Source organism: Bufo gargarizans, chromosome 6 (assembly GCF_014858855.1).
Source record: "Bufo gargarizans isolate SCDJY-AF-19 chromosome 6, ASM1485885v1, whole genome shotgun sequence".
Lineage (NCBI taxonomy): Eukaryota > Metazoa > Chordata > Amphibia > Anura > Bufonidae > Bufo > Bufo gargarizans.
In genome coordinates, this window is record NC_058085.1 from 278,201,680 (window position 1) to 278,317,381 (window position 115,702).

Consider the following 115,702-nt stretch of genomic DNA (forward strand, 5'->3'; position numbering starts at 1 on the left):
CACAGCGCCAACAGATAAAAAGTCTTGAAAAGCAGAAAGAAGAAATCCAGACTCAGAGTACATGAGGAGGATATGAGTCAGAGTAGTCATAGGTTCAAATCTGTACTAAGTGATGAAACAGACTCCTACTTTTCTTCATATGCCTAGGAGAATGAAAGGAAATCTCCAGCATGTAGTGAAGAAATAAGTTATTATCCTTCCATCCCTGCTCATAAAAACAAAGAGAGGCCTAGTCCAGTGTTAGGAAAAAGGTGTGTGAATTTACCCTCTATCTCTACCGGAAAAGATGAAGAAAAGTACTCATTCAACTAATTCAGAAGTAAGTGAGTAAATAGAACCGGATGATTATATTCCTAGATGCCATGGCAATGCTCAGGAGAGTGTTACAACCATTGTCCCACCAAGACCACAGAGATCCTAGACTTCCCATTCCGGAACCCACTGTATTTTCCGGAGATGTACTGAAGTTCATAGAGTGGAAGGCAAGTTTTGAAATGATCATTGAGCAGCATTGATTCAGTGCAGTTGACAAGTTATTCTACCTTCAGAGATATGTTGGTGGAGAAGCCAAGGAAGTTCTTGAAGGTAACTTCTATAGAAAAGACGAAAAAGCCTACAAGCAAGCTTTGGAAAAATTAAATGCAAGATATGGTCATCCTTTCTTAGTACAAAGAGCCTTTAGAGAGAAACTGAATAACTGGCCTAAAATAGGTCCTAAATAACACTTCAGACTCCAAAAGTATGGTTACTTCCTGCAAGCATGCAGCAATGCCATCCCACATGTTCAAGGACTAGAAGTACTGAACGACTATCTAGAAAACCACAGGATGCTAACTAAGCTACCTGAAGAAGTGGCTTCTAGATGAAATCGCTATGTGACTAAACAGTTAGATCTAGGTAAGAACTTCCCAAGTTTTAAAAAGTTCTCTGAGTTTGTCAATAATGAAGTACGGATAGCATGTAATCCAGTAACATCATCTTACGTCTCAAAATCCTTAGAAGAAATGCCTGCAAGAGAGATAAGACGTGCAAGAGCAACTAGCTTTGCAACCAACACAACAGCTAAAGGTCCAGATACCTACGAGAGCAAGTTCAAGTCACTACTGGGATCAGTAGAGAGACAGAACCGACAAATCATCAGACTACCTTCAAATGTTTGTTCTGTGGAGAGAACCACTCCATACATAAGTGCCAAAAATTTAAGGCGAAGTCCCCAGAAGAAAATAAAAAATTTGTGCTGGATAACCAACTGTGTTTCGGATGCCTAAGAAAACACCATGTTACTAAGGAGTGTAAGAAAAAGGCCACATGCAGCATTTGCAAAGGACGCCATCCTACACCACTACATGAAAATCCTCAATACCTAAAGATACTGAAGAAGGAAAGAAAGTATCTGTATTCTCTTGTAGAGTGAGGGAAGGATAAAGCAATGGCACATCAATGGTTGTACCAGTGTGCATATTAAATCCTAAAAGGAGCTACTGGATGCCCAGAGTGATGTCACCTTCATTGATCAAGAACTCTGCAAGAAATTACAAGTGGCTACAGAACCAGTGAAGCTCAAACTCACCACAATGACGGAGAGAGACACATTAGTGAACAGTCAAAGGGTCAAAGGACTGAGAGTTAGAGGATTTCACATTAGATCTACCTTCAGCTTATACAAAAAGATCGAGATTGCACACCTACATGTGAAACAGCCAATAAATGAGAGCACCTATCTGTCATATCTCATAAAATGTCCCAGCTGAAGGAGTTTGGTGTTGGACTGTTGATAGGTTACGATTGTCCTAAAGCCTTTGAACCATGAAAGGTAATCACAGAAGGAAAGGGTGAACCCTACGCTGTTCAAACTGATCTAGGATGGGGTGTTGTTAGAGGAAAACAGCAGATCGCAAATTTAAGACAGGTGACAGGATAGTGTCATCGAATATCTGTCCAAGAGTAACCAACTGTATGTCCAGCAAAAGTATTCAAGATCCTTGAATCCGACTTCGCAGACATAAGTTCTAAAGAAAAGAGTGTATCCCAAGAAGACATAGTTCGTTCACACGCTAGAAGAAAGTATTCAGCAGAATCAACAAGGTTATCTTGAAATGCCCTTACCCTTTAGAGAATGACCTCGTCTGCCAAATAACAGAAATCTTGCCTTAGCAAGATTGAAATGTTTGAAAAAAAAAGATGGGAAGAGATCCCAAAATCAAGCAGGATTATTTGAAATTCATGGAAGGCATCCTCGAAGAAGGACATGCAGAGAAAGTCAATAATCAGCCTAAAGAAGGAGGGAGAAGTGTGGTACATCCCACATCAAGGTATTTACCACTCAAAGAAACCAGATACGATTAGAGTAGTATTTGATTGCTCAGCAAAGTACAATGGTGTTGCATTGAATGATCATCTACTAAAAGGACCAGATCTTACAAACACTCTGCCTGAAGTATTCTGTAGATTCAGAAAGTATCCCGTAGCGGTCATGTGTGATGTTGAAAAGATGTTCCACCAGTTTCATGTGAAGAATGAAGATAAAGACTTCCTGAGGTTTCTATGGTGAGAGAACGGAGATACAGAAACAGAGCCAGCAGAATACAGAATGAAAGTACACTTGTTTGGAGCAGCAGCATCTCCAGGTTGCGCCAATTATGGTATGAAGTACCTGCCCAATCAGAATGAAAAGGATTGCCCATCCACAGAATCGGCAATCAAACTAGTGAAAGAAAGCCAAGAGTTATGCGCAAGAGGAAACCTGCACCTTCACAAATTCATCTCAAACAACAGAGAGGTACTGGAATCCATCAGTGACTCTGAATGTGCAGCAACAATGAAGAATGTAGATCTCAATTATGATCATCTTCCAGTTCAGAATGTACCTGGATTGGGATGGAATGTAGAGAACGACAAGTTCTTCTTTGAAGTATCTATTAAAGAGAAAGTTGCAACTAGACAAACCATTCTTTCCGCAGTGGTTTCTATATTTGATCCATTGGGATTCTTAGCCCCAGTATTACTCAGAGCAAAATAAATACTGCAAGAATTATGCAGACAGAAGTTGGGATGGGATGAGCCCATACCTGAAAATTTGAGGCCAAGGTGGGCGAGTTGGATAAGAGACTTGCAAAACTTGAGAGAAGTTCGGATACCCAGATGTTTTGTACCTCATGATTTCGGAAAGTACAAGAAATTAGAACTTCATCATTTTTCAGATGCCAGTAGTTATAGTTATGGTCAGTGCTCCTACATCAGAGTAATAGGAGAAGAAAAGATACACTGTGCCCTGGTTAGGGGGAAGGCCAGAGTTGCACATACCAGTATTCAGACAATACCAAGACTTGAACCGACAGCAGCCGTAGTTTCAGCATCAGTAAGCAAGTTTCTGAGAGAAGAATTGGAATTGAAAATAGATGAAGAATATTTTTGGACAGACTCACAAGTTGTCCTAGGATACATAAACAACGAAGCTCGAAGATTCCATATCTTTGTCGCCAACAGAGTTTAGAAAATTCAGGAAATAACAAATCTGGAACATTGGCATCACATTGACACAAAGCATAACCCAGCAGAGGTTCAAGAGGCCTGAATGTAACAGAATTTAAAAATTCAAACTGATTCACCGGTCCAGAGTTCCTTCGGGAGAGGAAATCACGCCCAGTAAAGGTTACACAGAATTGTCTATGGGTGATCCAGAAGTAAAAGTTGTACAAACATTGAGCACTGCTGCCAAGTGTCAAGATGACATACTTGAAAGACTAGCCAGATGTTCAAAATAGAATACAGTCATAAATGTAGTAGCTCGAATTTAACGTTTGGCCAAGGGAATCAGAAAGAAGGAATTGTTGAATGTAGAAGAAAGAATAAAAGCTGGATAAACAGTCATAAGACTCATTCAACAGAGATACTACAGTGAAGAGTTGAAGAGAACCTAAAGGGCTTCCTAACAACCGCCCATTGTACAAGCTTAATCTTGTTCTGCAGGATGGTATACTAAAGGTGGGAGGGAGACTGGAAAATGCATTGTTACCTAGCAGAGTGAAGCATCTAGAAATTCTACCCAAAAACTCAACCTTCACAAGACTGATTATTGATCACTACCACAACATATCCTTGCATCAAGGAAGAAGCTTTACCCAAAGCTGTTTGAGAGAAGGTGGTTACTGATTTGTGAAAGGAAGCAAAGTTATAGCAAAATATATAAGTAAATGTGTACTCTTCAGAAAGGCACGTAGACCTACAGAAGAACAAAGAATGGCAGATTTACCGGCAGATCGTGTAAACCCATCACCACCATTTCTTTATAGCGGAATGGATTGTTTTGGCCCATTCATCACCAAACAGAACTGCAAGGAGTACAAGAGATATGGACTAATATTTACATGTCTGAGTTCCAGAGCGATTCACCTGGAAATGTTAGAAGATATGTCAACTGACGCATTCATCAACGCCTTGTGATGTTTCATAGCCATTCGAGGTACTGTCAGAGAGCTTAGATCTGACCAAGGATCTAATTTTATTGGAGCAAAGAATGAATTGAAGAAAGCTTTAAAAAAGGGATTGATAAAGATAAAGTAACTGAGTATTCGTTAGAGAAAGGCTACATGCACACAAATGTTGTTTGTTTCCATGTCCGTTCCTTTTTTTTTGAGGATAGGATGCGGACCCTTTCATTTCAATGGGTCCGCAAAAAACGCGGACAGCACACCGTTTGCTGTCGGCATCAGTATGTCCGATCGGTTGCCCCACCCAAAAAATAGTGCATATCCTATTTTTTTCTAGTTTGGGGACAAGGATAGGCATTATTACAATGGATCTGCAAAAAAAAAACCGGATGGCATACGGAACTTCATCCATTTTTTTTGCGTATCCGCAATTTTCGGACCGCAAGACACATATGGTCGTGTGCATGTAGCCAAACAGTGTGATTTTTACATGAATTCTCCACATGCAAGCCATACAGGAGGAGTTTGGGAAAGACAAATCAGAACTGTGAGAAATGTTCAGTGTTGAAAAAGAACGACGGAAGAATAGATGATGCTTCACTTAGGACCCTATTCTATGAAGTAATGTCTATTGTTAACAGTCGTCCACTCACAGTTAATAACATCAACGATCCATCCAACAAGTTTGGACCCTTTAACTCCCAACCATCTACTTCACCTTAAGTCTGATAACATACAGCCGCCGCCTGGCAAGTTCACCAAAGAGGATTTATATGCCAGAAGGAGACGGCGAAGAGTTCAATATCTATCAGTACAGTTTTGGAATAGATGGAAGAAAGAGTACTTACCCAGTCTTATGCTAAGAAGTAAATGGCAAACACCCAGAAGAAATGTCCAAGTTGGTGACATAGTGTTAGTGAAAGAAGAAGATTTACCTAGAAGTCAATGGAAATTGGCCAAAGTTCTAGAAGTTCAAAAGGATGAAGACAAACTAGTAAGAAGAGTGTTGTTATAAATAGGAGACTCAAAACTTGACAAAAAGGGAAAACGTCTCACTACACTCAGGTTGGAACGTCCGATACAGAAGTTAGTTGTTCTTGAGAGTGATAAAAGACACTTGGAAGTTGAAAACCTGATGGAAAATTCCTTAAATTCATGTTCAAGTCCTACCACTAAGAACATAGAATTATAGGTAATTTTGGTGGGAGTGTAGCTGGATAGCTAAGACCTGTCCTAGGTTGCTAGTATAGCTTATATGTGTATACAGCTAAACCTGCTAATAACTTTAATACAGTTCCTATGTTTATGTGTAAAAGACAAAAGCAGAGTTATTTACTGTGGCATCATGTTTTGGATGTCATATAACTGTTATGTTTTGTGTTCACAGAGGCAGAAAAAGATAATATGCCTTTAAGATTAATTTTGTAATGTAAGGTATGCTCAGTGACACAGCAGAAACAACAGAAAGCATAGTGTTAATCTGTTGTTGCTGGGCAGAAGTCTAGACCAATCACAGCCAGCTTCTCACACAGCAAGAGTTTTCACCAACCACAGCCAGCTTCACAGACAGCCTGTCTGGGAATTCCCCTAGCAGGAGCTGCTGGAATCATTATTCACCAGAGACAGGAGCTGAAAAGACATTCCCTCCACTGAGAGCTGAGTTTTATGGGAACAAGAGGCCAAAAATAGTTCCACCAAATAAAACTACAATTGCAAATACAATTGCAAATTCAAACTGCTAGCTACAAATTGCAAGCATTCAGATTCCATATTGCAATCCAAATTGCATGCACCCATACTAGATCATACTCAACCAATCTGCAAATAGTCACTGCTAACTGCATACTGCAAGTGAACTATTAGTTAGACCTCAGATATACCTCTCAGAGAGATCATAAAGTGCTTAAATAACTTAAAGTGACAGTACAGATACTGAAGAGAGAAATATATCCACCATTTTATGTTGAACGACAAGATTGAACAATTGAACCACCATCTTAATCATACCGCTAATGGAATTAAGATCTGGGGAGTTTCCAGGCCATGGACCCAAAATGTCAACGTTTTGGTCCCCGAGCCACTTAGTTATCACTTTTGCCTTATGGCACGGTGCTCCATCGTGCTGGAAAATGCATTGTTCTTCACCAAACTGTTGTTGGATTGTTGGAAGAAGTTGCTGGTGGAGGGTGTTTTGGTACCATTCTTTATTCATGGCTGTGTTTTTGGGCAAAATTGTGAGTGAGCCCACTCCCTTGGATGAGAAGCAACCCCACACATGAATGGTCTCAGGATGCTTTACTATTGGCATGACACAGGACTGATGGTAGCGCTCACCTTTTCTTCTCCGGACAAGCCTTTTTCCTGATGCCCTAAACAATCAGAAAGAGGCTTTATCGGAGAATATGACTTTGCCCCAGTCCTCAGCAGTCCATTTACCATATTTTCTGCAGAAGATCAATCTGTCCATGATATTTTTTTTGGAGAGAAATGGCTTCTTTGCTGCCCTTCTTGACACCAGGCCATCTTCCAAAAGTCTTCGCCTCACTGTGCGTGCAGATGCGCTCACACCTGCCTGCTGCCATTCCCGAGCAAGCTCTGCACTGGTGGCACTCCGATCCCGCAGCTGAATCCTCTTTAGGAGACGATCCTGGCGCTTGCTGGACTTTCTTGGACGCCCTGAAGCCTTCTTAACAAGAATTGAGCCTCTCTCCTTGAAGTTCTTGATGATCCTATAAATTGTTGATTGAGGTGCAATCTTAGTAGCCACAATATCCTTGCCTGTGAAGCCATTTTTATGCAACGCAATGATGGCTGCATGCGTTTCTTTGCAGGTCACCATGGTTAACAATGGAAGAACAATGATTTCAAGCATCACCCTCCTTTTAACAGGTCAAGTCTGCCATTTTAACCCAATCAGCCTGACATAATGATCTCCAGCCTTGTGCTTGTCAACATTCTCACCTGAGTTAACAAGACGATTATTGAAATGATCTCAGCAGGTCCTTTAATAACAGCAATGGAAATGCAGTGGAAAGTTTTTTTTGGGATCAAGTTAATTTTCATGGCAAAGAAGGACTATGCAATTCATCTGATCACTCTTCATAACATTCTGGAGTATATGCAAATTGCTATTATAAAAACTTAAGCAGCAACTTTTCCAATTTCCAGTATTTATGTAATTCTCAAAACATTTGGCCACAACTGTACACAAAACAACATTAAATTTAACAAAGAACAGAACTAAAAGTTTTAACATACAATAAGTGCAGCATCGAACAAAACTAGCTTATTCACACACGCTTGAGTATTCAGAAACAATCTATTCCTAAAAGGTGAATAGCAGGAGAATTTAAAAATCTAGATCAATATATACAATATGTTAAGTGAGCTGAATGGGAGAAATGTTCTATTTTGGCTATTTTCACCTAGATTTTTAAATTCTGTTACTAATTCACCTGCAATTCAGCTAGGAGAATTGAATAATCTAGGTCAAAATAGCCCAAAATTCTCCCATTTATCTCACTTTCCAAATCGTCTTTATTTGTCTAGATTTTGAAATTCTCCAGCAATTTACCTTTTACTGAATAGACCTGAATGTTTTTGAGGAATCTTTTATGAATGAGAATGGCAACAAAACTTTTCACAATTTTAAACTGATAAAACTAAAGACGGCAAAGTTTCAGTTTCTGTAGTTAATATTAGGCTACTTTCACACTGGCGTTTTGGTTTTCTGTTTGTAAGATCCGTTCAGGGCTCTCACAAGCGGTCCAAAACAGATCAGTTTTGCCCTAATGCATTCTGAATGGAAAAGAATCCGCTCAGAATGCATCAGTTTGCCTCCGTTCCGTCTCCATTCTGCTTTGGAGGCGTACACCAAAACGCTGCTTGCAGCGTTTTGATGTCCATCTGACGAAACTGAGCCAAACGAATCCGTTTTGACACACAATGTAAGTCAATGGGGACGGATCCGTTTTCTATGACACAATCTGGCACAACAGAAAATGGATCTATCCTCCATTGACTTTCAATGGTGTTCAAGACGGATCCGTCTTGGCTATGTTAAAGATAATACAAACTGATCCGTTCAGAAAGGATGCAGACGTTTGTATTATCTGGACGGATCCGTCTGTGCAGATCCATGACGGATCCGCACCAAACTCGAGTGTGAAAGTAGCCTTAATAAGATACTATACACACCAAAAGAACTTTAGCTTAATGAAGTAGTTTTTGGGTACAGATCATGCCCTTGCAGACTCACTGCTCAATTCTCAGATATTTAGGAGTTTAATCACTTTGTTTATACAGCCCTGTATGTGACTTGTACAGCCACTTTATGGTAAATAGAACCTAGATTTTTTTTGCTTTCTTTATTACAAAGTCTGTTTAATCTATCATTTCTTATCTTCTGCTCTGTTAATAGCCCTCTGAAGCAAGCAGGAGCCCCCTGAATTGAGAAGAGCATATAACTTAATATAGATTTACACGTGAACTTTTATGCATTGATGCAAATCTGTCAATGACTTGATCCATGTTTATCTTGTCTGCAAGCTTAAAAACTCAATTGCTAGTGTGGCAAGATCTGACAGCCTTTCCTCCGTCATTGTGGTACGCAAATATGATTTGATCAGTTTCAGTGCTGAAAAACTTCTCTCACAAGATGCACTGCTAACTGGCAAAACGCATGCAATTTTACACAGTCTGTACAGTTCAAAGAACGGGACGGCATAAGGATTCAGAAAGTTTGTGAACTCCAGGACAGTGTTAACTTTTATGCCATCTGATTTTTCTTTCATCTTCAAAGTTACAAGAGCCTGCGTGAGTTCCGTTTCTAAATACTCCAAATTATAGCCATAGAATTTTGCCATTGAGGTCAACTTTTGCAAATGCAAAAAACAATCCGCTTTTGGGTTAAGTGCCTGAATGCCTTCCATTACCAGAAAGGAATCCGTGATTTTAATTCTAATATTATTTTGTCAAGAACAACATAGACAAAATCTGTATATAATCATCCTTTTTGCTCAGTTATGTTCATTGACTGTTTCCATTATAATGCTGTCCCTTAACTTCAAAGGTGGTCTGTGATCTCTTCGTTTATAGCTGGTTCATCTCCTTCAGAGTCAGGAGTTTCTAGTCCGAATTTAATGCACAAGTCTATTGCATCCACCCAAACCTTTCCTATTGCGGAAGATTGTACGGATCCTGTCGGGTCGCCTTCTTCATTTCGTACTTCTTCAAGTTCTTCAATGACGGTTTGGACGACAAGGACTGCTGATGCCAAATCAAGATCTTTTGCTTGTAGCATATTGGATAACACCTATGTCCTTTTTAATATGTTTTCAAAAAGCACAAGTGATAGAATTCAATTGAAGTAAATGAAAATAAGGATGGAATTAGCTTTAATTCTTTCTGTATTTTTCCCATCAGCTAATAACTTAAGGGTTTCCAAGAGAGGCTCAAGTGTCTGAAGTACAGCTTTACATGCAGCATATTGACATGTCCACCTTGTATCACTTAATTATTTCTTTCTGAACACTTTCAAACACTGAGTGAACCACAGATGTACTGGAAAAAAATGTAAAGCTTCTCCAACTTTACAAAAAATTCAGATGCTTCTGGTACATTTTTAACAGTGTCAACAACAGCTACATTTAGACGGTGATTCGTGCAATGGACATATCGAGCAGTAGGCACCTCTTTTTGAATCCTTGCTTGAACGCCATTTACCCAACCACTCATTACTGCTGCCCCATCATAAGCTTGACCAACACACCCATTTTTATCAATCCCTAGTGAAGAGAGAACATTGAATATATCATCTGTCATGATTCAGCATCAAGGCTCTCTGCTTTGTAAAATTTCGAAAACCTCTCATGGACAGCTTGATAAAAAAAAAATCTTCCAACAACAGACAGCTGTTCAGTTTTGCTACGATCTTTTGTCTCATCTGCCAGGATAGAAAAAGGACTGTCTTTTAGGCTCTCTGCTATGAAGCCATAACACCTAAAAGTTCGTTTTGAATGGATGGATGTAAATACCGAGCATTTTTTGGACCATGAAGTTTCTTTTCCACAATGCAATATTTTTTTTTTGCAAATAAGTACAAGATCTCTCTCATGTTTCCATGATTTAGGTAATCAGAGTTGTAATGATGCTCTCTTTATGAAATGTATTTTTTTGCTGTTAAAAGAAGAACTTCAGCAATTGTCTTTATATAATGGCGGTTTTCTTCTACCTCTCTGGCATGCGCTTTACTTAGGCCTTTCATAATGGACGTATCATTTTCTTAGTTTCTTTTGAAATCCTGAGATTTGTAGTGCCCTATTTATTCAGATACACAATGGGTCCAGAAGTAGGTATATACGAGAATATAACACAGGGGGCGCTGGTCAGGGGTGCATAACAGATAGAAAAGGTACTTACAGTTCTGATGTGCTCTGTCTTGGGGGTGGGGGCAGGGGATCGGCGCGCAACGATGTTTCCTGATGTTAAGTCCCCAAGCCGCATTCTTTTCTGCCTCTGCAGGCCCTGCTAGGCTGAAATACACAGGCAGCCAATGGCAGTGCTGCCCTCTCCCTCCCAGCCAATAGCAGCTGTGGTGGGCGGGGGAAGATTCACTTGGCTGCCGACTGCCGAGGAGCCCATAATGAAGCGGGTGGGCAGCATAAGCAGTACTTTCAGTTTGTCAAAACTGACAGATCGCCACTGTACTAGCGGCAGCCAGCGTTTTAAAGGGGAATCAGCGGAGGGGCAAGGAATAACCTAGGGGAGTCATTCTGCAGATGAGAGCCTGAAATCAGGCTATCTAGCCAGCTTACACAGGATTCTTTGTAGGAAGTAGATTTTTCATGTTGTGGCATCCCCTTTTCATTTTCCATTGCATTTTTCCAGTTGGAGAAACCAACATTAATAAATGGTACTTTTTTCATTTCTCCATTATTATACTTGGACACAGACAAAAATCTACATGACAAGCAGTATGCTGCAATCCTGTGAAATTGAGTATTCCAGCCAGTTAAATGACTGGAACCATTGAGGAGGATTCCCACCATCAGGGGATGCCTCCAGGCTGAGGACTAACTAGGACCTTTGTAGGGAAAGGACCTTGCCTCCCATGGTTATATCCTCGTATATACCTACTTCTGGACCCATTGTGTATCTGAATACGTTTTTTTTTTCTCTTTTTCATTATCTAGTTAAACTGACCAATAAGGCTCAATTCACACATCCGTGGTTTATTGCGGATCCGCAATACACCGGGCCGCACATGGACGGCACTAAATAGAGAAGTCCTATTCTTGCCCGCAGCTGCGGACAAGAATAGGACATGCTCTATGTTCTTGCGGAGCCGTGAACCAGAAGCTCCGGAAATGCGGATGCGGAAAACACATAGTGTGCTCTCCGCATCCATTCTGACCCCATTCAGAATGAATGGGTCCACATCCGTTCTGCACACTTGCCATGGTAGCGGCATCCTTGGGGTCAATAGAGGGAGGCCCCTCCTCTCAACCATCCGGCTGCTGCGTTGCCATGGCAACCAGACACTTTGCAAAGGCGTCTAGTGTTGCCATCTATCAGGAAACCTGATAGTACTATACCTTGCAATCCAAGAGCATTGAAAAGTACAGTACAGCCATCAGCCCCACTGGATCATCAAGATCCAAGTGGGACTTGATAAAAAAAAAGTGTGAAAATAAAAAAAAGTTAAAAAATAAATAAAAATATGCAAATTCAAAGAAAAAAAAATTGCCTTTTCATATATCCGCTCATTTATAAGAGATAAAAAAATTAAATAATTACTACACATATTAGGCTACTTTCACACTTGCGTTCGGGGCTCCGCTTGTGAGTTCCGTTTGAAGGCTCTCACAAGCGGCCCCGAACGGATCCGTACAGCCCCAATGCATTCTGAGTGGATGCGGATCCGCTCAGAATGCATCAGTCTGGCACCGTTTGTCCTCCGCTCCGCTCAGCAGACGGACACCCGAACACTGCTTGCAGCGTTCTGATGTCCGCCTGGCCGTGCGGAGGCAAACGGATCCGTCCAGACTTACAATGTAAGTCAATGGGGACGGATCCGTTTGAAGTTGACACAGTATGGCTCAATTTTCAAACGGAAATGTAAAGTCAAAACGGATCAGTTTGCACTATCATGATAATCATGGTAATGCAAACGGATCCGTTCTGAACGGATCTAAGCGTTTGCATTATAGGTGCAGATCCGTCTGTGCAGATACCAGACGGATCCGCTCCGAACGCAAGTGTGAAAGTAGCCTTAGGTATCACCACGTCTGTAACAACCAGGTCTATAAATATATCACATGATCCACCCTGTGTGATAAACACCATAAAAAAAAAAAAAAAAAACGGTGTAAAAAAAAATCAAAAAGCGATCAAAAAGGCTTACGTCCCACAAAATAGTAGCAATAATGACCTAACCCCTCAGCTGAACACTGTAAATACAACATATAACATAACGCATACCATGAGAGATGACCCGCCTCCAACCAGGTAGAGACAGGAAGTATAAATTTGACCCTCCTCCGGCTCCTCCTCAGTGTCTTTCTGAACCGACAGCCTAGTGAGTCTTTTCCTCTTTTTTTTTTCCCATTCATACCAATACATACCTTCACCTTATACCTATATATATATAGAATTTTATTTACTATTATTTTTTTTATTTATTATTTATTTATTTATTTATTTTTGTTTGGTGGGGAAACCCATGTCGTCCCTGTAGTGTTTAGTAAACGTACAGGGAGTGCAGAATTATTAGGCAAATGAGTATTTTGACCACATCATCCTCTTTATGCATGTTGTCTTACTCCAAGCTGTATAGGCTCAAAAGCCTACTACCAATTAAGCATATTAGGTGATGTGCATCTCTGTAATGAGAAGGGGTCTGGTCTAATGACATCAACACCCTATATCAGGTGTGCATAATTATTAGGCAACTTCCTTTCCTTTGGCAAAATGGGTCAAAAGAAGGACTTGGCAGGCTCAGAAAAGGCAAAAATAGTGAGATATCTTGCAGAGGGATGCAGCACTCTTAAAATTGCAAAGCTTCTGAAGCGTGATCATTGAACAATCAAGCGTTCCATTCAAAATAGTCAACAGGGTCGCAAGAAGCGTGTGGAAAAACTTAAGGCGCAAAATAACTGCCCATGAACTGAGAAAAGTCAAGCGTGCAGCTGCCAAGATGCCACTTGCCACCAGTTTGGCCATATTTCAGAGCTGCAACATCACTGGAGTGCCCAAAAGCACAAGGTGTGCAATACTCAGAGACATGGCCAAGGTAAGAAAGGCTGAAAGACGACCACCACTGAACAAGACACACAAGCTGAAACGTCAAGACTGGGCCAAGAAATATCTCAAGACTGATTTTTCTAAGGTTTTATGGACCGATGAAATGAGAGTGAGTCTTGACGGGCCAGTGGCTGGATTGGTAAAGGGCAGAGAGCTCCAGTCCGACTCAGACGCCAGCAAGGTGGAGGTGGAGTACTGGTTTGGGCTGGTATCATCAAAGATGAGCTTGTGGGGCCTTTTCGGGTTGAGGATGGAGTCAAGCTCAACTCCCAGTCCTACTGCCAGTTTCTGGAAGACACCTTCTTCAAGCAGTGGTACAGGAAGAAGTCTGCATCCTTCAAGAAAAACATGATTTTCATGCAGGACAATGCTCCATCACACGCGTCCAAGTACTCCACAGCGTGGCTGGCAAGAAAGGGTATAAAAGAAGAAAATCTAATGACATGGCCTCCTTGTTCACCTGATCTGAACCCCATTGAGAACCTGTGGTCCATCATCAAATGTGAGATTTACAAGGAGGGAAAACAGTACACCTGTGGTTGCTGCTGCACGCAATGTTGATGGTGAACAGATCAAAACACTGACAGAATCCATGGATGGCAGGCTTTTGAGTGTCCTTGCAAAGAAAGGTGGCTATATTGGTCACTGATTTGTTTTTGTTTTGTTTTTGAATGTCAGAAATGTATATTTGTGAATGTTGAGATGTTATATTGGTTTCACTGGTAAAAATAAATAATTGAAATGGGTATATATTTGTTTTTTGTTAAGTTGCCTAATAATTATGCACAGTAATAGTCACCTGCACACACAGATATCCCCCTAAAATAGCTAAAACTAAAAACAAACTAAAAACTACTTCCAAAAATATTCAGCTTTGATATTAATGAGTTTTTTGGGTTCATTGAGAACATGGTTGTTGTTCAATAATAAAATTAATCCTCAAAAATACAACTTGCCTAATAATTCTGCACTCCCTGTATGAGGGCTTGACCATGTTGCTGCCATACAAATCTGTTCGAATGAAGCGCTTGCTCTTTCAGCCCAGGATGTTGCAACGGATCTTGTAGAGTGAGCTGTAGACTTATAGAATTCCAATATGGCCATTTTTATCCATCTGGACAAAGAATTCTTTGTGGTTTTGTGTCCTTTATGTGCACTACTGAACTGTATAAACAGGTAATTAGTTTTCCTAAAGGACTTTGTGGTCTCTAAGTAGTATAAGATAGCTCTACGTACGTTTAATCTGTGAAATTTCTCCTCTCCATCTGATTTTGGATTTGAACAAAAAGATGGAACAATCTCCTCATGTCTGTAAAAATTAGATACCACTTTAGGAAGGAAAGAATTGTCCGATCTAAAACAATCCTGTCTGGAAAGACCATGCAAAATGGTTCCACGATTTTTAGAGCCTGGATCTCACTAACTCTACGTGCTGAGGTAATTGCTACTAAAAATAGGGTTTTTAGGACAACATATTTTAATGAGGCCTCCGAAAGGGGTTCAAAGGGGAAATTCGCCAGGCCTGACAGAATGAAATTAAGATCCCTGGGAGGAACTGTAGGTCTTAAGAAGGGTCTAAGTTTATCTGCCCCTTTCAAAACCCAGATAACCCATGGTTGGTCCGCAATTTTTTCATCAAACACCGAACTTAATGCTGATATATGTACTCTTAAAGTATTTGGACGCAACTCTTTCTCAAAGCCTGTTTGTAAGAATCCCAAATTTGCCTGGATGTAAAATCTCTGAGAAGAGTTCCTCGATTGAGTACACCAACTACAGAACCTCATCCAGATCTTAGAATAAATCTTGGAAGTAACTTTTTTCCTGCTAGCCGCCATGGTGTTAATTATGGTGTCCGATGAGCCCTTTAACTTCAATGTTACCCTCTTAAGTTCCAAGCTACCAGATGTAACCTTTCCAATTTTGGGTGATAGACTGGACCCTGCGACAACAGATTTTGTCTCCAGAGAAGAATCCATGGTCTCTGAATTGACAGGAGCTTCCGAAGGAACCACGGCTTTTTCGGCCACAGAGGGGCTATTAAAATTACATAGGTCTTGTCTAGGCAGATCTTTTTTAGCACCCTCGGAACTAACTGAAGAGGAGGAAAGGCGTACGCCAGCTGAATGTCCTACTTTTGTGACAACGAGTCTACTCCTACTTCCCGTCGAAGGGGTTTATGGAAAGTAATCTTCTTAGTTTTGTGTTTTCTGCTGAGGCAAACAAATCCACTAGGGGAGTACCCCATACTTCTGTAATCTGGAGAAAAACTTCCTTTTCTAGGCTCTATTCTGTTGACCTCAGTAATTTTCTGCTTAAGAAGTCCACCTTTGTATTTAGGGATCCTTTTTGGCGTACCACCGGTAGTAATCTTGAGTGAACTTTTGAATGTCTTTCCCTTCGATGTAATGGGACAATGCCTTTATAGCTTCCCAGTCTGCGGACAATTCCCTTTGATTTAAAGAGAGAGACCTCTGATCCTTGGACCATTGTCCTTGGAAAGAGAGATGACAGACCCCTAAAAATGTTAAACTCTAAGATTGACAGGGGTTTGATTTTTTCCAGTTTATTATCCATCTTGTCTGATATAGAGCTTCCTGGAACTCACAGGCCGGAAGCTGTATGAGTAATACACACTGTATTACTCATTCAGCCAATGCATTCCAATACAGAAGCATTGGAATGCATTGTAAAGGGGATCAGACCCCAAAAGTTGAAGACCGGCTCTATAAAAATATCACATGACCTAACCCCTCAGATGAACACCGTTAAAAAAATGAAAAATAAAAACTGTGCTAAATAAACAATTTTTTTGTCACCTTACATCACAAAAAGTACAACAGTAAGCAATCAAAAAGGTGTATGCCCACCAAAATAGTACCAATCTAACCGTCACCTCATCACGCCAAAAATGAGCCCCTACCTAAGACAATCGCCCAAAAAATAAAAAAAACTATGGCTCAGAATATGGAGACACTAAAACATCATTTTTTTTTTGTTTTAAAAAAGCTGTTATTAAGTAAAACTTAATTAAATTTAAAAAAGTACACATATTAGGTATTGCCGCATCCGTAATAACCTGCTCTATAAAAATATCACATGACCTAACCTCTCAGATGAACACCATAAAAAGAAAAGTGTAAAAAAAAAGCCATTTTTTGTCACCTTACATCACAAAAAGTATAATAGCAAGCGATCAAAAAGTCATACCCACCCCAAAATAGTGCCAATCAAACCGTCATCTCATCCCACAAAAATCATACCCAAGATAATCGCCCAAATACTGAAAAAACTATGGCTCTCAGACTATGGAAACACTAAAACATGATTTTTTTGGTTTCAAAAATGAAATCATTGTGTAAAACTTACATAAATAAAAAAAATAGTATACATATTAGGTATCGCCGTGTCGATGACAACCTGCTCTATAAAAATACCACATGATCTAACCTGTCAGATGAATGTTGTAAATAACAACAAAAAAATGTGCCAAAACAGCTATTTCTTGTTACCTTGCCTCACAAAAAGTGTAATATAGAGCATCCGAAAATCATATGTACCCTAAACTAGTACCAACAAAACTGCCACCCTATCCCGTAGTTTCTAAAATGGGGTAACTTTTTTGGAGTTTCTACTCTAGGGGTGCATCAGGGGGGCTTCAAATGGGACATGGTGTCAAAAAACCAGTCCAGCAAAATCTGCCTTCCAAAAACCGTATGGTATTCCTTTCCTTCTGCGTCCTGCCGTGTGCCCGTACAGCAGTTTACGACAACATATGGGGTGTTTATCTAAACTACAGAATCAGGGCCATAAATATTACATTTTTTTGGCTGTTAACCCTTGCTTTGTAACTGGAAAATAAATATTAAAATGGAAAATCTGCCAAAAAAGTGACATTTTTAAATTGTATCTCTATTTTCCATTAATTCTTGTGTAACACCTAAAGGGTTATCAAAGTTAGTAAAAATCAGTTTTGAATACCTTGAGGGGTGTAGTTTCTAGAATGGGGTAATTTTTGGGTGGTTTATATTATGTAAGCCTCACAGAGTGACTTCAGACCTGAACTGGTCCTTAAAAAGTGGGTTTTTGAAAATTTCAGAAAAATGTCATGATTTGCTTCTAAACTTCTAAGCCTTGTAACATCCCCAAAAAATAAAATACCATTCCCAAAATGATCCAAACATGAAGTAGACATATGGGGAATGTAAAGTAATAACTATTTTTGGAGGTATTACTATGTATTATAGAAGTAGAGAAATTGAAACTTTAAAATTTGCAAATATTTCCAAATTTTTGGTAAATTTGGTTTTTTTAATATATAAAAATGATTTTTTTAACTCCATTTTATCAGTGTCATGAAGTACAATATGTGACCAAAAAAATATTCTCAGAATGGCCTGGATAAGTCAAAGCGTTTTAAAGTTATCACCACATAAAGTGACACTGGTCAGATTTGCAAAAAATGGTCCGGTCCTTAAGGTGAAAATGAACCCGGTCCCTAAGTGGTTAAACTCCTTCACTGTATTTGCAGCTACCACTTCTGCAGGAAGGCTATTCCACGCATCCACTACTCTCTCAGTAAAGTAATACTTCCTGATATTACTTTTAAACCTTTGCCCCTCTAATTTAAAACTATCATATCCCCACTGTCTCGTCTGTCTTCCAAGCTATACATGTTAAGGTCCTTTAATCTTTCCTGGTAAGTTTTGTCCTGCAATCCATGTACTAGTTTAGTAGCTCTTCTCTGAACTCTCTCCAAAGTATCAATATCCTTCTGGAGATATGGTCTCCAGTAATGAGCACAATACTCCAAATGAGGTCTCACTAGTGCTCTGTAGAGCGGCATGAGCACCTCCCTCTTTCTACTGGTAATGCCTCTCCCTAAAACACCCAAGCATTCTGCTAGCATTTCCTGCTGCTCTATGACATTGTCTGCCTACCTTTAAGTCTTCTGAAATAATGATCCCTAAATCCCTTTCCTCAGATACTGAGGTTAGGACTGTATCACTGATTGTATATTCTGCTCTTGGGTTTTTACGCCCCAGGTGCATTATCTTGCACTTATCAACATAAAATTTTAGTTGCCAGATTTTTGACCATTCCTCTAGTTTTCCTAAATCCTTTTCCATTTGGTGTATCCCTCCAGGAACATTAACCCTGTTACAAATCTTTGTGTCATCAGCAAAAAGACACACCTTGCCATCGAGGCCTTCTGCAATTTCGCTGATAAAGATATTAAACAATATGGGTCCCAGAACAGATCCCTGAGGTATCCCACTGGTAACAAGGGGTGTAGTTTCAAAAATGCCATTATCGTGTCAAACTTACAGTGCTGCCCATAATTATTCATACCTCTGGCAAATTTTGACTTAAAGTTACCTTTATTCAACCAGCAAGTAATTTTTTTGACGGGAAATGACATAGGTGTCTCCCAAAAGATAATAAGACCTATCTATCACGATCAATGGCTGCACATTATCCCCAGTCAAAAAAGCCCGCTGCCTTGGAGTGACCTTAGATTCTGCCCTTTCCTTCCGACCGCACATCCAAGCCCTTTCCACCACCTGCCGCCTCCAACTCAAAAACATCTCCCGCATCCGTGCTTTCCTTAACTTTGAATCTGCGAAAATGCTCGTACATGCCCTCATTATCTCCCGCCTAGACTACTGCAACATTCTCCTCTGTGGCCTTCCATCTAGCACCCTCGCACCCCTCCAATCTATCCTCAACTCCGCTGCCCGACTAATCCACCTCTCACCTTATTACTCCTCTGCCTCTCCCCTCTGCCAATCCCTTCACTGGCTCCCCATTGCCCAACGAATCCACTTCAAAGTACTGACAAACACATACAAGGCCGTCCATAACCTGTCCCCTCCCTACATCTCTGAGCTACTTCCCCGATACATCCCCACACGCACTCTCCGATCCTCACAAGACCTCCTTCTCTCCTCTCCTCTTATCGCCTCTTCCCACAATCGACTCCAAGATTTCTCCCGTGCATCCCCCATACTCTGGAACTCGCTACCCCAACATATCAGACTCTCACCTACAGTGGAATCCTTCAAAAGAAACCTGAAAACCCACCTCTTCAGACAAGCCTACAACCAATGACCCTGCTGCCTCTATACCGCCATGACCAACTCAACCCGCACCTACTGTGTCCTTCTCCCATACCATGTAGATTGTAAGCCCTCACGGGCAGGGCCCTCTCTCCTTCTGTACCAGTTTGTAACTCATCTTGTTTATGATTAGTACAATTGTCTGTTATGTATGTGCACCCCTTATCATACGTACAGCGCTATGGAATGAATGGCGCTTAAATAATAAATAATAATAATAAGACGATGTACAAGAGACATTGTTGTTAAAAAAAAAACATTTCTCAGCTTTTATTTACATTTGAATCAAAAATAAAAACAGTGCCAAAGGAGCCATTTTTTGGTTACCTCGCCTCACAAAAAACTTAATATAGAGCAATTAAAAATCATATGTACCCCAAAATAGTACCAATAAATCTGGCACCTTATGCCCTAGTTTCCAAAATGGGGTCACTTTTTGGGAGTTTCTACTGTAAGGGTGTATCAGGGGGGCTTCAAATGGGACATGGTGTCTAAAAACCAGTCCAGCAAAATCTGCCTTCCAAATATAATATGGCGCTCCTCTCCTTCTGCGCCCTGCCGTGTGCCCTTACATCAGTTTACCACCACATGTGGGGTGTTTCTGTAAACCGCAGAATCAGGGTAATAAATAATGAGTTTTGTTTGGTTGTTAATCCTCGATGTGTTAAAGGGAAAAAAAGGATTAAAATGGAACAAAACCAAAAAGCAAAAACAAAAAAGGGAGGAAAAACAATCTAATTGGACATAATGTCACACCAAACTCCCAAAATGGGCTGGACAAAATGATTGGCTCCCTTTCAAAATTATGGATAAATAAGATTGTTTCAAACATGTGATGCTCCTTTAAACTTACCTGGGGTAAGTAACAGGTGTGGGCAATATAAAAAAATCACACATGAAAGCAGATAAAAAGGAGAAAAGTTCACTTAGTCTTTGCATTGTGTGTCTGTGTGCGCCACACTAAGCATGGACAACAGAAAGAGGAGAAGAGAACTGAGAACTCAGAGGACTTGAGAGCCAAAATTGTAGAAAAATATCAACAATCTCAAGGTTACAAGTCCATCTCCAGAGATCTAGATTTGCCTTTGTCCACAGTGCACAACATTATCAAGAAGTTTGCAACCCATGGCACTGTAGCTAATCTCCCAGGGGCGTGGACGGTAGAGAAAAATTGATGAAAGGTGTCAACGCAGGATAGTCTGGATGGTGGATAAGCAGCCCCAAACAAGTTCCAAAGATATTCAAGCTGTCCTGCAGGCTCAGGGAGCATCAGTGTCAGCACAAAATATTCGTCAACATTTAAATGAAATGAAACGCTATGGCAGGAGACCCAGGGCTCCAGATGGCGACCAAAATGGTTGCCAATGCGACTTAGAATTGCTAAATGGCGACAAGACTTTGTAGTCTTGTCGCCGTTTGTGCCTAGACCCTCCGCTGCTCTGCCGCTTTCACATTAAACTGACGCGCCATGTTCTTCTCAACAGCACAGGGGAGAAGGAGCCAGTTCCTCCCCCCTGAACCGCTGCTACCAATGGGCTGATAGAAACGAGGAGGAGGGGAGGAGCTGTGGCCAATGCGCCACAAATGAATATAGTTTATGCCTGAATACAAACGCAGGCTGCGCTGCGGGTGCCGGCCATATCCCATACCCGGCACCCAGCCTCTATGACTGCGCGCTGCGATCCGCCGCTATTAACCCCTCAGTCATATAGGCTGGGTGCCGGGTATGGGATATGGCCGGCACCCGCAGTGCATCCTGCGTTTGTATTAAGCATAAACTATATTTATTGGTGGTACAGTGCACCGAACCCCCCCCCCCAACCCCAGTATTATAAAGAAGTAGAATCGTTGGTGGTGAAGTGTGCCCCCCCCCAAGTATTATAATCATTGGTGGCAGTTCCGATCGGAGCCACAGCAGTGCAAGCCTGGGGCTCCGATCGGTTACCATGGCAGCCAGGACGCTGCTGAAGCCCTGGCTGCCATAGTCGGCTCCCTGCTGCTGTGTGCACAAGGCACAGAGCTGCAGGGAGAGTGTGAGGTCATATTCACCCTGATAGAGCTACAGTCCTGATCAAAAGTTTAAGACCACTTAAAAAATGGCAAAAAATCATATTTTACATTGCTGGATCTTAACAAGGTTCCAAGTAGAGCTTCAACATGCAACAAGAAGAAATGAGAGTGAGGAAAAACATTTTTGAACATTCAATTAATTGAAAATAACGATTAAACTGAAACAGGCTGTTTTTCAGCTGATACAATTTTTAGGACCACATGGCTTTAAAAGGCCAAATCTGTGCAAAGATGTGGATTCATTGTCATTTTCTGTCAGGTAGTTACACGTTGTGATGGCAAAGGCAAAAAAACTCTCCCTTTTTGAACGTGGTCGGGTTGTTGAACTGCATAAGAAGGGTCTCTCACAGCGCGCCATTGCTGCTGAGGTGGGACGCAGTAAGACAATAGACAATAACCCTGAGGGTTATGGAACAAAAAAGTCAAGTGGAAGACCCAAAAAAATGTCATCAGCACTGAGCCGGAGGATCCAATTGGCTGTCCGTCAAGACACTGGACGATCCTCGACCCAAATTAAGGCCCTTACTGGTGCTTACTGCAGCCCCATAACCATCATACGGCATCTGAGACTTAAGGGCTTTAAAAACAAAAAACGTCTTCAAAGACCTCGTCTCCTTGAACGCCACAGAACTGGTCGTTTGGAATTTGCAAGAGAGCACCAAACATGGGACATTCAAAGGTGGAAGAAAGTTTTATTCTCTGATGAGAAAGAATTTAACCTTGATGGTCCTGATGATTTCCAACGTTACTGGCAAGACAAGCAGATCCCACCTGAGATGTTTTCTACACGCCACAGTGGAGGGGGCTATGTCCAGATGTTGCAGAGAGCATTCCTCATGACTGAGCGCAATCGTCTGTGTTGTAACGACTGGGTTTTTCAACAGGACGCTACAGTACACAATGCCTGCAGGACAAGGGACTTCTTCCAGGAGAATAACATCACTCTTTTGGCCCATCCTGCGTGTTCCCCTGATCTAAATCCAATTGAGAACCTTTGGGGATGGATGGCAAGGGAAGTTTACAAAAATGGACAACTGTTCCAGTGACAGTAGATGGCCTTCGTGTGGCCGTCTTCACCACTTGGAAAAATGTTCCCACTCACCTCATGGAAACGCTTGCATCAAGCATGCCAAAACGAATTTTTGAAGTGATAAACAATAATGGCGGAGCTACTCATTACTGAGTTCATGTTTGGAAGTTGGATTTCTGTTTTGGGGGGGGGTTTAGTTTTTTTTTGGAGGTGTGGTCCTAAACTTCTGATCAGCTGAAAAACAGCCTGTTTCAGTTTATTCGTTGTTTTCATTAAATTGAATGCTCAAAAAATGTTTTGTCTCACTCCCATTTCTTCTTGTTGCATGTTGAAGCTCTACTTGGAACCTTGTTAAGATCCAGCCATGCTAAATCAGATTTTTTTTAGCACCTCCAGGCAAACAGCAGTCAGGTATTATGCAATGAGCTTAATGGCCCTTTCCAATTTTATCTTACAAGCAAATCCATATAAGTCTACTGTGTCCTGCAGGTCTTAGTGAAATGTAATGTGGATTCCACCTTTGCCATGCAGATTTTGCCATCAATTTTGTCTGTGCCGTAAAATTCCAGTATATCCAGTATATTCACACATCCGCAATTCCATTCCGCATTTTGCGTAACGGAAATTGCGGACCCATACATTTCTATGGGGCCGCACGAGCCCCGATCCGGAAATGCGGACCCGCACTTCCGGGTCGGCAATTCCGATCCTGAAAAAAATAGAACATGTCCTATTTTTGCCCGCAATAGCGGACAAGAATAGGCATATTCTCTTAGTGTCAGCAAAATGCAGAACGCACATTGCCGCTGTCCGTGTTTTGCGGATCCGCAAAACATACACTGATGTGTGAATGGACACTTATGGAGTTGCTCAGTATAGAGTCCATGGGGGAGAGTTATCATAACCCCTGTGCCAGAATAGTATTGGCTAATTTAGAGGAAACATTTGCAGCTTTTTGCACCTTCTCTGCCACAATCTGTACTATTGTTACTGCTAGGGCTACACGGCGGCATGTGCGACATAATAGCAGTCAATGGTGTCGCACTGCGGCATGCTGCGACTGCGACACAAATGTCGTAAAAATATATCCAAGTTGGATTTTTGTTGCGACTGTCGCGTCGCAGAATGTTTCACTGCAACACCATTGACTACCATTAGAAAAAAATGCAGCGTAGTGTCGCAGTGTAGTTGTACAATTTTTAGCGCTAGACACGTCGCCATGTAGCCCTAGCCTAAAAGAGGGTAGGGCATGTGGAGGAAGGAGACAGATATTATCCATGAAAGCTTTACCAGCTCCAGGTATGCACCTCTGCAGTGCAGATAGACTTGATAAATCTTCCCCCATGGCTGTAGTGTCCGGGCAGGAGTCTCCAGGGACAGTAGGGGGCATTCAGTAAAACTGGCATTTAATATTCTGGCATAAATCTTTGGTACCAGATACACCACAATTTATTTTTATATATATACACAGTACAGACCAAAAGTTTGGACACACCTTCTCATTCAAAGAGTTTTCTTTATTTTCAATTTTATGAAAATTGTAGACTCACACTGAAGGCATCAAAACTATGAATTAACACATGTGGAATTATATACATAACAAAAAAGTGTGAAACAACTGAAAATATGTCATATTCTAGGTTCTTCAAAGTAGCCACTTTTTGCTTTGATTACTGCTTTGCACACTCTTGGCATTCTCTTGATGAGCTTTAAGAGGTAGTCACCTGAAATGGTCTTCCAACAGTCTTGAAGGAGTTCCCAGAGATGCTTAGCACTTGTTGGCCCTTTTGCCTTCACTCTGCGGTCCAGCTCACCCCAAACCATCTCGATTGGGTTCAGGTCCGGTGACTGTGGAGGCCAGGTCATCTGGCGCAGCACCCCATCACTCTCCTTCATGGTCAAATAGCCCTTACACAGCCTGGAGGTGTGTTTGGGGTCATTGTCCTGTTGAAAAATAAATTATGGTCCAACTAAACGCAAACCGGATGGAATAGCATGCCGCTGCAAGATGCTGTGGTAGCCATGCTGGTTCAGTATGCCTTCAATTTTGAATAAACCCCCAACAGTGTAACCAGCAAAGCACCCCCACACCATCACACCTCCTCCTCCATGCTTCACGGTGGGAACCAGGCATGTAGAGTCCATCCGTTCACCTTTTCTGCGTCGCACAAAGACACGGTGGTTGGAACCAAAGATCTCAAATTTGGACTCATCAGACCAAAGCACAGATTTCCACTGGTCTAATGTCCATTCCTTGTGTTCTTTAGCCCAAACAAGTCTCTTCTGTTTGTTGCCTGTCCTTAGCAGTGGTTTCCTAGCAGATATTCTACCATGAAGGCCTGATTCACAGAGTCTCCTCTTAACAGTTGTTCTAGAGATGTGTCTGCTGCTAGAACTCTGTGTGGCATTGACCTGGTCTCTAATCTGAGCTGCTGTTAACCTGCAATTTCTGAGGCTGGTGACTCGGATGAACTTATCCTCCGCAGCAGAGGTGACTCTTGGTCTTGCTTTCCTGGGGCGGTCCGCATGTGAGACAGTTTCTTTGTAGCGCTTGATGGTTTTTGTGACTGCACTTGGGGACACTTTCAAAGTTTTCCCAATTTTTCGGACTGACTGACCTTAATTTCTTAAAGTAATGATGGCCACTCATTTTTTTTTACTTAGCTGCTTTTTTCTTGCCATAATACAAATTCTAACAGTCTATTCAGTAGGACTATCAGCTGTGTATCCACCTGACTTCTCCACAACGCAACTGATGGTCCCAACCCCATTTATAAGGCAAGAAATCTCACTTATTAAACCTGACAGGGCACACCTGTGAAGTGAAAACCATTTCAGGTGACTACCTCTTGAAGCTCATCAAGAGAATGCCAAGAGTGTGCAAAGCAGTAATCAAAGCAAAAGGTGGCTACTTTGAAGAACCTAGAATATGACATATTTTCAGTTGTTTCGCACTTTTTTGTTATGTATATAATTCCACACGTGTTAATTCATAGTTTTGATGCCTTCAGTGTGAATGTACAATTTTCATAGTCATGAAAATAAAGAAAAATCTTAGAATGAGAAGTTGTGTCCAAACGTTTGGTCTGTACTGTATATATAAATATATATATATATATATATATTTATATATACCGTATTTTTCGCCCTATAAGACGCACCTACGTTTTTGAAGAGGAGAATAAGAAAAAAAATGTTTAACCAAAAGGTGTGCTTTTGGTGGGTTTTGAAATAATGGTGGTCTGTGCATGACACTATTATGGGGGATCTGTGGATGACGCACAGTTATGGAGGGGATCGGTGGATGGCACTTATGTGGGGGATCTGTGGATGGCACTGTTATGGGGGGATTTGTCGATGGCACTTTTATGGAGAGAGGCATCTGTGGATGCAACTATTATGGGGTGGGGGATCTGTGGGTGGCACTATTATGGGGTGGAGGATCTGTGGATGACACGGTTACGGGGGAGATCTGTGGATGACACTGCTATATATGTAGATATCCAGAAAAATAAAAAACGGAGACAGCACGTCCAAAAAGGTGCAAAAAGTGGAATTTATTCCGGATGCAACGTTTCGGCTGCGTGTTAGCCTTTTTCAAGCATGCATATACAATTAAAGGTGGGATTTACATATGGCTTCACATATGGCTGCAATATCATACACCATGGCGTCACTCATGGCTCTTACACCTCAGGCTACCCGCCCAAGTTCACTGGCACATCAGGGTTAAGGTATGTTTTTACAAACTGCTGATAATAATGAAGTTAATTGCATCACAGGTCACTCCCCCTTTTGTCTTTGTATGTGGGTATTTAACCCCTTAAGGACCAGGCTCATTTTCACCTTAAGGACCAGGCCATTTTTTGCAAATCTGACCAGTGTCACTTTAAGTGCTGATAACTTTAAAACGCTTTTACTTATACAGGCCATTCTGAGATTGTTTTTTCGTCACATATTGTACTTCATGACACTGGTAAAATAAAGTAAAAAAAATTAATTTTTTTGCATAATAAAATACCTAATTTACCAAAAATTTGGAAAAATTAGCAAATTTCAAAGTTTCAGTTTCTCTACTTCTGTAATACATAGTAATACCCCCAAAAATTGTGATGACTTAACATTCCCCATATGTCTACTTCATGTTTGAATTATTTTGGGAATGATATTTTATTTTTTGGGGATGTTACAAGGCTTAGAAGTTTAGAAGCAAATCTTGAAATTTTTCAGAAATTTACAAAAACCCAATTTTTAGGGACCACTACAGGTCTGAAGTCACTTTGCGAGGCTTACATAATAGAAACCGCCCAAAAATGACCCCATTCTATAAACTACACCCCTCAAGGTATTCAAAACTGATTTTACAAACTCCGTTAACCCTTTAGGTGTTGCACAAGAGTTATTGGCAAATGGGGATGAAATTTGAGAATTTCATTTTTTTGCCTAATTTTCCATTTTAACCCATTTTTTCCACTAACAAAGCAAGGGTTAACAGCCAAACAAGACTGTATCTTTATTGCCCTGACTCTGCCGTTTACAGAAACACCGCATATGTGGCCGTAAACTACTGTACGGCCACACAGCGGGGCGTAGAGTGAAAGGCGCGCCGTATGGTTTTTGGAAGGTTGATTTTTATGGACTGGTTTATTTACACCATGTCCCATTTGAAGCCCCCTGATGCACCCCTAGAGTAGAAACTCCCTAAAAGTGACCCCATCTAAGAAACTACACCCCTCAAGGTATTCAAAACTGGTTTTACATACGTCGTTAACCCTTTAGGTGTTGCACAAGAGTTATTGGCAAATGGGGATGAAATTAGAAAATTTCTTTTTTTGCCTTATTTTCCATTTTAACCCATGTTTTCCACTAACAAATCAAGGGTTAACAGCCAAACAAGACTGTATCTTTATTGCCCTGACTCTGCCGTTTACAGAAACACCGCATATGTGGCCGTAAACTACTGTACGGCCACACAGCGGGGCGTAGAGTGAAAGGTGCGCTGTATGGTTTTTGGAAGCCAGATTTTGCTGGACAGTTTTTTTGACACCATGTCCCATTTGAAGCCCCCTGATGCACCCCTAGAGTAGAAACTCCATAAAAGTGACCCCATCTAAGAAACTACACCCCTCAAGGTATTCAAAACTGATTTTACAAACTTTGTTAACCCTTTAGGTGTTGCGCAAGATTTAATGGAAAATAGAGATACAATTTCAAAATTTCACTTTTTTGGCAAATTTTCCATTTTAATATTTTTTTCCCAGTTACAAAGCAAGGGTTAACAGCCAAACAAAACTCATTATTTATGGCCCTGATTCTGTAGTTTACAGAAACACCTCATATGTGGTTGTAAACCGCTGTACGGGCACACGGCAGGGCGCAGAAGGAAAGGAATGCCATACGGTTTTTGGAAGGCAGATTTTGCTGGACTGGTTTTTTGACACCATGTCCCATTTGAAGCCCCCCTGATGCACCCCCAGAGTAGAAACTCCAAAAAAGTGACCCCATTTTAGAAAGTACGGAATAGGGTGGCAGTATTGTTGGTACTAGTTTAGGGTACATATAATTTTTGGTTGCTCTATATTACACTTTTTGTGCGGCAAGGTAACAAGAAATAGCTTTTTTGGCACGTTTTTTTTGTTGTTATTTACAACATTCATCTGACAGGTTAGATCACGTGGTAATTTTATAGAGCAGGTTGTCACGGACGCAGCGATACCTAATATGTATACAATTTTTTTTATTTATGTAAGTTTTATACAATAAATTCATTTTTAAAACCAAAAAATTGTTTAGTGTCTCCATAGTCCGAGAGCCATAGTTTTTTTCAGTTTTTGGGCGATTATCTTGAGTAGGGTCTAATTTTTTGCGGGATGAGATGACAGTTTGATTGGCACTATTTTGGGGTGCATATGACTTTTTGATCGCTTGCTATTACACTTTTTGTGACGTAAGATGGCAAAAAATTGCTTTTTTTACACAGTTTTTTTTTTTTTTTTTTACGGTGGTCACCTGAGGAGTTAGGTCATGTGATATTTTTATAGAGCCGGTCCATACGGACGCGGCAATACCTAATATGTATACTTTATTTTTATTTATGTAGGTTTTACACAATGATTTTATTTTTGAAACAAAAAAAATGATGTTTTAGTGTTTCCATAGTCTAAGAGCCATAGTTTTTTCAGTTTTTGGGCGATTATCTTGAGTAGGGTCTCATTTTTTGCGGGATGAGATGACGGTTTGATTGGTACTATTTTGGCGTACATGCGATTTTTTTGATCACTTTTATTACTTTTTTTGGGAAGTAAGGTGGGCAAAATTTCAATTTTCTCATAGTTTTTATTTTTTTATTTTTATGGCGTTCACTGTGCGGGGAAAGTAACATGACCGTTTTATAGATCAGGTCGTTACGGACGCGGCGATACCTAATATGTGTAGTTTATTTTATTTTTTTAATTTTTATTCAGTGATAAATGTTTTTTTTTTTTATCTTAACTTTTTTCACTTCTTTTTTTTATTTTTTGACCCAGACCCACTTGGTTCTTGAAGATCCAGTGGGTCTGATGTCTGTAAAATACAGTACAGAACCTATATAGGTATCTGTACTGTATTTTACTTACACTGAACAGATCTATGCTTTCAGCACAGATCTGTTCAGCACCATGGACAGCAGGACGCCTGAGCAGGCGTCCTGTTGCCATGGGAACCTTCCCCGTCTGCCACAACTTCGCAGACGGGGAAGGGTGAGGACTGGGGTGTCGGGGGGCTGTCTGGGGGCTCTCTCCCTCTCCCATCGGGGGGCTGCAAAGGCACAGCAGCCCCCCGATCGGAGAGGGAGGGAGCTCCCTCTTACTGTTAACCTTTTCCATACAGCGGTCCGTACGGACCGCTGTATGGAAAGGGTTAAACGGCTGACATCGCATCAACGATGTCAGCCGTTTATACCAGGGTGCCAGCAATGTGCTGGCACCCTGGTATACCCACTGTACACCAACGATTACGCAATGGGAGGCGGGCGGGGGATCGCGATCCCGCCTGCCGCACCGCCCGCCTCCCGCAACGCCCCCACCGCCTGCGACACCCCCCCTGCACCACCCGCCGCCATCAAATCATGCAGGGGTGCAGGGAGGGGTGTACTATATCAATTTTAGGAACTCTAAAGCTTCTGATCCCCGCGGTCAGATCAGAAACTGCAAAAAGCGCAGCAAACCGCAGGTCTGAATTGACCTGCGGTTTGCTGCGATCGCCGACACGGGGGGGGTCAAATGACCCCCCCTGGCATTTTAACAGGATGCCGGCTGAATGATTTCAGCCGGCATCCTGTTCAAATTAACCCCTGCGGCGCCGGAATGCCGATTTTAAAGTCAGGACGTACCGGTACGTCCTCGGTCCTTAAGGACTCGGGAAATAGGGCGTACCGGTACGTCCTCGGTCCTTAAGGGGTTAAATCCCACCTTTAATTGTATATGCATGCTTGAAAAAGGCTAACACGCAGCCGAAACGTTGCATCCGGAATAAATTCCACTTTTTGCACCTTTTTGGACGTGCTGTCTCCGTTTTTTATTTTTCTGGATATCTACAAGTTGTTCTACTAGGGGCTTTTTACCACCCCTCCTGGAGACGAGCACCCAATACATCATTACCAAGGAGTGCTGTCCACCCATATTTTTTCACTGCTATATATGTGTCATCCACAGATTCCACCCCATAACATTGTCCCCCAATACATCGGGCCCCGCCACTCACAACACTATTTCTAAACCGTAATCCTTATCCTCTTAATAACGTTAACTAAAGTTGCGCTCTCCCCTGTATCAGCACTTACTAACAAGCATCCGGTGCAGGCAGAGCAGCTGGCAGCGCAACGTCACTCACTGACGTTGTGCGCCTGCATCATTCATAAAGTGGGGGGAGCAGGTGCGCAACGTCAGTGAGTGACGTAACGCTGCTAGCCACTCTGCCTGCTCCGGATGCTTGTTAGTAACTGCTGATACAGGGGAGAGCGCAACTTTATTTAACATTATTAAGAGGTTAAGGATTACGGTTTAGAAATACTGTTGTGAGCAGCAGGCCCGGAGTAAGAGTACAGTGACTGCACCGGGCCACACCACAAGTTCCCGGACTACAGCCCCTCCTCCCTCCCCGATGATACATCGCAGTCTGCGATGCTGCAGCATTGCTGAATGCGATGTAAAATGGCAGCATTCGCCCCATAAGACGCAGGGGCATTTTCCCCCCACTTTTGGGGGAAAAAAGTGCATCTTATGGGGCGGAAAATACGGGATATATATATATATATATATATACACACACACACTAGCAGAAGGACCTGGATTTGCACAAGTATATTTCATTTAATGTTTGTGTGTGTGTTGTTAAATGATATCGACAGTATCCCCCCATAACAGTGACCTCTACAGCACCCCACCCCCTTAAGGCTAGGGCTACACAACGATGTGTCGTGTGACATTTATTCGCACCAATGTCGGCGACAATTTTTATAATGATAGTCTATGGTGTTGCACTGCCATATGCTGCGACAGTAGCAAAAAATCCATCAAAAATGTCGCGTGACACATTTAGCAGTGTAGTTGTGCCCTATGTGTAGAGCGACACATGTAGCAGTGTAGTTGTGCCCTATGTGTAGAGTGACACATGTTGTAGTGTAGTTGTGCCATGTGTAGAGTGACACATGTCGTAGTGTAGTTGTGCCCTATGTGTAGAGCGACACATGTCGTAGTGTAGTAGTGCCCTATGTGTAGAGCGACACATGTCGTAGTGTAGTTGTGCCCTATGTGTAGAGCGACACATGTAGCAGTGTAGTTGTGCCCTATGTGTAGAGCGACACATGTCGTAGTGTAGTTGTGCCCTATGTGTAGAGCGACACATGTCGTAGTGTAGTAGTGCCCTATGTGTAGAGCGACACATGTCGTAGTGTAGTTGTGCCCTATGTGTAGAGCGACACATGTAGCAGTGTAGTTGTGCCCTATGTGTAGAGCGACACATGTCGTAGTGTAGTTGTGCCCTATGTGTAGAGCGACACATGTCGTAGTGTAGTTGTGCCCTATGTGTAGAGCGACACATGTAGCAGTGTAGTTGTGCCCTATGTGTAGAGCGACACATGTAGCAGTGTAGTTGTGCCCTATGTGTAGAGCGACACATGTAGCAGTGTAGTTGTGCCCTATGTGTAGAGCGACACATGTAGCAGTGTAGTTGTGCCCTATGTGTAGAGCGACACATGTAGCAGTGTAGTTGTGCCCTATGTGTAGAGCGACACATGTAGCAGTGTAGTTGTGCCCTATGTGTAGAGCGACACATGTAGCAGTGTAGTTGTGCCCTATGTGTAGAGCGACACATGTAGCAGTGTAGTTGTGCCCTATGTGTAGAGTGACACATGTAGCAGTGTAGTTGTGCCCTATGTGTAGAGCGACACATGTAGCAGTGTAGTTGTGCCCTATGTGTAGAGTGACACATGTCGTAGTGTAGTTGTGCCCTATGTGTAGAGCGACACATGTCGTAGTGTAGTTGTGCCCTATGTGTAGAGCGACACATGTCGTAGTGTAGCCCTAGCCTAAGTAGTGCTCTTTTGTACTCTGTATTCCACTTAATATATTGTGGGTTTCTTCGTTAGAATACACCACATGCCCCCTCCTCACAGATTTACACCCCAGAAACCCCCCCCCCCCCCCCACAGATCTGCACCCTCATGGCCCCCAGGATACACCACATTCCCCCCTCCCCATAAAGCCCCCTACCCCATAGATCTGTACCCTCATGTCCCCCGGATCTGTACTGTAAACCCCTGTAATCGCACCAGATTCCACTCCACCACCCGGATACGCCTGCCCTCCATGAACCCACCTGCCCCCTCATATATAAGCTCCCCCTCACCAGCTCCCCGTGAAGCCCTGTGTACTCTACCCCTCATCCTCTCTCACACAGCCCCATCCTCATCTCCCTCAAGCTCCTGCCGGCTGCCGCAGCCCGTGTTTGCCAGAAACGCCCACATTTGGTCATGTTACCATGAAGGAGCATGTGACCAGTGACGTCACAAACCTCCTTCTAGCAACTACATTCTAGCATCTACCATAGAGGCAGGGGAGATCCCCCCCCCCTTCCCCAACCTTTGAAATATGGAGCCCGACTATTTCATAGGGAGCGGCAGTGGCGGAGCGGTCCACTCTGGGACCATTATCGGAGACTGGGAGGACCGAGGAGCGGTGAGTGTCCGCAGACCGAGATGAGATGACCCGGGACTTGTAGTACTACGGGAAGGCTGATAGCTGCTGAATTCCATAGCAACCAATCGGATGTTTTCATACAGTTCTGTGCCAAGCCGTGTGATCAGTTGCTACTGGCAACCTCAGTGTTTGCACTTCTGTGGATACATGATTTCCCACAGCTGACCATCTGTATGCAGCCAACATGGCATCCGCCCCTCTGTATGCCCTGTCAGAGCGCCATCACCAGGGGGGAAAACGCAGATGTAGGCAGACTCCCTCATTAATGGTCCTAGTGGGAAATGGAGTGTCCCTTTAAGCCCAAGTCAGACCTCTGTGTAGGGTTTGTATGTTCTTTCTCACACTGTGAAAACATGCGGATGGTTTAATAGCCCCCTGTGTCTGTGAGGTAGGGACTGATCCTGGTGGAAACCCATGTGAAGATGCTTTGTGATGTGGCCCCTGGGGTGTCACTAGTAGCCAGATGAATGGATTTGTATTACGATGACCCTGTCATGTGATTGTGAAGGACATGTAAACCCGAGTGGCTGTTTCCAGGAGTAACCGGGACAAACCTTACTAGCATTGCTTTGTTTTCTGGCAGGATGAAGAGTATGCTGAAGCGGAGGACGATGCCGAGGTGCAGCAGGAATGTCTGCAGAAACTATCCAGTCGCGACTACATCATGGAGCCGGCTATATTTAACACCTTAAAGAGGTGGGCGCTGCCCCTGTGTGTGCTGTTCAGAAGTGCAGGTAGCAGCCGTATGGACATCTGAGTGCGGAAGAAGCAAGGGGCAGTCTCCACTGCTCAGGACCTCACATCTCGCCCAGCCCTGACAATCTGCTTCCTGCGCTTCTGCGCCGAATAGCAGCGCAAGCACAGAGTTCCTGCTACTGCAGCAGCGACTGTGCGCGCACTACTACCCGGTCTTACTCTGAGTTACGCTGGTGTCCGATGCACCACAATTATTCAAATTCAAAGAAATGAAATTATAGCAGCACTTGGGGGGGGGGGGGGGGGGTGTCCGATTGGTGCTGGTGCCAGCGCCAGCGATTATGGGCACCAGCCTGTCGTACCCCCGTAGTCCAGAATATAAAGAGAAAGACTGCACTTGGTCAAAACGTTGCATAGACTTGAAGACTAACGAGTCCTGCGGGTTTTCTTTATATTCCACAATTATTAAAGGGGTTGTCTTGGCTTTTGATATTGATGACCTGATTGGAGTATTGGGGGGGGGGGGGGGGTCAGACTCCTGGCAGCCCGGCCTATCAGCTGGGCTGTTGCCTCTTCCTAGACTTGTGATGTCACATTCATTGGTCACATGGTGTGTTTGTTATAGTCAAAGGAATTGACCTGACCTCCCAGTACTAAGCACAACTGGTGGTGCGCTTGGTAAACTGTGACCAGGGCTCTGCAGAGGGCAACAAGCTCTTCGAACACCTGATCGACAGGGGTGCCAGGGCCTTGGCCCCCACCAATCCTATATCGATGACCTATCCTGAGGCCATGTGATGCATTCAGACCGGTCCCTACCCTGTGTCTTGTGCGGCACAAAACCCTTCAAAAGGTCTCACATTTTAACACAAGTGGGGCTTGCTCCAAAATCTGTGACTTCTTGATGCCAATAAACTGCTGTACACAGTTTAAAAAAATCAAAATGATAACGTCTGTGACTTTCTCTTATAGGCTAAGGGCGGTTTCACACGAGCGAGTCCATTGCGGGAATCGCGCTCCGTGTGCGAGTGTGATCCTCCGCTCTGGACCTGCAGGAGCGCACGGCATTATCACGATTTATAATGCTATGTGTCTCTGCATGGCCTTTTTTCCACAGAATCATAGTGACATAAAGCTGTCGGTATGATTCTGTAGAAATAAGGTCAAGCAGAGACACATAGCATTATAAATCATGATAATGCCGTGCGCTCCTGCAGGTCCAGAGCGGAGGATCACAATCGCACACGGAGCGCGATTCCGGCAATGGACTCGCTCGTGTGAAACAGCCCTAATACTAAGGTATGCCATGATTTTACTGAAGCTTGCAGGTGACCTAATGTTGCACAGAAGACCCACCGAAATGTGAATTTTGACTCTCCTCTTGTGTGCAGGTATTTCCAGGCAGGTGGATCTCCGGAGAACGTCATTCAGCTTTTGTCAGAAAATTACACTGCGGTAGCCCAGACTGTAAACCTGTTGGCAGAATGGCTCATCCATTCAGGTACGTGGGGCTTACCAGGGGTTGACAACTAGTGGTTTGTGGAGTTGAGTTTTGTTGGATGATGAGAGTATATTGGGCCAATATAAAACTTAGGTTAGAATTCAGCAGAATAGAGGTCATTCCACTTGGGACACAGATTGGCGTGATGGCAGAGTGGAGACTATCCAGCCATCGGACATTGTGGCTTAGGCTACTTTCACATCTGCATTTTTTTTTTTTTTCTGGATCCGTCATAGATCAGCAAAAAATGCTTCCGTCATAATACAACCATCTGCATCCTTTATGAACGGATCCGGTTGTATTATCTCTAAAATAGCCATGATGGATCCGACACTAAAACCATTGTAAGTCAATGGGGGACGGATCCGTTTTCTTTTGTGTCTGAAAACGTATCCGTCTCCATTGACTTACATTGGGAGTTATGACTGATCCGTCTTGCTCCGCATCCCAGGATGCCCTCAAAAACGCTGCTTACAGCTCATTTTTGTGCGTCATGGGAATGAAATGGAACGGAATGCATTCTGCTGCGCTCCGTTCCCTTAAGTTCAGTTTGTCCCTATTGACAATGAATGGGGACAAAACTGAAGCGTTTTCCTGCGGTATTGAGACCCTATGACGGATCTCCATAGTGAAAAGGGAAAGCGCAGATGTGAAAGTAGCCTTAGCCGAGACTGTATAGCTGTGATGGCATAGTGGGGGACAATCCAATAGTGGGGGACAATGGAACATATTAACAGTGGGGGCTATTATCTAGCTGCGAGACGTGTTTCCAGAGCAGCACGTATCCAGCCACGGAATATGATGGTGCAGCTCGGACTATCCACATGTGGGACTTGATAGCAGAGCGTGGGTAATGCAGCCACGGCAAAGCAAGGAGTTCTAAAATGTATACAAAGATCCTACAACAAGTCAGAATACATAAAATAACCATATAATCAGTGAGAGGTTTCTTTGTCGGGGGTCATTGTGCCTAGCATTGAATATCATTTCATGTTATTTCAGGAGTGGAGCCCATACAAGTCCAGGAGACAGTGGAAAACCATTTGAAAAGTTTGTTAATTAAACATTTTGAACCGAGAAAAGCAGATTCCATATTCACAGAGGAAGGAGAGGTAATTACTAGTAATCTTATTTAAAGGGGTTGTCCAGCTTGGCAGTTTTTCTGGTTGTCCCCACCCCCACCTCGTTGGAGCTGCAAAGGGAAACATACCTACCGGCTCCCCACCACTGGATTCGGGCTTTTTCAGGTCAATGCTTCTGTCTCAGTGCTCTGGTCCCTGCTTGTCAACTTCCAGTTGTCCCAACTTTGATTGCAGACTCCTGCATGGCTGGAGCAAATGATTGCCCACACCACATGGAGGGACCTGTTTTACAAGCTTGCTGAGGCGCATCCAGACTGTCTGATGCTGAACTTCACTGTGAAGGTGAGGGACACTTGATAACAATACATTCTTCTTCCTGACCAGATAACAAGATGCAGATTACTATAAATCATCATTCTGTTGTGTCTTCTAGCTCATCTCGGATGCTGGGTATCAGGGGGAAATCACAAGTGTCTCCACAGCTTGCCAGCAGCTGGAGGTCTTCTCCAGAGTGCTTCGTACATCACTAGCCACCATCCTTGATGGAGGAGAGGAGAACCTTGAGAAGAACCTCCCTGAGTTTGCTGTACGTGTCTGTCTCAGTCTTGGCTTGCTGGGACTGGTCATCGGCAGCCTGTTCGCCTCCACTAAGCTTGCTTACACTCTTGTCTCTTCTTCTTGTAGAAAATGGTTTGCCATGGAGAGCACACCTATCTGTTTGCACAAGCAATCATGTCTATATTGGCACAGGAGGAGCAGGGAGGATCTGCCATGCGCAGGATTGCACAGGAGGTGCAAAGATTTGCTCACGAAAAGTAAGAGATTTTTTTTGTTAATGGGGCACTATACTTTCAGTACACATTTGATATGTGTTAGGAACCTATAAACCATTTAGATTGGTGGGAGTCTGAGCGCTGAGACCCCAACGATCTCTTGAACGAGTGGAGAGAAGTGCTCGCTTTGCATGCTATGTCTCCTTGCTGCGCAAGACAGGACCATAGACTTTCTGTTGAGTCCGCCTCGCTTCCTTCCTGAGAGAGAACATGCTAAGCAAGGGCTTTTCTCCCCTCATGATAGAAATTGGAGGGTCTCGGCACTCACAACCCACCGGTCTGTCCCTATGACATATAAAAAGTTTACTGAAAGTACTGTGCCACTTTAAGTACTGTATATATATTTTTTAGCAATAATCCAATACAGAACGTGAACATTTGAAACCTTCTAATATATCTTATAGGACAAAGTGTCGTCTTCCTCACATTCTAGCCTCCTGTATTTTCCCTATGCCTTGTAAATGTTCACGAAATTCCTTAATAACCCTAAAAATATGTCTAGTGTGGAGAGGTAAATAAAAGACCGGGAGGAGGGGGATGCAGCTGCAGTCACTGCGCCTCAGCCTGAGGAGCGGCTTATGTTTTCAGTTGAAAAATATGTCTTTATGGTGGTACTTTTTTGTCCTATTTTACCTGGTACTCAATACACGAAGTTCAGAGCTTTTGGGAACACAAAAATGATAATTCAGATAATTGTTCTTTTTATTGTATAATCTTTTCTCCAGAGGCCATGATGCCAGTCAGATAACTCTTGCATTGGGAACTGCTGCATCTTACCCTCGGGCTTGTCAGGCACTCGGTGCTATGCTATCCAAAGGAGCATTGAACCCAGCCGACATTACTGTCCTGTACAAGATGTTTACCAGCATGGACTCCCCCCCTGTAGAGTTGGTGAGTATGTGGAGGTGGCTGTCATTCCCAGTCTGCACCTTTTAATGGCCAGAACTGTCAATTTTCTTCTCTATATGTATTGTCATAATGTATATTATTCCATGTATAAAAATTTCCAGGCCCTCCACAGTGACTGCAATGCATGTTAAAGGGGGTTTCCGAGACTTTACAACTAATGACCTATCCTCAGGATAGGTCCTCAGTATCTGATTGGTGGGGGTCTGACTCCCGGGACCACCACTGATCAGCTGTTTGCAGAGGCACTCTCAGTATTGCCGTGGCCTTCTCTCAGCTTTTCCTAGGCCAGTGTTGTCACGTGATGAATGTGTAACATTGGAATACATAGGAATAGTACCTCTATGTATGCTTTATAACATACTTTCCTGCCTCTTGCCTTGTTGATTCCGTAACTTATACGTGTTCCATACGTATGCTTCCTTCTCTCTTAGATCCGTGTTCCTGCCTTCCTGGATCTTTTCATGCAGTCGCTCTTCAAACCTGGTGCTAAGATAAACCAAGACCACAAACATAAATACATTCATATATTGGCTTATGCTGCCGGCGTGGTGGAAACGTGGAAAAAGGTATACTGTGAGCTATTTAAGAGGAGAACCTGATCATGGCATTCATCCTTAAAGGGGTTGACTAAGCTATAGATATTGATAACTTATCTTCAGGATATCAATCTCACAATGGTGGGGGTCTGACACGTGACACCCCTACAGATCAGCTGTTTTGGGCAGCCAGAGCACAATAAATCATGGGCCATTATGGTTGTAGAGATACCAAATTTATATAGTATTTTTTATGATTTTGTACGATAAAAACATTTTTAGAAAATAATTTTGTTGCTGTGTCTCAAAACAATTTTTCTGTCGCATGTTTTATGAGGATGGGCAGTTTTCATTGGTGGCCTTCTAATGCCAGTCTTCCTCTTGTCTTGTTTGCCGCAGAATAAGCGAGTTAATATTAATAAGGATGAACTGAAGTCCACATCTAAAGCGATAGAGACTGTCCATAATCTGTGCTGCAACGAGAACAAGGGCGCATCTGAGCTTGTGGCCGAGCTTGGCACATTGTATCAGTGTATCAGGTAGGTGGTGAAGTTGCAGGGTGGTCAGTGGCATTGCTACTTAAGGGTACTTTCACACTAGCGTTATTCTTTTCTGGCATTTGAGTTCCGTCCTAGGGGCTCAATACCGGAAAAGAACTGATCAGTTTTATCCTAATACATTCTGAACGGAGAGAAATCTGTTCAGGATGTCTTCAGTTCAGTCTTTTTGCCTTTTCAGGACGGAGATAAAACCGTAGCATGCTGCGGTATTATCTCCGTCCAAAATTCTGAAACACTTGCCGGAATGATCCGGCATTTTTTCCCATTGAAATGCATTAATGCCGGATCCGGCCCCGAGTGTTCCGGCAAAACGGATCTGTTTTTGTGGTCTGCGCATGCTCCAACCACAAAAAAATGTGTAAAATAAATAAATGCCGGATCTGTTTTCCCAGATGACACATCTGAGAGACGGATCCGGCATTTCACTGCATTTGTCAGACGGATCAGGATCCCAATCTGTCTGACAAATGCCATCAGTTTGCATACGTTTTGACAGCGACGGAACTGCCTGCCGGAATCCTCTGCCGCAAGTGTGAAAGTACCCTTAGAATGGTGGGCGTGACTGCGGAGAGGTACTTCCGGGTAACAAAGCTGGATTTTTATTTTTCTCTGCACCAGGTACCCAGTGGTGGCAATGGGTGTTTTGAAGTGGGTTGACTGGACGGTATCAGAACCTCGTTATTTCCAGTTACAGACAGATCATACTCCTGTACACCTGGCCCTGCTGGACGAGGTGAGTGTAGCAAGGTTTAGAGGCCATTTGTAGAAATATATTGTATTTAGGCAATTTTAGCCATGAGTGTTTTATGACCTGAGTGTGCCGCCTGCTATTCACCAGGGACGTGATCGAAAACCGGTCCTTTCTATAGTATTAGACTGACAAATAATAATCTTATAATATTGTCAACAGATGTATCATTATATACTTCTCCTTTTATATGTATTATCGGAATGGAGATGAATGCAACTTTAAGAAACACTCAGGAAGAATCTAACACTGCATTAGGCCTAGTGGAGGACTGAGAGGGCGGTGTATGACACATGGGGTATATTTACCCCCCCCCCCCCCCCCCCCCCCCCAATGTATGGAGCATTTCCCAATCTCACTAGGAGCAGGCGTGATCAGGAGGATGATGCTCGGCCTTTGTGCTTTCCTCATCAGCCCAGCGGGCGTGGCGACCGCATTGCACTTGCTGCTAGGGAAAACGTAGACCAGGGAATGATGCCCGGACTGTAATGGATGACAGACGCATCAGCCAGATTTGACTAAGATACCTGAATCGGGCTGCTGTGACTGTCGTCCATTACAGCAGTACACGCACAGTAATCATTACCATGTGTACTGGCAGACAAGGCCTGGGCCCGATTGCCTGGGCAGCCATGCTAATGCAGGCCGTGTCGCTGCTGCAATGGACAGTACCCAGATTTCACTAAATGGGTATCTTCACATGAATGATTTATTGCAGGGACCTTCAGTCTGTGCTTAGCATATTGCTGCATGTTCTATCGTGGTCTGTTTTTCCTACAAGACCCAATCACAAGTTTCTAGTCGTTCATCTGAAAGAGGCCTTACATAGGGTGTCTGTTCCAGGGAATGTCCTTTTTGATCCTATTTGTTTTATCTATTCTTGGCAACATGATTTGAGGACTCTCGGTGCTTCCCTGTCTGACCCGCATGTGACAGAAAAAAATATAATTTTTATTCAAAATGTACAGCAAGAAATTGTTTCCAATACTGTGTCCTTTCACTGACTTGGCAGATCAGCACTTGTCACCAGCTCCTCCATCCGCAAGTCCTGCAGCTGCTCATTAAGCTGTTTGAAACGGAGCACTCGCAGCTCGATGTCATGGAGCAGGTAAGTGGCTGCAGCTGCATTGAATAAAGTGCTCGTCTCATCAAATGCCACTTCTTGTCTCCACAATTTGTTTCAAAAAATATTACCCCCTTCTCAGAACTCGCTCTACTGAATGTGCCCATGATCTTACAGATAGGTGGTAATTCAAGGAAATGTGCCACCAGAAAATGACCTATTGTTTTAAAGGGAGTCTGTCACCTCCATATGGCCATATACGGCGCTTACATTGCCCTATAGCACACCTATACAGGATTGTAATGGTACCTTTGTCTTTAGACTTGCAGAAGCTGGAAAAACGAACTTTGATTCATATGCAAATGAGCACTCGCAAGTGCCCAGGGGCGGCGTTCACTGTGTTGGAGCCAAGGCTACCCTGCCTTTTTTCATTGTATGCCCGCCCTCCTATTCCCTTGCGTCATCCTTCGGTCCGGTCAAGATCCCGCTCGTGTGCACTGCCTCGCCAGGCCGGAGCATGTGCACTGCGATGCCCATTGTGGGCACGGCATCACTTTACCAATTTGCCGGCAAACGGCACATTGCCGCTGTGCGCAGGCGCGGGATCTCGACCGGACCAAAGGATGACGCAAGGGAATAGGGCGGGCAGAGGCTTGGGCGGGGAAACCATGAAAAAAGGCTTCTGCAAGTCTAAAGACAAAGGTACCATTACATTCATGTATAGGTGTGCTATAGGGCAATGTAAGCGCTGTATATGGCCATATGGAGGTGACAGACTCCCTTTAATCACATTTTTATGTTTAACATATTTGTAAAGAATTTTGATGACCTTTTACATTTTCCATGTCAACGTCTATATTTAACCAAAAACCATAAAATCCTGCAGTTTTCCCACTGGCCACTATGCCTAATAGGCGCAATTACCTGCTTATCTATACACAGAGGTGATATTACAGGCAGGATTAGAATGACAGATAAGACAGGATCCACCTGTCTTTCCTTGTATAGAATGACCTCTGCACAGGTCACGCCCAGAAAACTCTCCCATATCAGTCAATGAGGTCCCCTCCAGACCATTGTGTCTGTGGACTGTATGTAGCCAATGTAAAGCAATTTTCTTAATGCTTTTTAGATAGTGTTATTAACAGCTCAGGCAAGATGGCTGCCCCCAGAATCATGTTCAGGAAATAAAATTAAAAAAAAATCTACAATCTGAGAATAAAATGAGGTTTTATCTGGCAGAAAAAAAATTTGACGACACATTTCCTTTAAAGGGAACCTGTCAGCGGCAAAAGCTTCCAAACCGCCAGCAGTACCTTCTAATATGTTTCTAATGATTTTCTTGAAGTATGAAAAACGTTCTTTTATCCTCCGTCCGCGCTGTTTTCTAGGCAGGCTTGAAGTCAATGGGGCAGCGGCCTCTTTGCTTCAAGTCAAGGTAACTGCGCCCCCTTCTTTGCCCCTTCGGTGTGACTGACCGCGCTTATGCCCGACAGCCAGCTGTCAGTCACAGGCGAAGGGGCAGGGAAGGGGGCGCAGTTACCTTGACTTGAAGCAAAGAGGCCGCTGCGAGAGGCAAATGTATAGAGGAGGAGGTGTAGAGAGACGGAGAAAGTCGGGTTGTGAATGTTATCAGGATAATGTTAAACCGAAAGGAAACAGTAGGTCTGCCACCCTATAATGGTCCTGGGAGAGGGACCTGCAGAGCCTGTGGGACCCAGAACCCAGATGGGAGAGAGTGTTGTGCTGTGTGTGATACTCCTCGTCCACACCACACGAGAGGATTGTATTCTGTGTTGCCTGGATCACTGTCCGTCCCCTCAGACACCCATCCCATGTTTTTGTCATTAGGATGACACAGGTGAGGGGAGAAAGTTAGACCAAGATTAGGAAACAGGCAATCCAGTTATCGTACTGATTGATCACATTCCTCTTGTGTCTTCTTTTTTTTTTTTTCTTCTTCTCCTTCCTTTCCTCTTATCTTATTTCTTTCCTTTACGCTGGGTTCACACCTGAGCGTTTTACAGCGCATTCAAACACGCTGTAAAACGCTCAACACATGAAAACCAATGCTTCCCTATGGCCCTGGTTCACATATGAGCGTTTTACAGCGCGTTTGAACGCGCTGAAAAACGCCCTACGCTCAAAAAAGTTCTTGAGCTTCTTTGGGGCGTCTTGTCGTGCGTTCCCGTACATAGACCTTCGGGAACGCGCGACAATGGGCGTTCGCTTGTCTCTGTATGCGCGATTGTAAACGCCGGTACAATTGTGCATACAGAGCGCTCCTTTCAGAACGCTCAGGTGTGAACCCAGCGTTAGGCCGAAGGCACACGGCCGTGTTCCGTGGCCGAAAGCGGTCTGTGGTATGCCGGGCCGGATTCCTGTTCAGAGCAGGAGCGCACGGCGTCATTGGTTGCTATGACGCCGTGCGCTTCATGCCGCCGCTGCTGTACAGTAATACACTCGTATAGTAAGGCAGTGTGCATTCGGCCTTACTCTCCTTTGGTATAGTATAAACAGCAGGATGGGCGCAGATTTTTGTATTGTCTTTTAGAACACAACCACAGCTGGGGAATCATAGTATTACATGGTGGCCCTCCATTCTGGCTCATAAAGAGGTGAAGCCTGAGCAGGGGGCCTATATCCAACGGAAAGGGTTATCTTCATGAGTTAGCCCTGCTATGAGAATAGATGGGGTCATTTATGAAACTGGTGTCAAGTAGCACTGGCTTAGATGCCCACAGCAACCAATCAGATCGCACCTTTCATTTTGGACAGCTCCTTTGGAAAATGAAAGGTGGCATCTGATTGGTTGCTGTGGGCAACTAAGCCAGTTCTACTTTACACCAGTTTGATCTAATGACCCAATTAGTGTCCTATTTAAAAGAAAAAATGGCAGGCCTGCCCTATTCATCAGCCTGGGTCATTCCCTATCCCCTTTTGCTAATCCCTATTGGAAACAGTCAGGAAGTTTGGTGGTAGACACCCCTCTAACAGCTTCTGCTAAGCTCTTAAAATACTATCAAATAATTTGCTTTTGAATTACCGTACAGTTTCACATGTAAAGTCAGACGTTTCCCAGGACAAGCCGCGTGCAGCCATTGAGCCTTCAAGGGATATTGAGGGATTTCAGCTCCTGAAGCCTGCAGAATTCTGTCTATAATATAGTGTTTGATTCATCTTCTTCATATGCATATCTTAATTTAGCTGGAGCTGAAGAAGACCCTGTTGGACCGAATGGTTCATCTGTTGAGTCGAGGGTATGTGCTGCCGGTTGTCACTTACATCCGCAGATGTCTCGAGAAACTAAACACCGATATCTCTCTTATCCGATACTTTGTGACAGAGGTAGGTCACGTTCATGTGTCCCCACTGTTCCATTACCTGTAAAGTAGATCAACCTTTCCCCACCTTTTTATACATTATAATTTTTCCTTCTAGGTCCTGGATGTCATTGCGCCTCCATATACTTCAGACTTTGTGCAGCTTTTCCTTCCCATCCTAGAGAACGAAAGTATAGCTGGCACCATTAAAACAGAGGGAGAACATGATCCTGTGACAGAGTTCATAGGTAAGGGAGCAGCAGCTATTTTTTGGGAAACATTCAGAAGAAAGCTAGGAGATTGAATTACGAATATAATTGTCCTCCTCAGTATTGTCTATGGTTCACTGACCTGTAATATCTCATGGTAGGCACGTTATAGAAGTGTGCCAATGTCTCCTACTGCAAAAATACATATTCTTGGCCAGCAGGTGGCACTAGTCATCTGTGTACCCGTTACCTGCAGTTATAATTGTGGGCACTAGAAGGCGCAGTATACCTTGTCACTAGGGGTAGTGTTGATGCTTCATCCGAAGTCGCTTCGTTCAAAACTTCGGAATAATACTGTACGGAAATCCGTCTCCGTACAGTATTAGAATGTATGGGCTCCGATGAGCCAACGTTAATTATTTGCGAAGCCGACTTTGTGAATAGCTAACTTCGGCTCATCGGAGCCCATACATTCCAATACTGTTCGGAGATGGATCTCTGTACAGTATTATTCCGAAGCTTTGAACGAAGCGACTTTGGATAAAGCATCTGAAGATTGTTTCGCTCATCACTAACTAGGGGTCCCTTTTTATGTAAATATATCATAAAGTGTGGAAAACTTCTAATATTCATGTCGCTCTGTTTTGCTATTTCAGCTCACTGCAAATCCAAATTCATCATGATAAACTAACCAGCTGGAGAGAACCCAGTCCTGGACGTGGAGTGAGGGGCAACTTCTCTGTTTTGTTTTAGTTTTGTTTTTTCCCCTAATTTGTATATATAGCAACCCCCCTACATTTTAAGAAGTTTTGGGATTATTTTTATGAAATATAAAATATTATTTTACAAATTTGATTTGTCCATCTTTTTAAGCGGGGAGCAGTGTGTGAGAAGCCAGCATTGCTTTTCTATGCTGTGTGTCAAATTTCTTCTTGAGGGACATTATTTTAAGGGGTTCTGACTAGAGTTGAGCGAACACCTGGATGTTCGGGTTCGAGAAGTTCGGCCGAACTTCCCGGAAATGTTCGGGTTCGGGATCCGAACCCGATCCGAACTTCAACCCGAACCCCATTGAAGTCAATGGGTACCCGAACTTTTCGGTACTAAAAAGGCTGTAAAACAGCCCAGGAAAGGGCTAGAGGGCTGCAAAAGGCAGCAACATGTAGGTAAATCCCCTGCAAACAAATGTGGATAGGGAAATGAATAAAAATAAAAATTAAATAAATAAAAATTAACCAAAATCAATTAGAGAGAGGTCCCATAGCAGAGAATCTGGCTTCACGTCACCCACCACTGGAACAGTCCATTCTCAGATATTTAGGCCCCGGCACCCAGGCAGAGGAGAGAGGTCCCGTAACAGAGAATCTGTCTTCATGTCAGCAGAGAATCAGTCTGCATGTCATAGCAGAGAATCAGGCTTCACGTCAGCCACCACTGCAACAGTCCATTTTCATAAATTTAGGCCCAGCACCCAGGCAGAGGAGAGAGGTCCCGTAACAGACAATCTGGCTTCATGTCAGCAGAGAATTAGTCTGCATGTCATAGCAGAGAATCAGGCTTCACGTCACCCAACATTGGAACAGTCCATTGGCATATATTTAGGCCCCAGCACCCAGACAGAGGAGAGGTTTATTCAAATTTGGGTAGCCTCGCAATATAATGGTAAAATGAAAATAAAAATAGGATTGAATGAGGAAGTGCCCTGGAGTCCAATAATATATGGTTAAGGGGAGGTAGTTAATGTCTAATCTGGACAAGGGACGGACAGGTCCTGTGGGATCCATGCCTGGTTCATTTTTATGAACGTCAGCTTGTCCACATTGGCTGTAGACAGGCGGCTGCGTTTGTCTGTAATGACACCCCCTGCCGTGCTGAATACACGTTCAGACAAAACGCTGGCCGCCGGGCAGGCCAGCACCTTCAAGGCATAAAAGGCTAGCTCTGGCCACGTGGACAATTTAGAGACCCAGTAGTTGAATGGGGCCGAACCATCAGTCAGTACGTGGAGGGGTGTGCACACGTACTGTTCCACCATGTTAGTGAAATGTTGCCTCCTGCTAACACGTTGCGTATCAGGTGGTGGTGCAGTTAGCTGTGGCGTGTTGACAAAACTTTTCCACATCTCTGCCATGCTAACCCTGCCCTCAGAGGAGCTGGCCGTGACACAGCTGCCTTGGCGACCTCTTGCTCCTCCTCTGCCTTGGCCTTGGGCTTCCACTTGTTCCCCTGTGACATTTGGGAATTCTCTCAGTAGCGCGTCTACCAACGTGCGCTTGTACTCGCGCATCTTCCTATCACGCTCCAGTGCAGGAAGTAAGGTGGGCACATTGTCTTTGTAGCGTGGATCCAGCAGGGTGGCAACCCAGTAGTCCGCACACGTTAAAATGTGGGCAACTCTGCTGTCGTTGCGCAGGCACTGCAGCATGTAGTCGCTCATGTGTGCCAGGCTGCCCAGGGGTAAGGACAAGCTGTCCTCTGTGGGAGGCGTATCGTCATCGTCCTGCCTTTCCCCCCAGCCACGCACCAGTGATGGACCCGAGCTGCGTTGGGTGCCACCCCGCTGTGACCATGCTTCATCCTCATCCTCCTCCACCTCCTCCTCCAGTAGTGGGCCCTGGCTGGCCACATTTGTACCTGGCCTCTGCTGTTGCCAAAAACCTCCCTCTGAGTCACTTCGAAGAGACTGGCCTGAAAGTGCTAAAAATGACCCCGACCCCTCCTCCTCGTCCTCCTCCTGGGCCACCTCCTCTTCCATCATCGCCCTAAGTGTTTTCTCAAGGAGACATAGAAGTGGTATTGTAACGCTGATAACGGCGTCATCGCCACTGGCCATGTTGGTGGAGTACTCGAAACAGCGCAACAGGGCACACAGGTCTCGCATGGAGGCCCAGTCATTGGTGGTGAAGTGGTGCTGTTCTGTAGTGCGACTGACCCGTGCGTGCTGCAGCTGAAACTCCACTATGGCCTGCTGCTGCTCGCACAGTCTGTCCAGCATGTGCAAGGTGGAGTTCCACCTGGTGGGCACGTCGCATATGAGGCGGTGAGCGGGAAGGCTGAAGTTATGCTGTAGCGCAGACAGGCGAGCAGCAGCAGGATGTGAACGCCGGAAGCGCGAACAGACGGCCCGCACTTTATGCAGCAGCTCTGACATGTCGGGGTAGTTGTGAATGAACTTCTGCACCACCAAATTCAGCACATGCGCCAAGCAAGGGATGTGCGTCAAACTGGCTAGTCCCAGAGCTGCAACGAGATTTCGCCCATTATCACACACCACCAGGCCGGGCTTGAGGCTCACCGGCAGCAACCACTCGTCGGTCTGTTGTTCTATACCCCGCCACAACTCCTGTGCGGTGTGGGGCCTGTCCCCCAAACATATGAGTTTCAGAATGGCCTGCTGACGTTTACCCCGGGTTGTGCTGAAGTTGGTAGTGAAGGTGTGTGGCTGACTAGATGAGCAGGTGGAAGAAGAGGAGGAGGAAGTCGAGTAGGAGGAGGTGGCAACAGGAGGCAAAGAATGTTGCCCTGTGATCCTTGGCGGCGGAAGGACGTGCGCCAAACAGCTCTCCGCCTGGGGCCCAGCTGCCACTACATTTACCCAGTGTGCAGTTAGGGAGATATAGCGTCCCTGGCCGTGCTTACTGGTCCACGTATCTGTGGTTAGGTGGACCTTGCCACAGATGGCGTTGCGCAGTGCACACTTGATTTTATCGGATACTTGGTTGTGCAGGGAAGGCACGGCTCTCTTGGAGAAGTAGTGCCGGCTGGGAACAACATACTGTGGGACAGCAAGCGACATGAGCTGTTTGAAGCTGTCTGTGTCCACCAGCCTAAATGACAGCATTTCATAGGCCAGTAGTTTAGAAATGCTGGCATTCAGGGCCAGGGATCGAGGGTGGCTAGGTGGGAATTTACGCTTTCTCTCAAATGTTTGTGAGATGGAGAGCTGAACGCTGCCGTGTGACATGGTTGAGACGCTTGGTGACGGAGGTGGTAGTGGTGGTGGTGTTGGTGGTACATCCCCTGTTTGCTGGGCGGCAGGTGCCAACGTTCCTCCAGAGGCGGAGGAAGAGGCCGAGGCGGCAGCAGCAGAAGAGGCCGAGGCGGCAGCAGCAGAAGAGGTAGCAGGGGGAGCCTGAGTGACTTCCTTGGTTTTAAGGTGTTTACTCCACAGCAGTTCATGCTTTGCATGCAGGTGCCTGGTCATTCAGGTTGTGCTCAGGTTCAGAACGTTAATGCCTCGCTTCAGGCTCTGATGGCACAGCGTGCAAACCACTCGGGTCTTGTCGTCAGCACATTGTTTGAAGAAGTGCCATGCCAGGGAACTCCTTGAAGCTGCCTTTGGGGTGCTCGGTCCAAGATGGCGGCGGTCAGTAGCAGGCGGAGTCTCTTGGCGGCGGGTGTTCTGCTTTTGCCCACTGCTCCCTCTTTTGCTACGCTGTTGGCTCGGTCTCACCACTGCCTCTTCCTCCGAACTGTGAAAGTCAGTGGTACGACCTTCATTCCATGTGGGGTCTAGGACCTCATCGTCCCCTGCATCGTCTTCCACCCAGTCTTGATCCCTGACCTCCTGTTCAGTCTGCACACTGCAGAAAGACGCAGCAGTTGGCACCTGTGTTTCGTCATCATCAGAGACATGCTGAGGTGGTATTCCCATGTCCTCATCATCAGGAAACATAAGTGGTTGTGCGTCAGTGCATTCTATGTCTTTCACCGCTGGGGAAGGGCTAGGTGGATGCCCTTGGGAAACCCTGCCAGCGGAGTCTTCAAACAGCATAAGAGACTGCTGCATAACTTGAGGCTGAGACAGTTTCCCTGGTATGCATGGGGGTGATGTGACAGACTGATGGGGTTGGTTTTTTAAGGCGCCATCTGTGCGCTTTCTGCAGAAGACTGGGTGGGAGATAATGTGAACGTGCTGGATCCACTGTCGGCCACCCAATTGACTAATGCCTGTACCTTCTCAGGCCTTACCATCCTTAGAACGGCATTGGGCCTCACCATATATCGCTGTAAATTCTGGCGGCTACTGGGACCTGAGGTAGTTGGTACACTAGGACGTGTGGATGTGGCAGAACGGCCACGTCCTCTCCCAGCACCAGAGGGTCCACTAACACCACCACGACCATGTCCACGTCCGCGTCCCTTACTAGATGTTTTCCTCATTGTTATCGTTCACAACAACAAAAATATTATTTGGCCCAATGTATTGTATTCAAATTCAGCTGAATATAAATTTGAGGCCTAGTATTTAGGCGCTGGGTGACCGGTATAGATTTACTGACAGAATTAGACTTGGAAATGCACAGTAGCGTGTGTGTGAAGTTATTCTGAATGACCCTATGTGCACCTTGAATATTATATACCCTTTTAGGGATAGATTTCAAATAGCTCTGATACAGCAGAAACCACTAAATTATGAAATTGCTAAATTGTGAATTGTATTTCAACCCAGAACAAAAAATGTGCTTTGACGGACACTAAATAACTTGCCCAGCCAGAACAGTACAGCGGTAACGACAGATTTAGCGGGATATCAATTTGAGGCCTAGTATTTAGGCGCTGGGTGACCGGTATGGATTTACTGACAGAATTAGACTTGGAAATGCACAGTAGCGTGTGTGTGAAGTTATTCTGAATGACCCTATGTGCACCTTGAATATTATATACCCTTTTAGGGATAGATTTCAAATAGCTCTGATATAGCAGAAACCACTAAATTATGAAATTGCTAAATTGGGAATTGTATTTCAACCCAGAACAAAAAATGTGCTTTGACGGACACTAAATAACTTGCCCAGCCACAACAGTACAGCGGTAACGACAGATTTAGCGGGATATAAATTTGAGGCCTAGTATTTAGGCGCTGGGTGACCGGTATGGATTTACTGACAGAATTAGACTAGGATATGGCCAAAAAATAACCACACTATTGCTGGTTAAATGCACTTGGTGTGACAGCTTGACCAACCACACTACTGAGGGTTAAATGCACTTGGTGACGGGCGCAGCTTGCCCCTGATGTAGTATATGGCCAAAAAATGAACAGACTATTGCTGGTTAAATGCACTTGGTGTGACAGCTTGACCAACCACACTACTGAGGGTTAAATGCACTTGGTGACGGGCGCAGCTTGCCCCTGATGTAGTATATGGCCAAAAAATGAACAGACTATTGCTGGTTAAATGCACTTGGTGTGACAGCTTGACCAACCACACTACTGAGGGTTAAATGCACTTGGTGACGGGCGCAGCTTGCCCCTGATGTAGTATATGGCCAAAAAATGAACAGACTATTGCTGGTTAAATGCACTTGGTGTGACAGCTTGACCAACCACACTACTGAGGGTTAAATGCACTTGGTGACGGGCGCAGCTTGCCCCTGATGTAGTATATGGCCAAATAATAAACAGACTATTGCTGGTTAAATGCACTTGGTGTGACAGCTTCACCCTGATGTAGGCTTTAGCCAAAAAACAACCACACCATTGAGGGTTAAATGCACTTGGTCGCAGCTTGTGCTGGTGCACCACAAGACACAAAATGGCCGCCGATCACCCCAGAAAAAAGTGACTGACAAACGGTCTGGGCAGCCTAAAAACAGTGAGCAATTGAGTATCAGCAGCTCAATGACCCACAGCTGCAGATCGATCAATAATCAAGTCCTTTGGAGGAGTTAATCTGCCTCATCTCGCCCTACTGTCGCAGCCGCAACCTCTCCCTACGCTAATCAGAGCAGAGTGACGGGCGGCGCTATGTGACTCCAGCTTAAATAGAGGCTGGGTCACATGGTGCTCTGGCCAATCACAGCCATGCCAATAGTAGGCATGGCTGTGACGGCCTCTTGGGGCAAGTAGTATGATTCTTGTTGATTGGCTGCTTTGCAGCCTTTCAAAAAGCGCCAAGAAAGCGTCACAAAAGCGCCAAGAAAGCGACGAACACCGAACCCGGACTTTTACGAAAATGTCCGGGTTCGGGTCCGTGTCACGGACACCCCAAAATTCGGTACGAACCCGAACTATACAGTTCGAGTTCTCTCATCCCTAGTTCTGACCATGTGGATGAAGTAGATTTGGCTTCCCTAGAATTCGTCCTATGGAGGTATGTACAGAGCAGTACACGTCTACTCCTTGTACTATGGAGGTTCAGACTTTTGCACATAGGACCTAGCCTACAGGCTTGTACTATGGAGGTTCAGATATTTGCAACTAAGATCTAGCCTACAGGCTTGTACTATGGAGGTTCAGACTTTTGCACATAGGACCTAGCCTACAGGCTTGTACTATGGAGGTTCAGACTTTTGCACATAGGACCTAGCCTACAGGCTTGTACTATGGAGGTTCAGACTTTTGCACATAGGACCTAGCCTACAGGCTTGTACTGTGGAGGTTCAGATATTTGCAACTAAGACCTAGCCTACAGGCTTGTACTATGGAGGTTCAGATATTTGCAACTAAGATCTAGCCTACAGGCTTGTACTATGGAGGTTCAGACTTTTGCACATAGGACCTAGCCTACAGGCTTGTACTATGGAGGTTCAGACTTTTGCACATAGGACCTAGCCTACAGGCTTGTACTATGGAGGTTCAGACTTTTGCACATAGGACCTAGCCTACAGGCTTGTACTGTGGAGGTTCAGACTTTTGCACATAGGACCTAGCCTACAGGCTTTTACTGTGGAGGTTCAGACTTTTGCACATAGGACCTAGCCTACAGGCTTTAACTGTGGAGGTTCAGACTTTTGCACATAGGACCTAGCCTACAGGCTTGTACTGTGGAGGTTCAGACTTTTGCACATAGGACCTAGCCTACGGAAGCCCAGGAGATCCAGCCTGAGCGCCTGGTCTCCTAGGCAACTGTCAGCGTCTCACTGTGAGAGACGCTGACAGTTCAATTCAGTGCAATACAGAAAACCATATGGCATTTCTTTCCTTCTGCGCCCTGCTGTGTGCCTTTACAACAGTTTACGATCACAAATGGGGTGTTTCTGTAAACTACAGAATCGGGGTAATAAATATTGAGTTTTGTTTGGCTGTTAACCTTTGCTTTGTTACTGGGAAAAAAAATGGATTAAAATGGAAAATCTGCCAAAAAAGTGAAATTCTGAAATTTCATCTCCATTTTCCTTTTTTAATTCTTGTGGAACACCTAAAGGGTTAACAAAGTTTGTAAAATCAATTTTAAATATCTTGAGGGGTGTAGTTTTTAAAATGGGGTCATTTTGGGTGGTTTCTATTATGTAAGCCTCACAAAGTGACTTCAGACCTGAACTGGTCCTTTTAAAAAGTGGGTTTTGGGAATTTTCTGAAAGATTTCAAGATTTACTTCTAAGCCTTTTAACGTCCCCAAAAAATAAAATGGCATTCACAAAATGATCCAAACATGAAGTAGACATATGGGGAATGTAAAGTAATAACTATTTTTGGAGGTATTACTTACTGTCTATTATAAAAGTAGAGAAATAAAAAAAAAATGTAAATTTGCTAATTTTTTTAAATTTTTTGGGTAAATTTAGTATTTTTTTTATATAAATACAATCTCCATTTTACCACTGTCATGAAGTACAATATGTGACGAGAAATCAATCTCAGAATGGCCTGGATAAGTAAAAGCGTTTTAAAGTTATTACCACATAAAGTGACACATGTCAGATTTGCTAAAAATGGCCAGGTCCTGAAGGTAAATACCAGCTTGGTCTTGAAGGGGTTAAGAGAACAAAAAGCAGCATAAAGTTCAGCCAGATTCCCTTTAAATCATGGATGCATAATGCATAGACGGCGCTGTCAGTATCGTCATCTGTCTGTTGCTGCAAATTCACATCAGTAGGTATAATAGTAATAACCAGTATCACTTGGGCTTCGGCGTTGAGGATCGCAGTGCCTCTCGCCTTCCCTTGCTTGCCTGTTTTTTTTGTATGACAGGTGGTCAGATTGCACATGATACAGGGTATTCTTAAAATAGTCCAGATAAAAATCATAATCTATACAATGGAGTTTAGCATAGTCATAGATATTAAGAGAAGGCGTCTTGTTGGCATTGCGCTCCAGTCACTGTCCAAGCAACAAAACCTAGATGGTGCTGGGATTCTCTGGGGCTGTAAGCAGCTTCTGGCCTGGGATTGTCATTGTTGGCAAGGGGGGAAATGCAGCTTCTGTGTTGTCAGACCACTGCATCATCATGGGACTATTACATCTCCATAAACACAGTCCTCTTCAATGGCCAGGTTATAGTCCGCTCCCTGGCCGCCTTTGTACGTGCTTGTCACTATTCGCAGCCATCCCTTCTCACCCTACAAACAAATGGAGACATGTTAAATGCAAATTTTGCTGTAAACTGCACCCTGTGCATTGCAAGGGCTATAATCCTTGGTGTAAGGCTACATGCACAAGACAGTGGAAAAACAAAGCCATAAAAGGGGTTATCCGGTAATAAATATCAGATTGGCGGGGGTTCCGCCGCGGCCCCTTCCTAGGCCCATGTGACGTCGCCGTACATCAGTCACATGGCCTAGTTGCAGCTCGGCTCCATTGAAGTGATTGCAGCTGAGCTGCAATACCAAGCATAGCCACTATACAATATACGGCGCTGTGTTTCGGAGAGATGTCTGGAGGCGGCTCCCTGAAATAGCTGATCGGCGGGGGGAGACTCGGACCCCCGCCGTTCTGATAATGATGATCTGTAGTATAGGTCCTCATTATATATTACTGGGTAACCCCTTTAAAAAAACGCACACGCTGTCAGTTTTTCATGGCCATTGTGCATAAGTGTGTGTGCATCCATTTTCTGGCTATGTATCCTCTTTTCAATGGCCGTTTTGCATCCATTCAAAACGGATGTAGTTCATTGTTGCGTGTTGTTTTTTTTTTTTAATAACAAACCCAACCCCTGCAGTGACCTCAGTAAACCTAATGCTGCCTGAACATCAAATGCCCCCTTTAGTAGTCCCCAATATATATATTGTCCCTCAGTATATTGAATGTCCCTGTTAGGCCCCTTTCACACGAGCGAGTATTCCGCGTGGGTGTAATGCGTGATGCGAATGCATTGCGCCCGCACGGAATCCGGACCCATTTATTTTAATGGGGCTGTGTACATGTGCGTTGGTTTTCATACATCACTTGTGCGTTGCGTGAAAATCGCAGCATGTTCTATATTCAGCGATTTTCACACAATGCTGGCTCCATAGAAGTGAACGGGGCTGCGTGAAAATCACATTGCTGGCGCAAGCAAGTTTTTCATAGATGGTTGCTAAAAGATGTTTGTAAACATTCCGTTTTTTTTATCACGGATGGAAAAAAACTGAACGTGATCACAGGCAAAACTGAATGACTTTGTCCTGCGAAATCGCACATTTTTCACTGAACGCATTCGCAACGCATCCAGACCTAATCTGGACACGCTCGTCTGCAAGGGGCCTTAGTGCTTAGTACCTCATTCACTTGCAGGCACTGGAGCACTTGCTCCTCACTAGAGGCAGTAGGACCCGCACTTCCAGCGTGATCATGTAACGTCATCACACTGGGGGAGAGCAGGTCCTGCTGCCTCAAGTGAGGAGCAAGTGCTCCAGCCTTTACAAGTGGATGATTTTTAAAAAAAATTTAACCACTGAAAGGCCCTTTTTTTATTATTTTTTTATTTATTTATTTTTTATATACAGTGCACCCATTTTTAACCACTTTAACCGTTAGACGGGTGCATCCTATCTAAACAGACGTTAAAAAGCATCCCATTGATTTCAATGGGGTACGTCTGTCCTATTTTTTGACGGCCATGTGAATAGCCCCATAGACTTTGGTTGTAAAAATGTCCATCATATTGCTGTTTTTCATTGTTGCGTGTATATAGCCTAAATCGGACAGAATTTCGCGCAAGGATAAGCAAATATGGGTACGAGGTCTACAATATGCTGTGATTTCTGTGCTGAGTTTTTTCGCTCCAGGTAGATAGGGTTTTCAGAATTCATCCTTGTGCACTGTACTGTAAGTTGCACTGGTTGCAGAAATCATCGGCAGTTTTTGAAATTGGCCTGTTCACACAGGGCAGATTTTTATTTGCTAAAATTTCTGCCCCTGTCCCATTCATCTGATTGGGTATTGCAGAAACCCGTGCACATACTGCAGTAACAACAGCAGGCATATGGGTGAAATAGATTTTCAGTTAGAGTAGTTTCTACAACACATCTGCCACGTGTGAACAGAGCCTAGTGGCCACAACTACTATCCAGGCAGTGCGTTCTGCAACAAGCGTTGATCCGGAGCAATTGCTTACCCAAGGTTCTCCCCAGGAGTTGCGAACCACCCAGTACTCCACTCCACTTTCATCCACGCCCCATCCAGCCACTGAGACAATGTGATTCACCATCGGGTTTGGCTGGTACTCGGCATACAGCCCTCCAGTATAGGCATCAAGCTTTTCTGTAGCCATTATTCCACAGCTGAAGAACACAACAATAAAAGGGTTAATTTTGATGTTTATGCCATGATTGATGTGAAAAATTAAAATCGGACATCACATAGCACATGATAATCTCTTTCTAACAAATCTAGAACCAGCCCTGTACCTCACATGGATCCAGAGATCTCCACATTTATTGCTACATTATCTTCAGCCTGGCAGCTCACGGGGCGTGCCCTTTCTGCTGCAGCTCTCTCTGACCACAGACTGGATCTGCGGTTTGCCTACCGCAAAATGGACACGATCATGTGCATGACGCCTACGACTGTAATCTTGGCCACAACACTTGTCACATCACTAAATATCTCTGTCTACCAGCGCAGCCACTAAATGGGGTCGCAGCACGACTCACAAGTCGCCACAGCTGCAAAAATATCCAGCACCTGAAAAATCACAACCCTGTGTGGGGAAGAAAAATGGGGCCTATGCAGCCCACCAGATTTAATATAATGATGCCAGCTCCTAGCACATACCTCCTGACAAAATTATACAGAGGTGCACCTTATCCTAAATTTCTTAGTTATTATCGGACCTAAAGGAATATTCCTCATTGTAAAAGTAAGTTACAGATTAGTAAAAGGTTACAGTGCTGATCACATATGGATGCCTGTGCTTAAAAACTATCTCCATAGATGCAAAATGGATAACAAAACCCATGATGTATTCAGACACAGTCACACTTTGTATTTTTATAGCCCTGTCATTATAGCACTTACATATGCCGCAAAGCTGTAGACGTCTCTCACATAACTCCATGTCTCCAATGGGGCTCACAATCTAATTTCCTCGACGACCAGGAGAACATACAAAAACTATGTGGTTGTTGTGTTTGGTCACAATCGAACACAGTTCTATAGAAAAACTTCAGACATAATAAGGGAGATTTATCAAAAGCCAATCAGATTGATTCTTTCATTCTTCAAAGGAGCTCTGAGAAAATGAAAGGTGGAATCTGATTGGTTGCTATGGGCCTTGCACCAGTTTTGATAAATCTCCCCCAATGTGCTCGAGTGAAGACATCCTTAGACTGGTTTCCATGGCACAAGTTATTTCCTCCAGTTGTCCACCTCATTCCCACAAATGGTGGGTAGTAATCTGTGTGTAAAAAGGTAGACTTGATCCTCATAAAAGCTGAGCAAATCAATTCTAAACAAATCGAATTTGTGTGAAATCCAAATTCTATAGGCTATTTGTTACCCCCACAACCGTGCGTTTACCCAGAGCCATACTTGTGGCTGTCACTTTGAAGGGGTTATCCAAAGCTGTAAACCCCCTTCCCCCTACCCACAATGCCCAGGCCCTTCATAAGACAATAATTACCTTGATCCCTGATGCCTATGTCCTCCCAGATCCCTCCACAGCAGTCGCTGCATCTCACAACATCCATCGACGGGGGTGTAGCCAATAGCCGGCCCCTCATGTCACGTGTCACCATCGTGGCATGCTATTGGCTGCCAGGGCCGGACTGGGGATAAAAACCAGCCCTGGAAAAAGTTGCATACCAGCCCCACAACGTTGCGTCATTATTTACTTGTTTATAAAAGGGGAAAGCATTCATTTTAAAACACGTGTGTAAACACGAATATGAACTTTGCCCCACAATAGCTCTTTTGTAGAACCCCATTGTTCATATTACCATTTTACTGGCTAGGGCAGCGCTAAATCCCAGCCATCAGTGCCGTTGACGTCACCGGGGTTCCTGGCAGCCCCATGGAGAGCCCCGGCACGTCACCAGATCTTCAAAAAATGCCTTTGCCCTGCGCGATTTAGCGCAGGGCAAAGGAGAGAATCGGAGCATGAACTGCTCCGATGCTCAAGTCAGAGGGCCTGCCTGGGTGAAAATGGATCGATGTCCGGGTTCAGCTCTGAACCCGAACAAACCCCTTTAATTTATACTCAGATATAGTTCTCCTGTAAGTACCTGGCCTTCCCCCTCTGTCCTCCTCTTCCTCACCCCCTTCCCCTTCTGTCCCTCTTGAATGTATGTCAGCAGCAGCACCAGGAGAAGGACTGGAGCTGCAGGCTGCACAGGGACAAGTGAGTGACTGGCAACCCCTTCCTGCTGTCACAGAGTTGCTGGGTTCTCCTGGAAAAGTTGTTGAAGTGCAGCTGCCTGGAGGTGGTGGGCTCCAAGCTTCTCACAGCCACTCTGTCCATCATGCATGGAGTTTCAGCTGCCTGGAAGTGACCTCCAGGCTTCTATGTAGGAAGGCACAGTAGACTGCTGGGAGCTGCCTGTGTGGAGGCTGAGCAGCCTGCTGGATGCAGAGAGCTGTGTGATCACTGTCCCCTCCTGTACAGAGAGCAGCAAGGGACTCTCCAGGAGTGGCATCGGCTGGGCAGATCCGCTTCTAGGATGTGGGCTCCATGGGCACTCTGTAACCCTCACATGCTTCTTTATACATCACAGCAAGGAGATTGGGGCAGTTGACAGCAGGGCTCCGGCTGGAGGTAGCACTTTGTGAAAGGTTGTCACACAGGTTGTCAGGGGCTGGGAGTGGAGAACATCTTGGTGTGTAACCTGGTGTCACTGTGCTGTACAAAGGACCTGCTGGGCATGGTGCCTCCACAGAGGGCAGGGAATCAGATTGACTGAGGAGGGCTTGTACTTTGGAGAAGAATATGTGGCTTCATGTGACAGAGCAGAGGAATCGCACAGAAGAGTGTGTGGATGAGGATACGTCGTGTCTCCAGGAGCTCTGCCGCTGACATCTCCAAGTGACAGACACTGCTGGACCCCCCTGGCACCCTGCACACAGAGCCTTACTGTATGTATGGCTGGTGCCAACTTGTGATCAGATCTGACAGTCTGAAGCCAGGAAGCGCTGCCACCCTGTCCCCAGGTCTGCTCTGTGCATGCACCCAGAGCCCTCTGTGCCCACGCCAGTGATGCCATGTCCCGCAACCATAGTGGAGGTGATGTGGGAGGCTCTGGGCTCTGGATAAAAAGCAGCTCTGGAGGTAAAGGCAGGGGCAGGGACCGTTACTACGGCACGAAAGATGTGGAGTCGGGGCAACAGGGTGCTGTTGAACTCCAGTAGAGGGGATGGGCTGCTTCTCCTGGGCACCGGTGACACTGGCAGGGGCAGCGGTGTGGGACCAGGAGGGGGCTTGCAGGAGAGCCGCCGTGGGAAGCAGGGAGCTCGCATGAGCTTATTGGGGAAGCCGCTGTCGTACAACAGCAGCCAGAGCTGCCGGAGGAACGTGAAGTACCGGAGGCTGCATAACTACCTGTGCAACGTGCTGGAGAGACCCCGGGGCTGGGCATTTGTCTACCACGTCTTTGTGAGTACCGGACACCGTGCTGCTGTGTATAATGCACCGCCACTCGCCACATGTGGGCATGGCCCTGACATCAAATACATATCAGGGAAAGCTATACTGTGCATTTATAATGTGTGCAGGGTGCCTGGGGAGTCCAGCAGGGTCTGTCACTTGGAGATGTCAGGGGCAGATCTCCTGGAGACACGACGTATCCTCATCCACACACTCTTCTGTGCGATTCCTCTGCTCTGTCACATGAAGCCACATATTCTTCTCCAAAGTACAAGCCCTCCTCAGTCAATCTGATTATCTGCCCCCTGTGGAGGCACCATGCCCAGCAGGTCCTTTGTACAGCACAGTGACACCAGGTTACACACCAAGATGTTCTCCACTCCCAGCCCCTGACAACCTGTGTGACAACCTTTCACAAAGTGCTACCTCCAGCCAGAGCCCTGCTGTCAACTGCCCCAATCTCCTTGCTGTGATGCATAAAGAAGCATGTGAGGGTACAGAGTGCCCATGGAGCCCAGATCCTAGAAGCTGATTTGCCCAGCCGATGCCACTCCTGGAGATTACTGTAAACTGGAGACTGTATGTAAACTAATAGTATACACTACATAACCCTGGCAGCCTGCACAGTCACATGTGGGCACAGCCCTGGCATCCAATACATATCACAGAGAGCTATACTGTGCATTATAAGCTATACTGCACAGTATAGCTCTCTGTGATATACCATATTTTTCGCCGTATAAGACGCACCTAGGTTTTTGAGGAGGAAAATAAGAAAAAAAATATTTTGAACCAAAAGGTGTGCTTTTGGTGGGTTTTGAACTAATTGTGGTCTGTGGATGGCACTATTACTGGGGATCTGTGGCTGACGGACACTGTTATGGGGGGATCTGTGGCTGACGGACACTGTTATGGGGGGATCTGTGGGTGACGCACTGTTATGGGGGGATCTGTGGGTGACACACTGTTATGGGGGATCTGTGGGTGACGCACTGTTATGGGGATCTGTGGGTGACGCACTGTTATGGGGGATCTGTGGGTGACGCACTGTTATGGGGGATCTGTGGGTGACGCACTGTTATGGGGGATCTGTGGGTGACGCACTGTTATGGGGGATCTGTGGGTGACACTTATGGGGGATCTGTGGGTGACACTTATGGGGGATCTGTGGGTGACACTTATGGGGGATCTGTGGGTGACACTTATGGGGGTCTCTGTGTATGACAGTTATGGGGGGGATCTGTGGATAACACATATATAGCATCTTATGCTATGTGTCATCCACAGATCCCCTCCATAAGTGTCCCTGCAGTGAATGACCCTCAATACAGGGCTGGGGGCCGGCATCTGGCTTTATAATGACAGCGGGGCCCGTGCAGTGACTATTCTACTACACGGGCCCCGCTCACTGTATAATCGTATGTCTAATAGTAAATAGTTATGTGCATAATCGCATAATGAGCGGAGTACTTACAACTACAAGCGCTCGCCGAGAGGAGGGAGGGGGCAGGCCGGGAGGACAAGCGCTGGCAGCGTGAGTCATACGTCATGCGCCCACGCCGCCTGCTTCATTCATAAAGTGGGCGGCGCAGGCGCGTGACGTACGACTCACACACTGCCAGCGCCCGTCCTCCCAGCCTGCCTCCTCCCTCCTCTCGGCGAGCGTTTGTAGTTGTAAGTACTCTGCAAAAAATTTGCGCCAAAAATTCGCACAAAAATTTGCGCAAAAAAATCGCGCGGAAATTCGCAAATCGCTAAATAAGCTGCATTCGCCGTGCAGGCTGTCAGGGTTATGTAGTGTATATTAGTGTACATACAGTCTTAAAATTTATAGGACTGTATGTAAATAATATACACTACATAACCCTGACAGCCTGCACAGTCACATGTAGGCACAGCCTGGCCCCTTCTTACCCCCAGTATTTGCGGCTCCTCAAGTCCTCTCAGGGCTGTTTGCATCGGTCATGACGGCGGGCGGCAGACACAGGGGTCGGGCTCTGCTTCCGGTCTGCGGCCTGGGCCCGGCATATTGAATGTGGAGGTGAGGCCACTTGCAGGAAGTCAGAGAGGGGCAGCCACACACAGGACAGCAAGCCAGGAGGATCACGGGCTGCTGCTCACAGTGACACCAGGTGGTCGGAGGGAGAAGTGCCGCTCCCACGGAGGCCGGCTGCTGGCCTGCTCAGCTCCACCCACCGGCCACCACTGCAGAGCTTTCAGATTCGGCCTGCCGGCCGCCGAAAAGGTGCAGACACATCGTAAAGCGGCCCCAGGGCCGGCGGCCTACCGGGAAATTTCCCGGTATCCCGGTGGGCCAGTCCGGCCCTGTTGGCTGCATTGACAGCTGTGGAGGGATCCGGGAGGACACAGGCGTCAGGCATCAAGGTAATTATTGTCTTATGAGGGGCCTGGGCATTGTGGGGAGTGGGGTTACAGCTTTGGATAACCCCTTTAACTTTACTAATGCTGTCTTGGCAGTAAAGATCTTGAAAGGAGTTGCACACAGTTGTAGGAGACCCCAAAATGTCATCCACAACTTTTCAAGGCAACTTGTGCACTTTCGATTTGGGTCGAATTTATTCGGACCTGAATCGAATTTCAAGAAATGTGCTCATCGCTATGGCTCATCGTTCTCTGATGCGTGTAATCTCTTCCTTGTACATTCTTGTCTTCCCTGTTCCTCCTCGATCATTTGCATATCCTACACCATATCAACCACCCACGGAGCAGATGTAACAACTTTACTGTAGATCCCTTATCTACCTGGAGGCCGAAGTTCACAGCTTAAGGGCTTATGCACACGGCCGTGGCCTGGCAGTGCCCATATTGAGGCCCACAAACAGCTTGAATGGGTCCGCAATCTGGAAGGTCGGTGCGGAACGGAGGCAAATTGCGGATCTGCAAAACACGGATACCGGCCATGTGCATTCCACATTTTGGGGAACTGAATGGCCGGCCCCTAATAGAACAGTTCTATCCTTGTTCATAAAACAGACAAGAATAGGACATGTTTGATTTTTTTGCAGGGCCGTGGAACGGACCTACGGATGTGACTGCAGCCCCATGGAATTTAATAGACCTGCAACCGACAAGGTGGCGCAGTTCTATTCATCTGCATTGTGTTGGGCGATGCGCCAATTTTGTTAAAATAGTCGCATTGGGAGGTAGCAGCGGGTCCGCAATATATGGGCACAGGCCACATACACACCATAGCACTTGAATGTGTCTGCAGTCCCGATGATACGGTGCGTTGCGGAATGGAGGCACAGATCGGAAGCACTACAGAGTACTTCCGTTTTTTTTTTTGCTGTCCGTGCCTCCGCACAGCAAAAAAGCAGTGCAGTCGGATGCTGACGTCTACCCCAAGTCAATGGGTCTGCATCTAAAGACGGTGGGCACACGGTTGGTGCACGTTCGTGTGCATGAGTCCTTGGGGTACAGCAGAAGTAGCCATCTTTCAGTGATACTGCCTCAGTTAGTCCCTAGTCTATTGCATCCACTGCTGTAATGAAATGAGCCGTTTCATTTCTCACCTTATGGGTCCATTCTTGTAGATCTCAGCCATCATCTTCTCCCTCCCGCTGACCTCACCGTAGTCACCGACCTTCCACAGAGTGTAATTGGAGAGGTAGAAGCATTTGTTGAATGTGGAGCAGGTACCGCATTGGTTGAAGTTGTTGCACTCTAAACAATAAGGAATAACATTGCAAATGAGATCCACACCCTTCGTCAACTTTGACCGACTGCTTTGTGCACATTATCATGTATTCCTTTTATTCCTTTGCCTTTCTGTATCATTTTTATCCTTTGCTGTATGTTTAGAAATAATGGAGCAGAGCTTTCATGAAGCTGTATTTTGTACTAGAATTCTGTCTTGCGATACAAGGTTGCAGGAGTGCGCAAGGTTGGGAGTTATAGGGGCCATAACTATGACAAGTATGTCTTCTGATACCTTCTATTTTCTGGGGATGGTGCTCCGCTAAGGGGGGGCTGCTGCAGCCAGTTGTCCTACAGCCTGACACAGATTTGTAGGGAGGTGGGGGCGTCTGATCTTCTGGAACACATGTACAATTCTTTATATATTTCTCACTGTTTTAATTCCACTATAAGACAAAATAGTAACAATTTTGTGTAATTTCTACATTCATTATTCATTTTAGGGGAGCACCATAGCTGGGGGGTTTTAGGGGCACTGAATTATCACCTTTCTGGGAGTACATTGACAACTGGTAATGGCTATCAATGTTATGGAGGGACAGACTGGTTTTGTGAATGATGTTGCCTACTATGGTTATCAATGTTATAGAGCAGGGATATCAAACTTGTGTCCCTCCAGCTGTTGCAAAACTACAACTCCCAGCATGCTCTGATATCAGTAGGCTGTCTGGACATGATGGAAGTTGTAGTTTTGCAATAGTTGGAGGGCCACGAGTTTGACATCTCTGTTGTAGGGACTGTCTAAGATACTAACTTTAATAACCTTAACAAAGAATAGGCCTTAAATGTTTGATCATTTGCGGAAGGTGTGTGTGTGGGGACGGGGGGGGGGGGACTGGGGGGGGGATCTGACTTTCGGAAGCCTATTGTCAAGCACAAGGAAGGAGATGCTGCTTGTCCCATTTACTTGAATGCTGCAGTAAAGGGCACAGCCTGTTGAAGGGGACACAGCACTTGTAGGGTACCATGGTTCCCTTACGCCTCCTGTACACGAACGTGTGCGCCCGGTTGCCGTATTGCGGACAGCAATGGGTCCGCCCTTGAATGGGTCCGCAAATCCGGAGATGCAGAACGGAAGTACGGAACGGAACCCTATGGGAGCACTACAGAGTGCTTCCGTGGGGTTTCGTCCCGTACTTTCGTTCTGCAAAAAGATAGAACATGTCCTATCTTTTTGCGGAACGGCCGGATCGCGGGCCCATTAATGTGAAAGGGTCCGCGATCCGCTGAGGCTGCCTCACGGACAGTGTTCGTGCATTGCGGGCCGCAGCGCGACCACGGGGCGCGCACATTCGTGTGCAGAAGGCCTTATCCTGAAGGTTCACTCATATGTGTGACAAACCTCTGTGTATACCGCTGAATATAAAGAAAGAAAGTAACAAAAAGACTAATGAATTATATGTGATAAAAATGACGGATGACAATGGCCTATAAAGTTACCTGCCATGGACAAAGGGTGACATCTGCCAGTCACTGTGCAGCCCAGTCACCCTATCTGATACTAGTGAGATGCTCCTACCCTGGTCCTTGGCTTGGTAGTTGTTGCAGGTTTCATCCGGGATTCCATGTTGGTGAGCGTACTCCCACACTCCTCCGTGATCACCACCATTGCAGGTTCCTGACTCTCCACAGTCAATCACGTTCTGCACAGACAGGTATGCTGATGGCCACACGCCTTTCCTCTTAATATTAATCCGATCTGTAAGGAAACCATATCATTTTCAATTGTAAGGTGTGGAAAATGCTGCCGTTCCTATGGCGGTGCCCATATACCGGTCATCATCTTACATCTCATAAAGATGATTACATGATTTATGCACTCCTCATTCTATCTTTGATGTAACGCAAATAAGCTATTCATGTTCTGACCTCCTGATAAACTTATGTTTATTTACTACCTGAGCAAGCAGAATTGCAGTGTAAAGCATGGGCGAGCGCGCAGCAGTTCAGAGCAATATCTACCTATGGATGCAGGTGGATTAGCACATATGTAGTCAATATGATTTCTTTTTACTGTGATGATCACATTTGTGGAACAGGAAAGGGGTTTTCTGCAGGAGTTTAAAGGGCCTCTGTCAGCAGATTTGTACCTAGGAAACCTGTTACATGTGCGCTTGGCAGCTGAAGGCATCCGTGTTGGTCCCATGTTCATATGTGCCGGCATTGCTGAGTAAAATTATGGTTAAACATATGCAAATGAGCCTCTAGGAGCAACGGGGGCGTTGCCATTACACCTAGAGGCTCTGCTCTCTTTGCAACTGCTGCACTTTGATTGACAGGGCCCGACAGTGTAAATGTGATCACACCTGGTCCTGACCTCCTGAAGTCTCTCAACGTACAGAGGGTGTAGCGTTTGCAGAGGGGACAAAGCCTCTAGGTGTAATGGCAACGCCCCCGTTGCTCTTAAAGGCTCATTTGCATATAGTAAAACATTATTTTCCCAGCAATGCGGGCACATAGGAACATGGGACCAACACGAAATTCTTCAGCTGTCAACGGGTCAACCAGTTTTATGGGTACTAATCTGCTGACTAATGCCCTTTAACATCCATAAAATATATTAAAGGGATTCTGTCATCAGGATTTCACATTAACACATCAGTCTACCTGATTTAGTTTAAAATATACTAGTCTTATTGCCAGGGGCATTGCTAGGGTCTAAAAACATCTGGGGCCCAAGCCCATGTACAACTGTAGTGTCCCACTAGGTAGGGGTGGGCACTACACAAGGGTCAATTGGTGTGCGCATTACTCTTACTCACAAGGAACAGAAATGTCATATTGAATTCTGCATTTAATGTATGTTTTAATGTGTTGTTATATGCAATGTACCCCTGTCTAATGCAGCAGCAGGCCTAGTTGGGTGTAGTTAGACATCCCAGACACTAGAGGGAGATAGGGAGCCCCTAGTATCAATGTCCAGGCCCAGACAGGGAGAGGGTGTGCAGAGTAGTGATGGGAAGTTCGGATCTTTCACATGAATCGGTTCATTTGAATCAGCTCATTCAAATGAACCGATTCATGAATCGGATCTTCGGTTCACTTCCTGAGCCGGCAGAGGCAAGTGAACTGAAGATCAATGCGCATGCTCAGCTCATCGAATCTTCGGTTCACTTGCTGAGTCGGCTCTCAAGTGAACCGAAGGTCAGAGGGACTGGCTCCTGGCAAACACAGCTCTGCTGCAGTGAAGCAGACTGTGATAAATGTCTGAGAGTTTTAGTTAAAAGAATCGTGTCACCGAGTCCCTACCAGATTCCTGCTCTGCTACATGCTAGATCAATGCCCCCCCTTCCCCACGGACGGACTTACAGGGAGCCGCAGAGCCTGGCAGGGACTTGGTGACTCACGGTTCTTTTAACTCAAAAGAATCAAATGAGTCTCTGACTCATTCGATTCTTTTAACTAATAGACTCAGCCGATTCTCTGAGTCCCTGCGACTCCCCCTGTGCTGTGTCAGTGCTGGCTGCCTCGCTCTGATTGGTTGGAGGGCGGGAAGGGGCGGGGCTAGCGTCCCCTGGAGGCTCCTATTTCACTGGCTGCTGCTGCTTCTATGCTGATCTGACTGAGCCGTTTCATTCGGATTGGCTCAGTCAGAGGAACCGACTCTTCCGGATCAGTGAACTGAATCGGTTCAAAAGAACGATTCGTTCATGATCCGGACATCACTAGTGCAGAGTCAGGAGTCTGAGAAGACAGAGGCCAGTAAGCCTGCTCCTGACATGCAGCTGGATAGCCCTGGCTGCTAGTGATGTCCAGGAGGCTGTTGAGAAGCTCCAGCCTGCCTGAGAACAAGAGAGCCTAAGTTAGCTCTGAAGAGATACCCCAGTTGCAGGAACCAACCTCCTGGGAGAAACCAACAGTTACCCACCTGATAGGAGGAGGCGACCCAGGGTAAGCAAAGTGACCCTGATGGGCAGAGGAACTTAGGAATCATAGCAAGCAATATAATACCTGAGGAAGGAGGTAACCAAGGATATAAGCCACCCTTTTAGGCATCCGGGCCTTGGGAGATATAAAGCCAGAGCAGGAGTTCTAGAAAGGACATTGTACAGTGATTCTAGGAAAAGTACAACCTGCTGCTGAGTGCTTGTGGAATTTACCCTCAGTGTAACTTGCATGACTATTGCCTGCCATACTTGTGAATAAGCCCCTTTTGTGGAACTGTAATCTGAAGACTATACTACTCCCTGCTGTACAAAGTTGGAATTGTCCAGTAAAGTTTACGTTTGGTTCACTGCATACTTGTGTACCTTCATCTTTCCAACCACCAACCGGCGTGCCACCGGCCAAAGGCACTGGCGTCACGAATACCACAGGGACCTTGCCCCAGGCACACAAAATACCTGTAACACCCAGGGCACCTCAACTACCATCAGGCCTGGTCCCTATCTACAGAGCGTGCCCCAGAGGAACTGTGTCTACCTCTCCTTCACTGCCACGCGCCTGCCCAGGGTTCTTCAAATATAGTGAGTACCCTCGATTGCCCATAACTGTGACCTCACTTCGTCATCCCCTGCAGGTCTGGCGTGTTGCACAACGCCCCCATGAAGCCATACCCCCACCCCGTGAACCCATCGCCACCGGGGGAGGGAAGGGAATGTCCTTCACAGTAGTTTTTAACCCTTTTCAGCAGTCCCCCCTTCAGTGAATGGAGGACTGCTGAAAGTGGTTAATAACTACTGTGAAGGGCCTAGCCGCCCGGGCAACCCCACAGATCATCCTCCCACTCCCCTTGTACTTGTTCCGCTGATCCGCTACTTGCGGGCTGCATGGGCATGAGTTCAGTCACTTCGGTGCGCAATCCGGTCCTGCAGCGCGTGATCCCGCGAGACCCGTGACCTACAGCGGCAGATTTTGCCGGATCACGCACCGCAGGATGGAATTGCGCACCGAAGTGACTGAACTCATGCCAGTGCAACCCGCAAGTAGCTGAGCAAAATACAAGGGGGGTGGGGAATAGCCAAATAAAAAAATAAATGCTACTAGGCCAGCATAACATTCGGGGCACTGGACAAAACATCCGGGGCTCAAGCCCTTAATATTTTGACCTAACGACACCCCTGCTTATTGCCATATTGCTTTTCATATGCAAATTACCTCTCTAAGGAGCCCAAGGGGCTGTCCCTCTGGCCGTTGGATCCCAGTCGCGCCCATTCTCTTGGAGCCCAGCACCGCCCCACTGCAAACTATTCACTCCTTTCATCACTGACGTCATTGTTCTGGTGCACCATAATCTCGCACATGCGCCCTGGATCCACTCATCAGCGCCCGTGCGGGAAGTCCTGGCAGCAGCCTCAGCAAACGAATTGTGCATGCGCCAGCTGTCTGCGCACTTCGCTCGACCCGGAAAGAAAGAGTGGAGTGGCGCAGTGCAGGAGAGGAGGCACGTTGGCAGCTGGCGCATGCACGCTTCGTTCGCAGAGGCTGCTGCCAGGACACCGCACGGGCGCTGACGAGTGGATCCAGGGTGCATGTACGAGATTACGGCGCACCAGAACAATGACGTTAGCGATGAAAGGAGTCAATAATTTGCAGTGGGGCGGTGCTGGGCTCCAATGGCCAGAGGGGCAGCCCCTTGGGCTCCTTAGAGAGGTAATTTGCGTATGAATAAAAGCAATTTTTTACAGAAATGACAAGACATATGGCAGTAAGTCTAGTATATTTTAAACTAAATTGAGGAGACTGATGTGTTAATGTGAAAAGCGCTGTTGCTAAAATCCTATGTTGCTCCTAATGTTTCCAGTGCTGAGCAGCTCAATGTCGGTCCTGTGTGAGTGAAAGCTGGTCACCAATGTTGACAGGTGTGTGTAGCACAGTACATACAGGACCCAAAGTAATGGAAAGACCTCCATTCATATAAGCCAAACTTTATTTACTAGAGCCCGGACAACCCATGCAGTGTGAAGCCCCCCCGTTCTTCTGGCAGGAGGCACAGTTGGACTCACCTGCCATAGCGCTGGTGCTCCCGTGAGCCCAGCATGATCCACAGTACTGTGGGATGTGCTGGTTTCGGGTAGAGCTGACATAGTTGGTCCCATTTATATTACGCCAGTCCCAGACCTTTGGCAGACTTGTTATTGGGAGGTATTCATGAGGACGTGCGTAGGTTCTGTAGAAAGGTGAGATAATTATAAGTCAATAGATATGAATCTTTACCTGTAGCCCACTGTATTACACAAGGAATCATGGACACCTTGCTGTAAATTATATGACTGTACATCACCATGTAAAACATGAGGCCCAGGCCATGGTATCAGCCACCGAACTCTGAGGCATTTCTAACATTTGTTACAATGTGCTGCAGCAGCTTAGGTGTGTATTATGAGGTTCTGCAGCAGCTGAGGTGTGTATTATGTGGTTTTGCAGCAGATGAGGTGTTTATTAGAAGGTTCTGCAGAAGCAGAGGTGTATTATGAGGTTCTGCAGCAGCTGAGGTGTGTATTATGTGGTTTTGCAGCAGATGAAGTGTTTATTAGAAGGTTCTGCAGCAGCAGAGGTGTTTATTAGGAGGTTCTGAAGCAGCGGAGGTTTGTATTATAAGGTTCGGCAGCAGATGAGGTTTGTATTATGAGGTTCGGCAGCAGATGAGGTGTGTATTATGGAAGTTCTGCAGCTTAAATTATCATAATGAATCATATTAACCGACACCTCTAAATGGTATGTGCATCAGGAAGTGACTCCGCAGGTTTGTTTCAGGAATTTTTTATATCAAGTCTCTGGAGCTTGAAGCACCTAAAAGAACCTCTTATTACAAGAGCCATTGACTCCGCACAGGGATTGCTCAAGGAGACGCCCTGATTTATTTCACAATCTAATCTTGAGATTTGTGACGGGAGCAGCTATAGATGGTTGAGCTTCCTTTATTTCTGTAGACATCAGCACTCCTCATACCGTCAGGTCTACAGATCCCACCGATTTCCATGGAATCTGCTTAAAAACCAATCAAACTGACTGTGTCTGGCCACCTTAACCCTTTCTGGAAAATAGAGTGGAGTGAGGTGCTTCCATTTGCTATTTGTTTGGGGGGGGGGGGGGGTGAACCTGCCCAGGGGCCATGTCCTCACCATAAGGTAACAGCATTGACCTTGAGGCCCTCAAAAGGCTGGAAATAGCTTCTCCTTCCCTTCTGTAAGCCAGTCTGCAGCACCGAGAGTTGTCACACGACCTGACTGGGCACAACTGTACCATCCAGTAGATCTTAAAGAGGACCTGTTACTTCTCCTGACATGTCTGTTTTAGTAACTAAATTCTAATGACAATTCTGGAACATTTATTCTTATCACTGTGTGTTGTGCAATTCCTTTATTATTCCCACAGTCTGACACTATCCAATCAGTGCTGCCAGTGTCAGACTGTTCAGGGAGACACCCTTCAACTGGTAACACCCATCTGGACCTTCATTGCAAACTGCTAGACATACATTCATAACTTCTAGCAGGAATAAGAAAGGAGTGTCATATCATAAAGTCAGAAGAATAGATGTTCCAGAATTGTTATTACATGGTAAATGCAAGTAAACAAGTCAGGAGAGGTTACGGTGCACTATTGCACACTGTTTTGTGTGTTTTTATGTGGCTTTCATGCATTTTTTACTGCAGATTTTTATGTGGATTTATTGTTTGTCATCAACCCCATCTATGGGGAAAACCGCAGAAAGTGTGGAATCGCACAAACAAGTGACAAAGTGACATGCTGCAGATTAAATCCACACAACAGGTCAATTTCTGCATGGAGGAATTAGCAATTTGCGGTCTCCAATGCACGGGCAACATCTGTGAGACGTGGGTCTGTGATCCGTCCGCACCGTAAAAAAATAGAACATGTTCTATTTTTTTGCGATGCGGAGGCACGGACAGAGACCCCACGGAAGCACTCCGTAGTGCTTCCGCGGGGTTCCGTGCCTCTATTCTGCATCGCAGCTCTGGATTCGGGACCCAATCAAGTGTATGGGTCCGCATCCATGAAATACGACCAAGGCCAGGCAACGGCCGCGTGCATGAGGCCTAGCTTTGCGGGTTTTTTCTGCACAAAATCCGTGCAAAAAACGCACTTAAAGGGGTATGCCCATCTTGGACATTGGCAGCAAATGTCCCTCTGGGACTGCACCTATACTTAAAGGGGTTGTCTCATTATAGACAATGGGGGCATATCGCTAGGATATGCCCCCATCGTCTGTCATGAGACAACCCCTTTAAAAAGGAGCCCAGAAAGTACAAGAGGGTGCACCGCGCATGAGTGACCCCCCTCCATTTATTCCTACGGGAGCTACGAAAATAGCTGAGCGCTGGATCGGCTATTTCTGTACTCCCCATTCATTTCATTGGGACTTCTAGCTAAGTGCGCTCCTTGACTATTTTCGGTGCTCCCATAGAAATGAATGTAGGGTAGTAAGTATAGCCCCACAGAATTAATAATGCCCCCATTAGTGCCCCCAGTAATAGTAATGCCTCCATTAGTGCCCCCCAGAATTAATAATGCCGCCAATAATAGTAATGCCTCCATTAGTGCCCCCCAGAATTAATAATGCCCCCAATAATAGTAATGCGCCCATTAGTTCCCCCCAGTAATATTAGTGCCCCAATTAGTGCCCCCCCCCCCCCCCCCCCCCCCCCAATTAATAATGTCCCTTTCTCACCTCGTCCATGGCGCCGCTGTGAAGACTCGCTACTGACTGGAAGCTCAGGACAGGATCTGCGCTCCACTGTGATGACGTCCTGGTCCTGAGCTTCCAGTCAGCAGCGAGTGAGTCTTTTCTTAACACAAGTGGGGAAGGGGGTAAAGGATGTTCTTATAATGAGCGCTCCACAATAGAAGCATCATTAGTGACAGTCCATGTAGGAAAATACTGGCAATGATTATTGTTGGTACAAAAAAATCACCGGCAGGAGCACTAAGTTACCGGCTTGGCCGGTGAGTTACTGGCCGGATGGCAACCCTATGTAGCCTGATGGTGTGACTGAGAAAGTCAAGCGAGGCTGAAAGTCCAGACAAAGGGGATCAGAACAGGAGAATCCATGGGTTTTAGTTGCAGCCTATATTCCCCCATAGGAAACGTTCCGATCAGTATGACAGTGGAGGACCTTCATTTGTTTCTACCTTGTGGGAGATGTTGTACTACAAAAGCCAGCCGTGGTTGGCCAAGTCTGAGGCTGGGATTTGTAGTTCTGCAGCAGCTGTAACTTTTCAGAGAAGTCTTTCTATCCAACCATCTAGTGGACAATTGTCACTGACCTGGCAGCAGGACCTACCTCACTCCGAAGTTGCCTCTGGTTACTGGTTTGTAGCAGTGCTGACCCTCCTGAAAGTAAAGCCCCCCATGAACCCAGGAGAGGAGGGCGAGGAGCAGGATGTGTCTGTACATGGTGGAGAACAGAAAATCTCTCATGTGATAGGCAGGAAGGGACGGTGTACAATCACTGGAGGCACTTCCCCTATTCATGACTCACTGGCATTTTTTTTTTTTTTTGAAGCCTTAAAGAGGTAGCATCTTCTGAATCCGTGGGGGGAGGGGGCAGGCAGTGACTGCAGAGATCTGAGGGGTACATTGCACACAGGCATTCTTCTTCACAAAGAGCCTGCATGGAAAGTCCCAGGGCTGTGTGCCAGTCACACCATCACATGCATGAGCAAGTCTGTGGTGGAAATGTAGACGTGAAAGCTGAGCTTTATGTATCCAACCGCTGTACAATAAATGATACTGAAACCGTGGTGTACAGACAAAAGTCAAAATTGACTGACCTTTAATTGCTACACTTACATGTACAGTTGTGTTCAAAATAATAGCAGTGTGTTTAAAAAGTGAATAAAGCTCAAAATCCTTCTAATAGCTTCTATTTCCATCCACACAAATGCATTGGGAACACTACACATTCTATTCCAAATCCGAACATGAAGAAAAATATATCAAATTTGTGTTGTTCCTGTAAACAAATTGAAAAAAAGTGAATATTACAAAACAGCAGTTTGTATTCTTCTTTAAAAACTCAAACATCTTTCTAATATATAACGTTGAAGGTATGTGTATGTATGTCCGCTAAAGGAATCCGTACCGTCGCATGTACAATCACGGAATTTGGCACACGGGTACATCAGGTGTACGGGAAGGTTTTAGACCGGGTCTCAGCTCTCTAGGACGTACTGTTCCTGAGATAGTCCCAAAAAATGCATTAGCCAATAGAAGCCTGGTCACATGACCCTTATCAGCCAATAGAAGCTCACAGGTCCTCCAGCCTCCACATACACAGTTTTACTCCAGGTTTCCATAAGAACCCAGCCATTTATTTTCACTGCTGTAGGAGAGCTTTAAAGCAAATCTATGATCCTCTGAAAATCCAGTTTATTTGATATGCAAATGAGCCAGTAAGGTGCCCAGAGGGGCATCACTCTTGCAGGAAGGAGCCCAGGCACACGCCCCCTGCCACAATGTGTCCACCCTCAAAAGACTTAAACCCCCGCCCCAAGGACCCACCAAGCCACACCCCTAATCTGGTTAGGCCACGCCCCCTACCATTACTGAGCCGACGGGGATTGAAAAAATGAAGGTAAAAATCAACTTCTGTCAGATGCAGAGGTGGGAGGGTGGGTGACTTTCTCCCTGCAGCTCACACTCAGACAGCACAGTGCTGCTGCCTTAGGCTCCATTCAGACTTCTGTAGTGCATTGCAGATCCGCAATACATCCGGCCGGCACTTCCATCATAATGTGAAAATAGAAAGATCGGCACTCACAATTATATGGGTCACGCAGGATATTTATAATTAGATTAACATTTATTCACATTAAAAACAGAAAACATAATATAATGTACGTATTGGCCAATACTACAAGATTGCTGAGGATATTTGACCAGGTAAATGTGAGCTGGAGCAATTACCCAAATCAATAGGACTCACATAAGAAAAACACCAATTGATATCAATAACATGTATATAAATTGGTTTCCAGTGCCTGGTCAACTTTCAAAAATTGGTTTCCAGTGCCTTCTCAGGAAAAAGTTACAAGAATACTACTGGTAGTGAACATTTTAGACAAAGAACTGATTTGGCATAGGAATTAATTGCCTAAAATTGCTAAGACTAGCCAGCTGTAAAGAACGGAGAGACGGAGGTAAACTCGCGATAACACAGCAACAAGGTAGCGAGACTTGGATACCATCTCGTGATAAAGACGCCACAGGACTGTGGGAAACGAGCGTGATACACGCAAGTAACAGGTGGGAGATTGAACTCTGTGAACAATGGGCTGAGACCTATGACTGTAAAACCGTGAGTACCTCAACAACTCTCTCTCCGTAACACTGATTTGCAATAACACTCATTCCGAATATAGAGTGAGACATCAGTGTTGGCTTCAAATAAGTGGACATATCGAACTTTCTTTCCATCTAAGTTCGTAGTGAACTATCGCTCTATTAAGGTTTGACTGCGAATATATAGGTCCTTCTAAAAAAATTAGCATATTGTGATAAAGTTAATTATTTTCTGTAATGTACTGATAAACATTAGACTTTCATATATTTTAGATTCATTACACACCAACTGAAGTAGTTCAAGCCTTTTATTGTTTTAATATTGATGATTTTGGCATACAGCTCATGAAAACCCCAAATTCCTATCTCTAAAAATTAGCATATCATGAAAAGGTTCTCTAAACGAGCTATTAACCTAATCATCTGAATCAACTAATTAACTCTAAACACCTGCAAAAGATTCCTGAGGCTTTTAAAAACTCCCAGCCTGGTTCATTACTCAAAACCGCAATCATGGGTAAGACTGCCGACCTGACTGCTGTCCAGAAGGCCATCATTGACACCCTCAAGCAAGAGGGTAAGAAACAGAAAGAAATTTCTGAACAAATAGGCTGTTCCCAGAGTGCTGTATCAAGGCACCTCAGTGGGAAGTCTGTGGGAAGGAAAAAGTGTGGCAGAAAACGCTGCACAACAAGAAGAGGTGACCGGACCCTGAGGAAGATTGTGGAGAAGGACCGATTCCAGACCTTGGGGGACCTGCGGAAGCAGTGGACTGAGTCTGGAGTAGAAACATCCAGAGCCACCGTGTGCAGGAAATGGGCTACAGGTGCCGCATTCCCCAGGTCAAGCCACTTTTGAACCAGAAACAGCAGCAGAAGCGCCTGACCTGGGCTACAGAGAAGCAGCACTGGACTGTTGCTCAGTGGTCCCAAGTACTTTTTTCGGATGAAAGCAAATTTTGCATGTCATTCGGAAATCAAGGTGCCAGAGTCTGGAGGAAGACTGGGGAGAGGGAAATGCCAAAATGCCTGAAGTCCAGTGTCAAGTACCCACAGTCAGTGATGGTCTGGGGTGCCATGTCAGCTGCTGGTGTTGGTCCACTGTGTTTTATCAAGGGCAGGGTCAATGCAGCTAGCTATCAGGAGATTTTGGAGCACTTAATGGTTCCATCTGCTGAAAAGCTTTATGGAGATGAAGATTTCATTTTTCAGCACGACCTGGCACCTGGTCACAGTGCCAAAACCACTGGTAAATGGTTTACTGACCATGGTATTACTGTGCTCAATTGGCCTGCCAACTCTCCTGACCTGAACCCCATAGAGAATCTGTGGGATATTGGGAAGAGAAAGTTGAGAGACGCAAGACCCAACACTCTGGATGAGCTTAAGGCCGCTATCGAAGCACCCTGGGCCTCCATAACACCTCAGCAGTGCCACAGGCTGATTGCCTCCATGCCACGCCGCATTGAAGCCGTCATTTCTGCAAAAGGATTCCCGACCAAGTATTGAGTGCATAACTGAACATAATTATTTGAAGGTTGACTTTTTTTGTATTAAAAACACTTTTCTTTTATTGGTCGGATGAAATATGCTAATTTTTTTAGATAGGAATTTTGGGTTTTCATGAGCTGTATGCCAAAATCATCAATATTAAAACAATAAAAGGCTTGAACTACTTCAGTTGTGTGTAATGAATCTAAAATATATGAAAGTCTAATGTTTATCAGTACATTACAGAAAATAATGAACTTTATCACAATATGCTAATTTTTTTAGAAGGACCTGTATACAAGAGTTTGGAAACCATTCAGCTATCTTGCATCTGGGTATTTAGAGTGAAACAGCAACTGTTATGTAAAGTTTGATCAATTGACCCATTGTGACAACCTTGGACAAAAGTTTATATACATGTTATTGATATCAATTGGTGTTTTTCTTATGTGAGTCCTATTGATTTGGGTAATTGCTCCAGCTCACATTTACCTGGTCCTCAGCAGTCTTGTAGTATTGGCCAATACGTACATTTTTATAATGTTTTTTGTTTTTAATGTGAATAAATTTTAATCTAATTATAAATATCCTGCGTGACCCATATAATTGTGATTGCCGATCTTTCTATTTTCACATTCTGTATTTGGTAAACGGGGGCTTACAACTGATCGTGCACCCGGCTAGAATTCCCTACACTTAGTAGAGCCACCCATATCTGAACTGAACCACTTCCAAAGAAATGCCTATTCTTCTCTTGTCTGCGGACAAGAATAGGACATGCTCTATTTTTTTCCGGAGCTGCGGACCGGAAGATCGGGCCGCGCTCCGGAAATATGGATGAGGACAGCACACTGTGTGCTGTCTGCATCTCTTCCGGCCCCATAGAGAATGAATGGGTCCGCACCTGTTCTGCATAATTGCAGAATGGATGCAGACCCATTATACGGATGTGAGAATGGAACCTTAGAGTGAGCTGTTCAATGGGACACGCCCTAGATATGGTTAGACATCCAAAATCGCAGGCGATTAAACGCCCGGTATTATTGCTGTCCTCGACCAATCACGTATAAACCAAAACCAAACTCAGAACAGCTTAGATTATCGAAATACAAAATCTTTTATTGGACATACACTTGTATAAAACATAGAAGTCCGTATATATAAGCAGCATTACATCACACAGGATGATCTCCACAGGTCTATTCCATTCTACTACATATAGTTTTGAAATAAAAAAATCCCTAACTGTGCAGTACAATAAACAATCACAGCCCTCAGTCAATATATATAAAGTGCATAGTGCCTCAACTAAAAAATGACACAGGGAAAATACATGCAATACAGGTAAATACAGACCAAGCAGTCCTGGATCCCAACACGTGTTTCGCGGTCGCTTGAGAATGCTTCACTGTCTTCACAGTGTACCGGGGCTTGAATTTAGTGTTTGGGGGTCCTCTGACAAACTGTCTCCGGCTACTAGACCCAAAAAGGACAATCTTACTTTCATTAGTCCACAAAATGTCTCTTTTGACCAGTCAATGTACTCTTTGGCAAATTGTAACCTCTTCAGCACATGTCTTTTTTTCAACAGTGGGACTTTGCAGGGGCTTCTTGCAGATAGCTTGGCTTCACATACAGGTCCTTCTCAAAAAATTAGCATATTGTGATAAAGTTCATTATTTTCTGTAATGTACTGATAAACATTAGACTTTCATATATTTTAGATTCATTACACACCAACGGAAGTAGTTCAAGCCTTTTATTGTTTTAATATTGGTGATTTTGGCATACAGCTCATGAAAACCCAAATTTCCTATCTCAAAAAATTAGCATATTTCATCCGACCAATAAAAGAAAAGTGTTTTTAATACAAAAAAAGTCAACCTTCAAATAATTATGTTCAGTCATGCACTCAATACTTGGTCGGGAATCCTTTTGCAGAAATGACTGCTTCAATGCGGCGTGGCATGGAGGCCATCAGCCTGTGGCACTGCTGAGGTGTTATGGAGACCCAGGATGCTTCGATAGCGGCCTTAAGCTCATCCAGAGTGTTGGGTCTTGTGTCTCTCAACTTTCTCTTCCCAATATCCCACAGATTCTCTATGGGGTTCAGGTCAGGAGAGTTGGCAGGCCCATTGAGCACAGTAATACCATGGTCAGTAAACCATTTACCAGTGGTTTTGGCACTGTGAGCAGGTGCCAGGTCGTGCTGAAAAATGAAATCTTCATCTCCATAAAGCTTTTCGGCAGATGGAAGCATGAAGTGCTCCAAAATCTCCTGATAGCTAGCTGCATTGACCCTGCCCTTGATAAAACACAGTGGACCAACACCAGCAGCTGACATGGCACCCCAGACCATCACTGACTGTGGGTACTTGACACTGGACTTCAGGCATTTTGGCATTTCCCTCTTCCCAGTCTTCCTCCAGACTCTGGCACCTTGATTTCCGAATGACATGCAAAATTTGCTTTCATCCGAAAAAAGTACTTTGGACCACTGAGCAACAGTCCAGTGCCGCTGTTTCTGGTTCAAAAGTGGCTTGACCAGGGGAATCCGGCACCTGTAGCCCATTTCCTGCACACGCCTGTACACGGCGGCTCTGGATGTTTCTTCTCCAGACTCAGTCCACTGCTTCCGCAGGTCCCCCAAGGTCTGGAATCGGTCCTTCTCCACAATCTTCCTCAGGGTCCGGTCACCTCTTCTCGTTGTGCAGCGTTTTCTGCCACACTTTTTCCTTCCCACAGACTTCCCACTGAGGTGCCTTGATACAGCACTCTGGGAACAGCCTATTTGTTCAGAAATTTCTTTCTGTGTCTTACCCTCTTGCTTGAGGGTGTCAATGATGGCCTTCTGGACAGCAGTCAGGTCGGCAGTCTTACCCATGATTGCGGTTTTGAGTAATGAACCAGGCTGGGAGTTTTTAAAAGCCTCAGGAATCTTTTGCAGGTGTTTAGAGTTAATAAGTTGATTCAGATGATTAGGTTAATAGCTCGTTTAGAGAACCTTTTCATGATATGCTAATTTTTTTAGATAGGAATTTTGGGTTTTCATGAGCTGTATGCCAAAATCATCAATATTAAAACAATAAAAGGCTTGAACTACTTCAGTTGGTGTGTAATGAATCTAAAATATATGAAAGTCTAATGTTTATCAGTACATTACAGAAAATAATGAACTTTATCACAATATGCTAATTTTTTTTAAAGGACCTGTAGGCGTCTTCTAATTGTAACAGCACTCACAGGTAACTTTAGACCTTTGATCTTCCTGGAGCTGATTGTTGGCCAAGTCTTCTTCTATCCATTTGAATGGTAGTTTTTCGCTTTCTTCCATGTCTCTCAGGTTTTGGTTGCCATATTCTTTCCTCTTCTTCTCCTGACCAGACCGTCGTGGTGACTTCTTTCAGCCGCGCCTCGTCTCTGCAGAGTTTAACAAACAGACATCTTACTTTCCTACTTTTCCATACTCCTCCTCACCTTCTCAACACCCCTTCCTGCCACCCCCAATACTGTGCCCACTGTGCTCCCCAATACTTTCCTGCAGAAACAGTCCCCCTGAAAATACTGGTACCACACAGATACGTCAGGACAAAAACACCCCTTTATATTGTGCGCTAGTACAAAAAAATCCCCCCTTCCTTTCAGATCAGACCCCCATATAAAACCCTAAATGAGATACCCCCATCTCAGACCAAACCCCCTTTAGACCTTTATGTCAGACCCCATATAAGACCCCAGTTTTAGAGCACAGATCAGACCCCCATTAGACCTCCATGTAAGACCCCGACCCAATATCAGACCTCAGATAAGACCCCCATTAGACCTCCAGACCCCCATATAAGACCCCCATATCAGACCTCTAGACCCCCATTAGACCTCCAGACTCCACTAGACCTCCAGACCCCCATTAGACCTCTAGACCCCCAATCAGACCCCCAGTCAGCCCTCTCCAGACCCCCCAGTCAGACCTCCAGACCCCCCATTAGACCACTTCAGACCCCCAGTCATACCTCCAGACCCCACAGTGAGACCTCCAGACCCCCCAGTGGGACCTCCAGACCCCCCATAGACCACTCCAGACCCCCAGTGAGACCTCTCCAGACCCCCAGTGAGACCTCCATATCAGACCTCAGATCAGACTGTAAAAAAATAAAGTAACTTACCTCTCCTGCCGCCACTCTCCTTGTCCTGGCTGTCTTCTCTTCTCAGGGCCCGCGCTGTAGTCACCTGACCTCATGCAGCGTCAGGTCAGAGTGTGCTCTGTACGTCCTGACGCTACAGGCAGCCAGGACACAGCAGCGCCGGCCCTGAGAACAGCAAGCAGGAGGAGGGGTAAGTACTGGACAGAGCTCACATCGTTTCTCTCCCCCTCCTCCTGCAGACTAGTGAGCGCTTCCATTATGGAAGTGCTTGCTAGTATTCCCTTTATAAGATGCACTGCATCTTATAAAAGGAAAAGTACAGTACCACTGGAAAGGGGGGCCGTGCTGCAACCCCTATAGTTACGCCAGTGTTAATAGCTTAGATTTGTATTCACTAGAATCCAGAAATGTGGTTGCTAACATAGTTTATTTTTTATTTTTCACAAAAACACACATTTTGTTTAGAAGCGTCAGATGATACATGTTGGCCAATAGAAAATTATAAAACTGCAAACACTTTTTTTGTAGTGGTAATTTAAAAGGTTTCTCTGGGAATTAACAGAATCAAATGACTGAAAATACTTCAATATTACTTTTTCTGTTTCACACTAGCGCTTGTACAGGCGGTTCCAGCAAGGCCAATTGACTTTACCTCTTTCCCTCTTCGTCCTCCGGCAGCACACCATGGGTTAACCCGACCTCATTAGCTCCTTTGACCGCCCACCTAGTTAGACAATCAGAGATAGTAAGTCAGTACCTATATAGCCGGTCATCTAGCCACATCCCCTTGTGTTTTTTCTTTGTCCTCAGCAGACTGGCCAGCACTCTTGCGGCCAGTTAGGACCTTGCCCGCCTGGTTGAAGCGTCTTCTGTGCGCCATGTATGTTCTCTGGCGCTTTTTTCTCCCCATTTCAGCGGTGCCCCGGCAGTAACCAAGGGACCGGAAGTCTTGTCCCTAACTTCCGGTGCGGTGGAACGCACCATGTGGAACGCAGGCGCTGGGCGTCTGACGTCACAGGAAGTTCCGGTTTGGGCGCCAAATTTGAATTATTTAAGCTAGGTAAGCCTCTAGCTCACTGCCCTTGTGCCTGGCAGCAGAGCTTTTGCGTTCTTTAAGGTAAATTGCCTGTCCTGTGTCAGGCAGCCTTCTCCCCCTGCAAATTCAAGACTGTAATTTATTTCTTTTTTTGCAGATGTCCAGCTCCAGCAGTAAGAGGTCTAGGAAGACCAAACACAGGCTCTGCCGTGCTTGTGAACAACACCTTCCTGATAAATGCTTGGAGGATGTGTGCGTCGACTGCCTGGAGAGCTCCCCTTTAAGGTCCGCAAAAAAACCTAAGAAGCAGGTTCTATGCATTTCCTGTATCCAGCCGCTCCCTGAGGATGCTGTGTCTAACATCTGCAAGAACTGCTCTCATTCTGATGAAGTATCGGATTAAGATACCAGAAAACTGATGTCCTTACTCAAGGCCTTTTTAGAAAAGTCCAGTAAGAAAAAGCAGAAAACAAAGCGTTATGTTTATCCAGCTTCTTCTGATCAAAGTTCCAGGTCTGAAGGAGAAGAAGTATCGTCAGATTCGGATCCAGAGTTGCCAGTGTTGGAGGACAATTTCTTGTTTAATAAAAATGATGCTAACCTCCTTATTAAAGAGGTCAAGAACATCATGGAGTCCAAAAAACAGAAACCCTCTGAACAGAATGAAGAGAACCTGTTCTACTTCCCTAAAAAGAAAGCTACGGTTTTTCCTAGCCATCCAGTGCTGAACTCTATTATGCACAAGGAATGGGAACATCCTATCGGAAAGATCAACCTAGGATCCAGATTCAGGGCCACTTATAAAACAGATCCGGCTGAATCCACAAGCTGGGAAGCCCCCGCTGGAGTAGATCCTTCCGTTACAAAGCTTGCTAAGAAATCCTTCTTTCCTAGCGATGACTCCTCCTTACTAAAGGACCCTATGGACAAGAAGGCGGATGGCCTCCTGAAGAGGCTTCATACTTATATGGCCTCCCTGAATAAGGCAGCTATGGCCGCTGTTCCGGTGGCACGTGCGCTGCGCGTCTGGCTGAGTCACCTAGGAAGGGACATTGAGGATGGAGTTTCCCGAGACGAATTACTCCAACAATTGCTGACTCTAAAACTGGCTGCGGAATTCTTATGTGATTTCCCTGTTGACTCGAGATTGACAGCAAAGAATATGGCCCTGGCCAACTCCGTAAGAAGAGCCACATGGCTGAGGTTGTGGTCTGGTGACCCTGTGTCTAAGAGCAACTTGTGTTCCTTGCCCTTTGAGCCTGGCAAGCTTTTTGGCTCCCATCTGGACAATAGTCCAATACTGAGGATAAGGTCCTCAACTTCCCTCAAATTAAAAGGAAAGAAAAAGCTAAGTTTTTTTGTCCCTATAAGGGCCAGGATTATAGAAGATCCAGCTTCAGAGGACGCCCCCACAGGGGAAGATCAAGCAATAGGCCGGGTACAGAGGGATATAGGAAGAAGTCTGAAGATTCCAAGCAGCCCAAAACCAAATTCTGACGCCAAAAGTCAAGTAGGTGGCCGATTGTCCCATTTTTATTCAGAATGGAAACGAATAACGTCAGACATCTGCAGGGCCGGTGCAAGGATTTTTGCAAACACAAGCGAAGCAACATTTTGGCGCCTCCCCCCCCCCCCCTGTTTTCATAACAGCGTCTAATATACCTCCTACCTGGTCCTCTGGTGGTCCCTTTTGTTAGGATCGACCACCAGAGGACTCAGGTAGGTCAGTACAGTCGCACCAAACACCACACTACACTACACTACACCCCCCCCCCCCGTCACTTATTAACCCCTTATAAACCCCTGATCACCCATGATCACCCCATATAAACTCCCTGATCACCCCCCTGTCATTGATCACCGCCCTGTCAGGCTCCGTTCAGACATCCGTATGATTTTTACGGATCCACGGATACATGGATCGGATCCGCAAAAAGCATACGGACGTCTGAATGGAGCCTTACAGGGGGGTGATCAATGACAGGCGGGTGATCACCCATATACACTTCCTGATCACCCCCCTGTAAGGCTCCATTCAGACGTCCGCATGATTTTTACGGATCCGATCCATGTATCCATGGATCCGTAAAAATCATGCGGACGTCTGAATGGAGCCTTACAGGGGGGGTGATCAGTGACAGGGGGGTGATCACCCTGATCACCCCCTGTCATTGATAACCCCCCTGTAAGGCTCCATTCAGACGTCCGCATGCGTTTTGTGGATCCGATCCATGTATCCATGGATCCGTAAAAAATCATGCGGATGTCTGAATGGAGCCTTACAGGGGGGGTGATCAGTGACAGGGGGGTGATCACCCTGATCATCCCCTGTCATTGATAACCCCCCTGTAAGGCTCCATTCAGACGTCCGCATGCGTTTTGTGGATCCGATCCATGTATCCATGGATCCGTAAAAAATCATGCGGATGTCTGAATGGAGCCTTACAGGGGGGGTGATCAGTGACAGGGGGGTGATCACCCTGATCATCCCCTGTCATTGATAACCCCCCTGTAAGGCTCCATTCAGACGTCCGCATGCGTTTTGTGGATCCGATCCATGTATCCATGGATCCGTAAAAAATCATGCGGATGTCTGAATGGAGCCTTACAGGGGGGGTGATCAGTGACAGGGGGGTGATCACCCTGATCATCCCCTGTCATTGATAACCCCCCTGTAAGGCTCCATTCAGACGTCCGCATGCGTTTTGTGGATCCGATCCATGTATCCGTAAAAAATCATGCGGATGTCTGAATGGAGCCTTACAGGGGGGGTTATCAGTGACAGGGGGGTGATCACCCTGATTACACTGATCACCCCCTGTCATTGATAACCCCCCTGTAAGGCTCCATTCAGACGTCCGCATGCGTTCTGTGGATCCGATCCATGTATCCATGTATCCGTAAAAAATCATGCGGATGTCTGAATGGAGCCTTACAGGGGGGTGATTACCCTGATTACCCCCTGTCATTGATAACCCCCCTGTAAGGCTCCATTCAGACGTCCGCATGCGTTCTGTGGATCCGATCCATGTATCCATGGATCCGTAAAAAATCATGCTGATGTCTGAATGGAGCCTTACAGGGGGGGGTGATCAATGACAGGGGGGTGATCAGGGAGTCTATATGGGTGATCACCCCCCTGTCATTGATCACCCCCCCCCCCCCCTGGTAAGGCTCCATTCAGACATTTTTTTTGGCACAAGTTAGCGGAAATTTTTTGTTTGTTTTTGTTTTTGTTTTTTCTTACTAAGTCTCATATTCCACTAACTTGTGTCAAAAAATAAAATCTCACATGGACGCACCATACCCCTCACGGAATCCAAATGCGTAAACATTTTTAGACATTTATATTCCAGACTTCTTCTCACGCTTTAGGGCCCCTAAAAAGCCAGGGCAGTATAAATACCCCACATGTGACCCCATTTCGGAAAGAAGACACCCAAGGTATTCCGTGAGGGGAATATTGAGTCCATGAAAGATTGACATTTTTGTCCTAAGTTAGCGGAAAGTGAGACTTTGTGAGAAGAAAAAAAAAAAAAAAAAATCAATATCCGCTAACTTATGCAAAAAAAAAAATTCTAGGAACTCGCCATGCCCCTCATTGAATACCTTGGGGTGTCTTCTTTCCAAAGTGGGGTCACATGTGGGGTATTTATACTGCCCTGGCTTTTTAGGGGCCCGAAAGTGTGAGAAGAAGTCTGGGATCCAAATGTCTAAAAATGCCCTCCTAAAAGGAATTTGGGCCCCTTTGCGCATCTAGGCTGCAAAAAAGTGTCACACATGTGGTATCGCCGTACTCAGGAGAAGTTGGGGAATGTGTTTTGGGGTGTCATTTTACATATACCCATGCTGGGTGAGAAAAATATCTTGGTCAAATGCCAACTTTGTATAAAAAAATGGGAAAAGTTGTCTTTTGCCAAGATATTTCTCTCACCCAGCATGGGTATATGTAAAATGACACCCCAAATCACATTCCCCAACTTCTCCTGAGTACGGCGATACCAGATGTGTGACACTTTTTTGATGCCAAGGTGGGCAAAGGGGCACATATTCCAAAGTGCACCTTTCGGATTTCACCGGTCATTTTTTACAGATTTTGATTGCAAAGTACTTCTCACACATATGGGCCCCTAAATTGCCAGGGCAGTATAACTACGCCACAAGTGACCCCATTTTGGAAAGAAGACACCCCAAGGTATTCCGTGAGGGGCATGGCGAGTTCCTAGAATTTTTTATTTTTTGTCGCAAGTTAGTGGAATATGAGACTTTGTAAGGAAAAAAGAGAAAAAAAAAAATCATCATTTTCCGCTAACTTGTGACAAAAAATAAAAAATTCTAGGAACTCGCCATGCCCCTCACGGAATACCTTGGGGTGTCTTCTTTCCAAAATGGGGTCACTTGTGGCGTCGTTATACTGCCCTGGCAATTTAGGGGCCCAAATGTGTGAGAAGTACCTTGCAATCAAAATGTGTAAAAAATGGCCTGCAAAATCTGAAAGGTGCACTTTGGAATATGTGCCCCTTTGCCCACCTTGGCTGCAAAAAAGTGTGACACATCTGGTATCGCCGTACTCAGGAGAAGTTGGGGAATGTGTTTTGGGGTGTCATTTTACATATACCCATGCTGGATGAGAGAAATATCTTGGCAAAAGACAACTTTTCCCATTTTTTTATACAAAGTTGGCATTTGACCAAGATATTTTTCTCACCCAGCATGGGTATATGTAAAATGACACCCCAAAACACATTCCCCAACTTCTCCTGAGTACGGCGATACCAGATGTGTCACACTTTTTTGCTGCCATGTCAGACATCATCCCCCAGCCATCAGACCCCCATGTCACATTTCTCCCCCTCCATGTCACATTTTTACGCCCTCCTCCAGGGTGCGCCCTAAGGCGGCCGCTTGGTCTGCCTTATGGTAGCACCGGCCCTGGACATCTGGTCTCTCCAGATAGTAAAGGAGGGATACGATTTAGAATTCTGCCGGTCTCCTCGAGATCGTTTCGTCCTGAACGAGAGAAATCAATGTCTCTTCCATCTTCTGCAGGAGTTCCTGGAAAAGGGCGCTCTAGAACCAGTACCCTTCAGTCAAAAAGGGAAAGGAGTATACTCCAGAATATTCACTGTCCCCAAATCGGACGATTATAGACCTAAGGCACCTGGACCATCACATGAAGAAGATACACTTCAAGATGGAAACAATAAGATCCATCACAGCAGTACTCAAACGGAATCAATTCCTGGGGTCCTTGGATCTCAAGGACGCATATCTCCATATACCTATAAAGAGCTCGGCGAGAAGATTCTTGAGGGTGGCAATCCAGGTCAAGAGAAAAACCATTCACTTTCAGTTCAAGGCACTTCCATTTGGTCTGTGTTCTGCACCGAGAGTATTTACGAAGATGGCAGTCGTCATAGCAGCAGAGTTACGCCTTCAGGGAATCCTCGTCTTTCCCTACCTGGACGATTGGCTCATTGCAGCAGATTCCAGAGACATTCTGCAAGCGCATCTCAAGACAGCAATAGAGCTTCTTCAATCCGTGGGCTTCTTAATAAACTGGAAGAAGTCGGACATCACCCCCTCTACCTCCAAGAAGTTCCTCGGTCTCCTAATAGATACAGACTCCATGATGTTATACCTAACTCCAGCGAGGGTAGAAATCTTGAGAAAAGAAATAAAGACCCTAATGACCCTACGTTCCCCCTCTGTCCGCAGGGTTATGAAGACTTTAGGCCATATGACAGCAACATCGGATGCGGTACCATGGGCCTTGTTACACGCCAGAGACCTTCAGCAGGATATGTTGAGACCCTGGCATCACACTCGGCACAATCTAGAAGCGAGAGTAAATATAAGAACCTCAACTGTACAGAGTCTAAAGTGGTGGCTTTCGTCCAAGAATCTCTCCCAGGGGAAAGTATTCCAATTCAGGTCTCCGGTGGAAATCACCACGGATGCCTCCAGCAGTGGTTGGGGAGCACAATTTCAGGACAAATGGATCCAGGGGGAATGGTCGACGCATCAGAAGAAGCGCTCTTCAAACTACAGAGAGCTGAAGGCAATATTTCTAGCCCTGCTCCACTTCCAGCCGTTTATCGAGAGAAAATATGTGATGATTCGTTCAGACAATCTTCCAGCGGTGATCTACCTGAACAAACAAGGAGGTACAAGGAATGCTGCGCTCCTGAATCTGTGCAAGGAGATATTCCTTTGGGCAGAAGTGCATCTCTCAAAATTAAGAGCGACGCATATAAAAGGTTGCTTGAATACTTGAGCGGATCTCTTGAGTCAGAAGAAGATCAGTCAGTCGGAATGGGAATTGAATCCTGTTATTTTCCAACAAATCTTAAACAGATGGGGTTGTCCGGATTGGGATCTCATGGCATCCAAGGAAAACAGGAAATTGACCAACTATTGCTCCCTAAACAGGAGGGATCGGCCCACAGTAGTGGATGCGTTCTCCATCAGTTGGAAGCACCTATCCGTCTATCTCTTCCCACCTGTTCCTCTCATCCTAAGGGTTCTGAGGAAGATCCTGCTGGAGAGACCCCAAGCCATCCTAATAGCCCCATTCTGGCCCAGAAGGTCCTGGTTCCCTCTCCTGCTTCAAATGTCGAAGAGAGAATACTGGAAGCTACCGCTAGTTCCCAACTTACTTCTTCAGAACGGCCTGTACCATCAACATCTGGACAGGCTACACCTTACGGCCTGGAGACTGAGAGAACCAGACTAGAACAGGAAGGTCTGACAGAATCAGTGATTTCTATCCTACTATGCTCACGCAAAGATTCCACTAATAAGAAATATGCAAGAATCTGGAAAATATTTTAAAGGCTCACATGACAGCGATCAATGTGATGACAGAGAATACATTTCTTAATCACCCTCTCATATCCAGATTCTTCAAAGCCATAAGGAAACTGAAGCCAACCTTAAGAGAACCTGTCCCCGTCTGGGATCTCTCCCTGGTCCTTAGGAAGTTGTTGACTCCGCCTTTTGAACCCCTTCAAGATACAGACCCTAAATGGTTGTCATACAAAGTATTATTTCTGGTGGCTATTACCTCAGCAAAGCGCCTAGGAGAGCTACAGGCCTTATCTTCAAGACATCCCCATCTAAGATTCCTGCCTGACTGTGTATGGTTGCGTTCCATGCCCTCCTTTATACCGGAAATTTCTTCCACGGACAATGTGAATAGAGAAGCTTTCCTACCTGTGTTTATTCCTGACCCTGCTAACGAACAGGAAGAGCTCTTACATACTCTAGATGTTAAAAGAGCCATTGAAATCTATTTGGAGAGAACAGCAGATTTCAGGAATGCAGAAAGCCTATTTGTGTCATTTTCAGGATCAAGGAAGGGTCATCAGCCATCTAAAGACACCTTGGCTAGATGGATAAGGTCTACGATTATAGAAGCATACGAATTAGAAGGTCTCTCTTCTCCGTTCCCTCTAAGAGCACATTCAACAAGAGCTAGCGCGGTCTCCTGGGCGGAACAAGCGCAAGTCTCTATCCATGACATCTGTAACGCTGCGTCCTGGTCCAAGTCTCTCACCTTTGTCAAGCACTATCGGCTGGACATCAACGCTAAAAGCTCAGCCCTCGGCACTGGAGTGTTAGGCCTCATTCACACGTCAGTGTTCGGTCAGTGATTTCCATCAGTGATTTGTGAGCCAAAACCAGGTGCAGCTCTAAACACAGAACAGGAGCAGATCTTTCCCTTCTACCTCATGTCTGTGGAGGCTCCACTTCTGGTTTTGGCTCACAAATCACTGATGGAAATCACTGACCAAACACTGAAGTGTGAACGAGGCCTTAAATGCAGCTTTGCAGATTGATCCCCCCCTTTGTGATCTATAAAAATCCCATGGTGTGCTGCCGGAGGACGAAGAGGGAAAGGAAAAATACGTACCTGGGATTTTACTTTCCTTGAGTCCGGAGGCAGCACATATATACCCTCCCAAATAAAGATCTTTTCCTTAGCATGCATTTTTTGTCTGAATCTATTTTTAAACACAAGGGGATACGGCTAGATGACCGGCTATATAGGTACTGACTAACTATCTCTGATTGTCTAACTAGGTGGGCGGTCCAAGGAGCTAATGAGGTCGGGTTAACCCATGGTGTGCTGCCTCCGGACTCAAGGAAAGTAAAATCCCAGGTACGTATTTTTCCTATCCATTTCAGTTACTCGGGTAGCACTCTATGCACGGTCTGCACCCTTTATTTCCACTATAGGGTTCTTCAAAAGGGAAGACTGACAGACTAGAACAGAGAAAAACTGGGCTCTACGACTCCTCAGGATACTACAGCCATTCTGACCTGGATTTTGAGTGTCAGTACACCAGCTTCATCGGGTCCTCTTCAACTGACTGACATATAGTTGCATCTTCCTCTGCTCAGATACAGCAGGAAGAGCCTTATTGAAGCTTAATGATCTCCCCTAGTCTGTGAGGACAAATACTGTGCAGGTCTGTCACGGCTGGTTGTGGGGGAAACACCCAGCCGTGCGGTGCCAGGAGAGGGTAGCGTTACCCCTTGGCCGGGACCACAGAGTTAGGGAGCAGGTCACCTCCTATTGCGTCCCTAACGCTGACCCTGTCTCCTATCAGTATGAGCCGACCTTGATGGTAGGAGGACTCATACGCCGGAACCTTCAGTCCCTACGAGCCCTCAAGTCGGCCCTGTACTAGGGGACAGAGTCAGACGCCCTACTCCTCCTAGGCACGGAGGAGCAGGGGTCTCAACGGCCAAGCAACACAGGGGGAACATCAACAGACATATGGAAATGACAGGTAAGTGAGACTAGTCCTGCACTTACCTGCCACAGACACACAAACCTGGAACCCATGAACAAGTGCTGATGTCCACAGCAACATAAAGGACACAGCACACACCAGACATTACACGGGAAACCAGGAAACCATAAGCTGCACTAACAAGATAACCCCACACACACCTAGATAACACCGTGAAACATAGTATTAACTGACAATGGTTTATGACCAGAAGGATGGTCCCCACCAGGTAGATGGAGGAGACAGGAGGCTGCTCCAGCCAGCATGGCTGAGAGCAACCTACTGAGCCCAGCCAGGGACTGAGGCTTTATAGGCCAAGAGGCCCCACCCAACGATCAGCACACACCCAGTGAAGTCACACACACTGGGAAGGGAGTTAACCCTTCCAACACCACAGAAGGGAAAACACCAACTTAAAGGGGAATAGCACACACACTCACTCACCTGTCACCGCTGGCAACGGCATGCGTGGCCACCGTGTCCTGCAGAACAACCAGCAGGCAGAGACCCTGCCACCACATGCACAACACCAGACGTTGCCGCGGACAACCGCAGGTGAAGGGAGGTGTCCAAGTGCATACAACCTCGTGCACAACAAACAGACCAGGAAGTGCACACAAACACAGACGAAGGACGTGCACACCAAAACACGTTGCCAAGGGCAACCGCACGCATGCCTGTTATTCGCGGCAACCGCACCTGAGGCAAACCACTAAGTGCCCCCAGCTGCAGTTGCCACAACACCAGACCGCGGATAACTGCATGCGGCTCCCAAGGAGTCACGACCATGACCAGGGGTCGTGACAAGGTCAAAGGGAACCTATCATCAAGATATTCCATACTTGACTATGCACATTACCTTATCATTTCTGGTTTCATTATTTAGGCACAGTGACCAGGATCAAAGAGCCAGCATCCTTGACTATAAAAGTGCTCATTAGTGTACAGCAAAAGGGGGGCTAGGTCATTGTGACATGTCTGAACACTGTTTGTATAGATTACATTAAATGATCTGGACTGATATTCTGCTGTTTGGCCACAAGATGCCGTTGTTTCCAGAACACAGCTAACAGGCTGCATATATTTCCATATTCTTGAGAGGTGGAGTTTTCAGAGCCTGGAGAAAAAAGGAAGCATCTGTTGTGGGAATTTTATTATGCAGACATTTTATCTTAGGATGTGTGTGTGTGTTTTTATAGATTGTCATCTGTCTCCCTGTGTGTGGTCAGGTCACTATTCAGAGCCAAAACCGAGGCTGATATATCTCATTAGGAGACTCAGAGGGCTGCCGTGTGTCGGCGAGAGCCCTTTTCCTCACACTGATTACTCCTTTTCCTGAGGTCTAACTAGGGTGAACGGAGTCCGTTTGTCGGTGCCAGAAACCCTAGGGCAACTCAGAGGCGAATGAAGGGGGGTAACAGCCGTCCAGCATGTGTCGCAAGGTAGTCCTAGCGTAGGTCGTGGGACAATTCCTTGCGTAGGTCGCGGGAAAATTCCTTGCGTAGTTCGCGGGAAACTGTATGCTCGAGCATGGGTTTAGGGAAATTTAGGGAACAGAAGGGTACCACTTCTGACTATAGGACAGCCAAGCAGTACATGAAATCCATCTATGGAGGAGGAGTTGTTAAGCCCCTCAAAGATTGGCACCAAGGGACTGTAGGTTCAGAGTGGACCATCCCCAAAGAAGGGACCTTTGAGGTCTGGATTGGGAAAAAAGTTGTCCGGAAATTTCCCACTAGACTCCAAAGCCATGGTTCCCTCCAGAAAACAGAACTGTGGCTGCACAAATTCATCGATCTCCAACAACAGGGCATTCAAAAGTCCCAGACAGTGCAAACTAACACTGTCATGTACTCCCGTCCCGCTAAGACTGCAGAGTCCAAGAGAAGCGCTTTTCTCTTTCTCTATCTCTCTCTCTCATTCCTCCGTCATCTCTCCATCTAACCTTGAGATGATGCACCATGTTTAATCCAGCTTCTCTGCTTCCTGGTTTTAAGGACGATGAGAAGTGGGGGGAAGTGGTGCAGAAAACAACGATCTTCAAATTTTCTAACCTCTCAAATGTCAATCAATTTCTAACCTAGTAGGGAATTACGTTAAGAACCATCATGAGTGCCTTTTCTTTGCTGGTACTTGGGTCAGATTTTTGCAAAGAAGATAAAAATCACCGCCAATCCATGGCCTGAATGTTCTGCTGTAACCCTTTTATTCCATCAGGTATGCCCCCAGGCAGCCCCACGGGTTATCACCCGATGTCCACCACCGGGTTCGGGAGTTTCTCCCGGACCCAGACTCAATAACCAGTGTTCATTCTAGTCAACCAGGTGATTGGGTCATGCTAAAGAAACATCCGAGGACGGGACTAGAGCCGAGATATCTTGGGCCATTCCAGGTGCTGCTGATGACGCCAACCTCTCTGAAGTTCAAGGGACGAGACAACTGGATCCAAACCGGTCACTGCAAGAAGCTGCTCAACTAAGTCAAAGAATGCAGAGTATCACTTTTGTTTATTTGTTACAAGGAGGCATTTGTTGATAACACATAACTATACATTCCTAAAGGGTAATATTAATATTAGCTCTGGCTCCTGCTCCTCGCTTTTTAATCCTGTATGGGTGTCCGGGCAGCTAGGTGACCCGTAGATGTGGGATCCTCCAGTTGTGAGGAAGGTATACGGTTATGCCTGGCTAGCAGACACCATTGACAAGGGTCAGGCCCATACTGACAGGAGCAGGGCAGAGGCGGAGCTATGACTAGTGAGGGTCAGAATTATTTTTAAAGCTTTGGGAGGTCTTGGGGCTCACTGGTTTTCCATTGGATCCTGGCGAAAGGAAATGGGACATATACTTATGTTTTTTTGTTTCCATTCCTTCTATACGCCGGAGTGAGATGTTCCTGATGTCTAATCGACTGAGTTACTGAAGCCCGAACAGAGAAGACGCCCTGAAGACCAAACCATGGAACAGATGCAGAGGATCCCAAACTAGCCGGCGACCAATGCGAAACGCCACCTCCTAAGTCACCTCCCGAAGAAAAGAAGCTGCTTGTCAAGATTGACTTTCTGTTTTCCATCATCTGTTTTGTTTTATGGATTCAGGACTTTTCGTAGACAAGACTGTATTTTCTCAAAGAAGAAGATCGAGATTTGTCGAGGGACACTGGGGAGCATATGACAAAGAGGAGGGACCGTTGTGGGAATTTTATTATGCGGACATTTTATCTTAGGATTTGTGTGTGTTTTTATAGATTGTCATCTGTCTCCGTGTGTCGGATTTAGCCAAAGAACACTCTAGCAAAGGGTACTTTGGCTGAATCGGGACCAGTGGTAAAACCGTCAGTATGAAAACCTTCTCATGGGCTTGGAGACGTGTTCTCAGTGTGTAGGGGGGCATTTGCTGGTTTGTGAGCACTAAGTGCAAGCACTGGGCTTCTTCCCTTCAAATGTCTATACACATTTGAGAAGTGAAGTCTGCATAACGAGAGATACATATTATAACTCTGCTGTGGCTTCGCTATCCCTTTCTGGATACATATCTGCTTTTAAGACTGCATATCTGCCTTGTCGGCCACCTGGCTGGTCAGGTAATGGGCATGACTCATCCTTCCTTATGCCGGGATGGGGTGTGTGCATTGTCTGCCCAGCCACATTGATTGCCCCTCCCTGTCCTTTGATATGTCATCACTTCCTGTATACTTGTCTTGGGCCAGCCCCTTTTACACCTTTTGTTAGTAAATAAAAGATGCAGACTGAGCAGGGCGGGAGAGTTGCTCAGAATATCAATCAAGATGGTAACACCTGGGTCTGTCTCTGACTGCGGCTGAGGGAAAAGGGATTTACCTTTTTTTCCTTACACAAACTTTGATGCGAGTTGATCACAACTATTAATTTTTCCACAACACATCCATCTCAGAGGAAGCTGAGACTGAGGAACTGTGTGAGGAGAGAATCTGACGGCATCCAAGTGTGAGACCATCCCACAGTGACCAAAGCTGCAGCTTAGTGAAGCTGATCGATCAAGACCCTGATCCTGTCCAGAGGAACGAGGATTGCTTCCAGGAACACTGATGAGAGCTGAGGAGCAAAGCTACTTACACTGCGGTACCGCATGCTTGTTGGAGAGGCAGTTGTTCTGTTCAGAATCACCAGCAGATGCAGAGCAGACCCGGGTCGGTAAGATCGTGCACGCACCTCATTACTGTGTTGGCGCCTAGAGACTGAGACCAGGCCTGTAGTTAGTTAGTTAGGGTCTCTGTTTGTGTCAGGCCACAAGTGTTACTACTGTTTATTGCAAGGACTCTGTGACGGATACCACCCCTCGTTCCCGCTTGCCCCTACGTCGAGCTCACGAGATGCGGTATGGTCCCAGGTTATCAAGACGTGATGTTACGCCCTCCTGGAGGAGAATGTAAGGTCAGCTTGGTACAGTTTACACAGACACCTCCTGTCCATGCGGGAACAGAGAGGCAACAAGCTAAGAGCCTTTTCACTGCCGCAGCGAAACAGCACCTTCTCAGCCAGGGTAATCTGCCACCAACTTCTCGTTTAATATAAGCCCAGTCCGCGAATGGGATTATATAGGGTGAGAAACCAACCAGCGGTAGTTTATAACTAGGCCGAAACACGGACGTGGAGATTCGTGATCGAGATACAAGACAGCACAAGATTAAATTATATATTTAATTGCCTTATGGGCACACTAGATAACACAATACACACTAAGAATATATACAGTGGTCTGAGGTTACAGATACAGGTAATATGGTACAAACAGGATTACACAGAGCACAAGTCAGTTACCAGGTAGATGAAAGTTCCTTTGCTGTATTCACATGGAGGGCAGTGATGTCAGCTGTTTCCAGGTCTCTCCAAACACATGGCATGATGTGACCCCCCTTCAGAGAAAGACACGCCCGCTTGCTGGCACAAGCCTTTTAAACTGTAGCTGGCCCCTCCTCTGGGAAGGGTCCACTCCCCCCTCTTCTGGGCTGACATTAAATGACCCACAAAACCCTTTAGAGTTCATAGCTCCAGACCAGAATGTCATAGGGAGGTGGTTCCGGGCCCAATTGATCCACCTGGGTTCCGGCTAGAACTAGCATCCAAACATGGTGCCGCTATGTGGTTTCTGTGGGGAGTTATGTATATCTCCCTTCCCTGGCATCCCACCATCAAACTAAGACCATGGGCATGTTTATCGTGGCCACCGGGACACAAATATGTATCCGGTTTGCGCCTGTAATGGCCAGGCGATTCATAATTCCTTATAAATCGCCAGTTCCATGCTGTCTGCTAGATTCAATTAAACTGGGGAATGGCTTAGACTCCCTGCAAGGAGGTTTTCCTGAAGGATCCGTGCTGTCTGAATGGAGGTGTGAAATGTAACCAAATGTGGCCTGCTAGGAGTTTTCTGCTATCTGGCTGCGGCTTTAAAGCAGGGCCCTCCTGTGGAGTTCACTACCTCTGCTATCTTTCAGCAAATGGTTGGTGTGAGGACATAGCTGACAGTAAATATTAATCCATATGCCTGACAGACTCCACAACTTAAAGTGACATTTCGCATTGAAGAGATGATTAAATTCCCACAAACTCAAGCAAGGCAGGCGTTTTGCTCAGAACGAATACTCAGGCACATGTTACAGGACCAGTTATGGGGGGGGGAATACTGTAGAGCTTTGAAAGTTCATAAGCTGTTGTGCTGCACCGCAGGCTAGCCCGTACCACACATCCATACAGTGGTTTTTGTTTTTTTTATGGTAATAACAGTAAGGTGTGGCAGTTTAGTTGTGCTTGCCAGTAGGTAAATTACTGCATGGCGTCGTGCTGTGCAGTACCAGGGTCTCAGCCTTCGGGCTGCGTGTATGTAAATTTATTGTATGTTCCCAGCATTTGTGGTTGTGTTTATTACCACATTTAAAGGGATTCTGTCACCTCCCCTAAGCCAAAAAACAATTTTAAAGCAGCCATGAAGCACAGCTTACCTGGATTAGGCTGTGCTCTTTTATCTTGCAATCCGTCCAGCAGTTACTGCAAAAAACGACTTTTATTCATATGCAACTGTGTCCTGAAGGTGCCCAGAGGGGCGTTTTGTTCTTCTTAGAGAGCCCAGTACCGCCCCTCTTACAGTGCCCAGCCCGCCTTCCTTGCACTGTCTATCCGCCCCCAGCCTGCCACAGCCTCTCCTCCCTCTCCTCCCCCTCCCTCACGCCGAACGAACTTTCGCACAGGCACAGTACCCACTGAGGGCTGCGCCTGTGCGATCAGCAGGAGACTGAGGGCAGGAGCTTCATCCTCGTCACTGGGCATGCGCCGAGCCCAGTGACGTCCGATGCTCGCTCTTCCCTGCTGACTGAGGGAAGAGCGAGCATCGGACGTCACTGGGCTCGGCGCATGCCCAGTGACGAGGATGAAGCTCCTGCCCTCAGTCTCCTGCTGATCGCACAGGCGCAGCCCTCAGTGGGTACTGCGCCTGTGCGAAAGTTCGTTCGGCGTGAGGGAGGGGGAGGAGAGGGAGGAGAGGCTGTGGCAGGCTGGGGGCGGATAGACAGTGCAAGGAAGGCGGGCTGGGCACTGTAAGAGGGGCGGTACTGGGCTCTCTAAGAAGAACAAAACGCCCCTCTGGGCACCTTCAGGACACATTTGCATATAAATAAAAGTCGTTTTTTGCAGTAACTGCTGGACGGATTGCAAGATAAAAGAGCACAGCCTAATCCATGTAAGCTGTGCTTCATGGCTGCTTTATAATCGTTTTTTGGCTTAGGGGAGGTGACAGAATCCCTTTAAGTAAAAATCTGTTTTGGCAAAAGCTGGTGTTGGGGTTGCTTTTCTCGTTCGTGACTTCACTGTATCCTAGGGAGCCCACCCCGGTACACGGCTTATATAATCAATATTTGATCATGGGAGTCCAACACCCGGCACCCTCGCGAATCAGCTGTTTGAAGTGGAATTGGTGCTCCATGCGAGAGATACTTTTTATTCTTTAAACTGCCCATCGCCTCCCTTGCAGCGGCAGCACAGTGCAATTACAAGTACTCACTGCATTTAAGTGGAGGGAGTACTTGTAATTACACTGCACCGCCGAAACTTCCGAGACGTCAGTCAGCATAATCATGGGGAAGTATTGTTCACATGGAGTTCTGCCTCCTCTTCAAACAGCTGATCGTTGGTGGTCTGAGGATAGGTCATCAATATATACAGCCTGCACAACCCCTTTAACCCATCATGTTTTCTCGCCTTCTTCCTTTTAAAATTTCTACTCCGGGCCAGTTTTCATCCTCCTGCCCAGGCCATTTTCTGCAAATCTGACATGTGTCACTTTATGTGGTAATAACATTGGAACACTTTTACTTATCCAAGCCATTCTGAGAGTGTTTTCTCATGACACATTGTACTTCATGACAGTCACAAATTTGAGTCCATATTAGTGTTGAGCGAGCATGCTCGGCCGAGTACCGCATGTGCTCGAGCACCATGCTCGAGTCTCCTTTCCGCATGTTTCGCGGCTGCTATGCAGCCAATAAACATGCAGGTGAGCACTTCCCTCACTGTAATGCCAGTAGCCATGTTGGCCAGAACACGTCATCGGGTTCTATATAGCACGTGTCATGGGTAGTACGGGGCAGGAAAGACAACCAAAGGGAACAACAACAAAACAACTACAGACTAGGACCCAAGCCTAGGGAATAAAGAGGTCACCTCCTAGCAAACCCTGACTCTCTCCCTAAGCTGCTAACCACATGTGCAAGTCTCATAGGTAGAAATACACATGCACGGAAACCTAAGACTGCTGACACAGTGCACCAAACCCTCAGCTTAGGGAACAGGGAAAGCGGCAACCAGCATATTCCAACCTGAAGGAGCCAGTGTCTCCCTGAGGCCTAGTCAGGACAGACACAACAAGAAAAGGGAAAGGACTTAGCTTGAGAAGCAACTGGAACAGGAGAATCACCACACAAGCAGAGCACTCCTCAGAAGAACTATCAGCCGCAGGGAAGACAAGGAAGAGGTGGAACATATAAAGAGCCACCTGACTGATAATGAGCAGCATCTTTGAAGGGGTGGAAACCTGTCAGCAAAAATGAAAACAATAGAGATCTGTCAGATCGACTCCTGAGTCTTCCGTCTATCTGAACTTCTAAGATCTCTCCCAGCGCTGGCGGTGACAGCATGTTCGGCTCATTTGTAGTCAGGGAGAGCTGCGCTTCGGAATGGACAGAGAGATTGTAGGGAGTCAATTCAGTAGAAAAACGTTTCAAAGACCCAAAAGTCCTTTTAAGGACTATTGTGTGTGGTGGCAGGCTGGCAGCATTTTATAGCTGCAGTACAATATTTTTTTTTCCAGCATTTTCTATATTTTTTATATAGAGGGCGTCTGCAGTGACTAGTGACATCTGTCTAATACCTTCTGTGTGTCAGGGCCAGAGATTGAAGAAATATAACTGAAAAATACTACCGTATTTGTTTTCCATCATTTTCAATAATTTTTCTATAGTGTGTCTGCAGTGACTGGAGACATCTGTCCAATACCTTCTGTGTGTCAGGGCTAGAGATTGGATAAATATAACTGAAATCTAGTTTTCTTTTTCCATACTTTTACGCACTTTTTCCATATACTGTGCTTGCTGTAAACTGTGACATCAGTCAGTGGTGTATTTTGGTTGTGTGCTGCCCTAGGCAAGACTAAACTCGGGCACCCCCCTAATATATTTTTTAGAATAATGATACAGGCAGACATTTTATTTAATACATTTGTGCTAATTTCTGTGTTGGTTGGAGGGGGGTGAGGAGCAGTATTACACAATCTGTATATGTATAAAAAAAAAATATAAAGATTGTGTAATACTGCCCCCCCCCCCCTCCAACAGCACAGAAATTAGCACAAATACATTAAATAAAATGGCTGTATCATTATTCTAAAAATTTTAAAAGCACAACTTCTAACACAAATGTATTTTATAGATTACTTTTTTTTTTAAACAATGTGCAGCTAGAGATAGTACAGTATTAACCTCTCCCTAATTCTCCCCCCTCTAACCACCCAGCCCCCTTACCCCATAAAACAACTAAGTAATTGTTTTTTTGTGAATTACAGTGATTTAAGTACTTACAGTTTTTGAAGACAGCAGGCTCAGGGATCAGTGCATTGGTGGCCGGGGCCTGGCCTCAGTGTTCACGGTGACCGTGTGCAGGATCCTTTCTGCACTTGGAGGAGATATGGCTTACCCTAGATTGGATGTAGGAATGAGATTGGATTGTAGGAATGAGATTAAATCGTCGAATGTGATTGGATAGAAAATATGGACGTACAGATTGTATGCATACATGAGATTATATGTATTAAATACTGCATGGACTCCAGCAGATGAATGGATGAGCTCTGGTGGATCTTAGCGATCGGAGAGATCGGTGGTGGTGGGGGAGAGGATCGCGCCCCGCTATGGAGCCTGTGCCGGTCCTGAGGATCCCTCTTCTCTATCCTGTGACACCAGCAGGAAATAGGCCCCTTTAAGAAGCAGTTGCGCTGTGTGTGAAGTTCACGTTGGGGGTCACTTTAAGTTCCTGCCCTGGATTTTACCTTGTAGCTTAATATAGCTCAACATCACATGGGGCTCCGCACACAGGCTCAATTATCTCCCAGCAGCCCGGCAGAGAGGAGCCCTTGCGCGGCTGGCATTGGAGGCTGCCCGGGGATGGTTACTCACCCACACATCATTTCTGGGCTGCCAGGTAATGGGCACGGGGCTGGGAGGGGTTACACGGGAGGGATATCCTGCTGGCATAGGGTGGCATCAGAGGAGAACTTGTAGTCACTGATACATAGGACAGTCCCAACGGTTGCCGGCCCGTGACTCCACCTCCGTGTGACGTCACAACAGCAACACGTGGACGCAAAAGGCAGGGGAGGTCGGGAGGAAGTCAGGAGGAGGAGGAAGTAAGTCTTTTAACTCCTTCACCATGCGGCGCCGGCGATGCCGCTCGCATAGTGAAGGATCAGATCGGACAAAAATATTTAGCATATTGTGTAACTATCACTAAGCAAACAAGGCATTTTGCCACCCTATGCCTTGTTTGCCACGTGATAGATACACCCCTGACATCAGTGCCACATCTTGTGTGTCAAGCATGCATATAACATTTAATATGCTCAGGGCGAGCAGTAAAGGAAGGGAAAGTGGCCGTGATGCTGATGGTTCACGCAGAGGCCGTGGCCCTGGGTATGTTGAAACTGTGCCTGCTGCCAGAGCACAAGAAAAACAATTATCCATGATACCTAGCTTTATGTCCCAGTTTGCAGGGCGTCACAGGACAAAACTCGTGAAGTCAAACCAGTGCGACCAGGTGGTCAGTTGGATTGCAGCAGATAATGCTTCCAGTTGGTTAAGCACCACCCTGTCTTCCACCAAGTCCAGTCTCAGTAGCCAAGAGTCTGGTCAACAGAATCCTCTCCCTGATCCTCCTTCCTCCCACCATAGAGAGTCTGGCCAAATAAGTGATCCCACACTCGGAAATTCAGAGGATCTCTTTTCATCGCCATTACTTGATTTAGCCCTCTAGCCAAGCACGCTTGAAGAGGGACATGAGATCTTGTGCCCTGATTCCCAACCTCTTGAGCATCCACATTCACAAGAACATGACGGTTGGGAACGGCAATTAGTGTTTAATGAGGTGGATGATGATGAGACACAGTTGCCAATCAGTCAACCACAATTACTGTCTCAAGAGGTTGATGAAGAGGATGAGACACAGTTGTCAATTACTGAGGTTGTGGTTAGGTCAACAAATCAAGAGGATGATCAGAGTGAGGAAGTGGAATAGGAGGTGGTGGACAATGAGGTCACTGACCCAACCTGGGAAGGTGGAAAGCCGAGCGAGGACAGCAGTAGAGAGGGGGAAAGATCTGCTGCACCGCAACAGGCTGGAAGAGGCAGTGGGGTGGCAAAAGGGAGAAGGCGGGCCACACCAAACAGGCTAACAACTGTTCCAACGAGCAACCCCTTGCATGAATCTCCCTTGTCAAGGGGTAGGTGTTCTGCAGTATGGCACTTTTTTTAGGAAAGTGCAGACAACAAAACAATAGTAGTTTTCAACCTGTGCCACATCAAAATGAATCGGGGCGTGAACACTAGCAACCTCACCACCACCAGCATGATCCGCCACATGGCATTCAAGCACCGTAATAAGTGGGACGAACGCCTGGGTCCATAATCAGTGTCTGCGAGTCACACCACTGCCTCCTCTTCCGCTATGGTACGTGCTAGCCAATCACCTGTCGAAGGCTCAGGCGAGGATGCCTCCTGCCCTGCACCTTCGCAAGCACCATCAACAACCACATCCACTTCCAGCGCAGCGTTCAAAAGTCATTACCTCAGGCATTTTAATAGCAAGCTCAAATACCCAGCAACCCACCCACAGGCCATAGCACTAAATGCGCACCATTCAAAATTACTGGCCCTGGAAATGTTGCCATTTAGGCTTGTGGACACTGAGGCCTTCCGCAGCCTTATGTCGGCGGCTGTCCGACAGTACTCTGTCCCCAGCTGCCACCATTTTTAGAGGTGTGCCAAGCCCGCCTTACACCAACATGTGTCCCGAAACGTCACACATGCCCTGACCAATGCAGTTACTGGGAATGTCAACTTAACCACGGACACATGGAGAAGTGCATTTGGCTAGGGACGCTACATTTCCCTGACGGTACACTGGGTGAAAATTGTGGAGGCTGGGAGCGAGTCGTACCCTGGGATGGCACAGGTGCTACTGACGCCGAGGATTGCGGGCCCTAATTCCATCAGGGTTTCCGCCAGCACCTAAGTTAGTGTCTCCAATCCCCACTTCTCCTTCTCCACTTCCACCTTCGAATTATCTGTGTGCAGCACTAGTCAGCCATCAGCTGGAAGCAGTGTAGCACTGCAGTGGGGAAGCGTCAACAGGCCGTTCTGAAGCTGATATGCTCAGAGGACAAACAGCACAACGTCGCAGAGCTGTTGCAGGATAAAAGAGACCAGACTGAGCTGTGGCTCTTGTCACTCAACCTACAACCAGGCATGGTTGTGTGTGATAATGGCCGTAACTTGGTGGCGGCTTTGGAGCTCGGCAAGCTCACACACATCCCGTGCCTAGCCCATGTCTTAAACTTAGTGGTTCAGCGATTTCTCAAAACCTACCCCAATTTGCCTGAGCTACTGGTGAAGGTGCACCGTGTGTGTGCACATTTCCGCAAGTCGTTGACAGCTTCATCCAGTCTGTCAACGCTGCAGCAGCACTTTTACTTGCCAGCTCACCGGCTGTTGTGCGACTTGAGAACGGGCTGGAACGCCACGTTCCACATGTTGGCCAGGATTTGTGAGCAGCAGAGAGCAGTAGTGGAATACCAGCTGCAACATGGTCGTTGCCTTTCCAGTCAGCTTCCGCTAATCAGAAGCGAGGAGTGGGCATGGATGTCTGACCTCTGTGAGGTTTTAAGAAACTTTGAGGAATCAACACAGATGGTGAGCAGCGATAACGCTATTATCAGCGTAACCATCACACTTCTGTGTCTACTCAAACGCTCGCTGCTCACATTTAAGGACGACGCTTTGCATGTGCAAGGGGTGGAAATGGGGGAAGAAGACATTACACAGGGTGATAGCCAGACCACCCTCTGTCCGTCTTCTCAGCGCGAATTGGACGATGTAGAGGTGGAGGAGCAGGAGACGGCTGCCTCCTCTATGAAGGGTAGTACCCATGGAAGTTTTTTTTTTTTTTTTAAATCAGATCATTTTTATTAGTTTCCAGTTTATATCACAAAGAATATAAGCATCGTACATTAAGGTTACATCAAGAAGTAGGTCTCAACAATTCAATGTACATCTACAAACATATTATGATATGTATAATGCCCTTTTGAACATGAACCCCCCCCCCCCATCTACCCTCCCCCCATTCTTTTAAATCAGATCTTCTTTATTAAAGTTTTATATACACCATATAATCGTATGCAAAATGCAAATGCCAATATCCATTAAAACAGGATCCAGCTACGTGCAGGAGCATATAACATTTAGATAATAGCAACTTCAGTTACATAAAGGTTTGTTATTATGTACTAAACAATTGAGATCAACCAGGAACAAATCCCATCCCTTCACCTCCCTACCTCCCCTCCCCTCTCCGAGTGGCCACACCTAAAAGCAAAACGAAGAGTACTGCAGTATACTCATCCCTTGATGTCCCTCAAGGCATTACACCTACTTGTATATAATTGCCTCCAAACCCTCTAATAAACATACTATGCCATATATGCGTCAATCTTTGAGATAGCCTGCCAGGTCCGGTTAACCACATCTGCCACTGTTTCTTGAATTTTAGCACTGTGCCTCTTTTAATGTAAATACCACTTTCCATAGATATCATATGGTTAACCATATTTATCCATTCGGATTCTGATGGAGGTATCAGTTGTATCCAATGCATAGCAATGGCTTTATGAGCAAACATATAGCAATTTGGAGACCGCCAGTTTATGATTAGTAGACACAGAGAGGTCTTCCACATACCCGAGATAACCCACCTGTCACCGCCAGACATCTGAGAAGCTCTGACAGACGTTCTTCAGAACCTCCTGCTTGAGGTTCTTTTGTTTTGCTTTCGTTATGTCATCTCGTTTCCCTCTCTCAGCTGTCATCTAGTTGCACTGATTGCATCCCTTTAAATCCCTTCCCATACTGCATCACTTTGCGGTTTATACAACTTCTAGGAGTGTGTGCATGCTGGATGCTACAACTGATGCTTCTACAGATAAGTCTGTTCATTTATTTGTGTTTTCCTGTTTGCTTGATCCTAGGTGACCCTGACTCCCTCCGTATTAAGTGTAGGGAGTCGGTGGTCGTGTCCCCTCACTATTATAGGGTGTTCAGGTGTCATACAGTCGAGGAACGAGGGTATGCAATTTTCTACCATAGAGATTTCTGCATAGGCTGAGCAGTAAGTGAGAGAGCTAGGGCTGTTACAGGGCTTACCCTTATGTTCCTTAGATTTGGATCAAGTCAGTCGAATCTTCATTTGTGTCTTCTAGTTTTCTGTAACACCTTCCGTGACACCACCAGAGGAATTTTCGGTAAGGTGATGTCATAACTGTCTTCAATTTGTTTATATACTACACACCAGAAATGTTCCAGTTCCGGACAGGACCAAAACATATGGATCAGGTCTGCTTCCGGGGCAGCACACCTAGGGCATTTTGAGTCTGCACGCAGACCCATTGTAAACATTACCCGTGGCATCTTATATACACGATGCAATAGGAACAGTTGTGATCTTCTATGTGCGACGCTAAAAATATACCGACGAGTTGGGCAATGCTATCCCTTCCTCTGTCTTAGACAATTGTAATTTTGATAGCGCAATTCTAGGGTTCTGTTTTTTTCAGTATAAATCCCTAAATATACCGTCTATTCTATGAAATAAGTATTTGGGGATCCATACTGGTGTATTGTGCACGGATTAACTCCCGAAAGAGGGAGCTTAATGCACGGATTAACTTTCATCTTCATTTTTTCTAATAGTGAGGTGTATATTAGAGACACTATGGTCCTGTATACTACAGGTAATTACTATACCAAGGAGTCAACAATCGGAATTGGGTTATTGTTCACCTACCTTCTATCTTCCTGTGGGGACATCAACATAATTGTCGACTTGGTCCAATTGATAGTAAGACCAGAATAGTTCCTAAATCTATCTATGACATCCATCACCCTGCTCACAGAGACGTCCACCCTGTCTAAAAATAAAAGCATATCATTGGCATATAATGCCAGTTTTTCTTCCACTTCTGAGTGTTTGAACCCATGAATCTGGGGATCTTGTCTAATAAGAGTAGCCACTGGCTCCACAGCTATGGCAAATAATAAGGGTGACAGTGAACACCCTTGTCATGTTCCCCTTTCCAGTGTAAAGCTATCTGATAGCTCATTGACGTTTAATTCCATCTGTTCAGCGTGGGTGGGCAGAAGAGGAGGAAGAGGATGAGGAGATTGAGAGTGATCCTCCTGATGACGACAGCGAAGTCTTGCCTGTTGGTACTCTGGCACACATGGCTGACTTAATGTTAGGCTGCCTTTCCTGCGACCCGCGCGTTATACTATTTTAGACAACACGGATTACTGGGTATTCACCCTTCTCGACCCCCGCTACAAAGAGAACTTCTCATCTCTCATTCCTCAGGTGGAGAGGACGAGCAAAACGGTGCAATACCAGAAGGTCTTTGTTGAAAAATCTGACAACGCTGGCGGCAGAGTCTGTAGTTCCTTGGCGAACTGAGGAGGAGAGACAAGGGGAACACACAGCAGTTCCAACAGAGGCAGGGCAACACTTTCCAATGCCTGGGACAGTTTCATGACAACCCGCCAGCACCCTCACCCTGATGCGCGGCCTAGTGTCACAGGAAGGGAAACATTTTGGAAGATGGTGAAGGAGTACATAGCAGACGGTGTCAACGTCCGCAATGATCCCTCAGTGTCTTACAACTACTAGGTGTCCAAGCTAGACACGTGGCATGAACTGGCGCTCTACACCTTGGAGGTGCTGGCCTGCCCTGCCGCCAGCGTTTTGTCTGAGTGGGTATTTAGTCTCTGGTGGCATTATAACAGATAAGCGTATCCGCCAGTCAAATGAAAATGCTGACAGGTTGACTCTTATAAAAATGAACAAGGCCTGGATTGCCCCAGACTTCTCGACTCCACCAGAGGAAAGCGGATGAACAAAGTCACTTTAAATGTGTTGTTTAATGTACTTAATACGCTGTATTCCCATGCATCCCTTCCACCACAAAAAAGGGTATATAGTTAAATCTTCCTTTTCTCATCCTCCTCTTCCATCTTATCAACATGCTTATTCATCGCATAAAATGCCCTCACATATCATTTTTTACAGAGTCAGCTGAACTGCAGACCCTCGCATACAATGTTTTACAGGGTCAGCTCAACTGCAGGCCCTCGCATATAATGTTTTACAGGGTAAGCTCAACTGCAGGCCCTTGCATATAATGTTTTACAGGGTCAGCTCAACTGCAGGCCCTCGCATATAATGTTTTACAGGGTCAGCTCAACTGCAGGCCCTCGCATATAATGTTTTACAGTGTCAGCTCAACTGCAGGCCCTTGCATATAATGTTTTACAGGGTCAGCTCAACTGCAGGCCCTCGCATATAATGTTTTACAGGGTCAGGTCACCTGCAGGCCATCACCTAAAATCTTTTACAGGGTCAGCTCAACTGCAGGCCTTCACCTACAATCTTTAACAGGGTCAGCTCACCTTCTGATGATGATAGCAAAGCCTTGCCTATTGGTACTCTGGCGCACATGGCTGACTTCATGTTAGGCTGCCTTTCCCACGACCTGCGCGTTATACGCATTTTAGACAACACGGATTACTGGGTGTTCACCCTTCTCCACCCCCACTACAAAGAGAACTTCTCATCTCTCATTCCTGGAGAGGACAAGCAAAACGGTGCTATACCAGAAGGTCCTTGTTGAAAAATCGCTCCAAAGTTCATAGGACAGACATCCAAATGGATCGTCGCCGTCACGGGGACGTGCGATTGCCTAGAAGGAATTCAAGAGGGGCCTGGATGTATTTCTGGAGCGTAATAATATTACAGGCTATAGCTACTAGAGAGGGGTCGTTGATCCAGGGAGTTATTCTGATTGCCTGATTGGAGTCGGGAAGTGGGGAAAATCGGCTTCTACCTCACAGGGTTTTTTTTTTTTGCCTTCCTCTGGATCAACTTGCAGGATAACAGGCCAAACTGGATGGACGAATGTCTATTTTCAGTCTTATGTACTATGTTACTATGTTTAAGTTATCTAGAGTCAAAAAGGCCCTCACCTACAAGTCCAGTCTCAGTAGCCAAGAGTCTGGTCAACTCAATCCTCACCATGATGGCACACTGGATGAACGTTGTAGAGGCTGGGAGCAAGTTGTAGATCCATGTTAATGGAAAGTGTACTCATTCCAATAACAGAGCCGCTTAGGTGTGCTGTATTGTTATTTATCGTCACTACCTCCCCGAGTCGGAAGTAGGTAATTGCTGCGCGCTTGCTGCCTTCCTTGGATGCTTGTGCTTTAATAACTTGACCCACCCTCTCTGGGTGTTTCACAATTAGGAAAAAAAAGGGGCAAGGCAACAACAGCCAATCAGATTTCAGCCATTGACATTCTCTTGGATGTGGTATCCCTTCTCAAGCTCCCTCTCCGTCATTGAACCCTAATTCCCTGTTACCCGTGATCACCAAGCAGAAAAGAACATCGAAAGTTGATAGGGCAGACATCCAAATGGATCGTCACTGTCATGGGGATGTGCGATCACCTAGAAGTTATCTAGAGTCACCAATGCGGCAGCAGCCCCTCATCTACAAGTCCAGTCTCAGTAGCCAAGAGTCTGGTCAACACAATCCTCACCATGATGGCACACTGGGTCAATGTTGCGGAGGACGGGAGCAAGTTGGCTGCTGGCACCAGACTTGCCGTCCAATAGATCCTCGTTAATGGAAAGTGTATTCATTCCAATAACAGGGCTGCTCAGGAGTGTTGTATTGTTATTTATCGTCACTACCTTCCCAAGTCGGGAGTGGGTAATTGCTGCGTGCCTGCTGACTTCCTTGCATGCTTGTGCTTTAATAACTTGACCCACCCTCTCTGGGTGGTTCACAATTAGGAAAAAAAGGGGCAAGGCAACAACAGTTAATCAGATTTCAGCCATTGAACTTCCTTGGATGTGGTAGCCCTTTCTCAGACTCCCTCTCCAGCATCAAACCCCGATTCCCTGTTACCCATGATAAACATGGTAGGCGCAGAAAAGAACATCTAAAGTTGATGGGGCAGACATCCAAATGGATCGTCGCCCAGAGGTTATCAGCAGGCCTTTTCTCCAAATGTTTTTGAGGGTCACCAGCAGGCCATCAATCATAATTTTTCAAGGGTGTGTATGATGCCCTCCTTTATGTGTAACAAAGGGTGTTTTGGAGTGCCAGTTCCTTGTAATTTTTGGCAGCCCTTTCACTTAGTGCATAGGCTTAATGAGTGTAGGAGTCCCACTACCTGAACTATTGTACCACAATGTGAATGATGCCCTCCATTATGTGATATACAGGTTGTTTCTGAGTACCTCTTCCTTGTAATTTTTGGCAGCACTTGCTCTTTATATACAAGTAAATATACAGGAAAGAATGTTTCTTAACAATTTTTCCTCTAAAATTGATAATTTTTTTTGTTTTGTGCATATTATTGTCAGTCTGTAAAAGTGGCGTACTACTCGGACAACATGGTACCCAGCAGTGAACTGGGAGTCCAAGATGCATCGAGACATCCTCCCCATGCTGTTCCCGAACCATTCCGGTGGTGTTTCCATCAATTTCTGAACCAGGCACCCTCCCCTCTTCAGAGCAGGGGGTGTCTGGTTTAATGCCCAGGTTCTCCCATTGACTTCCATTATACTCGGATGCTCGGTAGAGCACCCGAGCATCCCGATGTGTTCAGCCAGAACACCCAAGCACTTTGGTACTCGATCATCATTAGTCAATATATTTCACCTTTGATTATGAAAAAATCCCAAATGTACCCAAAATCTTGAAAAATTCACAATTTTCTATTTCTCCCCTTTCAAACAGAAAGTGATTCCTCTAAATATATATTACTTAACATTCCCCATATGTCTACTTTGTGTTGGCATCATTTTGAAAATGTCATTACATTTTTTAGGACATTAGAATGCTTAGAATTTTAGAAGCAATTCTTACATTTTTTAAGAAAACTTCCAATACCCAGTTTTTAAGAACCAGCTCAGTTATGAAGTCACTGTGGGGCTTACATAGTAGAAACCACTCATAAATAACCCCATTTTAGAAACTACACCCCTCAAGTTTTTCAAAACTGATTTTACTAACTTTGTTAACCCTTTAGGTGTTCAACAAGAATTAAAAGAAAATGTAGATGAAATTTCAAAATTTTTCTTTTTGGCAGATTTTCCATTTTAATCCATTCTTTTCTGTAACACATCAAGGGTTAACAGCCAAACAAATCTCAATATCTATTACCCTGATTCTGCGCTTCACAGAGAAACTGTACAGTAGAAACTCTGAAAAAGTTACCTCATTTTAAAAACTGAGCTAAGGTGATAGTTTTATTGGTATTATTTTGGGGTACATATGATTTTTGATCGCTCTATATTACGTTTTTTGTGAGTTTTACGCAATTTTTTTTAAACAAGCATTTTTGACCGATTGTCTTATGTAGGAGCTCATTTTTTGCAGGATGAGGTGACGATTGATTTGATTGGTACTATTTTGGGGTGCATATGACTTTTTGATCGCTTGGTATTACACTTTTTGTGATGTAAGGTGACAAAAACAGTGTTTACTGTGTTTATCTGACGGGGTAGAATGTGATTAGTGTTGAGCGAGTATGCTCGGCCGAACTGCTGTTCGGCTCGAGCATCACTATGCTCGGCACACTGCAGTGCTCGGCCGAATACTGCAGGTGCTCGAGTACAATTTAATACAATGAAATTTAATGGGAGACTCGAGCATCAAACCAGGCACCCCCTGCTCTGAAGAAGAGAGGGTGTCTGGTTCACAAAAAAAGGTTAGAAATTGATGGAAACCCCATCAAAATGGTTTGGAAACAGCATTAGGAGTATGGCTAGATGTGTCTTGGACTTCTATTATCTATGACATACAATAGACAACCACACAAAGTCTATATGCCATAAGCCAGGTATGTGGAAGCCAACAATCTATCCATGAGACAGATAACAGTCAGCATACCTTACAATGGCAGCCTTGTGCACTATGAGACATTCCAAACTAGCTCTTATATGACTGAGAGCCAGTAAGCCTCAAAGTTGCTTCACATCTGTTGGATGGCTTGGGTGGACCTAGATCAATATCATTAGGGTGACAAATTTTGTCATGTAAAAACTAATTTGCAAATGAAAGACATGCAAATGAGCAGAATCTGGCTTGTTTTTCAGCTGGAAAATTTGTGATCTACACTACTCATGAACAGTGCCATCTATTGGATTCATAGTCTTGTCATAAGACTATCAAACCAATAGATGGCGCTGTTCATGAGTAATTACTAGCAGGGCAACAGTCCTCAGATACACCCTAGCAAGCTTATATTACTGTAGATAAAGTGCTAGATGTGTGAATGATAGCAGCAATCCGATATACACCTCAGTGTTAGCGCAGGCTATTATAGGCTGAGTGCTACACGGTGTGTGTAGCACTTATGACAAGACTATGAATCCAATAGATGGCGCTGTTCATGAGTAGTGTAGATCGCGAATTTGCCAGGCAAATGGTTTTTCAGCTGATTTATAGAGCCGGTCGTTATGGATGTGGCGGTACCTAATATGTGTGTCTTTTTTTATATATTTTTTTATTATAAAATTAGGGGAAAGGTTTTTTTTTTTTTACTTTAAACTTTTTTTTATTATTGAAAACCCTTTTTTATTACTTTATTTCTGTCCCACTCTGGGACTTCAACTTTTGGGGGGTCTGATCCCCTCTGCAATGCATTACAATACATCTGTATTGTAATGCATTGCCTGTTAGTGTATTACACAGAGTAATACACTTACAGTTGCCTAGGAGACCCAGCCTGGGGTTGGATCTCCTAGGCTTCCATAGAAGGCAGATCCCGATGCCTCTGCAAGGATCTCTCACCCGCCGCAAACACCTTCTATGCCGCTGTCAGCGTGTAATAGTACGTCAAATGGCAGGAAGTCAGAAAGGGGTAAAATTATTACCTGTTTATGTATTGAAGGGCTTGCATAATGTAAATGCAGGTGTGGCATTGGGGGTGCAATGTTGGTAAGTATACAGGAAACGATCTTTCCTCCACAGGTTATGAAGATTCTGGGAGTTTCAGAAAAGCCCTGAGAACCCCTTTAATACTATTGTAAACACAGACTTATTTTGTGAAATGCTTAGTTTGGGTGTATGTGAGGTGATCCTCTTTGGACGGGTGTTTTATTTTAATGTTTAAAGTTTATGTAAATCAATGTGGGGACCCTGAACCTTATTGGGGGTCATGACCAGTTTTTTCTGCAAATACCTTTTGATAACTAATTATGATCACTATATTTGAATTTAATAAAGGATATTTTATCGTGATACGGAAGCGCTTTGTATTTGTATGTGTATGCTTTTCGGAGTCTAATGTATTGTTTTTATGCACTGTAGTGGCACTCCTCATTTAACCAGCCAGTGCCTGCTATTATAGACTTTTAATACAGACATGCTATCCTCAACACTACGTGGCTGATAACGTGGAGCAGCATCTTCTCCCCATGAAAACTATAGGACTTCTCTTGAGCTGACCCATCCTCTGGAACTGTCTTCCTAGACCTGGAAATTGCTGTTGCTGGAAGATAATTAATGGTTTACTGGTCTGAGTATACCTGGTCTGAGTCTGGACAATGAAAAGGACAAAAGTAATCTTTCTGCTTGAACGAACAGGTACATCGTGAAAGTTGTTGTCACAAGACAGAGTGAAGACCGTAAAACAATCATATACAGTTCCTTTTAGAAAGTCTTCAGACCCTTTAAATTTTTCACATTTTGTTATGTTGCTGCCTTGTACTAAAATAAAAAAATAATCAAATTGTCTTCCATCATTTTGCACTCAATACCCCATAATGAGAAAGTGAAAACAGAATTTTAGAAATGTTTGCTAATTCATCGAAAAGCAAAAACTAAAATCTTGTGCTGATGTAGGTGTTCAGACTCTTTACTCAGCACTTAGTGAAAGGACCTTTGGCAACGAATACAGCCTCCAGTCTTCTTGGGTATGAGGCCGCAAGGTTTTTACACCTGGATTTGGGGATTTTCTGCCACTCTTTCTGTAGATCCTCCCAAGCTCTGTCAGATTTGATGGTGACCATCAGTGGACAGCCATTTTCAGTTCTCTCCAGAGATGTTCAATTGGGTTCTAGTCAGGGTTCTGGCTGGACCACTCAAGGACATTCACAGAGTTGTCAGAATTGTCCCTAAACCACTCATGTGTTTTCTGGGCTGTTAGGTTAGGGTCATTGTCTTTTTGGAAGGTGAACCTTCAGCCCAGTCTAAGGTCCAGAGCACTCTGGATCAGGATTTCATGAAGAATATCTCTGAAAAACACCTCCACAGCATGATGCTGTCTCCACCAAGCTTCACTGTAGGGAAGGTATTGAGCAGTTTCAGGTATTGAGCAGTTTCTTCCAAGCATGAGGCCAAAAGGTTCAATCTTGGTTTCATCAGACCAGATAATCTTGTTTCTTACAAAAAGGCTTCTTTCTGTTCACACTACCATAAAGCTCAGAATACACTACGTGCAGAATTATTAGGCAAATGAGTATTTTGACCACATCATCCTCTTTATGCATGTTGTCTTACTCCAAGCTGTATAGGCTCGAAAGCCTACTACCAATTAAGCATATTAGGTAATGTGCATCTCTGTAATGAGAAGGGGTGTGGTCTAATGACATCAACACCCTATATCAGGTGTGCATAATTATTAGGCAACTTCCTTTCCTTTGGCAAAATGGGTCAAAAGAAGGACTTAACAGGCTCAGAAAAGTCAAAAATAGTGAGATATCTTGCAGAGGGATGCAGCACTCTTAAAATTGCAAAGCTTCTGAAGCGTGATCATCGAACAATCAAGCGTTTCATTCAAAATAGTCAACAGGGTCGCAAGAAGCGTGTGGAAAAACCAAGGCGCAAAATAACTGCCCATGAACTGAGAAAAGTCAAGCGTGCAGCTGCCAAGATGCCACTTGCCACCAATTTGGCCATATTTCAGAGCTGCAACATCACTGGAGTGCCCAAAAGCACAAGGTGTGCAATACTCAGAGACATGGCCAAGGTAAGAAAGGCTGAAAGACGACCACCACTGAACAAGACACACAAGCTGAAACGTCAAGACTGGGCCAAGAAATATCTCAAGACTGATTTTTCTAAGGTTTTATGGACTGATGAAATGAGAGTGAGTCTTGATGGGCCAGATGGCTGGATTGGTAAAGGGGAGAGAGCTCCAGTCCGACTCAGACGCCAGCAAGGTGGAGGTGGAGTACTGGTTTGGGCTGGTATCATCAAAGATGAGCTTGTGGGGCCTTTTCGGGTTGAGGATGGAGTCAAGCTCAACTCCCAGTCCTACTGCCAGTTTCTGGAAGACACCTTCTTCAAGCAGTGGTACAGGAAGAAGTCTGCAAGGTAAGAAAAACATGATTTTCATGCAGGACAATGCTCCATCACACGCGTCCAAGTACTCCACAACGTGGCTGGCAAGAAAGGGTATAAAAGAAGAAAATCTAATGACATGGCCTCCTTGTTCACCTGATCTGAACCCCATTGAGAACCTGTGGTCCATCATCAAATGTGAGATTTACAAGGAGGGAAAACAGTACACCTCTCTGAACAGTGTCTGGGAGGCTGTGGTTGCTGCTGCACGCAATGTTGATGGTGAACAGATCAAAACACTGACAAAATCCATGGATGGCAGGCTTTTGAGTGTCCTTGCAAAGAAAGGTGGCTATATTGGTCACTGATTTGTTTTTGTTTTGTTTTTGAATGTCAGAAATGTATATTTGTGAATGTTGAGATGTTATATTGGTTTCACTGGTAAAAATAAATAATTGAAATGGGTATATATTTGTTTTTTGTTAAGTTGCCTAATAATTATGTACAGTAATAGTCACCTGCACACACAGATATCCCCCTAAAATAGCTAAAACTAAAAACAAACTAAAAACTACTTCCAAAAATATTCAGCTTTGATATTAATGAGTTTTTTGGGTTCATTGAGAACATGGTTGTTGTTCAATAATAAAATTAATCCTCAAAAATACAACTTGCCTAATAATTCTGCACTCCCTGTACAGGAATGCTGCAGTGATGGTTGACCTTCTGTAAGTTTCTCCCATCTGCACACAGGATTTTTGGAGCTCAGCCAGAGTGACCATTGGGTTCTTGGTTGCCTCTCTTACCAAGTACCTTTTTCTCTAATTACTTAATTTGGTGGGGAGCCAACTGTAGGAAGAGTCCTGGTTGTTCAAAACATCTTCAATTTAAGAATTATGTAAATCACTGTGCTCTTGGGAACTTTCAGTGCAAAACAAAATTCCGGATCTGTTCCCCCACACAATCCTGAGGCAGTTCTTTCCTCGTTATGGCTTGCTCTATATACAGGAGTGTGTCTTTCCAATTTATTTCCAATCACCTGAATGTACCACAGGTGGACTCCAATCAAGGTGCAGAAACATCTGAAGAGAAGAGGGTGGCTCTTGGAGCTAAATTTCAAGTGTTGTAGCAAAGGGTCTGAATATTATGTCAACGTGAAATCTTAGCTGTTCCTTTTTTAATAAATGTGCAACCACTTCTACAATTCTGTTTTCACTTTCTCATTATGGAGTATTGACTGTAGACTGATGGGGGAAAACTTGATGTTTTTTTATTTTAGTAAAAGACAGCAACATAACAAAATGGGAAAGGGGCTGAAGAATTTCCGAATGCACTGGTGACACACTTAGGCTGGGTTCACATGGGTGTTGCGGGAAAAGATGCGGGTGCATTGCGGGAACATGCACGATTTTTCCTCCATGAGTGCAAAGCGTTTCTAATACGTTTTTCACGTGCGTGAGAAAAATCGGCATGTTTGGCACCCAGACCCGAACCCTGACTTCTTCACAGAATTTCGGGTTTGGGTTCAGTATTCTGTAAATTTTATTATTTTCCCTTATAACATGGTTATAAGGGAAAATAATAGAATTCTTTAATACAGAATGCATAGTAGAAGGTCAATTGAGGGTTAAAAAATAAAATAAAAATTAACTCACCTCCTCCAATTGATTGCGTAGATGCCGGTCTCCTGTTCTTTCTTCAGGATCTGTCAAAGGACCTGTGGTGACGTCACTGAGCTCCTCACATGGTCCATCACCATGGTGATGGATCATGTGATGAGCACAGTGATGTCACCACAGGTTCTTTGACAGATCCTGAAGAAAGAACAGGAGACCGGCAGCTACGCGATCAATTGGAGGATGTGAGTTCATTTTTTTTTTAACTCTCAATTGACCTTCTACTAAGCATTCTGTATTAAAGAATGCTATTATTTCCCTTACAACCAAATTATAAGGGAAAAGAATACAGTGAATAGACTTTCATCCTAGCAACCTGTCCATTTATTGTTAAAGTTAGCTGAAGTAAATGTGAGCTGCAATACCACACACAACCTGTGGACAGGTGTGGTACTCTCATATGATGAAAGCCACCATCATGGCAGAGAACTACATTTAATAATGAAGCCTTCTTCACCATGAATCAGGAAGGCTGAGGACCAGGAGGTTTGGACCTCCAGTTCTACCCCCATACAACAAGTCCTTGATCCACGAATTCTGACAATTTGTATTAGAAACCACTGTTGGATTCTGGAGCAATGACTGAAGGGTTGATGGTGGCGGGTGATGTCAGTGTGTAATATTCTGAGTAACTGGTGTGTGTGTGGAAGGAGATAACACTTTGCTGATGACATGGTTAGGGCTGTGGGCTGTGCTATATTCTGTGGTTACTCCATCCTGACTATTCTGAAAATTTAACCCTTTTGCTGCTTTTTAAAACTATATAGTAATGACCGTTCTATTTGTCCAATTCCTGGTGAGACCTATTTCTGAAAAAGATAAAGACAACCATTATGGCCACCATTGTAGCTTCTAGAGTGGTCGTTACACAAAGTTCTTAATGGAAAATCCATGTCTATAGCTCAATATACTTATAAGAACTCATTTCTTGTATTTACTGTGAGGTGTAAAATGATGAGAATTACCACCAAAAAATTGAAGTACCACCAGACTCAAAAAAATCACGGACACATCTATTTTT

General features: G+C 45.2%; 2 protein-coding genes across 2 annotated transcripts; one reads left to right on the forward strand and one right to left on the reverse strand.

Moving 5' to 3' along the window:
• Positions 1-33,006: 33,006 nt before the first annotated feature.
• Positions 33,007-45,500, forward strand: NELFCD (negative elongation factor complex member C/D). Its single transcript, XM_044297473.1, has 15 exons — positions 33,007-33,169; positions 33,774-33,886; positions 35,278-35,387; positions 36,390-36,499; positions 36,704-36,811; positions 36,903-37,055; positions 37,154-37,284; positions 38,028-38,193; positions 38,643-38,777; positions 39,147-39,286; positions 39,926-40,040; positions 41,068-41,163; positions 44,326-44,466; positions 44,560-44,689; positions 45,307-45,500. Exons 1-15 carry the CDS (start codon positions 33,083-33,085, stop codon positions 45,339-45,341), a joined length of 1,770 nt encoding a protein of 589 aa, XP_044153408.1. The 5' UTR covers positions 33,007-33,082; the 3' UTR covers positions 45,342-45,500.
• A 7,748-nt stretch (positions 45,501-53,248) lies between these two features.
• On the reverse strand, positions 53,249-72,496 carry CTSZ (cathepsin Z). Its single transcript, XM_044298848.1, has 6 exons — positions 72,342-72,496; positions 69,039-69,202; positions 64,613-64,792; positions 62,910-63,060; positions 55,915-56,080; positions 53,249-53,935 (listed from the first exon to the last, which is right to left on the reverse strand). The coding sequence occupies exons 1-6, from the start codon at positions 72,476-72,478 to the stop codon at positions 53,822-53,824; spliced, it is 912 nt and encodes a 303-aa protein (XP_044154783.1). The 5' UTR covers positions 72,479-72,496; the 3' UTR covers positions 53,249-53,821.
• Positions 72,497-115,702: the final 43,206 nt, after the last annotated feature.

Excerpts from the sequence above, each read along its gene's own strand:
- NELFCD (XM_044297473.1), top strand. The coding sequence starts at position 33,083 with ATGGAGCCCGACTATTTCATAGGGAGCGGCAGTGGCGGAGCGGTCCAC. Across the intron at positions 33,887-35,277 it reads ATATTTAACACCTTAAAGAG|GTATTTCCAGGCAGGTGGAT; the intron begins GTGGGCGCTGCC and ends TCTTGTGTGCAG. Across the intron at positions 38,778-39,146 it reads TGGTGGAAACGTGGAAAAAG|AATAAGCGAGTTAATATTAA; the intron begins GTATACTGTGAG and ends TGTTTGCCGCAG.
- CTSZ (XM_044298848.1), bottom strand. The coding sequence starts at position 72,478 with ATGAGAGATTTTCTGTTCTCCACCATGTACAGACACATCCTGCTCCTC. Across the intron at positions 64,793-69,038 it reads GAGCACCAGCGCTATGGCAG|ATCGGATTAATATTAAGAGG; the intron begins GTGAGTCCAACT and ends GTTTCCTTACAG. Across the intron at positions 53,936-55,914 it reads ACTCCTGGGGAGAACCTTGG|GGTGAGAAGGGATGGCTGCG; the intron begins GTAAGCAATTGC and ends ATTTGTTTGTAG.